The sequence below is a fragment of the Punica granatum genome, chromosome 4 (genome assembly GCF_007655135.1).
Source record: "Punica granatum isolate Tunisia-2019 chromosome 4, ASM765513v2, whole genome shotgun sequence".
NCBI classification, from domain to species: Eukaryota; Viridiplantae; Streptophyta; class Magnoliopsida; order Myrtales; family Lythraceae; genus Punica; species Punica granatum.
The window spans coordinates 4,397,317-4,528,439 of NC_045130.1; the positions used below are offsets into that span (position 1 = coordinate 4,397,317).

A 131,123-nucleotide genomic window follows, 5' to 3' on the forward strand; every position below is an offset into this window, starting at 1 on the left:
CATTTTAATTAGGTCCGTATCACGTGACTCCTTCTAGAGGTGACACACCCGCCTTGCGCACGGAAACACACATAAAAAAAGTGCAAAAGAAAAATTAAATATGTCGAACGATATACTTGTGTCATCTACATTTAGAAAAAAAATATATCCCGGACATTTTTTTCTGATTAATTTACGATGTCAAGCATAATTTAATAAAAAGTAATAAAATTATCAATATACATAAGAGAACGTGAATAATTGTTCTTCGAACTTGGATGATAAACAACGTTTAAAAAGGGGAGAGTCAGAGAGGAGAGAAAAAGTAAGTGCGAAAAAGAGAAGACGGTGGTTTATGTCCTGATAATAATTTTATTATTTTTTCTCCTGATTTTTTTTTGAATTAAAAGTTAGGTCGAATTATTAGTTTATTGTGACTGCTCCAATGAAGGGAATCTAATTGTCACGGAATGTTTCTTTCGCCATAATTCGCTGAGAATTTAGCCCAACTCGATCACCACAGCCCCACCAATACACTAGTGAATGTTCATTTCACCATAACTCCATGAGAATTTAGCCCAACTCGATTACTGTAGCCCTACCAATATACTAGTGAATTAAGTCAAAAGCCCATTGGATCAAGCATTATGGACAGACCATCGCTATCTCATAATACGCTCACATAATGGTGAGTTTTATGTCTTCAGTAATGTTCGAACTTGTGATGTTCAAGTGGAGCACTTAGAACTTAACCACTAGATCACCGTGCTTATGGTATTTTTTTAATTTTTTCTCCTGAATTGATAATCTTATTAATTGAAATATTTAATATGAATAAATTGAGAACGAGAGAGCGAGATAAAAGAGAGATTTTATTATTATTATTATTGGTAAAGATAGATATCTGATTTTTTTTTTTTATTATTGGTAAAGATAGATATAGATATCGACAGGTACATCTCACTGCACGTTGACTGCTCTGCGTCATCTCCGCCCGCTCTCGCTTTCGCTCTCGCTGTCGCTCTCGGTGTTGGTGATCTCTGCGGAGGCACTGCCCAGCTTCCCCCGACTCCACAACCGCTGCGTGCCGGCTGAACGGGTGAAGTTTAGGGCCTTTTTTTTTTTTTTTTTTTCTCTTCTTCGTGATCGGCTTCCACTTCAGGCTTAGTTAGGGATTGGTGGAACAATTGAATTAAATTGAATTGGTTCTTATAGCGAACAACAACCCTTTTACCATGGCAGCATGCGGGAACCTGCATAGGGCAACAAAATGATCGGAAAACAATATTTTCTCGACCCACATGGTCGGCCTTGGTCGGTGCGGTCTGAGGTGGGTAGAGGTCATCGAATCCCCGCTGTGGGTCCACCGATCGATTGGCGCTTGCATCCTCGGATGGGTGATGCCCGTTCTATGATGAAATCACGGATGTAAGTGGCTGCTCCTGTGGTGGTGGTTGTTTTCAGATGAAATCGTTGCCAAGGCTGATCCTTTTTGCTGATAGTTTTCTGATCCTACGACTGACGGTTTAATTGTTCCCTGCAGAATTAGAACAATGCCATGGGCAGGTCATAATTATGAGCCAAGTCCAGATGAGCTGCAGCTTGCAGCTGCTTTGGAGGAAAAGTTATTCATGGGCGCTGCTTCAGTGGTATGTCCCATAGCTTCCCCCCCCCCCTTCCCATGTTTGTCATGAAATTCCTAGTTTGTCAAAATCCGGAGCAACCTGGCTGTGTTTTAGCATCGGTGCTTGCCTCGTATTCGTGATGATAAGCTGCATCAGGCTACCTCTGGGAAATATCACTTGAGGATAGTGTTGCTTTCAACTCGGGATTCTTATTCAATTTGATAGGCCATGTGAAATTGATTAGCATTCTAGGCATGATTTACAGTCTTTTCCTCTAGAAGAACTGACGTTGGAAAAGAAAAGCTTTGTTGGTTCTGTCTTCTGTTTTTCTAAAAAGAGAATGGATCTTTTTATCAATGGATCGTCAAACCTGTTTACAAATTTAGTTTGGGGAAATCTGAAAGTTTCTATGGAGGGATTGTCCATAGTAATATTATTGACACTGAGTTCAAATCCATGAAAATTGTTTATCCGCTAAGACGATTTATTTTTGAGATTGTGTTAACTCTGATTAGCATTTTCAATGATCTATAGAGAGAGTATCTGGACCTCAAGACGCTGCATCATCGGGTGCAGATTTTACTCCAGCAAACAAGTGCTGAGAAAGCAACTATTGCTAATCAGTTTTATAATTCTGTGCCCGCTCATCAAGTGGGGCTGGATGCTTCTTGCCATCCTTGCTACTCCTCAACAGATCATACTTTGGGATACACTGCAGTATCCTCTTGCAATAGTGGTCGATGCTCCTTACCAGGCTGTGCAATTGGCCTTCGCACAGAGTTCTCAGGTGGACAAGGTAATTTCTGTTAAACGAGCTGTCAATAGGGAGATAATAAGGTATTGCACATTGTACTTCTTTTCCTTATAGAGCTGAGCATATGGATTTGCTCTGATCTTCTGCAGGACCTTTTATTGATGGTTACTCAAAAGGACATGGTATGTTGTCAGCTTCTTATTTGAAGGAGCAACAACCTTCACAGGCTTTCACTTCTGATGCTTTTGTTTCGCTAGAGGGAAGTCCATACTGTTCCAGGTATTGGGATAAGTGCCTTTATGCTGGAGCTTGTGATGGTGGAGTAGTATTTCCTCAGGTAAATCCACACAATAGCTATGGAGCATCACTTCAAGGTCATGGCATTGCTCAAAAGAATCTGCAGTGCCGTAATCTGCGAAATGTGAGCCCTGTTCAGCAGAGGGATTTGTTATGCCTCAACTCCGAACAAAAGATACACTTTGAGCTCCCTTCAAACCAATTCTACCCTCTGGACTCTGTTGAATTTAAAGGTACTTCAACTTGCTCTGGTTCAAGGGTTTCTGCAGCATCTAATCCATCATATCCCAGTGGGGCCCAGTGGATTAGTTGCCAAGACCAAAGGAAACGTCCACAGTCACTAGTCAGTAGCTGGTCAGTAGCTGGTAAATCTCAAGTGTTGCCTCCTGCTCATAAACGATTGAAGACGGTTGATCAGTTTGGCTACATCTCATCCAAATATGAGATTCCTCGGGATATTATGATGATTGAACAGTGCATGGGTAAAAGACTTCCAAAGTTGCAGCAGTATCCTGAATCTCCGGTTTCCATCGATTCACAGTATGATGTTGTGCAGCCTATTGCAGAGGACATTCCTGACATAAGTTGGGTGCTAAAAAATCTTGTTCAAGGTAGTTCTGAATGGAATCATGGGAATGCTGTGTCTCCCTTGGAAGAGATTTTTGGCAAGCCCAATATGGGTATTGTGGACAAATTCATGGTTGAACCTGTGGCTGATTTCCGTAGTGGGCAGTCTGGTAGTACGGTTACTTTTTCGGAAGAGAGGACTCTTGGTTGTGAGGATGGTGGGCGAGTCATGGAAGATACTTCTAAACTGAATGTGGAGAGGCAAGATTTAGCAACAGGTGAGGCCCTAGCTGATTCTAGTGGATTAAAGTCTGATAGAGTTCCTATTCTCTCTGGAGAGCTCAATTCTTGTTTTCTGGAAGAGAGGACTCTTACTTGTAAGGATGGTGGGCGAGTCATGGAAGATACTTCTGAACTGAATGTGGAGAAGCAAGATTTAGCAACAAGTGAGGCCCTAATTGATTCCAGAGGATTAAGGTCTGATAGCATTTGTCATGTCTCTGAAGAGCGCAATCCTTGTGTTGAGGAGAAGACGCAAATTATTGAACCCGATAAAGGATTTGAATGCAATCCTTGTCTTGAAGAGCACAATCCTTGTCACGATAAAGGATTTGAATGCGAGCGTGAGTTGTCTGAAGCGGTTAGCAAGGAAGTACATGAAGTGCCTATGTCAGGAGGCAGAAAGATTACCGGTGCTTCATTATTGGAATTTTTCACGAGAGAGCAAATAGAAAAGCATCTTACAGGCCTAAAGGAGTCAAGCTGTCAGGTTAGTTTGTTATCTTATACTCTGCCTTCTTATTTTTAACTTGGATGTTTTCATTTTCATTGCCAAATTTCTTAGGCTAGGGCAATGCCTTACAACTTGTCCTACAAATATGCTCAAAAGAGTTAGTTTTGGTTGTTTTGTGCAAAACTAGGGTTTGAGTATGCTGTAATTGCATGACATTTTCTGTAACAACCAGAGCTTTGTGCCACATATATCTGCTAGATAATTGATATGAGAATTTTGGTTTGTCTGGATGGAGTTCCTTGAGTCCAAAATGGAGTGGTGGTCGAATTTTCTAAAAGATTGTCAAAGGTGCACTAGAAACTGATGCTAGGCGTTCTAGGGGGAGAAGGATGCAGCATTTGTTGATAATTTACTGCAGTCTGTAACAGAATTTTTTACATGCTACTCTCCTCTTTGTTATTGGGTTATATATCGGGTACTTTTTAAGAGCTTATAAAGGTGGACTTGGAAATCAGATACTGAAAAATGAATTTATTCTTACTGATGGAAGGATTCCAATCTCATTGAAAAGAGTGCCTAATAGTTCTTTTGAAGTTTCAGATAAGCTTTTCTGTTTGGCTACTTGTAATTATGGGCCTCTTATGTTTCCCTGGTCAATTCCTTTAAGAGGGTTGACTTATAATTCTTTTGAAGATTCAAATAAGTTTTTCCAATTTGGTTACTTATAAATAGGGTCCTATATCCTTTTCCCTCCCCAGATTATACTGCAAGAGAAGGATGCAGCACATACAGCAACTCAGACCCCATGCCAGTTGTGTGGAGAAGGCACACTTTTCTTTGCTCCTGTGACCATATATTGTTCATCCTGTGGCAAGATTATCAATTGCGGAGGCAAATATTACACCCCTCAAGAAGTAGGCGAAAAATTTTACCTTTGTTCAACATGCTATGGATGTAAGGGTAAAGTGGTTCAATTTCGTGGAGGTTCTATTTCTAAGGAGAAACTTGAGAAGAGAACGCACGATGAGAAAATGGAAGAACCCGTAAGTTAATGTCTTTTTTCTCGTCTAAAAATAATGAAGAAAGAATTCAGAGAATAATGCAGGTCCGACTATCCTTTTTTCTTTTGACAGTGGGTTCAGTGTGAGTGGTGTCAAGCCTGGCAACACCAGATATGTGGCCTTTTCAATGAAAGGAAAAATGTAGGAGGAAATGCAGAATATGTATGTCCTCTTTGTTGCTTAAAAGTCATAAATGACAATGACCAGATGACCTTCAGAAACGGTTGTGCATTTAGTGCTAAAGACCTGCCATGCACCAAGCTCAGTGATCACCTAGAGAGAAGATTAAATGACCGTCTCAAGCAAGAGAGGGAGTGCAGAGCAAAGGATTCAGGGAAGAATTTTCATGAGGTAGAACTATGAATTCCACTTCTGCGTATATCTGGATTTCTCCTCTTTATATGGAATCATTAGCAGTACTGTCTGTCAAGGTCTTTTTCTTCGCTCATATAACCAATGCAACATGCAGAAGTGCTGTTTTATGGTCCTTGTTGCATATCTTCAACTCTCTTCCCATTCCTTTTTTGTTATGTTTCTTTGTGTTGCAGAAGCTTATTTGATTTTCGACGTTGCATAATTTTTATTTTTCCATGGATGCTTCTGCTAATATTAGGTTCCCGGGGCAGAAGATCTTGTTGTCAGAGTGGTTTTATCTTTGCCCAGAAAAGTAGAAGTAGATAAGCAGTTTTTGGGCATCTTTCACGGCATAAATTACCGTTCTGAGCTCCCATACAAGTCTAAGGTGAGATTGGATTCTGAGTTGACATGATGAACTGATTTTTCTCTTTCACCTAACTCTTCTTAATATGAATTTGACATTATATAAATTTAATCACCTGTTGTTTTTGGGACAGGAGAAGTACAGGCCTTTGCACTTAAATATTTAACCCCAAGTTCATTTATCTTACCTTGAACTTTGAGTGAATGTGTTTATTTGTAGTATTATTTTTAAGGAAGATTGTTTCATGTTTCTATTAACAGCCTTTTGGTCCTAGTTTACTTTATTCGTGCATATATTTAAATTTAATTGGAGTTTTAAATTGTGCATTTCAGGCGATTGCTTTATTTCAGAAGATTGAAGGTGTGGATGTGTTTCTCTTTGGTATGTACGTGCAAGAGTATGGCTCAGACTGCAGTCAACCAAACAACCGCTGCGTCTATATCTCTTACCTTGATTCAGTCAAATACTTATGTCCTGATATAAAATCTGCCTATGGAGAAAGTCTCCGAACCTTTGTTTACCATGAAATATTGGTGAGACTTCTTTTATGTCCACATTTATCACTGTTTTTAATGACATTTATTTGGCAATATCGATTTATAACTTTCCATTTCTGGTCGTGCTGATCAGGTTGGATACCTTGAGTACTGCAAAAAGCGTGGTTTTGCGAGCTGTTATCTATGGGTCTGCCCACCTACAAAAGGAGATGACTTTCTTCTCTACTGCCATCCTAAATTTCAGAAAAACCTGCCAATTAAGACACTGCGCAAATGGTTCTCCTCTACTCCCTCACTCTTTATCCTCGGTCTCTAATCTTTATTTGCATGTCATATGGTCATTTGCTTGGATTCTTTTTAGATTAATATATGCTTTCGCTTCCGTACTTTGTGCTTATCATTGTGAACTTGATCTTATGTCCTCTACCATGAGCAATTTGTGTTCTGTATATATACACATGGGCCTGTGTAATGAAATTGTTGTCTTGCGCAGGTACCGGACAATGTTTAGCAAAGCAATTGCTGAAAAAATTGTTCTCAGTTCTACCAATTTGTGTGAGTTTTATTTTGCTCCATCTGGATGTGATAAACTCAAGATCACGGCTGCTCGTCTGCCGTATTTCGAAGGCGACTATTGGCCCAGCAAGCTGGAGAATATCTTGAAGGTCATTGATCAAAAGGCTGTAGAAGAATCGGATAAAAAGGTTAAGAATATGTCAAAGAGGGCAATGAAAGCATGTAAAAGCCTCTCCAATGATTCCCCCAAGGACATCCTCTTGATGGAAAAGGTATCTCTTCTTCTTCTTCTTTAAATATTAAATTGAGGGTATTGGGATCTAAGTCAGAGCCCTTTAGCCTTCCCCTCCTGCTACTGGGCTGTGTACCTAGTGGCATCTGAAGAGGTAGTTTAGATTTTTGATGAAAATGAGTTGAAGCGGTTTTTTTGGTTGAACCTATATAAGTTCTACAAAATTACAGGAAAATTTACTTAAAAGTTTTTAAGTAAATACTGCCTATTCATGAACAATGCTTTTCTGTTGGAACCATATAGACACCTCAGATGTGCCATTTCTATTTCTTGCTGGAAGCTTTCCCAATAAATATTTTAAAGAATAACGAAATTCTTATTGTTGCTTTTTGTGGCTGTCTGGTATGGGGTATGTAGAACGTCTTGGTATGTGTGGATCATACCTAGCATCATTTGGCAATTGTATATTTGTTCTTTGTCTTAGTTTCTTTGTTCCTTGAATCCTTGCAATTTCACTTTATGCGTCCTTCAAACTGTTTCAATTTACTGTCCTATAAATCTTTCAACTACTGAAGCATTTTGTTATTTTGATATTACGTGTATGGTTTTGTTAGTTGACATAAGCCCTGATTTGTTGTATTATTTTGCTTTTTATTTCTTTTTAGATTGAGCACAGTATGAAAGATAACAAGGACGACTTCATGGTGGCCCATTTGCAGTATATATGCACTTGCTGTCATGAAGTCATATTATCTGGTAAGAGATGGTTCTGTAATCACTGCAAGAAGCTACAGCTCTGCGAAAGGTAAAGAATATGTTTCGGCTCCATTGCTAGTACATCTCCCTATGGTACAATCATGTTGAGACTGGAGCTATTGATGTTTGGGATGGTATTGCTTTCACATTTGAAGGGAGCTTATCTCTGACCCTGTGTTGAAAAAGATGCTCCTTCGCGCAACGCTCCTTTAGGGATAGCCAGTTTGGCAGTTTCTCCCTTTGAATTCGATATTTGCTTAGAGTTGGTGACATTGGAAATTTGGATCTCGACGCCAAGAAGAGTGACTGCAACCCCACTGACCATTAGCTGTCCCTTGTTTCCTCTTCTTGATATATCTTTAGCCTTCTATTACATTTTTGTTACAATCCTAAGCGGGCAATCTTTGTATTGGCTTTCTTGGATGTATTATCTGTTTGCCCACTATTATCTTCATTATGAACAGCTAGAATTGATGCAAACGCAAACAATCTATTTTCTGATCTGCAGATGCGTTGACGCAGAAGTTGGCCGGACTGCCGAGGATGTTCCAGTTTGCAGAGCGAAGCATTTGCTCTCTCAGGTTAGTAATAATTCTTCAGGCACCTACTCAGCTGAAGTTTATCTCATTAATTCCAGACACTCGATTTTCATGGCCCTTGTTGCTTTTCAGGCGATTGTTGATCCCGCACCTTCTGATACTGAGGACGGTGATATTACTATAGAAAACAAGTTGTTTGAGAACAGGCACTCTTTCCTTGCCTTCTGTCAGGAGAACCATTATCAGTTTGATACGCTCCGGCAGGCCAAACATTCTTCAATGATGATTCTTTATCATCTCAATGAGCGTAAGGAACAGGTCACTGGGAATGCCTGTAGCCTTTGCCAAGAGGAGATATTTGGTTCAAGTTGGATGTGCAAGATTTGCCTCAGTTTTCATGCATGTAAAGCATGCTATATGCGACAAGATTTCTCGCATAGCCATGAGTTGACTCCCTCATCTTCTGATGATCCTGCGGCAGAGATTCAATTCAAGTGGCTGGTATGTGGTTAATACTCCCTTTAGTAGTAAATTTGCCATAAAATGTACATCAGCTGTTTGGTACTGGTAGTGGACACAAGCAAAGCAAATCATGATATTATAATATGCACATTAAGTAAATCCAAGTCTAGACTAAGCTTTTCTACTTTGGTTCCCAATCTTTTTTTTTGTGTAAATTTGGTGTGGACCTTTTGTTTTGGGTCAACGTTGTCTTAGAAAACATCCCCTGGAGTAAAGCTTGTTACACTTAACAATAGAGTGTTTCTAGTATAAGGAGCCTCCTTTAAAAGTGCACTTTTAAGGAGGCTCTAAACAAGACAAGTTTTTTGCTATTGAAGAAGAAAATTTCTCATTTAATAAGAGTCTTACTGTATTTAAAATAATAATTTTCTTACTATTTAGCAGGTATCTTATTATATCAAAAAACAATAAGCTTCTTGTTGAATAACAAGTTTCTTATTATTTCATTACCGACAATCATCCGACAAACTACGTCGTGGCACGCTGTGATTGGCCTCTGTAAACACCCCTTTTAAGGAGGCTCCATAGGGAAGTTTATCTCAACAATATATATCAATGCTTAGTGCAGTGTATGGTCTTCTCTATGAACTGTGATCTTTGCAATGTCAGGTCTCGGTTGACCCAAAGGACATTCTGAGTCTCGTGATGCACTGTTCTCGGTGCAATCCATCTGAAAGCCAACCTTGCTCTTACCCGTACTGCTCCAAGATCAAGGGGCTGTTCCACCATTCGACTCTATGTTCTCGCGGAGTTTCTAAGGGATGCAAATACTGTCAGAATGTGTGGCTTATGCTCCAACTGCACGCTAAGGATTGTAAAGATTCGGATTGTAGGGTCCCATGGTGCAGGTAATAGATTGACTGGACAAATTATTCTATGTGCACTCGCCACAACCAGTGGTTCAAACTGCTGTCTGACAACATTTTTATGCTACAACAGGAGATTTAAAGGCCGACTCAGTATGCAACCAGTGCCTCACACCGCCAGAGGGATTCATCAGGGTCTGATTTCCGCATAGAGTAGGTTGTTGCTTCAGGTACATAGAAAATGGAATCAATCATTCTATTGTACAGGGGCCAGGAACCAAATTGTACAGCAGAGCGTTTCCCTTGTAAGGGGAATTCATTTTCCGGAGAGGCCATAAAAAGATGTACAGCTCCGTTTAGGTTCGACTTGAATAAGAGCTGCTTTGGTTGGGAAAAGGGTTGATCTCTTGTATGGCTTTTTCTTGCTTTTGCACTTGGCATGCTCTCTATATATTTGTACCGGGGGGACTCAGCTGAGGTCTTACCAGTTTTATATCCTTTCGGGCCAAGCTCGAACCTCCGGAATAAGCTTTGATCCAGTCCAAATCTTTCTTGTTGGGTCTCGGGATGAGAAACAGTAGCATTTGGCCCAAAAAGTATATCAACTTATTCGAGTCCTAAGGTTTCGAACTCAGAAATTTAGGTCTCCAACTATATAAAAATAAAAATCTAATAGGTTTCCAGCTCATGAAATCTCAGTGTTGCTAGTTCACGAATATGTATAGTGGACGAGTATATATCTCTTGATGTTGTTAGTGGTGGATTTACTTTACTCTTTCTCGACCAATTGGACCTCGATCTGGTGTGTCGGGACAAACGTTTTTTCACGCCTTTGTGTGAATCTACCAGAGTAACATGCTTCGCTTGATGTCTGAATCCATCCTTGAAACATGCTTTTATGCTTGGGGTTAGAGTAAGTCGATCATTACTTTCCGCGGCGTCCCTTGTATGTATTCGATATGATTTCCAAGGAGTGGGTAGGATTGGCTTAGGTTCCCAAGTATTTACTCATTTTGACAGCAAGCAGAGCCGTATCTCATGTTAATAGCCTAGTGGAGTCTAAAGCATATCAAAGCAAACAATTCTCAGCTGCAGTCCGTCAAGGGTTGTGTGAATTTTACTAACTGAAAGGAGAGTCAGTAGATTTCTGCAAGACCACAACTCATTCACGAAAACTAGGATCTACTGGAAAAAAAATACACACACACACACATATATAGTCGAATTCGAGCTTAAGATCTGCGGAAACTGCAAACTATCCATTCATGTAAACTATCCTATATTTCAAGGAAAGCCTTCCAACTGATGAATCAAAATGAACCATACAACAGTTGCATAATGCTACAGCTCCTGCCTAGCTAGTAGTCAACAAGGCTAATCTGTCGGTCGGCCAGGTATCAATCATTTTACCTCCAGCTGTAACTCCGACGGGATTCATCCCTGCCAACATGCCCATAATCCAGGTCACGGGACTCCCGAGGCTCGTTGCCCCAAGGACCTTCAAACCTGTCGCGGTCAAAAGATCTACTGCTAGGATATGAGTGCGGCAGAGAATCATATGATGGACCACGCATCCTATGATCTTCACTGTCCCGAGAGCTCCACCTCCCACTACTCCATTCAGACTGGAATCTCCCACCGCTAGCAGAAGTTGGACTAGGTGTCGGGATACTACGACTGCTCATGTTGGGAGAATAGTCATCCCTTGAATGGGTAGACCAGCAAGTGTTATGGTCGCTACTGCGATAGCTTCTGCTAATAGTTTGTTCTGAAGAGAAACTGGAACGGTGATGCATCCTGTATCTACTCGAAAAATCTGATCGTGAAGGCCCAGCAGACCATAGTCTTTCATCAGCATCCTCTGGAATTGGAGCATTTATTCCAGGGAATGCCACCGACTTTTTACGACGCGGTTCGTCAGGGATTTCCCCATCCTCATGTTGCTTCTCTGGCTTGGTCTCCCCATCGGCAAATATCATGATCCCTGACTGCTGATCATCATCATCATCATCATCAATATCTACAAGGAGGATAAACAAGAACATAAATCAATGGGCCAATCCAAGATGAACATAAGACTGACTCTAGGAAGGGATAAAGAAAAAAGGTGAAAAGCAGGAAAACTTAGAAAGGTTAATGATTATGAAGACAAATATTGGACAGCTGAAACATCAAAATTATATAGCTTGGCTACAAAGCTTGATCAAAAAGCTATCAACATAGTCGTCAATTTAAGTACAACTACCTAAGTAGCCTGGCGGATATCCCAGTTCTCGCATCCTGTTTAGCCATGGAGGTGGATCAAGCTCCTGTGTCATACATTTAAGCAAAAAACACGACGAAAACATCAGTGTCAGAAAGACTTTCAGTTCACACAAATCAGGCTCAAACAGTATGTGAGTGAGTCCATATCTTCAACATAAGTGCAAATTATGCAATAACATGGTTCTGTTATAATCCCAAGTTCACAATGACATAAGTGAGCTCCAAAGTATGTTTTATTAGGAAGAGTTATCAACTTATAAACTATGCCCAACAATTTTAATCAACAGTATGTTAATGACTGTCATGAGGTTATGATAGGATGTAGAAGAAACTGCTCTTTTATTGCCATGTTAAGATATTTCTACTATCCACTGCATGATTCAGTGTGATTTGAGTATCCTAAAGTTTAAAACAGAAGGCTACATTACCCCAAGACCTAACAATTTGCGTGTTTCAGCATCAAGAGTCCCAGGTTTTAATCCATCAAATTTCCCAGCAGAAGGGCTCTCATAGTAACGAGTAGAACTGCGAGAAGCAGCATTCAGGATTTTCTTAGATTTGTGTTCTTTGCGAGCGTTGTTGACTGCAACATTATCTCGTGGTCTTGGGCAGTCTCTCAGAGAATGACTGTAAGAACCACAGTTGAAACAGCGGGCAGCATCCTCCATTATCTCCAGGCCCCTACAGGCAGAAGATAACATTAAGGCTACCGTTAACCGACACGTAACAAAATGTGGAAGTAAATTTCTGCAGGACAAAATTAAAAAAAAAAAAAAAAGAAGAGATAATAAAAGGTCCATAAGTCAAACAAAATGTGCCCTCCAGCTAGATATTATAATTATTAGCTGATCACACGTCACCGATACCCAAAGGAAGGTCCGCTAGCCGTATCCTACATAATCAATGAGTGATGGTTTTGTTCATAGTCATGTGCTAGTCCTAAAGAGGAGAAAATATATATACTATTACAATTCAATGATTGATCTACCACATACAGTTTTACAAGGGGCACTGTTACATCTTTCCCAAAATTAGGTTTAGATCCTAGAACTCATAACTACATAGGTTCTAATTTCAATAACACTCAAGGACATTTACTTGATTCGAGTGCTAGGAGGATGTTTGGCATATCTGTCAGAAGGACGTTATCATATTCTTTTAGAAAAAATAGGAGAAAACAGATTACATAACTTAAAGCCATGATTCGAAAAGGAAATTTGAGTGACTACAGCATCAGGCACCCGTGCATGAGTGTGTAATTTAGTTTCTTTTGTAGTATCTCTGGAACATAAAAAGGTCCAGAAAACATTAAATCCAATCACTTTCTCCATTTCAATAAGAGAAACTCTTGCTCACCCCTCTGCGTTACTCGAACCATCCCCTTCAGTCAAACTGAATCCATAACCACGATCATAAAGAGGCACAGAGTTACCGTCCAAGGACACAAACTCGTTGCTTTGGCTTTTCTTCGCTTGGAGGTCTATCCAAAATGACTGCATAAAATAAAATTTTGAGAAATGGGTAATCATCCTGAACAAATTGAGGAGACTCGTAGAAGCTTCGTTTATCTTTGTTGGAGAGAAGCCCTCAATTTTTCATTTATTTCACACAATTATCTCAGAAAAAAAAAAACACAACATACCAATCTGGAGGAGCAACGTAATCGTATTACTCTATGTCAAAGCTCTAGCTAGTGATAGGACCATACTGACTCAAAGAAGCCACTGTCGTTCAAAGAAAAGGGGCACAATGGTTGTCTAACATTACGAATTACACTCACCACTGCTGATTGCTTCTCTTCACCAACATGCAAAGCAGGAAAAACTGTTTGTTCTCCAAATTCAAGTGCTTCTCTTGGATCCTAGATAAAGGAAGTATATGATTCAGCTGAACTTTAAAGCTAATTAGAACAAGAAAAGTAGCATGTAACAGATCAATTGGTCTTGTCATTGCTTTGGAGAGTGCGACTGATTGAAAGTAAAAGTTCTAAGAACCCAAAGCATACAGAGAGAGAGAGAGAGAGAGAGAGAGAGAGAGAGAGAGACAGGACCAAATGAGTTATCCATGATTCCAAAGATTCATAAACCAGTTGGACATATTTAAACCAATCTCAATTTTGAACATTTGCTACTAAAGAAATTGTTTTGAATTTTGTGAACAATTCTTTTTAAGTCAGATGCCGATGCTCTAATCATGGGAATGATAAAATTTCCTCTAACTGGTTAACTAATCATATAACTGGAGCTGCATAGTATGATCCAATCAGCTTTTAGGACACGGGTGATATTTCAGGATAATTCTCACAAGAATTCATAAAGACATCATAATTTAGGCTTGAATTCATGACCAAACCTCAAAAACTAAATTGAGGATTACTTATGGAAACTGAAACAACCATAGTTCTAGCCTTTCCCTCATTAATTATAAAAAAGGACCAAAAGATCAATCATGAAGACCAGAACTTCAATTAAAACTTGACTGTGTTAATCACCAGATCTAAATTCTAATTTAGCCACCATCCCTTGTATCAAGAAAGATTATCAAGACAAGCAAAATGAAAACATAAAACTCCTATCTCAATATCATCAAGTAATTAGGTAACACTAACTTGGGCTGAAGGAATGTGTCGAGTATGCCATTCAGACCATTGCTGCAACAACTCCTCCAACTTTTGTTTACTAGCTCTGCACATCGAAACAAGCCATCAGGAGAGAATCTAAAAGAAAACTTCAGCCTTTTCTTAACTAGGTTCACTCCAACATTACCTTGTCAAGGACTTATACACAACATGGACAGATGGTTGCTCTTCCTCATACGTAATCCGTGCTCTTTTAGCACCTGCCACTGCTAGCATGTTCGATTATGGAAGACAAATAGAAAGACATATAAAGTACAGCTCTGGAACAGAACTTCCTCATTATAAAACTCAGACAAAACCAAAACCTCCAGTCACATGTTGTTTACACAAAGACCAGCATGCATATGCATACGACCAAACATAAAACAAGGATACAGTTCCCATCTCTCACATGAGTGGTTTTGTGACCGTGATCTTCGAGAGCTACAAATCCATTTCCAGTGACCACTGCTGAGCGCTCCGAAACTTCAATAGATTCAATCAATTCAACATTCATTTTGACCGTAGATGGCTCGCCGGCCAAATCCTTATTGAGACCCGAATCGAGTGCACACGGTCTCTCTTCATTTTCAACCTTCCCTTCGCTCTGATCCAAATCCTCCCTAATCAACCCTTCTTCATCCTCCATGTCACTACACGGCAAAGCGTTCACTTCCTCCAGTTTCGCGCTGCTTTCGCAAGGTTCCTTGCCCTCATTTCCACTGGGGGACTCGATTGGCAGCTCCAGTACATCCTCAGTTTCCATGGTGGGCAAGCAGTTTATATAATCTGCAATAGACGGCAAACCCAGGGAACAGTAAAAAAAAAATCAGCCCGGAATTCTATCTCCGAAGCATCAACGACAATTGGGAACCAATGTATTGCCGCCAGTTAACAAACCCAGAACCCCAGAAACCCAGAGATTTCAAAACCCTAACTTTGAAGAGAAAATTCGCACCTTTTTCACTTACAGTCGGGCATGCAACGACTCACGGCAGCTATGGAGGCAGTCGAAGAGCAGAGATCACCTGCAGGGTCTGTTAGAGGAAGAAGGACAGAGGGAAGAGGCGGGAGAGTCCGAAGATCAAGAAGACCAGTCCAAACGACACTGCTAGAGAGAGAGAGAGAGAGAGAGAGACGTAATCTATTTAGCAATGGCCAAAATCATCAGCAGATCCATTTTGGGTTTAGATATGTTCTTTTCCTTTCCTCGAAGGAAGACCATAAATCCACCGTCAACCCAAACAAAGTTGCAATTTTTATAAAGCACCGACTAGTTAGAAACCGAACCCCTTGTCCCGAAAATCGATAAATACTGGTTATGTCCGTTCGATTGCCGGGTTCTCGATATGCTGGCATCAGTATGATACTTCTTTTGGTTCGTAAAGTTAATCTATAATCATGCCTGAAAGAACTTGGTTATCAAATGATACTTTTCGGGATGACCCTTAATCTTATCATATGTAGGTCTATGTTCGTATATGCTAATCTAGCTGAGTCATCAAAGCATAATTCGAATATTGACAATGTGTATGTTTATGCGAACAAGTTATCGACTATCTGAAAATAATAATGAATAAAGGATCATCCCCCTAGAGGAAATATATGGCGATTTTGGTTGCGGTTTGCTGCGTCGTGGATAAAGCACTAGCAATGAAGGATTGTTTATGTCACCACAATAAGTCGTTACATGTCAGTAACTAACTAACTTGCACGACCTATCATCAGTTTGCTCCGAGTAGATTGAAGCAAGAATCGCAAGAGAGCCACTGTGCAGACCAATCAAAACCAGCTCTGAATTCCAAAGTTTTGAGGACTCCGATGAAATGTTTTCTAGCCGGATCGGTGCCAGGGACGGCTTTAACCGGGTTGATGCTGCAGGCTAGTTAGTCGAAGACAGGGTCCTCCTCTTCAACCAAAAATTCTTCCTCTCGTTGTTCCTCGGATCAGCCACCTCTTCCCTCCTCGGTTCTAAGCCTGCATTCAGTGTTAGAAGGTTTACAGTGAGGCCCGTCGATCTAGTAGTCTCGGGTTCCAAAGTACCCGAGCTCGAACTCTCGTCTTCTTCTTCCTCAAAAGGTGCCTTTCCCTTGTCTCGGAAACACGCCCCCCTCTCACTCCCACCGCTGCTGCTGCTTTCCGCAGAAGATGTCTCGCTCAGCGTATGAAATATTGTTGTTACGCTCTCTTTCCTTGCATCTCGGAACGAATAGCTCTTCATTTTGCTTCCTTGCAAGGGGAGCAAACGTTCCGATCCCGATACGGGCTTGGGGTCCCTACCCAAGCTATAGGTTGTTGAGAGCTTTCTCTGTACGGCCTCCCTTTCTTGTACAAGGTCTCCTATTTCTTGAAGCACCTTGTCGCTCACTGCTTCTTCGCCTGCTTTCTGCTTGAGCTCGGTAATCGTCCGATCAAAAGCTTTCTTCGTGAGCTGGAGAGACCTCTGAATGAAAAAAGAAAACAATTAGATAGCAGACGAGGATGCTGTACTTCTACGCCATAGTCACTGCAGTGTGTTTAGAGGGCTCGAAGCTCACTCGTTTCTCTAGGAAACTCCCGAGACCTTCGCCCTGGAGCTTCTTCTTCCTCCAGAATATATGGCAGAATCTCACTAGTCCAGCTAGAACGATCAGGATCAAAGTTTCGAATACGAGGAATAGGATTATCATCCTCTCATCACCTAAAAGGAGAAGGAATTGTTTAATGAAATTGATCAAATGAAGATAAGGTTTTTTATGCTGCCGGTTTAGTCGTTCCATAGCACCTGTGTAAACACTGAGACGCTTCGATGTTGCCTGTGAGCAGCTGGAAACAAGCTTCTGCCCTGCAGGAACAGATAATAAGACATGGAGATTTTCATTATCGAGGAGCCAATTCAGCGGAATCAGTGAAATCCGAGTCATAGAGGGAACAACTATACGTTTACTACGGCATTGAAGAGGATTCCCAGTTTCTGCATCATTACCGGACAAAGAAGATGAGCAAGAGCAATTAGCATCACTTCTTATGATTACGTGTTAATTAAATTTACAAAAACAGATTGAGGATCTTACTTGAGGCGGCAAAGAAAGCAAGAAGGATCCTCTCATCGAGAAGAAACCGATGTAGGTCACTTTCAGTAAGTGAGGATGGAACATGATCTGAGTTACAACAAAATCAATAAGAAACAAAGTGTTCCGCATCGTTTATGAAGTAGACTTCGGTAAGTGAAGCCTAGAGTTAGATGATCAAGGAAACAGATAAATAAAAGGGAGAAAAATGTTTGCTACCAGAATATGTTTCTGACCAGTAAATGGACCCCGTTGCCGGAACCAATAACGTGAAGACTGCACTTTTCGGTCTCAGTGCTGAGATATATGTGTACTCTCCCATTGTGCGGCTGATCTTCTTCTCCATCTCGGTCTGAGAGATGTAGACTGCATAGCCTGAGCAATCAGGAATTGGGCTAACTAGGAGGACTGATTTGGGCGGGGACAATTTTGGGAACTTCTTGACTGTCCCAGTTGGTGATATCGAATAGAGGCACCCGTCCAATGAACCGATCGATACATAGCCTGTTAATGAACAAATAAATGAAGTATTAATCGATCAGTATGAGAAGATGCTGACTCTAGAGAAGTATGTCAAGTTTCCACATGTACCCTGAGGAATTGCATTGAACTGTATAAGAATGGGCAAAGCAAGAAAGAAATTATAACTGCAAGATCGGATGCATTCGAAAATTTCCGATTGTTTTAAAGTCTTTTAGACCAATTTGCTAGTCATTTATTTGTCGATTCAAACTCTAAAATTGAAACTCTGGTATCCTTTGAATATCTAACTGCGGGCAATTTACCATTAGAATCAGCAACTGGTGCATACTCGGAAGTACTCAATGGCCCTACACTTTGCTGCCAGAGAATGTTTCCTGTAGAAACATCGAGTGCCAGCACAAGAGCCCTCACTGGTATGGTGACAAAGAGATGGCCGTTGTTTCCTGCTGTGATGGTGAAGACTTTGTCGAGCGAGCTGAAGTCACGAATCCACAGAAATTGAGGATTCCGAGCCGAGAGACAATACAATTCCCCTTCTGTATTTGCTATCTGCATTACTTAAGGAAAACAAGGGGACTGCATGAGTGTACTTGTCAATTTGATATCTGCATCTACTTAATCCTGTTGTTGGGCTTTATCGCGATTCCAATCACCGTGCTTTCATCTCACAAGATTAAACTTTCAGATTAGTCGGTGTTTTAAAAAGTGGAAAAGGAAGAGATGATGGAGCTTTTACATATATGCTAGCCTCGCATTGATCAATGACTGGGGCAGAACTATAGTAACATTCTGCTGGGCTTTTTCTACAGCCTTGGCGATAACCAAATCGATTAAGCACAGGCCCGACACTCCAGAGAAGTTGTCCCTGCATCGTATAAGCAAAAAGTCCCCGCCTTTTAATGTTCATGTACAAAGACGAACTCAAAGTGCTCACGGAGATCCCAACAATTTCGCCTGGTGTGCCTTGACCCGGGTCCGGACCAAAGAACACCTCTGCAGCACCAGAGCCCGGAGTTCCAAGAGTCGGAAAAGTAATTTTCAACACTCGATCTTCAGCTACCAGGTATATCTGCCCATAGTAGTCCCCTGCCGTATTATAAATTCCGAATGGAGAAAAAATTAAAACCGGGATTACCATGAGATGACTATATGTACCTTTCCCCTGCCCCCATGAACTGGGGCAATATTGCCATTGCAGGTGTAGTTCAAGTGCACCGTCCAAGCAATGGTGCCATTACCCTCAAACGCGAAGAAGTCCCTCCCAGAACATGCATAGACGCGGCCATCATCCCCGATCAAGGCCTTCGAGAGCCTATGATCAGTCTCGATGACATCGTGACCTTGGTCAGCTGTTACATGATATCATAGCTAAATTAGACAACATGATCGAAAATCTTGTACGTCAACTGTCACATTAACGGAAATTGGTGACCGTGAGCCCAAATTGGAATCTCGGAGCACTAGAACTCACTCCGAGGAGCAGAAACTAAAATAACCTGAAAGTAATGCTCGGTGATCGCCGGGTAAACTTGTCAGCTCGGAGGAAATGAACGCAGTGAAGAGGAAGAAGAGGAGAGACAGCAGCACCGACATGATTCATTGCGGAGGTTTGCAGGAAGAATCCTTAGAGAGAAACACAGACAGAGGTGGTTATTTTTTGAATGTGACGGTTATTTTTGGGTGAATGAATGTGACGGTTATTAACGGTTTTGAATTTGGCGGGAATTCATTGAACGTGTCCGTTTATTTTATTTTACCCCATGTAAAGTATTGAATCAACCACAACTATTGATTATTTTGTCTCCAAACCAATTAATCGGACGGTGGCGAAATTTCCCATTTCAGAATTTACAATCAACAGAACAACAAAGAATGTCTTATATAGTTTTCGAACTTCCGCTATCATGCTAATGTGCCGCATCCATGAAAGTCTTGATTGGATAAACAGGTAGAAAGGTTAGCCGCATACTGGATTTAAACATGTTCGTTTGCATTTTCAATTCACCTGAGGTACAACGTGAGAGCATGGGATTGACTGACCCGAAAAGGGACCGAAAAGGAGTGGAAAGAGAAATCAGGATATCACTTGGAAAGAATGACAATATCTCGGCATAGGAGCATGCGTTTCAATTCAATAATTGATGATAAGTGCACACATTATGTATACGATGATAGTTCGATTGTGAAGATATATGATATACATGAATGTGACCTAAACTAGAAGGGGCTGATCTTGTGAGCCAACAAAAGCAAGATCTCCGGAACAAGCCGTCTCCTTGGGGGTGCCACTGCATCTCTGGCAAGAGCTTCAGGGTCGTCTGCATGTATCTTAGCAACAATGTGGTCGAATAAATCATCTTTCCCACCTCGAAGAGGATCCTGAGAGGTAATCATTATCAAGCAATTAATAAAGAAAGGTATAATAAGCCAGTTTCGCTATAGAGAGTGCGAAGGGGAGAACAATTTTACAGAAAGCAGATAATGTGAGCTCGTTATAAGACATCTGTATCATCACATGCCTGGAGAAACAGATCGGTGTGTGTTTTCCCTTCATACAGAATTAGTTCAGCCTGGGCACCGACTTTCTGGAGGGTCTCTACAAAAGTTTTGCTGCAAAGGAAAAGTATAAAAACTTCAAAAACCAATGCAACTGTTTGTATCGTGCATTGTTACTCATCAAGTTATTACAGGCTAGTGCCGTATCCTGTTCGATGCTTTCACTTATCAGAGTTTCCTATACCCAAAGGCAAAAACATAATCCAGTACACTGACCAGTACAGCTTCTTAAACAAAAATGATGGATGCACGTTCAATATTTCATAGAATGGATTAAATGTAGTTGAACTAAAACTCTAACACTAACCTGGAATCTGCTGGTATTGAATAGTCAGTGGTTCCATGGAAAAGGGAGATTGGAGGCAATAGGGAAGCTGAGTTTCTGTTGGCAATTTCTCGTACACGAACTTCAGGAGAAAATTGTTCAAACGATTTCTCCCCCTCCATTATGCTGAAAATGAGTCGCCAATGAGGAAAGAGAAAAGAAGAAGATAATAGATGACACCATGATCGCAGAAGTGGAGCAAATGACTCAATGTAACAACAGACATGTCAAGGAGCGGAACTAGCTCTGGAGGTACCTCAAGAAAATGGAACGGTAGAGGCCTCGATTATGAAAGTGATCAACTAAATTGAATAAATTGTACCTACAGTAAGCGATTCCATAGAATATTAGATCATATTAGCGAACCCAATATATCCAAGCTCCCAACAGAAAAACAGTGTTCCTTCTAGAAACAATTCAATAACAATTATACAAAAAATTATCCAGTTTTTCCCTAATATCCTACTTTTTTAATCAGATACATTTTATAGACGAAAAACCCACTGGATGTGAAATATTTCTAACAAGTTAATTCATAGATCAACCCAGTTTGAGTTAAAGAAATCAGATGTAAACCAAATACTGGAATCATCAAGGGAGAAATGTGTTTCATAAGGGAGCAACAAAGAAGGCATACCCTCCAGACAAACCAAAATATGCTTTTATCTGGGACACACTCCAGGAAATGCTGTCCCCTAGAGATTCTTTAATTGCTTGCTCTATGAGAGCACAAGCAGCAATATGAGCACCCGCCGATTGACCCATTAGGTAAATCCTGATCAAATATCCACAAAAGAAAATAAGTTTCTTCCTTACGCCCCCCACCCCTAATAATCTGAAAGGACCATGAAGAACTACTTTCAATTTTAACCTGTTGGGGTCACCTCCATATTCGGCAATGTTGTTACAAACGAAAGAGATTCCCTGAGATGCATCATTGACCATCTCACTGATGGTCCCCTGGGGAAAATTTCTGCAAGCACATGTTTACAATTACACCCATGAAAAGCATAATTCTCGTAAAATATGTAGCTAAAACAAGAGATCAGATAAACCAAAACTAGACCGATCCCATTGCAATTGTTTCATATAAAATAATCTCCCAGATGTTTCATATAAGAAAATTTTGATACATGCTCAGGAATACCTGATAACTAACAAGCTTTTGTAGCACCCTTACATTAACTCATAAGACTATAAACAAATATCAACTGCATATGAATGGATTCACAGTCGCATTTTTACATTTTACCTAATGTAAATCAAAGTTTAATAAGTAAACAAAGCGTTTGTCATGTCCAAATCAAAATGGTATGAAATATGAAACCGTGGTTACCTGTAATCAATACATGCCACAATAATATCTCTTTCGGCCAACTGTTTGCCCAGAAGAGCACCCCATGCCTTATACCTATAACAACAAATAACTTGATGAAAACTGAGAGGATAAATAGCGGTAGCGAACAGAATTTGTCAGTATAGCCATATGAGTTGCCTACAATGAGAAGACCTAACTTACCCAATGATCCAAGCTCCACCAGTGACAAATGCCACAACTGGCTTCGACCCTTCACTATTCTTTGGTAAATGCAGATCCAATCTGTATAATCAAAATCAATTTAACCAAAACAAGGAACGATCTTAGCAATTTATAAACAGACTGAATTAATGATCAAATGTAGAAAGCTAAACGCATGTGTACCTATTTCTTGGTTGATCTCCATATACAATACTGCGTTGGACTTGACTTGAGAAGAAATAATAATATGCAACTGTGCAATATCAGAGTAAAAGCAGTTATGTTTTATTTGTCAAATCATAAGAGACTACATGTGCATCTTTGATCACGAAAAGAATTTATTTGCTATTAAGGATCTATCAGGATTTGGAACAATTATAGAATTAAACCTTCATGATCATCAAGTATTGTCTGAGCATCAACAACAGACGACTCCAGAAAAGCAATGATAGATGCAGGAGAAAAGGTAAATGCGTCGCCACTGCACTGCCTTATGATTTTAAAGCAGGAACAAACTTGGACACTTTCTGCTGTTTAAGAAGCTAAGGTTTATAACCCCTTTGGTAAAAGGGACTCCTAATCAAGAGACATTATATGAATCACCAACCCGAGCCAAAAGAGGTTGAAAGTACACACCTTGAATAAAACCAGGCATAAGGAGCATAGCATAGCAACCGAGAGCGAGTAATTTCATAATCCACCGGTAGCCTACCCTGGACAAGATAGATGGTTACCAGCAGTTCAATTTGGGGCATAAACCTTAACAATTACTAATGGATACATCTGTAGAAGAAACAAAGCAGAAAGGAAAATGATGCCGCCTCTTCATCTATCTCTCTTCAAAATAAGCTATAACGAGGGTACATATGGATTCTGTAAAGGACCTGAATTGCTCCAAATTCACCCCTATTTTAGGAAAAGCAGGCATCATCCAGCTTGTCCTAGCTTCTCCAAATTACAGTGGCCGAAACATCAGGAGGGCCAAAACCTCGTGAGTGTAATCAGCTAATATACGTGTGCTTCGTAATTACTTCTACTGTGTACTGACACTGTTAAGATAATTGTTCGGGGACCCATATCAACTCTGGCTGTCTACAAGTAACTTCATAAGCTTAGACTAACATCCAACAACCCTGTGAACTGCAACAATATGGAGCAGAGCTAAATGCCCGATTTAAGTACTTTCCCAATAAAATCCCAAGCTTTAACAACAACTCGACCGAGCTTAAAATCAGCTAGCTTTGTCGATCGAGCAACGATGATTCAATCATCATTCCAGAAAGGGTACCCGAGGCAACGGAGGAGCTTGAAGCTGAGCCAAGTCACCAAGTAAGTCTCCGCCGCTGCGTGCCCTATGTCTCGGCCAATGGACTGCTGCCGCCCCAACCGGCAACCCTTCTCGGGCTTACCCGCGGCCGCCCGCCGCCGGCGCTGGTGCCTCATGACGTCGTCGCAGCAGTCTCCTCCGAAAGACGCCGGCGAGGAGTCCATCGCCTCCGTAGGGAGGGCGAGCGGGGGGGAATTATAGCAAATGCGGGTAGGGAAGATGGCGGATCTGGGGGTTGGGTTGCCGGCAGAAGGATTTGCTGTCCTGTTGCTGTTGCTTTGCTGCTATGTTTCTTGGAGCTAATTAGCGCTCGCACAGGGGGTGGGTGTTCTTCTCCTTCTCGGGTTCAATGAGGATTCTTCTCCTCTCTGTCCTTCCTTCCTTCCTTCCTCAGTGTGTGTGCATGTCTGTCTGTCTGTGTCTGGAACTTTGCTCTGCTGAACCAACGGTTTGAATGAGCGAGAAGACGATGGGCTGTTCCACATAAATAATCACCTTATTTCTCAATTAATCGATTTATTTATACGTTTATTATGGAATACGTGTTCAAATTTTCTTTTTTCTTTTAATGTAATTTGATCCTGAGAAGAAAAAGAGACGTAGGGGTGTAAATGAGCCGAGCAGTGCCTGAATATACTAGGCTCATTTATTTATTTGTGAGCTCGGGTCGAAGCTAGAGCTTGCGCAAGCCTAACTCTTTGATTCGTGCTCGGCTCGTTGTATTTAGCGAAGGCCGAGCCGACTCGTTATTCCAGCAAAGCTCGACTTGTATAAGGCTCGTGAGCACGAGCTTGCATGGGTTTTGATTGGGCATGAGCTTAAATTGAATTACTGTAATAACCCATAATATATATATATATATTTAAATAAATGAAAAGCTCATTTGGGATCGCAAGCTTCACGAGCAGAATACCATTGAGCTCGGCTCGGCTCATTTAACTGGCAAGCTCAAGCTTTATAAGAACGAGCCGAATTCGAGCTTTTATCGAGCCAAACTCGAACCGTTTACGAATATCTTGGCTCGTTAACACACACCCTCACCATGTAATATAGAGATTTTAGATTTGATTGTTATAGTGAGACTTATAGAGGAGCACCATTTTGTTTACATATATATCTTCTAGATTCTTCCGCAACCTTTCATTAGATTATCTATACCTCTTTATTAGATTTTTTATGTTATTGTATTAGACTGGTATAACCGAAATTGAATTTTCAAGCATTTTCCATCGTATAACGTGTCCCAAATTCAGATTTTTTTTTCCCCGTGTCCAATTTGACGGTGTATTTCCCATGGGAGATGTAAACAGGACGCAACTTTACTACTAGCTTCCATAGTAGTCGGTATCAACTGAAAAGAACGCCTTGAAATCCCTTAATCGAATCGAGAAGCCTGTGCAATGTGAAAAGAACAAAGCACGGTAACAAAGTTTACGATACAAGCTGTCATTTGCATGAGATATCATGATTTGCGAACGATTAAGGCAAATAACGACTGACCACTCATTAATATTGCCACCGGCAAGATTCCGATAATGGTGTGGGATGCTAAAAGAATTATCAGATTATTTTTAAGTGTTATCTATCGTGTATAAAACTTTCGATTACAGTTCAACACATCACCACAATGAAGCTGGCTCGTAGAACTTCACATCTCGACCATATGAAAATTTGGGATTGATAATCAGATATAACCAGATGGCAGTTAGCAATCAACTCATAATTCATGGGCACACGTGGTCTCGGCTTTGCCTTCGTAAACCAGCTGCAATATTGCATTGGAGGGTCCACCAAGACCCAATGGGGTTGATAGCTCCAAGTGCTTCGTTTGCATTCACTCGTCTGCGCGATTTATTCCGATGCCATTTGCAGCCAAAGGCTATAGTTTTTCGAATCTGATCGCCATGCCATTTCTGGAATCCTCGGATAAATCTTTTTCGCTGAAATGAGAAGCTAATAATTAACGTGAGTTAATTTAAGTAATTTGACGTTTAAATTTCTAATTTGAATTTTATAAATGAAGAAAATTCATAATTAAAGAGTTTTACTCACTTATGAATCGATTCAGTTCAAACTCATTTAATCTACATCCGCTGGACTTCTGAATAGCATATGTCTACCCGGAGGGGAGGGGAAAAAAAAGGAAGGAGAAAAACTAACAGAGACAGACCCACAAGAAGGAAGTCCATGGATGGAAGAATCTTGAGGGCACGCGACTGAAGGCAAAGGGATATTTTTTTCCATGTCAACCCTAATAGTATTCGAAAGAGCAATTGGATCCCGACTAATCAATTCGAATCGGACCAACTTATTAAGAATTAAAACTCTTCCAACGTAAATTTTCTATTTCCATAAAAATTCGAACCCGAAACCTTACTTAAACGGCACAAATCAATCCATGTTGGTTCAAGACAAAGGCTTGTGATCACTCATGTTCAACTCCAACACAATTGAAGAATCCAACTTAGACAGGTATGACTCGAATTAATGGAAAGAATGAATACCGATAAAATTATTCGTGAAAAACGAGTCTGGAAAGATCAGGACTGGATCCGATGTGACTTATCCTGAATCGTGATAAATGTGCATATGCTTGAGCTGAAAACTAGCCGATTGGCGATATACTCGTCCGATGGAAATCGATCACTACAGAGGAGGAGCCGATCGGGTCCAGGCTTAATTTCGAGAATTCTGTGTAGTATGATTCATCGGGCAATGGCGTGCAGGCTTGATGAATTGAATCCAGTCAATATACACATATACAGGCGACAACTAAGAATGTTTGGCTGACTCGGACATACATACGGAAATGGAGCACAGCTAATTTGGCTTAACATAGGACGGAATACACAATGTCAGAACCGTGGAAGCAAAGTCTTTTCGACTTCGTTATCGTTATCCTCTGTTTGCTGGCAAATCGATCATCTCTTAACGTTAACTTTCCCACAAATGACATGAAAAAAACTTGTAAAATTCCGATTAATGCATCAGAGTGACCGTGTCGAATCACCAACCACGCTGATTCGTGAAGCACGGGACCAGTTTCTACCAACAAATAATGGATAACAATGCTTGAAGAAGAATTACGAGATCAGAGAGATATCGGATCGAGATGATAATTCAGTTCCTCGTATCAAATCTAATGTCTTACGCCTCACGCACAATATTCTTTGCCCACAATATTAAGTTGATATGTACATATAATAATGTTTATTAATTATATCTGGCCCTGGCTGTGACAGGCGAACCCATCGTTTTCAAATGATATTTGGGTTTCTTGGTTAAGGTTGGTTCACCAGCACATGCCATTGCATTATGAACAGAACAGACACATGGAGATGATTCCTCGAAGGAATTAGGCGACATAGCCGCGGGAGATCATGTTCACGCATGGGAACACAAAAAGCAATTTATCCCCATGCAAATTAGGAAAATATAATATTAATCTACGGGATTTGAGCTAATAAATAGGAAAATGATTGGTTTTGTTGATTATGTATTCAGTTTTTATCATCTCCAATTCCCAATATACTGATCGATCGACAAGAGAACCAAATTCATATGAATCACTGGGATCACTTCCCAACACAGAAGGTTCGATTTGCTAAGACATATAGTTTAGATACATGAATTATATATATAGCCTGCACATGTTCCGCGCATATGCGCGTCCTAGAGCCATTGAAATAACGAAACCGATTACCATTATTAGGAGCACAAGATATACAATATAACATAATTAGTATAATTGATATGAAAACACTGCCTAATATGCAGTTTAACATATAAAATTTATATGTTTATTAAGTAACTAATTGAACATTATATATAAATTTTAAATTATTGCATCACTTGTACATAATAATATAAAAGTAAATCAATAGTATCAAAAAAAATTTGTATGTATTCCACAATGTTCCCCCATCATATAACTACTATATATCCACATTAAAAAATTACTTGAAATGAATAAGAACCCCAATAATCACTATACATTTATCAAAATATAACAAACTCAAAAAAAAAAAATTCAATAGAAAACGGAAAAGCCCATTAACTTCAACTAACAAAATCATGATAACAAATCCCGACTTTATCATTTTAAAATTATGCAGAATCTTGCTATTATCATTTTAAAATTATGCAGAATCTTGCTACTACCACATCCTCTTTGTCTTGGGTAGAAAAGCTAAAGCAATTTAACAGTAATAGATACTCAATTATGAGCCATCAGCAGTATGAGAGATACACATCCATTATATATAAAATTTTCAGACATTCTTGAGTCGGAGATTTCTGAACTTCCCAGAGTTATAAACTTTTGGATTTTCATGCAAGTTAAGACGTTTTAAAATTCCGTCAGGTAATAACCTTTTAACTTTCTTACGTTAAGAGACTTTTGTATGTTATGATGCTTCACTCCAACTTTTATACATACTGGATTATAGTCGAGTTGCGTTGGCAGGACTGTATTGCATACCTTCCATGGGACCAAATGTGGCTCAAGATTTAGGGCAAAGATTATGTTGGTACTGAGCCTACCCATATCAGAGTTGGTTCGAGGACTGCACAGACCGAAACCCGGAGTCATAGTCGAACGGGTTCCATTGTTATATATGTAACAGCCTTCAGATCAATGTTAAAACTCTAATGGTAAAATAGATCACATACTTCCATTGTTCAGGTTGGCAACAACATATGATCGTTCGGATCGCCCCATAGTCAAGTGAATGTGTACTAGCATATATCAAGCATATGTCTCAAAATCAACAAAAACAAATGACCGTTCGGATCTGCAATTTCTTCCTCACATCACGGTTTGGTCATGTAGCTTTACTGTAAAGTGAGATCAGTTCAGAGAACGCACTGTCCTTACCCAGTGCAATATGAATACAAACCATTAGATGCCATGGATCCTAAGAAAAATGGAAGCTGAAAACAGTTTACGAAGCTTCGCGTAATTATTAGCACCGAGGCGATGACAGATTATGACATGCGTTGTCGTGTTTAGATACCAGGAAGAGCTACATCCCTCAAAGAGTAACTCAAACCAACCCGTAGTCATGTGAGGCATTTTCGCCGGTGAAATCATCTGAACCACCATCTCTGAGCCACTGAGAGAGGAGTGTTGAGGAATGGTGCGTAACGGTGGATCAGAGGATAGACAGTTCGCCCAATCGTGGCCCACACACTTTGGTGGTAACCTCCAGTGGCAGGGGCATGGTACATGAGCTTCAATTGCTGCAAAGAAAGCATTGAAATGTCAGAGAACTATATCAGCTCAAAGACACTGAACCACGTAAATTTGCATTGCTCTGAAGTTTAGAAAAAAGTTTCCTTCCAATATAGACTTTCACTAGAAAATCGAAAAAAAGGAATTAAAAATGTTTTCGTAAGCAAAAGGAGATGATACAAACCTGCCAGTACATGAAAATGACCATTATGTTCCGCTGCCACCTGCAGTTCATATTTGCACATCAGATTGTTAATTCAGTCTCACCCTCAGGCGCGGGGAAACGGGGGGGAAAACCAAGGAAACCCGGAATTGTGGAAGAAGCAGTAAACAGAAAGGACGCTTTAAGATACTGACAAGAACAACAATATTTAAGATACTTACGAGAACAACGATATGAGTATGAGGAAGCCAAGTCCGATCTCAGCATGAGAGGAGAGTATGCTAAGTGTCGTAATGTTTGACTCCACCCATACACATGGTTCCTCCAAGTACTTCCTATTTTTGAACCAAAAAAAAAAAGAATGGATGTCAGATTTCAAAAGAATGCAAAAAAAAAAAAAAGGGGGCCACTTATGAGCTTCTCATTCACATATGTCATCTCCCAGTAACATGTCACACTTTTATATGATAGAAGCATATATAGTCTCTGAAACAATGAATTTGTTAGTGGATGAAAAATCTCCTAAACAAGGTACCAAATCTCCCACAAGCTAAGGGGGTATAAAAAAGTCAGAAAATACTACAATTTGTCAGTAAAGATGTTTTAATGCAGTTATTCATGGTTCCTACCTATAAAGCAAGGAACGAGTGAAATTACGCCTAAGAAACTTCGCCACGTGCTCGACCGTTCGGCACAAAACAGGAATTAAGGCAACTGCAATTGATAAAAAATATGATCAGATACCTTCTACCCCCTAACCGTAATGGGAAGAAAAAGAGGAAAAATAAACTAGATGTTGATCCAACACTGACATCTAAGGTTGACAGGTGCCGTGAGAAATGTGAGGCCATAGATAAAGCTGATGAAATCCTTGGCCACAACCACAGACTGAAAGTAGACTTGCAAGGCCTGCATATTCCATGCTCTGGGTTTCTGCAATCAGTTACAGTAGTTAATAGATGACTATCAACATTGAGCCTCGGGCTTCCTCAAATATGATCAGCAACTGCAGTAATTACCCCATATAACGAATACACAGAAATCAGGGAGGAGACAACAGTGCCCATGAAGGAAAGACGATATGCTCTGTTAGACAGGCTTTTGGGGACTAGAGGAAATATTGCAAGCACAGCCACAACAAGTACCTGGAGAAAAGGATCAAAAGCCGAAAACAATTCAAAAACAGAGGCTCAAATATCAGTATTGACTAAAGCTTGCGATAAGTAAAAGCATGATGAACAAATGAAGATTGAAACATAACTACAGCTCTGGTTTACAATGAGCTGAGACCGAAAGAAACAGATACAGGAATTCTAGGCTGTTGTATCATAAATCATAATGCTGATATACATAAAATGTCCGAAATGTACCCAAGCATTGATAGAAAACTGTATGGTCTGTCGATCCATGGCCAGAGAAGACGGACTAGTAGCTGATGAACCTGAGCTTCGGGCAGTTGATCCTACATCATATGATCGGCTTAAGTACGATAGAAGAAGTGGATTTGTTAATAAATCAGGAAAAAAAATTTAATTATTTCATTGCCGAAACTGATACATGCGCATTTTTAGCCCCACGGGACTCGAAGAAAACTTATCCTCATAATGGCTTCAACTTTCTGATCCTTTGCAACTTATGATAAAATGTTGTAATTATAACAAACCAGATAACTTACCCGAACTGCGTGATCGAGCTGGTTCACTAGTTGTCGTAGACGAAGAAGAGGATGGAGCAGATTGTCTACCTGCTTGAGAAGAACTGCCCGAAGACATTGCCTCCACAACAAGATCAGGATCCTGCAAGCATCATTTGAATTCAAACTATAAACACCGAGACAGAGATACCATCCAAAAGTACGTAACAATTCAAAAAGAATGCTCAAAAGTGGCTCACGGACCAGTAAAGTCGACAAATTGTTTACTCTTTAGCAATTTATTTCTCAATTTCCATGAAAGTAAACCTCAACATTGAAAAATTAACAAAGACTTTAGCTTCTCAACATGTTGATAAACAACATAGTGGTTTGAGGACAAGTCAATTCAACACATTTTGGAATTTCCAGTACTTAATTTCTCGAATTCAACCAGCCGTCAGTCCCAAAATTGAATCCTAGCACGCGAAGCAAGCGAACGCGAGACCAGATTACATGATTATCGAGCCAAATCCACCGGAAAAGCACGATTCTGAGGAACCTAAGCTGCTGCATGCTAACCATGAAAGGAAATGCAGAGAAATGAATTAGCGAAAGAGCGAGAAGTACGATGTAGCGCTGGTAGAATTTGCGCTTGTAATGGTCGACGACTTCGGAACGGGAGGCCAAGTGAGGTGGGATGAGGACGTTGGACCAGTAATCGGCCCATCGGGGGTCGTTGTCGTAGTCGTACGCCGCCGCCGCTATCCTCTTCAGCCTCTGCGGGTCTTCTCTCTCCTCCCCCATCTCTCTCTCTCTCTTCGCTCCTTCCGGATTTCAGCTGAGCAGAAGCAGACACAGCACGATCGTGAACCGAACTGGATTATAAGCCGAAACTGCGCCGAATAAGTATTTCCGACCATTCAGTCTGACTAAAAAGAAGAAAAGGTAAACCGTGGCTAGGAAGTCAACCGGACCGGACCGAACTGAATCGAACCGCTCACGGGCCGATTGACTGCACTTCTCGTCCATTGATGTTCTGCAGGTCGATCGGAGGAGCAGAACAGAGCAGAGTAGATCCTGCAGATGGCCGGCTTACTAGCTTGGGCGGCGGACGTCGTTGGCGGAGGCGGAGGAGCGACTGACGATCTAGACGAGGACAGCTCAATTCCGCTCGTGTTCACTCCGGATCAGCAGAAGTACGTGCAGGAGCTCGACCAGAAGGCCGCCTCCCTCAGCCGCTCGATCCAGGATCTGCGGCTGAGGATCCCTCCCCCGGACATCTCCCAGCGCCTCCCTCACCTCCACGCCCACTCCCTCGCCTCCAACGCAGCCCTCGCTCTCCAGCTCAACTCTCACTCCGCCACTCGCGAACAGGTTCGTGTTCCTCAACACTCTGAGAAATTTAGGGGACTTGGTTCCACTTTCAGCTAAACTGAGCATCAGAAATCGTAAAGATCGACCATTTTCTTGCCTGATAATGCCGATTTCAGTTGAAAGTATTTTTTCTAGGAAAATTGTAATGCTGCCAATGAACATTACTGATATTTCGTTTCAATGAAGAAGTGCCCTTGCACATTTTGATTTAGTTCATAAGTTTGTAAATTTGTTGTCTGAAGATGCATAAGCTTGATATTCGAGTTTGCTTTCGTGTTCCTCTGCTGTTCTTTCATCTGATCTTCTCTTTTTAAAATGGCAGTTATTTGTCTATCTAGTGATTCACAAGGATTTTTTGTTGAAGTTTACTGGAAAAACGTGATCATTTTGATAAAATTGAAACCTAAATGTGTAATCTTAATCTTGTATCGATCTCTTTGACGTGATTTCTTAAGCAACAATTAACATGGCTAGTCTGGTTTAATTAGATTCTGCTCTTACGGCTACTTTTGGTCTACCCTGCCTTATAATCTGTCGCCTTCGGTGCTGTTTTATGGGGTTGGAGTGCCAAAAAGCTTTCTTGTCGTTTATCTTGCCGCTTCTTCATTTAGTTGACCCAGTATGCTGAAGACTGATAGCTACAAGTAGGGGCTAGTGGGTTTTCTAATCGTTCAAACTGATGTGTATGATCAGGCTCAACTGAGGGAGGTTACCCTGCAAGAAGAAAATGCTGCATATGAAAAGGCCAACTCAGACTGCGAGAACAAAATCCAGGAGAAAATACAGGAGGCTGAAGCACTTCGAAAGAAGTTGCAGGTACTTCTTGAGGGCGGCCCAAAATTGTTGTTGCTGCTTCTCTTTTTGGAGCTCTAGCGAATGTCTCTAACTGTAATGGCCGTCATGGATGTGTTACATTTCCTTCTATCGGCTAAAACTTAGTGTAATATCTTTGTTGTTCTTGCATTATAATTACTTGAGTTGATTTTATATTTCCTCTCTCGGTTGATTCCACACTCTAATTTCATAATTAAATTGTTGGGCCAACTTTATGAATTGACAATGGCAGGACATAGACGAGGATGAGAAAAATTTGATGGATGAGCTGGAAAGTGCGCACAAAGCTCTGGATACAAATCAGTCTGGAAGTTCTGATGGACCTAAAGTTGAATCTCTTACGGAATCTGAAGGGGGACTGGATGCAGATTCTAAGAAGGCTGTGATTCTGGAAAATATAGAGAATAAGAAGAAAGAATTGGTTTGTTGCTTGTCTTTCTCACCGAGAATAATCTTTTACATTTTCTCCCTTCAATTTCACTGAAACTAGCCTTGTTTTGCAGAGCTTGATGGAGGAGAAAGTTCAAGAATTGGAAAAAAGGTGGATGATAGTTCAGGATCATGCACTGAAGCAGCCATCTCCAGGTATCTTACTTGGTTCCGGTTATTTCGCTGACCCTGTGCTGCAGCATTAGAAAGCAATGGATATTTTGAATAAGACATATTATAGCTCGAGACACGTTCCGTTCCCCGAGTAAATGGCATTTTCTCTCTTGCAGCCCAGAGAGAGAAGATATTGGATAAACAGCTCCACAGTTTAATTGAGCAATTAGCAACAAAGCAGGTGGCGTTTACATTCTATAAATTTGCTCTCTGTGAACTGAATCATTTCATGGGACAGTCATCTTGGTCTTAGCTGATGGAGCGAAACTTTCTTTCCTTTGTTTTTCTTCTCTCGAGCATAGGCCCAGGCTGAAGCCCTAGTCAATGACATCCATCTGAATGAGAAGGAACTAGAAAGATTAAATGGGCTGTCGAAGAGGCTTGGCACAAGCAACATGGAGGCCACTATGGCCAGGAACCGGTTTGGAAGAAGCAACTCTGGGCTTGGATCTGCTTCTCTAGATTACACAGGCAATTCTCATGGCCGGCCTCTCTACGGTGTTGGGCGAAATGAGAGCCTACAGAGGCCTGCTCTACTTAGGTCGGCTTTCGTGCTTTACTTACTAACATTGCACGTGTTGGTGTTCATCAAGATTTCATTCTGAAGAGCATCTTCGGCCCTTTTGTCACCACTCTACCAGTAGAAATTCTTCTTAATTCATAAGCAAAGTTACCCCCCTGCTGTTTATATGTTGAGCCGCCTATTTGTTCCTTTTTTGAGTTGATGTTACAAAAGAAAGGAATGGTAATTCCTGTCCAATTCCAATTAAGAGACTTGGGTGTATGTATTCTACTTGTATGGAGCATGAATATTCTCATGTATATGATTAAACACATCGAGAGAAATAGTGGCTTAAACCGAAAGGAAATGTAGGTCCTCGAGATTATAGATTGAATGTTAATGAAACAGTTCATTCTATTTCCTTGTTATCCAGCTGTACTCTACGATCCTTGAGCACTGGAAAGATCCGACTGCTGGAACATTAATGTGCCAAACAGTTTGATTAACTTTCAGAACACCGAATTCGTGTAGCTGGAAACGGGAATTAAATCCAAGAGCTTGCCGATCGACGTCTGAATTAAAAGAAGTCCCTCTTATGATGGAAATATTGTGCACATGGAATTCAATCCTCTGCTGCAGTGGTACATGATGATGTAGCAACTTACAATTTGCATCACCCACATAATGAATATCAAAGGAAGTTGAAATTGTCTATTCAGGGAAAAAAAGAATGTTGAAGATATGACAAATATGATAAGCCATCGGGTATGCGCATTTAATGAACCAAAACAATGTTGCCCTTGATCTCTGGCCGCCTCCCTCTATCTCCGACTATCGGTCTTCATCGTCTCCAGCAAGAAATCGCTCCAAGCATCGACCGGCCCAGGCAGGCACCAGTGGACACAGTCGTTAAACCATTTTTCATTGGGCGGATGCCCATACTTGTTTGGGTGCCCGTCCGGTCTCAAGAGCAAAGCCTGAGTTGTGTCAAGTAACCTGTACATCAGCCCCCTCTTCCTCCCCTCCGCTTCAGCCTTCTGGAATTCTTCCTTTTGGATCATGTACAGCTCTGTCTCTTCGCCGCCTAAGGTGGTTTCATTGCTCGAAAACGGCTTTTTTCTCACACAGTCACCTCCATCGTTCCATAGCCCGCCTTCGAAGTGTGATGGCGAGAGTGTCCTGAGATACGTTATTCCCCTGTAATTCTTCCTACTGTTGATGGCACTGAAAACGGTCCTCAATGCCTTTCTGAAGCCCTCAAAGTTTGAGATGTACGGCACGTTCTCGAGCATGCAGAAATGGCAACCAACTCGTTGTTGTTTCTCATAGAAGATGAGCGAACCGAAGAACCAGTGCCCTCCGGAGATGATCAGATAGTCGAATTCGTCTATATGGGCCAGCCAATGGTCATCGATCTCATCCAGGTAGAGATTGAAGATTCCTGAGTGCGCGGGACCATCCGGATCTGATTGATTCGTTTTCACCAAGTGAGGGGAAGTGAACGTCGCGAGGGTGAAATTGTATGTCACGTAATTCCACCGCTTGACAAAGCGCTCGTCCGGCGTGTATGCATCTTTAGGGTACTCCACCTAGAAAGAACAGATACCATATGAAGGCCTACTGATCATCCACATTACTAATTATAATCGATAAATAAGACTAGCACTGAACAGAAAACGTACTCCATCCATATGAACGTCGAAATTCAATTTGTGACCGGCTTACGGGCATGCGACGATTCTATAACTCGGGAATGTCAAGACCAGATGCGCGGATGATTTTATATATACTCACCCTGGAGAGTAAGCAAATGAGGGACTGCACTTGGTTCCTTGCCAGAGAGTCCCCAACAAAGGCCATGGACTTCCCTCTCGCAAGCTCCAAGAACCGGGTCGGGTCAAACAGTGGGAGTTCGCACCCGAAGGGCTTCCACCTCCATTTCATGAAGCCAGAGTCGGGCCGCCCGTACTTCATGCAGTTCTGGTGCTCGTGGATCGCCATGCATGTCTCATTCGTGTAGTACGGGGCGCTATGGTCCGGCGCCCACTCCCCCAAGAATATGTCTCATTCTCTATTAGCACCGGCATCCGAATCAGCGATAGTATGATTGACATTGTCGTCTCTAACATCAATTACTCGCGAGATCGAAGCCGGAGTAGAAGAAGAGGGAGGAGGATCACGAATAGAAATCGCGAATTCGAGGTAATCAGGTTGACGATGATACTCGAAATGGGGGTAAATGGAGATGACGGTGATGAGGATCAAGGAGATGGTCACAACAAGAACTACACTCGGAGGTTTCCCGAAGGGAATAATATCATGAGCTCCTGCTCTGGCCTTCATCGATCTTTCTGATATATGCCAGTGTAGAGTGTTTGAGAGGGTAGCTATCTAGAGATCATATCCCTCTTTGATATATCATATCTATCCTTTTTAATAATATGATCTGCTGGCCACCAACCCCTTAGACGACTTATATGAGTAATCTTTAGCTCCTCCTCATCAATATATACATACATATATATATATATATGTATGTATGTGTGTGTGTATTGTATTCGGGATATGGTAAAAGTGAATAGATCTAGTAAAGTGATAGATATTAAAATCGAATATTTAAATTTCAAGCAAGAGCTTCTGCCAGAGTATATCATTTTTTTTCTCTGTTAATGGATGATCTTTAAAAATGAAATTTCCAAGTGTGTGTGTATATATATATATATATTTTTTTTTTCTCGGAAGAAATTTCCAAGTATATGACCTTTAGTAATTAGTTAATATTAAATTGTCTCATTTAGGTCCTTGGTTTAAAAAAGAATAAAAGAAAAAGGGTTCACGGATATGTTTGTGTCCTTAACTAACTAAAACATTTTAAAATGGAAGTTGCATGGTTGGCTAATCAGTAGTTAATGATGATTAGCTGGCTGTTGGACTCAATATTCACCCGCATTTGGTGCATCACGTTTTGTACTTTGGAACTGGTGAATTTGATGCTTAAATTAATTTTGTAAAAGCACATGGCATATTGAAAAGATAGTTTGGTATAGTAATATTGTTCTTGATCTGGGGTCGAGAAGTCTTATTGCTGGGAATTTCACGGTGCGTTTGGTTTCAGAGTTAAAGTAATTTTGATTTTGATTGTGGAAAAGGACAAATGTTGTGTAGTGCGTTGAGTTAAAGTTAAAGTTAAAGTTAAAATTTTTGACTTGGGAAATGTGTATTTTTATTGTGTAGTGGATTGAGTTAAAGTTAAAGTTAAAGTTTTTGTGATTTTAACCCTGAAAATAAACGGCAGAGGTTAATGTCTCTTTATTTTTTTTCCCTCTTATCTATTAATTTCAATCTCTATAGGTTTATGAACTCTTTTATAATTGAATTAAAAAAAAATTCCTGTGCATGTTACTCTGTTTAACTAATGCGGGCAGAGGTCTAACCTCATGTGTATCTTTTAAAAAGGCGACGCCTATAAGAAAGCAATCATCATATATAAATTAATAATCCATGGATCTAAATCTCTAATTATAAGAAGTCAAATTAAGAATCCGAATTATATATATATATATATATTTCTAATCTAATTATAACCAAGTCATAAGTTTCAGTTTTTTTAAAAATAAATTATGTCCATATCCAAAGTATATTATTTTAATATAATCGAATTATAGAATTCGATTTGTTTTGTCCGATTAGCCGAATAATCTGATATCCGTTTGAGTTGTATCATCCCTAATATTATGAGGAATTATAATCTCGTATAGGGACATATTCATGCCAATTTTATTTATGCAGAAAGTCACAAAATATCATACCTAATACATTTCAAACAACAAAAAACCTGCAATAAAATATCTCGAACCTAATCTTTATTTACTTTAAAAGTTATATAATCCACAAAGTGGCCAGCTAAATAATCATGTTCAATTCACAAAGTAGCAAAACAAATCAAGTTCATAATTCAAGACACGAGGAAAAAAAAGAAGAACAATTAGCTCCATGATAAGGCTTGCAAGGCCCATACAAACAAATGGTTTGAGTCGATTTTCAACTTTAAAAACCAAAAACCAAACCATGTTAACAAATTTTTTTTAAAAAAACCTTAATCAAACTATATTTTCGGTCTGATTTTCGGTTTTTTGGTTACCTAAACAGCCTTAGTAGCGGTGCGGCCATTATGGGGTATACACATAACAAGTTTACTTATTAAAAGAAAAATGTAGAGATTATGTAAAATTGCCAACAAATAAATAAATAAATGAATATATAAATGAATAATTCAAGCGATGGACTAGCTGTACAAAAAAAAAATGCAGAAATTTCAAGAAATGGCATGGAATGGAATGGTTGCATAAGCGCGATCCGCTAACTAGTCTACTCTACTTCCTTCTTTGTAAGTGTAACGAATTTTCCATCTTCAATTAAGGATAACTCGCAAGTCACTAAGGATATAAATTCGAGCCAACTGGTGCCCCTCATGCTCCTTTTCTAGGAGTCGAACAACTCCTTCATGTTAAACAGGCTGAGTTGATGCTGACCTTCATGACCGTGCCCACTATGATCCAGCGTAAAATAAATGGCTCGATTCGTTCTACGCGTAAATTTTGATATTGATTTATGTATCTCACGTTTCAAATTGAATATATGAATGATCTCTTGTCTTTTTATGGACACTTGATTATTTCACTTTCCCCCAGTTCGACCATAATTTTATATATTGAAACGTACAGCTTAAGAAAAATCATAAACAAAAGGTATGTCATTAAGTAATCAAGTTTTGGAAATCATTTGTATTAGACAGCTAAGACAGCAAATAACATTTCCTACTCTGCCATTTATATTTTTGATTGACAATCGCACATTAAAATAATAAAATTGTCACATACATACCATCGAAAGAAAAAATTGTCACTTACGCTCTTGCTTAGTTTACGTACTTATAAAGTGCAATAAACTAACTAATTAATGGGAAGGAGGACTTAAGATATATAAGACTCTCTCATAATGGGCCATTCTGTAAGTAGCTGGCTCATCGAATTAGATGGGGTTGATGGTCCTAAATCCAAATATTCACGAAGTATTGATCGAAACTAAGTTCTCATTTAAGTGCCGACGATTAAAAGGAGATTCGTGAATTTAGTATAATAAAATATATATTCTAATAGCTAATAAAGGAATACGAGTATCGAATCTAAAATCTCTTATCAAGCGAGATTATGCGTTACCGCTTGGTTTTAGGTTATATTTACTATGTACTTGGACACAATAGACGGGCCGCAAGAACTTGAAAGGACTATACAAGCACTTCTGTAAGTTCAAGATCGAATGCAAAACCTCAAAGAAATCGATCCCTTTTCTTATGATCAAACTTTTATATATATGAATCTCATCTCATTTCCGGAGGAACATGTGGAATTATCGACCTCAATTAGCATCGCCCACACAATGAATATACCAATCGAATTCGAAGATATGACAGGTACGAAACGGTAAGCCCGCATGGATATATATATGTATAAACATCTACTGAATCAAAACTATGTCGCCACTAGGGCTCACTTCTCCTCCCTCGATATCCGACCCTCTATCTTCATCATCTCCAGCAAGAAATTGCTCCAAGCATCGACCGGCCCTGGCAGGCACCAGTGAACACAGTCATTATACCACTTCTCATTAGGCGGATGCCCGTACTTGCTCGGGTGCCCGTCGGGCCTCAGAAGCAAAGCCTGAGTTGTATCAAGTAACCTGTACTTCAGCCCCCTCTTCCTCCCTTCTGCCTTGGCCTTTCGGAATTCTTCCTTTTGGATCGCATACAGCTCCGTCTCTTCGCCGCCTAGAGTTGTCTCATTGCGAGAAGACGGCTTTGTTCTCACACAGTCCCCTCCAGCATTCCACAGTCCGCCTTCGAAGTGTGATGGCGAGAGAGTCCTGAGATAGGTTATTCCCTTGTAATTCTTCCTACTGTTAATGGCACCGAAAACGGTCCCAAGTGCCTTTCTGAAGCCATGAAAGTTCGAGAGGTATGGTACGTTCTTGAGCTGGCATAAATGGCAGCCGACTCGTCGTTGTTTCTCGTAGAAGATGAGCGAACGGAAGAACCAGTGCCCTCCTGAGATGATCAGGTAGTCGAGTTCGTCTACCTGGGTTATCCACTGCTCATCGGCCTCGTCCAGGTAGAGATTAAAGATTCCTGAGTGAGCTGGACCGTCTGGGTCCGATTGATTTGCTTTCACCAAGTGCGGAGAGGTGAACATCGCGAGCGTGAAGTTGTGCGTCACATAATTCCACCGTTTAAAGCGCTCGTCCGATGTGTATGAAATGTCCTTAGGGTACTCCACCTAGAAAGAAATTTGACATGCCGATATATAAGAACACATAGCGTATCCGCTCTATCTTGAAAACGCCGAGAAATGGCTAATCAAAGAGAACTGATTTTCAATACTCACCCTGGACAGTAAGCAAATGAGAGACTGCACATGGTTCCTTGCGAGGGAGTCTCCAACAAAGGCCATGGACTTCCCTCTTACAATCTTCAAGAATTGGGTCGGTTTGAATAGCAGGAGCTCACACCCAAACGGCTTCCACCTCCACTTCATGAATCCGGAGTCGGGCCGCCCGTACTTCATGCAGTTCTGGTGCTCGTGGATCGCCATGCAAGTCTCATTCGTGTAGTACGGCGCGCTTGGGTCTGGTACCCACTCCCCCGAGAATATGTCGCACTCTTTATTATTAGCACCGGTCGTATCCGTATCAACCACAACAGGATCAACAACATTTTTGTCTCTAACGGTGACTTGCGTGACTGGAGGAGGAGGAGGAGGAGAAGGAGGAGGAGGAGGATTGTGACTAGAAATTTCCGGCGACTGGTAATCGGGCTGCTGATATTCGAAAGGGTGGTAAATGGAGATGAGGGTGATGAGGATGAGGGAGGTGGTCACAACAAGAACAACCTTGGGAGGTCTTCCGAAGGGAAGCTCACGAGCTCTTGCTTTGGGCTTCATCGATCTCTTTGGAAGAGTTGTGATCATATTAATTCCCTCTAATTTGATGTATCTGACCTTTATCATAGGTCGGCCCCGGCAAGGCCACCAGCCCCTCGGACGACTTATTTATGTAAATTTAATTTTCCAGCATTTCAAATGGTTAGATCGGGAAGAAAAAAAATTGTCATATGGAAAAGATGCCTCAGGCCAGCACAGTGGCTTGGCTTAACTTGGAAAAAAATTCTTGCTTTGTGGTCATTGTTTTCTAATTAAACTTTAAACGTGTGCGATTTTATTTAGAAAAGACAATAAATGTGGGGATATTACATATAATTGCCATATGTTTTAGGATTTTGTATAAACTCTTGCTTGTGAATAATCTTTAAAATAGTAAGGCTTTAATGAGTTTTTTTTAATAAATAAATTGTCCCATTCAGATCCTTCATCCATAAAGCAAATAAATAAAAGGGTTAATAATAAAAAATATATAAACTTTTCGCATTTTAATAATTGTAGCACGAATTTTTTTTCTTAACCTAAATGTGTACAAACTTTTGATTTAATAAAAATTCTAGCACGATGTCCAATTTTTCGTTAATTTGGACGGAATCAAGGTTATAGAGGGCATCGGCGACCCCAATCTAGGGAAGGGCGTCAACGACCCCAATCGAAAGGAGAGGTGATGGCCGGGATCGTGGCTCCACCTGCCGAAATCAGGAGAATTCCCAATTTAAGGGTTCTCCCGATTTCGAGGGGTTGGGGCCTCAATTCCAGCCACCACCCTTTGATTGGGTCATCAGCGCCCTCCCCCAGATTGGAGTTGTTGACGCCCTATGTGGTCTCGATTCCGTATAAATTAACAGAAAATTCGATGCCCTATTATAATTTTAAAAATATGAAAAGTTTATACTTTTTTATTATTATAAATAAAAAGATTCATTCTTGTGTATTTAATGAGAACACGCAAAAACTCTTTCTTTCTTTCTTTCTTTCTTTCTTTTTTTTTCCTGTTGAATTCTTTCTTCTTCTTTTTTTTTGTTTAATATATAATGGTTCAGTGCAATAGTATTCTTCAACTCATATCAAGAAAGTCTGAATTCAACTCTTATCAACGAAACTTTTTGCACTCATTTTGTTTCCATTCCCTAATTGCTAACTGATAAAAAATTCGAAGTTTATCATGTAATATGATCATATGGGGCAAGTATGAACATGCATGGCCGGCTAGTTAATGATATTAGCTGGCTGTTTAGACCCCTAATATTCACTCTCATTTGGTGCATCATGTGTTGTGCTTTGAATTTGGTCAGTTTTGATGCTCAAATTAATCTTGGAAAAACACACCATGACACACGGTATATCTATATTTTCCAATGCGTGTTACTTTTTAACTAATTCGATCGGACAGGTTGTGGGCAGAAGTCTAAACCCATGTGTCATGTTTGTAATTTAAAAAGTCAACGCTTATCATTCACATATAAATCAATAATCCATCGACCTAATCTCTAATTAAGTGGCCAAAGAAGAATCCGATCTGATCTATTTCTTCTCTCAATCCAAAATCACTGGACTTGTATACCGTTTATTGCAACACATTCAATTTCCAAAGCAGAAGCCGTTTCCCGACCTAGATTGATTCAAATTGGTTTGACATATGTTTTCTTAAATAAGTTCTCAACTCAAATCTTGTAACTAGAAAAATGTCACGATTAAGAGAGTTTTATCCCATAATACATTAGCCATGTTTAACTCTAAATTAACCGTGATTCATTAGATTTTTGAATATCAAATAGTGTAAATTGATGAAAATATATACATAGTTTTAGAAATGCAGAAATTTCACCAGATTTATATGAAAACCCACTTGAAGAAGTATGTAGGTTTGTAAATGAATATATATATACATACATATATATATATATATATGAACCTTTGACTCAAGGGAAGCAAGAATATTTTGCCCCTTAAATGCCGAAATCTTGCAAACATTTCATGGGAAGCGATCATTATATATTTGTCAAGTAAATATATTCTCGATACCGGATTTCTTTTTTTATCCTGCATCTCATATGTGGCGTGAAAAAAATACTAATAGAATTGAAAATAAGTATTAATTATTTGAGTAATTGTTATAATTATTAATTATTTTAACTTATCCAAAAACTTTTTGATGGCCAAATCTTCTTTGACCTTTTCATTTTTCTCAACAATGATTCTTTGACAAATTCAAAATCCCATGAATTCTGTTCCGAGAAAAATTCTTAATCTCTAAATCAATGTTGTTGGGCCTTAAATTAAACTAATATTACGTTTTTTGGATTATAAAGAAAGTTTATGGACTTATTAGAATAAAATAAATTTTAATAACTAATAAAATATTGTGCGAGTCGGTAATCCCATTATTATAATTAAATATAAAATTTCTTAATTACCAAACGAGGTCATGCGTCAGTGCGCTACACTTTTTCTAAATATTACATGAATTTGCGTCATGCAAGTTAAGTCGAAACTATGAACAGGCGGCCGACTTGATGCCGGCCATCATGACTGTGCAAGCTGCTACAATTTAATTAAATAAACATCACGATTAAATTTATATATGTCATGTTGCATTATTAGTGGTCTCTTGTCTTTTACCGACACTTCATTATTCAGCGGTTATACGTCAATCGTTTTATATATTGGAATATACAGCCTTAGAAGTTAGAAAGGATCTTTAAGAAAAAACATGTCATATACTAATATTTTCTTTTGCTTGGAAATATATGATCAGTTTACTAGTCGTTCGAAACATATGTCATATACTAATCAAGTTTTAATAGTCGTTCGAATTTAATAGCTGGATCGCAATAAGAAATAATAAAATTTTCAAGAAAGAAGGCATAGCATAGTACATATGCACTCACCTATCAACTAAGAAATTACAAGTTCGATTTTTATTGTGAAATTTTCTATACCCCTTAGTAAGTATTATGATTTTTATTTCATCATATTAGATTTATGAATCTCCTTTATAATCGAAAAAAAAATATATCCCATGCACTATCAGTCTTGCTTAGTTTATTAAGAATGGGCTGTCTTGTAATTTAATTGGCCCATCTAATTAATTAGATGGGCTTAATAGGCCTACATTCAAACGTTTTAAGTATATACTGTCTATAACTACCCCATGTTCGGGCATCAGCATACACCAATTTTCATCACATGTTACTTGAACATATTAGACGGGGCGCAACCGTGCAAGAACCTGAAAAGATTCAGCTTCAGCATCTTTAACATGCAGAACGCTTTAATCGACTTTCCCATATAAACAATGTGAAGGATGATGATTGAATTCGGATGGTTGTGAATTGCTTGAATTTTAAGAAATCGATCCCTTTCCATGATCAAACTGCTTGTATACGAATCTCATCCTCAGTCCCGGCCGGGAGAACGTATGAATTTATCAACTTACAATTTGCGTCTGCTACCGCAAACGAAAAAAAAAAAAAACTTGCAATTTGCATCGCCCACATAATGATGAATACCAATGGAAGATGAAGAAGATATAACAAATACGACACGATAAGCCGTGGCCGATATGCACATTTATTTGAACAAAACTATATTGCCCTTAATCTCTTGTCACTAGAACTCAGCTTCTCCTCCCTCGATCTCCGTCCCTCGGTCTTCAACATCTCCAGCAAGAAATCGCTCCAAGCATCGATCGGCCCCGGCAGGCACCAGTGGACGCAGTCGTTATACAGCACGACCTTCTCTTCGGGCCAATGCCCGTACCTGCTCGGGTGTCCGTCAGGCCTCAGAAGCATAGCCTGAGTCGTGTCGAGTAACCTATACTTCAGCCCTCTCTTCCTCCCTTCCCTTTCCGCCTTCTGGAATTCTTCTATTTGGATCAGGTAGAGCTCCATATCGTCGCCGCCTAAGGTGGTCTCATTGCTCAAAAACGGCCTCGTCCTCACGCAGTTCCCTCCCTCGTTCCACAGCCCGCCCTCGAAGTGTGACGGGGCGAAAGTCCTAAAGTACGTTATGCCCTTGTAATTCTTTCTGCTGTTGATGGCACTGAAAGCAGTCCTAAATGCCTTTCTGAAGCCATAGAACTTTGTGAGGTCTGGCACGTTCTCGAGCCTGCAGAAATGGCACCCGACTTGCCGTTGTTTCTCATAGAAGACGAGCGGCCGGAAGAACCAGTGGCCTGCGGAGACGATCAGGTAGTCGAATTCGTCTATCTGGGTCGTCCACTGCTCATCGAACTCATCCAGGTACAGGTTGAAGAGTCCTGTGTGGGTCGGACCGTCCGCATCCGCCTCCTTTGCTTTCACCAAGTGCGGAGAGGTGAAGATCGCGAGGGTGAAGTTGTATGTCACGTACTTCCATCGCTTGAAATGCTCGTCGGGTGTGTATGAAGCATCTATAGGGTATTCCACCTATAGAAAAATGTGACATACCGATAAGAATAGATACTACATTTGATCTATCAGTCGAGGAATGGAGAACCCAAAAAAATGGCCTACTATAAGATCACTTATACATCACTACCGATTAATACATTAGTCTCACGCGAGACACAAAACAAACTCCATATGACTCTGGAATCAAGACCGACTGACGTGCCTGCTATGATTCTTAGGTCGGGCTTGTCACAACGAGATGCGGATCTATATTGCCCTCATGAAAACAACTGGCATTATTTAATTTTCACTAGCTTGGACTTACTAATTAAAAAATTGAAATCATATGCGTGTCCAAGATCCATTTCACAAGAGAGTCAAATAATAAATAAATATAAAACTCCTTTTCGGGTCAATAAAGGTCGAATTTGAAGGTTAGTATATCATTTTCTATTAGATTTGATCACCAATGAAGTCACCGAGGTTTCTTTATTAGGAGCCAAGTAGCTCTCTAATACGGTAACTAACATTCATGAAATCCAATAACTGGCCTAGATACATATACACATCAGGTATGTGTGTATATATATATATATATATACACACACACATACTACGATAACTAATAGTATGATTCTATATATTATCTTTTTTTATTTTTTGAGAATTTTTTTGATAATAATATGTAATTCAAGTAAGCAGCCTGGCTAAGTTGCGGGACGTAAGCGGAAACTTCATGTAGAATTTTATTCATGATATAATGAGGACAGCCCTTGATGGAATCATGCGTTCAAATAATTTCACATTCAAATCAAAATTTATGACACTTATATATCAACCAACTAGCCAAACCCGTTGCTTGTGTGCTACATGTTATATCTATTTTATAAGTTAAGGTGAAATTTCAATTGCTCTTTCTTTTGCGAGTATCTCATCAACTTCTAGAATCTCCAGTAAAAGAAATTAAAAAAATAAATAAATTATCAAATGTATAAACTCCCATCACATGCATGTATGATGATAACCACAAGACAAATTAGAGTCACGTGAATTTTGTATTATTGGAGATAGTGGTGCCTCCTTGCACAATTACCGACAATCGTGGGAGGCGATTCTTTATATATTCCCTTCGCATCCCTTGTCCCAATACTTAATTAATTTATGTGTATAATTATAAATAAATAAATAGATATCTATATATATAAAGATATATCTTATGGTCCCCATATTTGTAGGACACAGAAATAATTTCACTCCGATTTTAAGAAGTTTTATATCATGTTTGATATGACGAAATGAAATAGAATTGGAACACTAAATCTGATGATTTTGGCGTGGTGATTCCTTCCGGTTCTATTTTCCTTCCTTCATGTTACCAAATATGCACTTACTTTATATTGTTTCCAGCTACGTCATCCACAGAAAATTTGCACGTTACAGAAGTCATGGATTTGACCTTTTCCCTTGTCATTAAATTACCAAAAGGTCACAAAAATATATATACATATAGGCATAAAATAAATATACAGACAAAAGAAATTAGGTTGTGTGTATATATATATATATATATAGATGGAGTGAAAGAAAACAACTTTATATACTTATACAAATATAAAAAGAGAAAACATGTCCTGCCTTAGATTTGAAACTCTCTCTCTCTCTATACATACAAAACCCAAAAAACCCATCGTTAAAAGAGATTTCGTACATGTGCCTACGGAAAAAAGAGATTTCATAGATGTAGCAAAAAGCTTCCATGGCGACATGTTCTTTCTTTACCTGCAGCTTCTACCTAATCCTTGGATTTCTTTTTAATAATATGTATATATGTTTTTAAAAAATTATCATTCAATTACCTACTCCTTGAATTTCGTTTGCATCTGGGGCTTAGGTAAACTAACGTTGCTACCGTACGTCGAGATATTGGACACATTAGTTGGGCCCCCTTTTCACCTGTTTCAATCGACTCTTAATAATAAGTCCACTTAAATGATGTCTAGTTGTATGTATGCATATCATCATTATACTGAACCACTTATGACTCGGACCAACAAAGAAGAAGAACCGCATACGTCTCTGATTGGACTCGTTCCCTTGACTCACCAGCTACATTATCTAAGTATGTGTTATTAACTTGATAATATAAATTAACCAGGCAGCTACAATACACATCTTGTTTGATCGTTATACGGGAAGAGGATCCTTCAACTTGTGAACTTTTGTGGAACACAAGAGCCGCGACAACATCTATATGTTAGTTGACATACCAAAAAGGAGATATATAGATCCGGTGGTCGAAACATATCTCAGCTTTAATTTCATTTCATTGTATCATCACTCCGTTTTTAGCTTCCCAAATGGAAACCGAAGATTGAGAAGCGGCTTTAAGTATGCATTATGGATTGACGATTGCTAGTTAGCTATTTATATATCGTTTGCTCATATATATTTAGCTATATGTATATATGCATGTGATCCTTTTTTCTTTTTTTCTTTTTGGCTCACAGTTTTCCAAGTGTGTCTTGCCTAATATTTCCAAAGCAAATTAAATAAAACAAAATGTAACGCATCAATGAAAATTTAAAAGTTAAAAAAGGAGAATGTAAAGAACAAGAGATGAGGTTTCTCTACAATATACTGACCCTTGAGAGGAGGCAAATGAGGGACTGCATTTGGTTCCGGGCCACAGAGTCACCAACAAAGGCCAAGGACTTGCCCCTAACAAGCTCCAAGAACTGGGCCGGGTTGAACAGCGGCAGCTCACACCCGAACGGCTTCCACCTCCACCTCATGAAGTCGGTGTCGGGCCGCCCGTACTTCATGCAGTTCTGGTGCTCGTGGATCGCCCAGCACGTCTGGTTCGTGTAGTACGGGGCCCTCCGGTTGGGCACCCACTCCCCTGAGAATATGTCGCACTCTCCAGCACTAGCTGCATCCACGACGGTGCGGGTGTCGGCATTATTGCCACTGACGATAACTCGCGAGACGGACGAAGAAGAAGAGGAGGGAGGATCGGGATTATTAACGGAAGATAAGGTGATGGACTTGAGGTAAGTATTGGGCTGCCAATATTTGAAAGGGTGGCAGATGGAGATGAGTGTGAGGAGGATGAAGGGGATGGTCACGAGAAGAACAACCTTTGGTGGTTTCGTGAAGGGAAGCTCATGAGTTCCTGCTCTAAGCTTCATCTCGATCTTTGGCTCTTCTTGAGAGAAAGAGTGAGAGAGATGATGAGATCCCTCTTTGATATCTGTGACCTTTATATTATTGTTTAGGGCTTTATATATATATATATATATGAGTACCTTGATTATGATGAATGTATTTTTCAATAAAATTTAATCGACGTAATTTCTTTATATATATAAATATAAATATTTACTAATAATGTCGTTGATTGAGTATATTAATCCCACATGGAAAATATAAATTAATAACCATTGATTTATAAGAGATTTGGATACCAACACTTATCAATTTAAGTTTTTAAAGAAAAAATCCAAGTTCATGTAAGCTCATGAAAATTCAATATTGTTAATTACCTGAAAAAGTTTACGAGAAGATGAATTTTTTAATGCAAACTAAAATACCTAATAATAGAAGTTTTTCTAATTTTCATGTAATTTTATCATAAGGGGACCACTTTGAACAAGGTCGGTTAATCATCCATTTTAGCTGGCTCCTATGGATCCATTTTATTTTTATTTTATTTTATCTTATTCTATTTTTATTTTTCTTCTCTTTTGTTGGGGTATCGTTGTACTTTAGATCTGATAGATCATACTGATGCTGGATTTGTGGTGCATAAATTAATTGATTGATCTTGAGGAGACCTCATTTTATGATTTGCCTATTCGAATATCGCATAGTTAATTAATTAATCGTCCTTTGTAGTTTTGTGGGCAGATCACCTCTAGGCTCTAACCTCACGTGTATTCTGAAAACTACCACCTATATTATATACAAAAATTGACTTATTAAAAATATAATTATTATATGAAAATAATGATCAATCAATCTAAATCTCAAAATGGCCAAAAAAATGTCTGATCTTTATTGTCGGGTTGTTGGATCTAACTACATAGCTGAACTATTATATTATACATGTGTCTAAAACACATTATGAAAAATTATCGCTTTATTATAATGATTTGATTTCTCAAAGAAATGCAGATATTTGACCATAATTATATATATTTATATATAAAAGCTTGATTGTATGTATATGTATATATATGTTCTTCACCATTTGTAAACCCTTGACTATAGGGAGACAGTACATTTTACCACATAAGTGGCAACATATACATGAATTTCATGATAAGCATCTATCAGTATTATTTGTGTAGCAATTTATAGACTCTATAAGTACGAAAATAATTAATAATATTGGTGATTCTTGCAAAAAAAAATTGAGGTTAAAAACATGCTAAACAATATGTATTATTTTAGCAACATGTATATAAAATCATGTGGTTTATTAAATTTCTTATAAAAATAAAATGTTTCAATTATAAAAAATAAAATCATGTAGTTCTCTTTTTTCCCCTCAAATTGAGCCAATTTATCAGTTTTATCATTTTGTGAATAGCAGGGTAATAATTAATAATAATTAATAAAATTGGTGATTCTTGCAAAATTTTTTGAGGTTAAAAACATGCTAAACAATATGTATTTTTTTAGTGATTTGTATATAAAATCATGTGGTTTATTAAATTTTTTATAAAATATAAAATGTTTCAATTATAAAAGAATAAAATCACGTAGTTGTATTTTTCCCTCAAATCGAGCCAATTTATCAGTATTATAATTAAGTGAATAGCGAAGTAAAAATTAATATCAAATTTATACAGTTAAGGATATATATATATATATATATATATATATATATATAAACTGGAAGCATTTCGGAAGTTCTCGCTGAGAGTACGTTCATTTTCATACTCTGAAATTTCTCTTTTATTTTTTTAAAAATGCAAATAAATTGATGTAAATATAGATATTACTTAATCATGAAATAAGTAAATAATAATAATAATAATATAATATAATATAACATAATATAATACAATACAATATAATATAATATAATGTAATTGTTCTTCATTCAGTCTTATATGTCGATTTATAAAGTATTCAAATAGGGATTGTTCCTTATAGAACTTGAATAAGCCAACAATATCATGGATAAGATGCATCAATATAATCATATAATAAAAGTCAGTCGAAAAATGCGATCATGTATTTTTAATAAGGAGGTCAAAATTTTTATATGTTATATAATGATTGTATTAAATTGAATTAGAATTTAACTATGAAGCAAGTAATATATATTTTCAATCATATATATGAATTTCACTAATTATTTTTATGAAAATAAGGAAGAGTATTTTTATTTGTTTTTGGATAAACTACATAAAAAAATCACAAATAAGGGCAAGTTGTTTGACCAATTGCACTAATCCTATGACATTAGCCTGGACTTCAAATACTAAACATAGTAGAATAGTTTAGTACTTAAAAAACCGCATGAGCAAAAAAGAAGAGGCAAACAATGTTGCTTCTGAATATAAGTTAAATTACATATTTATAATTGAACAAATATCTTTAACTGCGGCAACGCGCGGGCTATGTAATTCGTTATCATTAATTCTAAAAAGCGAAGGAACTTTTTTCATTTAGAGAGAGAGAGAGAGAGAGAGAGAGACTTTTGTTCACTATATAATAAAACTCCTTTTCTGGCTGAAAGAGGTCCCTCAACGACTGCTTTGGTGCAATGTTCCTATCGAAACAAGCAATAGATTAATCTAATTATTAAGACAAATCACCTCAACTTATTCAAATAATTGTTATTTTCCTTTTCTTGCAGATTCAAATTCCAATGTGCTCTGTTCTCTTTGGGTCAAAGTGTCCAAAATTTCATCACCCCGATGGATGTATATTAGCAACTAGTAATATATCTATATCATCCCTGTAACACTTGACTCATCCACCATAATGTCTTTCCCACTTGACTCATTCACCATAATGTCTTTCCTCACACTCAAGACCAATTTGCTCATTTTATATGACCAATTTGTCGAGCCTGAATTTTAATTAAGTATTGACTTGAGGAATTTGATTCTGACCTTCATGACTGTTGTTGCTATATATTATCATGCAAAAATATTAAATTTTTCTAAGTAGCCTAAAAATTTTTTAATTTTAAATTTACATTTATTGAATAGTTCTTGAACATTGCGTAAATTACAAATCATGCCATCATGAGTGTTGAGGAGTAATAAAAAAAAAAGAAAAAAGGAAACCTACATCAAAAAAATCAAGAGAAAGAATTGTGTTTATATGAGATTTGAGTATCACCACTTAATTTTAAATTAGGAGAATTTTTAGATTAATTACTAGGAGGTAATCCTCATTAAAAATCTATGCCGACACATAGATCAGCTCCTCGGTCAGTTCGACTGTCGATTAACTGGAACATCCAAGCTTAAAAAAATCATTAAATAAGTTGAATATATAAATTAATCAAGTTTATTTGCCAATAATATTAATAGCCGTACACATTAAAATAATCACATTGTTGGCTACGCACTTGCTAACTTTGCTGTCACTTAGGTAAGATATTACAGAAATAAAAAAATGTATCTGTATTATATTTTTTAATAATTTATTGAGAAAAATATTCTATTTTCAAAAAGATTAAATAAATTATAAAAGAAAATTAATTTTTATACGCAAATTTTGAGTCTAACCATTTATTATCATAGTTCTGTTAAAATTAGAATATGATAAAAAAAAATCGAAAGAAATTAAATGAAGCTAGTCTTGTCTAAGTCTTGTCTAGTTCTTTAGTTTTTATATATATGTTGTAATTGTTTTTTTTTCTGAATATTGTAATTGATTAATAAACTCATAGGAGTGCTCGGGAAGTTTGATATATGTCAGCCAATTCTCGGATTTCTACTTGGAAATAGTAGTCGACATTAATGTAACGCGACAATGGTTTTTTTTTGTTTTTCCGATTACAAAAGGGGCCGTCCGTGAACCTAGAATGCAACAATGGTTTTTGTCAATGTTTATTTGAGCAATGTCCAAGCCAGCCCTTTGTCGCCTCAAACTTATGCTGCCAGATTAGGAATCTTGGCGAGTGACGCCTGTATCTTCTCCTCCTCGAAAGACAAGTCGACCAGCTTCCCCTGCAGGTACATCTCGTAAGACGCGAGGTCGAAGTGGCCATGCCCGCACATTGCCATCAGTATGACCTTGGTTTCCCCCGACTCCTTGCACCGGAGAGCTTCTCGGATGGTTGCAGCAATGGCATGAGTTGGTTCTGGCGCTGGTATTATCCCTTCAGTCCTGGCGAATTTTATGGCACCTGATGATAACCCGGGACATTTACTGACATTAGCTAGTCATAAATTGTCATTCTCTGATTCTCTTGGTTAAATGTGAGAAATGAAGTCCATGTTTGCCATGTGAAGGAATGGAAACAGAAAATATAATCGATCCCGGTTTTCTATGGAACCCGTTTCAGTCTCGTTTCGATCATGTGTACCGAGTGAAACATATGAGTACCTTCAAAGCATTCCTTTTGAGGAATAGCAGTTGCCTCCATGAAGCCCTGTTCATAGACATGAGATATCAATGGTGCCATGCCGTGGTAACGCAGTCCTCCTAGAAGGAAAACCGAACATATCAATGAACTGAATAGAGTAGTAACATTCAGCGAAATAAATATATCTCGCAGGAAATAACTGCACATACCAGCATGAATTGGGTCTGGAATAAAGTCGTGCCCCAGAGTATGCATCTTCATCAATGGAGTCATTCCTGCAGTATCCCCGTAGTCGTATGCGTAGACCCCCTTTGTCAGTGAGGGACATGCTGCTGGCTCAACCGCCTTTATGATCGGGTTAATTTTCCCTCGCAGCTTCTCTCGAATAAACGGGAAACTCAACCCTGCGAAATTAGAACCGCCACCTATGCACCCTATGATCACATCGGGAGTCTCTCCTATAGCTTCCATTTGGTTTGTGCACTCCTCGCCGATGACTGTCTGGTGGAGCAAAACATGGTTGAGAACGCTCCCGAGGCAGTACTTGGTGTCAGGTTTCAAACCTGCTACTTCCACGGCTTCTGAGATGGCTATCCCCAGGCTTCCGGGGCTTGTGGGATCGGCTTCAAGGATCTTCCTACCTGCCTCTGTTATGTTTGAAGGAGAAGGGTGGACGTTTGCCCCCCATGTTTGCATCATCAGTCGGCGGTATGGTTTCTGGTCATATGAAGCTCGGACTTGCCACACCTGTGCAGAGAAAGTGTATAAGAGGAAGGAATTATTCGCTGAAGAATGAACCCAGTTCGGAACAGTTATCATGGGTAACAGTGCAACAAGAATTAATATGAATGTCCTGAAAAAATTTTCCAGCTCTTTTCCGGTTTTGGAAAACATCTGCTCGTGGGTGCCGAAGTTGGAATGCAAATGTTGCATCGATAAACATCTGATCCAAATTCTAGCAGGCCGGCAGCGTAATAACCTGGCATAAATCAAAATGACGGGTAGGATTTAAGGTCTCAAGATCTTACTTCACAGTCGAGGCCGAATAAACTGCACGCAAATGCCAAGGCACTCCCCCATTGACCAGCTCCAGTCTCCGTGACAACCTTCCTAATGCCTTCCTGTAGATTGTACCAAACTTGGGGGACTGCAGAGTTGGGCTTGTGCGATCCCGCAGGGCTAACTCCTTCATACTTGTAGTAGATCCTAGCAGGTGTATCGAGAAGCTTTTCCAACCTCCTTGCTCTGTATCCAAATAAGAGATGCAAGACTTAAACTGCGTAGTTTCATGGAAATAAAACAATTATACCAGCAAATGAAGAAGTGATGGTATGCTGGTCTCGGAAACCAGCAGCTTTCCATTTCTTCATGTTTCGGAGAATACATACAAAGAAAGCTAAGATGATAAGTGTTGAATTATGAACCAGATGATATTCATCCGGCATGTTGATGCCAGGCTATTCTAGCTGAACAATAGTCAATTGCATACCGAACCAATTCCGCAGATCAAGTGAAGGGTTGCATAAGCCTAGCAGGTGGGCACGTGCGATTTAACGATTAAATGGATCGACAGAGTTTTTTCTTATCAGCACCAAACTAATATGCAAAAGTACAAATTACGCGCAGCTTGAATCAGACCTGATCAAAGGAGTCGGGCGCCAAAGCCCGTAAATATCAATAACCTCGTCAGGAATATCTATAAACCTATCCTGGCTTGCCTCCTGCTTTATCAACTCATTTGGGAAGAGAGGAGAGAGATCCTCGGGGTTGATGGGCTGAAAGGTCTTGGGGTGCAATGGTGGAGGAGGTTTAACTGGTAGATCCGCAGCTAAGTTGTACCATCTGCTAGGAATCTCTGTCGAACTAGCCGATACTCGAATTCCAGCTCTAGAGCTGTATGAAGGAGGACTCGGATGATTTGGCCTCTTGTTCTTCAGTGCAAATGTTTTCGGCCATTTCTCGGCTCCTGGAATGCAAGAAACTACTTAATCATACTGACCTCAAAAATCAACCAATCTTCCGAAATATATAAGCGCAAGAGAACAGATCCCCATATGTGAAAGAAAATATAAACAGTGAAACATATGTGTATTCACAACCAACCCACTTCATTGAACATAAACAGAGACATATATCGGGCGGTAAATGGCTTTTCGACTAAGTCTGGACACGGAAATTCACCTTTACTCTCGATTCTTGAATATGCAGGGGAAACAGGGGAAGCAGCAGCCATTACAGGAGCTCGGAAAATGAAGTGAGAGTTTAGGGTTTTGACATTGGAGATCGGTTCCTCTTCCTCAATAAAGTATACGTTTGTTGCACTATTAAATGATTTGTTAAGAAGGATGACTGTTTTACTAGGACTCTCCTTCAAATCACATGAAAATATGTTACCTTAGCTTTCTCAAAACTGGTTTGACTAAATATATTCCAGTCTTTTTGTCCTCTCTTCCTTCCATTTTGGACCAAAACTGATATGATGAAGAGCAATTCTTCGGGTGCAGTTGCTCATTTTTCATAACCAAATTAGTCTTCACAGCGAGTTTTTTTTTTTTTTCTGCATCTTCTTTTCCGGTATATACCACGGCAGAATCCGTGACTCGTGATCCAGTAAGACAGCAGAAAGAGACATGCTTTGGGACCAAAATGTCACCTGTGGCATGGAATGTTGAAGAAGATGAACCGACAGCAGCGGTAGGGGAGACAGGGGAAGCAGCCATTTTTCTGGATGGTCCAAGCTCTCTTCTGCTGCTGAAGAGCTTGGGAGCTAACTGACAAGAGGGTCGGGGGTTCCTAGAACCTTCCCTGGTCGCATGCATTGGAATTGGATAACACAATTGGCAGAAAGAAATTGATTGTCCCGTTGATAGGCCCACCAAGTATTGAATCCAAAACTTCTAAGTTATCAGATGAGAATGTGTGCCGCTCCGACAAGTTAATGCAGCCGCTGGGACCTCCACCTAACTGCAGTGTGAATGCCCATTAATCTTCTAGGACTTTCCCTCAGCTCTAGTGTCCGTCGAGATAGCGAAGTTTGACCCTGAGGAACGGTCAAGCGTTTTCAATTTTTTTAATCATTCAATTCAATTTTTAATACTAAATTCTCTCAATTATTAATTATCTTTTCACACTTTTTTCTCATAATTCAACAATACAATTATTATAATCCAATTAAAATCAAAATTCTACTCTACTTAACTTTAAAACCAAACACGCCGTAAATAACCGCCGCAACAAGTGGGTCCCCATAGATGCCTAGTCTGGAGCTCAGCTGAACCGGGTTCCTTGTCGGGACTCAATCGTGGACATCATGCATAGACAGTTCCAATTGAAGGGAACTGCAGATATGCAAGTTTCAAAATCGAGTATGATCATCCGACCAATTTGATATCAAGATATCTTAATCATGATAATGAGATGATACTGTCACAATAGCTAGTCCGTCGAAGTAAAATGCTTCCCTAAACTGCAGGATGTCGAAATTCTTGCCGCCATACACCGGAAACAGTGTTACTTGGCTGTGAAACACTTTAATTACAATGAAAGGAAAATGATACAAAATGAAAAAGGTGATATATCTCTGTTTCCATAGATCGCGTGATTTTCCAATTAAAATGTGAAGAAAGAAACCATTGAGAGCCTTTATTGCCAAAATTTTGTTAGATCAAGGCCCCCTTGTCAGGTCAGGATAGGGATATGTTTTATTACAGATCTAATTCAAGAAACGACTTAATTATACCCATCATCTGCCCTCCCGGAAACCGCCCAAGACATCCCCTCGCAGCTGCTATCTCATTGAACTCTGCCACAGAGTCGCCCGTGAAAGACTTGACTCGTGGTTTTCGTTCGTCTCCTTCTAGATCTTCTTTAAGGTCCTCACCCGTCTTGACGGCTGGAAGAGGAAATGGGTCAGAGGAAATCTGTTCAAGAACAGTCTCGCCGCCCACTGCCTCAACAAAATCCCTCAACCAGCACAAAGTGAATGGGACAGGCTCAAAGCTGTGGTCACCGTACTCGACCGGCGTGGAGTGGTCGCCTGTGACGCATAGTGCGTACTTGAAATTCCCAGTTGACTCTGCCTCCCACAGGAATTTTGCTAGTTGTCCTATGGCTCGATCCACACACTCCAGTCCTTTCACTTTAAAGACGGTTGCTTTGTCATGACCAGCATCGTCTATGGCCTGCAGCAGCAACCTTAACACTTAATAACCATCGAAACACCAGTTTCCCTACAAGCTTAAACTGGTACGAAGGTACTCCAGATGGTGTACAAGAAGCATGGAACCCATGGTAAACACGGGGTAGATAAATACAAATAGAATAGACAATGACATTTACTCTGACTCAATATCAAGTTATCAACATTAGACATAGCTTATGGAAAAAAAAAAATATCTAAACCATGCTTGAATATTTTCTCATATACAAGATGACTTTTGATAACAACAGATTATACCAGCAAAAACACGGAATAGAAGCAACAGAAACAGTAACATGAGTTGTCAAGATGGGAAGCAGAACCGGTACTGTAAAACCATGTTAAGGCTCCGATTTTCCTTAAAGCCCGAATTGCTAGAAAGTAGAAACTACAAAGCCACATCAAAATCAAGCATAGTTTGTACAGTGGACAGATATTGGTCAGGCAAGTCTAGGATCAATGATTTGATAGGCTCGACCGTACAGGATCAGACAATCTCACATTATTTATCCATTGTATTTTCTGAGCTATATATGCAATCAATGCATCCACCAATTTCTGTTCATTTCTTTTTGAACAGGAACATCTAATTGCGTCCATAATAAATGGTTCAGCAACCAAAGGAACTAAAAAGCACGTAAGCCTGCTGACCTTGATATGAAGAAACGCGAAATCGTAGCCACTCGGTCGCCCAGGTTTATGTTCATCCTCCCCTGGTATGAAAACATTGGGACAAGGATTGAGAGGAGCTGACAGAGCCCGAGAAATAGCTAACGCCTTGGAAGTCAAGAGTGTTCTGTAATCTCCAGTGGCTCCAGGAGCTTCAAGAATGTCAATACCAAGCGACAGGCCTAAACCAGCAATAATTTTAGTGGGGGCCACCATGCAAGGCCAGAGCCCGTGTTTCTCTACAAATTGAGGGACCTGAAATTCAATATTCCATACTTTAAGAAGACGTGAAGATATAAAACTCTGATGATTTAATTAATGAGCTTCGAAAGAACCAGACCTCAGGATCTGAGGACTTACCTCAATTCTTATACCACAACCTCGTAAAAGAACGACATTTGCAATGTTCTTCCCCTCAGCTGCTCTTTTCGCATTAAGCGGGTGAGAGACTAGAATCCGCGAAATCTCCCGGGACAACTCATTAACAAGAGTGGCTGTACGCTTCCCTTCTTCTGAATTATCTAAAGGTTGAACTTGCAGGAGTGAACGATTGTCTTTCAGCGGATCGGTTCCTGATATGTTTCCACTTAATTTTGGCCCTTTTACAACAACTCCACACCTGTGCTCAGTTGCATACCTATCAGAAAACAAAGAACAGGTTCAAATGTTTTCAGAGCTCCAGCTCAAACAAAATTTGGTAAAGAATTTCAACATCTAGTTAATAAAATTACGTAGTCTATGACAAAGTGGATAAGGAGGCAGTGACTACTTTCAAGGGAAAAATAATATATATACCTTACTCTGACTTCATATTCGGGAAAAGATGGAATCTTCATTCCATCAAGTGCTGCGCAGAGGATGGGCCCTTCTTCTTCGAAATGTCGGTCAGCCCTCCTACTGACAACTATTCCAGTTTTCTCATCCAATGTCGCGAAATTCGACTAGATATCAGAAAATAACACTAGGTCATTTTATGTAAGAGGCAGCAGCAACTCTACAAAATAGATGGAAAGGTTTCAAGATTTGAGGAACAGACTTATCCTAAACTCCCATGACCAGATACACTACAACTATCCTAACAAAAATTTGCAAGGTATCCCTCAAGGGTAAATAGCAGCCGATCAAAATTCTAGCTATCCATCTATTCCAGTCTATATACTTTTTCAAAGATCAGCCCAACAAAAGCAAGCTCCGCAAAGAAAAACATGATAGTATGAAGTCAAAAACAACATTCATCCTCAATGAGAACGGGGGACAGAAGAGGAAAAAACTGAAGTACAAATGTACCTTGAATGCAATATCACCAGGAGACATTGCCAACCCTGCTCCCATGGACTCAAAGGCACCTCGACCACGATAGTAGACTCTTGGGTCGTAGCCCAGCAAAGAAAGATGGGCAGTGTCACTTCCACAGCCTAATCCCACCTCCACAGGGTCCATGAGCCCGTTAACTCCTGCAGAGGCAATTGCATCCAAGTTGGGCACTTTAGCTACTTCAAGAGGAGTCTTGTAACCAAAACGCGGGATTGACACATCTCCCAACCCATCAATCAGAACAAAGGCAACTCTTCGCTTGGGCTGCTCAGGATTCCCCATGTCTTCTCGTACAGTCACACGTACTTAAACTGGCTTTAGCTTCTGGTCAAAATTGAAAACTGCAACGCAGATTAGATTATGAATTATGATCACTCTTGTAATTTCAAAATACCTTGCTTGGGCACTTGAACAAATAAAAGCTCTGGTCAGATGCACTATACAAGCATAAAGTTGAGTTCTTGTACTTGCTTACAGTCGGCATAGAGTTACAGACTTATAGCAATCAATGACAGGATGTGTAACAGGAAGAAAAAGAAAAGGCTAAACACATCACGCCATTCCATGCTTGGCTGCTATGTTTTTTTCCGAAACAGAAAACAGATCCAAATCAAGAAAATGGATCAATTTCTATACATGAATAGGTTAAGCACGGCGCAAAAGCTTTTTAATTAAATCGTCATCAATACTCATGTTAACTTCGAAAAGCTTTAATTAAGGAGAGTTATCCAAGCAAGAACTACAAGTTAAAGGAAAGTGCCTCTGCAACCCTTCAATTTGCTCATATCAAAATATTCTGGAAGCCAAATTACATCAAAAAGAGCTCAAGAACATTAAAAAAAAAAACTACACCCTCGAAAATATTGGCTTGAAATCACAACGACACAGGATAATCTGACAAGGATCCAGACTAACTCCGAAAAGGGTCGTCACCAGATGAGCTAGAACTCGCATAAAAGCAAGCAGTCGAAGATATAGGAACTCCAGATTACCCCGAAGGAAATAAGACAACCAAACCAACAATACATGCATGTACTACGACAGAGACGACATAGAAACTTGGGGGCGATCGAAATGGAATGCAGAAGATAGACAAGAGCATCGATGCCATTTTCCTCAGTTACTATAGAGCAAGACAGTAGCGTCAGATTGCCGAAATGTACGAACTTTGAGCAATTGGCAGTGGCCCGGGCCAGGCGGGTACCTAGATGAGAACTGGGCGCAACTAATGGAAAGGGGGGAATTGGGGGGGCACAGGGAAGAAGATCTAATTGCTCGAATCCAAAGACATCGGCAGCAGACGGTGGTCGACCCACTCCGACGACTTCCTCCGTGGTCGTGGAACCGGGCTACTTCAACTCCACGGTTGCGAACCTACCTACCTCTTTATCTCAAAATGTATGTCTTCATAGAGAACTTCGAGGCAGCCAAGGAACACGAATCACTGAGGGGATTGTTCGTCTGAGGCCAGTGGGGCAGGAGGCGGAGGGATTCGGTGGACTGACACGAAGAGAGAGGTTGAGAGGTTGCAGAGACTGATTCAGAGTCGGGGAGATGAGAGAGAGAGTGGGTTGGGGCTCTTTTCAAAAAGTAAAAAACATTTGGGGTTGTTTTAAAAATTTTAAGAATTTGGAGAACGTGTAAAGTGGATGGACGTAGAATCAGTTCCACAAACCATTTGGGCTTATTGTTTCTTTTTCTTTTTTTTTTCTTTTTTTCTTGACTAAATGGAGCCTTATTGAAGAATACTGAAGTTGGCCCAAAAAAAAGACCATATGATAAGATATAATAGTGTTTCTATAAATAAATTGTAAAGCAATGAACTTTGTTTTTTTCTAAAAAAGATATTCGCATTTAAATAATAATGAATATGTGGAAGACGGAACATATTCTCTTAAGATATAGACTTGACTGTTTATTTGTTTTCATGTATGATATGATCCATTTATCCTATCTGATCATAGAATGACGTGGAGCATAAAAATAGAAAATGAAAAGCAGCAAAACTCCAAACAAAAAGATATATAAAATTTTATTACTATATATTGGATGGATACATCATACAGCAGCATACTTCCCATATAATTGCATTATGGCTTTGTGATTGTGCACTACTACTACATGCTTGTGAGCTCCTTTCATTTCCCCCAAAAAAGAAAGGCGAAAAAAAAAACCAAATTTATCCAGGTATAAAAGATTGATTACCTGACATACTCTCAACACATATCCTCGAAGAATTTTTTGCTAATCCCATATCGTCACATGACGTGGAAAATAATCAATTAGAATGCAATAAAGTCGCGAATAAAATACTAATCACATAATAATTGCCATAATATTATTAATTGTAAGAATTCTAATGGTTCTCACTCACCACATTTTATTATAAACGAAGCGCTTACAAATACCGATATATGAATGCAAGCAACTAGCATATGTGTCAAGTGAGATGATGATGATATGTCAAAAATGCAGCCTGCAGTGCCAATTAACTTCCACAATAAAGGTCCCATCTTATGGTAGAAGGAAAAAACTCATGTCTCCAAGTCACAAACATCCTCAAAGTTAGATTATCATGCTCTTATATATAATTGTACATCAAGAACGGAGCCAGCAATTTTTGTTGAGGGTCAATACGTACAACTATTATCGACGTAATATTAATATATGTATAAACTTTCACGGAGCTTACAAGCGATTGGGCTTATATTTAACTAACAAGCTCGAGTCAATAGATAACGGTACCCAATTTCTTATAAATCCGTGAATTTTTCTTTAATTTTTTTCATTTGGGACAATATTTCTTAACAATATAAAGCTCTATTGTATAAACGATGATACAATAAAATGAAATTTATTGAAATTAGATAAGAATGTTCACGTACATCTGTTCTTTTGAACATTTACGGAGACTTGTCTTTGACAACTAAATTCTTTTCATTCTTCACAGTGTAGGAAAAATTAAACTGAAGATTTGACTTTCAAATCTTTTCAACAATAAATAACAAAAAATATAGTATATCCAAATTATCAAATTTTTTTCCGTCCACACTAATACTAGTTAAATGAAAGGGTCAAATTGCTAATTGGAGGATCCTACAGAAGAAAAACTGCTCATGGAAGGAGATATTTATTGCTAGTCCTCAGTATTTCCAAAACTCAAAAAAGTAATGTACGAATTCTTTCGTTCTCAAATAAGTGGGTACATTAAATTTTTTTTCATTTTTACTGGAATTTGTATGAAAATCATGGGGCAAAGTCAACTAACAAAATAATTCAAAGAGGCATTTATATTTTTCGGGGGAGAAAATTTTAGAATTTGATAATTTTATGTACATACATCTATTGGGGATGTTCTTGTATTGTAATTAATGTCTCATACATGGAGATAAATTTTCAAATCAGCCACATGCTGTGAACTTGCTTCCTTTTTAGCACATGCATATACACAATAATAAACATTTTGTTATAAAATCTAAGAAGAAAGAGATAAACGGAGCCAATGGAATGAAACAGAATGAAATGCAATTAACAAGGTAAAATTGCACGTAGTATGAGCTCACATCTCGTAAATTTGACGAGAGAGAAACAATTGAACCGAGAAAATAACTAAATAACTGATATATTATTGGAGCTTCCCTTGTTAATTTTCAACAAGAAAATAACAACGTACAGTCCCATGAACAAAGTGAAAGAATCATCACCGCATAAAAGGGTGGATTATGAACTCCTAAAAGAGAATATTAAAAAAAAATCACCAGAATTCAATTAACTGTTAATTAAAAGAATTCTGGATAACAAGAGTAACGAAAGGGGCATATTGGTAATTCAGGTGGCTGATGACTATGAGTATTTATTTGTGAGCTCCAACGGTGCTTTTGACAGCATCGGCTGCGTCCACTGCCTTGGCCTTCATCTGCTGCCCCGTCTGGAAAACAGAAAAAGTCCTCATCAATTAATCGGCAGTTCGCTTGGTCGGGTTTCATGATGATGTCAACGGTCATGATCCATTCCGATGCAGTACCGTGTTTCATTTTAGGCCACAAAAAATATGGAATGGCATATCATCAGGTATATATAAAACTGACATGAAATAAGAGGTAGAAGAATCGTTTTCCTGACCTGCTGGACGGACTCCTTCAACGACTGCGCTGTGTTTGAGACTTGATCCATCATCTGGCCGGACTTCTCCTGCACATAGAGATGAGCTGACGATCATGAGAACTCCGATGGATCGAATTGATTCAAAGTCTTCGTGTGATGATATTGACTATATCAGGTTGAACTAAAACATATGGCTAACGCAAAATTTCTGCTTACCTGAGCCTGGCCCTTGGCCTGGCCGGCCTGGTGACTGATGTTCTGTGAGTTGTTCATCTTTTGGGCTTAGCTTCTTCAGTTACAAGATCTCAAATGTATATGAATCGATGTGTATTCGATAACTTGAGCTGCGGTTATCTACTCGGGGCTTCTTTGGGTGTATTTATAGTTCGAATCGCCTGACCAAGCGGCAGGGGATGTAAACGCGAGATTTGGAAGTTAACACACTTGTCACCATCCCAGAAAAAAGCTTGGAAGTTAAAATTCAGCCTTAAGACCAGGATTATTTGCTATTTATTGCTCGTGAGATTGTCATATTCAAATGGAGTTTTTTGCGTCTTTTATTTCCCTATTTTCACTCTTGGCTATAGCTAGTCGATCTCTTCCGAGTTATGATGAACTTACGGGATTTTCTGTGGTTCCGAGGAAGCCGTCCATCCCTCCTTGAGAATGTCTCATAGTCCCCGGTATTTTAGCAGTAAGCCTTACCCAACCCCTTTATTTTTCTCAATCCACAAGACATCGCTCATTAATTGATTGCGCCTGCAATTATATATTATCTTATACCTTAATCAGCAAAACAAGTCGGGCGCATTTCCCACAAGCGGAAGAACGAAGCTTTATGATTGCTTCTTTGGATAATTTTCCATACCCAATTGACGGGGTACGGCCGGACAAACTCTTTTTCGTTCTTTAAAAATGCTACAGCTTATAAAGAAAAATCTTGTTATCAATTCGATTACGGACTTGAAGGCCACGGCGCGAGAGATGAAAAGTTAGTTCGAGTGTGAAGCGTTCATATCAAATTGGCTACCGAATTTGCAAGCAGTAAAACTTCTCAAGAGTCGGAGGGAGAAATGGACTAATAACCAACGAATTCTATTTTTGGTAGATTCCGTCGGGCGGGAGAGATTCCCAAGGATTCGAGATTCCAGCCGCTTTTGACGATGGTGACGTAAGCAAATGGAATCCAGTTCGTGAACAGTGAAAAGATTCCTCGGAGGAATCGCTTGGCCCGGTCGCAAGTTTCACATGCCGCACGCGGCGCGTGGGGTACCACTCGCGCAGTTCCTGTCAGGATGATTGGATGAGGATGCTGACTCACTGCGACGTGTAAGCCCATCCATGTCCAGCTCCCCTCACTCGTAGCCCATACAACCGTGTCCTCCACGTGTCCGTATGGGCGCGTGATATAATATTCTACTACCAGGCCCAGCTCATCAATATGACATATGCGTATATATATATGTATATATATTAGGCAAGAAGCTCGTCAATTTGATATAGTAGGCTTATATTATTTCTCCAAAAAGGAAAACCAAAAATGGGGTGTGGAAGTATTTTTGTTTACCATTGTCAAAAAAATAATTGTAGAAAAAATAAGGACATGCTGATTACAACTTGCCAATTAATAAACCATAATAATAATAATAATTGTAGAAAAAATAAGGACGTGCTGATTACAACTTGCCAATTAATAAACCATACTAATAATAATTGTAAAAAAATAAGGACATGCTGATTACAACTTCCCAAAGAATTTTTGAAATCTCACTACCTTATTAACATAGATTGGCTCAAACGATTCGATACTTGTTCAACGTAAATAAAGTGTTAGATTAGGATCTTGTGAATAGAAAAAATCAATGCCGAAAGAGTTTTATCCTTTTAGAGAGCTGACTCGGCTCGAACTGAACTAGTTGAGTCATATTGGGCCTCTGAATTTCATAATACACGCCGAAAAAGAGAAAAAATTGAACTCTCACTTACAATATCCTGCGTGTCTTTCTTTTTTTGTCATTCCTCATGTCTACTCGAAAAATTTGATACACGATCAAACACAATTCGACTATTTATTTCACCGAAAAAAAATCGACTAATTAAAGCACAATGAATAAAAACTGGAATCCCGACCAGCCATAATAATGTTATTATTTAGGATAATACCTTCTTTTTTTTTTCTGATGATAGATGAGAATAAGGTGGACGTGGCACCAACATGACTCCACGCTGCTCGAGATAGGAATAATCCGAATCAATCACGTGCTGGGTCTCACAAACTTAATTTGGATTATCACTAAAACAGGCAATGACACAGAAACAAATTAGCCTTCTCCCGTTACCTTGGGGGAGGGGGGGGAGCATACCCTTTTGACTACAACGTCAGCTCGGCCACCATTTCCCGACACTAACGCCGCTATGGTTCCGAGGAGGCGACTAACACCGTTAGTCCGTTACCTTGGAATCTCTCTCCCTTGTCGTCCTATAAATAACACGCATAGCCTCTTGCTTTGCATCAAAGATTGATTCTCTCTCTCTCACCGGCCAAGAACGTGAGATTAACAAAGAGATTCAATCTTTCTCTTCTCCATCAGATTCATCAGCTTAACCTCGGAGGAGTCTGCCCTGTTGATGGCTACAAGAATCGCCGCCTCTCCGAAGAAGACCCTCGTCGACCACATCCGCGTTCTCGCCCGGCCCCTCAACTCCGTCCCCTCCTCCATCACCGCTGCTGTCCCTGGCCAATTCGCCGCCTTTGAGGAGAAGCACGAGCCCGCTCCCACCGGACCATCTCCCCCGATCGACCTCAGTGACCCAGGGAGGCTCTTCGCATCGGTTCCCACCACGAGGCTCATCCACTCGGTGGCCAACCTCCATGCCGCGGCCGTGGATCCCCTGGTGGATCTTGGCATCAAGGTGATGACATCGAGGCTGGTCACCGGAACGGGGCCGGCACGGGATATTGTGATCGGGGCAGTGAAGAGGACGTTCTACAAGCACTTTTGCGGAGGGGAGGACACTGTCGAGGCGGCCGAGACCGTGAGGCAGCTGAATGAGGCCGGGCTCAGGGGGATGCTGGATTATGCGGTGGAGGACGCCGAGGACAATCCGTCTTGTGATCAGAACCTCGAGGCCTTCCTCCAGACGGTCGCATCGACCAAAACGCTTCCTCAGGGCTGTGTGAGTTCCTCCCTCTGCTTTTCCCAACATCTGCTCGACTTCCATCTTTCGCTTTATATCAATCCTCTGTTCTTTCATTTGTCTGTAAGGTATCCATATTTAACAAGTTCATCATGCTCGAGCTTACCGAAACTTGCGATAAATTCCAGTCAATCTTTTCGAGCAATAACCCCGATGCATATCTGATTTTTATGATGGATCTCACCACAGATAATGTTCACATATCGTCATTCTTCGTCATTCTTGGTTAAAAAATTTAGTTTCATGTTAATATTCTAATAGTCTATGATTGAAAATTCTATCTAGATAAGTTTTCGAAGTGGCTTAAAATATTTCTTAAATTTAACCATTTATTTTTAAAATTTATTTAGATGAGAGCAAGCGTTGCGTGATGATACAACAAATAACACAAAATAATTTAGTCTTATCCAATCGCATGACTAGGAAAAATCTTACAAGTCTCCGAATCTTTTGGAAAAGAAAAACTATCAATCTTCTGGAAAATTCAATTGGGTATTGAAAGCTTCAATGCTTTTACTAGTTTCTACGAATTTATGTGATTCTTGTTGTATTAGGTGAGCTTTGTGATAGTAAAGATCACGGCGATATGCCCGATCTCTCTGCTCCAGCGGGTCGCCGACCTGTTGCGGTGGCAGAAGAAGAACCCCGAGTTCCATCTTCCATGGAAGCACTACTCCTACCCCATCCTCTCCGATTCGACGCCTGTGTACCACACTCCCGCAGAACCCGAACCTTTGACACCGCAGGAGGAGGCCAATCTCCTCCTTGCCCAGGAGAGGCTTCGTAGGATTGGCAAGAAATGCGAGGAGTATAACATTCCCCTCTGCATCGATGCCGAGTACACTGCAGTCCAGCCTGCAATCGACTACTTCACGTACTCCTCGGCAATGGAGCACAACAAGCACGAGCCGATCATCTATGGGACGTTGCAGGCGTACCTCAAGGACGCCAAGGAGAGGTTGCTCTTGAAGAGCGAAGCTGCCCAGAAGATGGGGATCTTGATGGGCGTCAAGTTGGTCCGCGGGGCCTACATGACGACCGAGGCGAAGCTGGCACACTCCCTCGGCTACGAGTCCCCTATCCACAACAGCCTCCAGGAAACCCATGACTGCTTCAACAACTGCGCCTCCTTCATGCTCGAGAAGATTGCCGGTGGGTCGGGCGCAGTCGTCCTTGCCACCCACAATGTCGAGTCAGGTCGGTATCCTTACATGTTTCGAGGTGATGTTAATTGAACAAGTCCGACAGCAAGTCCAATAATATTGATCTCGAATGTTCCATGGATACAGGGCAACTGGCGGCAATGAAGGCAAGGGATATGGGGATGAGCAGCGGGAACCACCGGCTCGAATTTGCACAGCTATACGGAATGGCGGATTCGTTCTCATTTGGGCTGAAGAATGCCGGGTTCCGAGTAAGCAAGTACATGCCTTTTGGGCCTGTAGACCAGGTCATGCCCTATCTATTGCGGAGGGCCGAGGAGAACAGAGGCCTTTTATCTGCATCAACCCTCGATAGGCAACTCATGAGGTACACTTTCGAAAACGCCGTTCAGCTTTCTGCTTCTGCTGGAACGAACATGAAAAACCAGAAGAACCTAACGAGTTGATCATAACGTCAAATATGCCTGCCTCTTTTCTTTTGACAGGAAGGAGCTTTGGAGGAGACTGAGGACAGCAATTCTTTGATCTGAAGATGTCTGGTCCGAAGACGGCTTTATGAAGGATCGAAGAATTCGTCCAAGGCCGGTGTTCAAAAATAAAGGGGAATAATTGAATTGGCTCGCTCCGTATTGATGAAGTGTTCATAAGTACGTAAATAACATACCCATTTATGAATCAAATGGAAAGTTTGTAAATTCTCTACCCGCAGAAATCTAATCAGTTCAAGAAATGAATTATCATCTTCGATTTCCTTTAGCTCTTCATCACCGATAGGTTCAGATGGATTAAGTATAGAATAATTCACAACATAAAATTAAAAAAGAAAAAGAGGATTAATCTACACCAAAAATATTTCTGAAGAAACAAACAAGAAGTTGGTTGCCAATTTTCACTGGTATTGCAGTCACATACATAACGCAGACAAGCCTCGGTGCTCGTATGACGTATAAAGCAGAACTTTAATCGATACGGGGCCAAACGAAGTAACGAAAATTAGGTGAGTACAGCATCAGTAAAATTGTAGCTGTCTTATTGCACGAAAACATCCCATTGCTCTGTACCAAACGTAAGTAATTCCCTGATCAGCGGAAAGCATTAGTCCTGTCCTCGGTTCTTTCCGTCCTAGTGGCTGTCAAAGTTACCGAGTGGAACTCCCAGTAGCGAATAGGCTGACTAGATATGATATGCAACACCGAGAGTGTAACTTCGAAAACGACCGACCGAAAATGAAAAGCCGTCCTGCCGTCTCGTCATCATAGAATCAAATGCTATGGAACAGAAAATTCTCGGCTGTTTGATCCCTTCCTTCTGTTGTTGGAATACCTAAGAAATCTCTCTGAAGGGGCAAGAAAACAACTCGATACAGCGATGCGTCGGGACCACATGGTTGAGGTAATCTAAGGATCAGTATCGCTGAATACCAATCATTTAGAGTGCGTTTGGATTGAGAGTTGAGTTGAGTTTTGGTTTTAATTGGTTTATAATGATTGTATGGTTGAATTATGAGAAAAAATATGAAAAAGTAATAAATAATTGAAAGAAAATAATGATTAAGTAATGATTGTGTTGTTGATTTGTGAAAAAGTAATGAATAGTTGAGAGAATTTAATATTAAAAATTAAATTAAATAATTTTAAAAATTTTAAAAATAAAAAAATAATAATTGTGATGTTGAATTAAAAATAAGTGGTGTTGAGTTAAATTGAGTTGAACATTTTTTCGAAAACAAACACAACATTGCAGCTCCTCTCTGTATCTCTCATCGAACTTAAAAAGTTTGCCTGCTCGGAAACAAGACTATCATGTCTCCGCAGTTCGAGGAATTGCTCGGCTTCTTTTATAGACCACAGATTATCTTCTCTCTCTCTCTCTCTCTCTCTCTCTCTCTCTCTCTCTTTTTTCCTTTTAATATTCTGCGCATTAATTCAAGAATAAATCTCGTACCAAAACAATATTTTCCCACTATGAAAAATATGATGAGTAAGAACATGAATGGAAGCTGGCTAAACAATTCTACACTTGATGTAGTGTTTTGAGCCTAAACAGTTGCAATACAAAATTGCTTATACAAAAATTCCGAAGAAAATAAAGAATTGAACCTAAGATAGGATGAGAAGTACAAAAATGAACATTCTTTCTACGAAGCCAATCGTCAGCACTTGGGAAGATCGGACGGCGGGGGTGGAAGTTTTTGCTTCCGGCCCTTTCCGTCCGTCACCACCCATGCCATCTTCAGTCCCCAGCTCGTGTGCACCTCCAGGTGACAGTGCATGAACCATACTCCTGTAAACGCATTCAAGAAAAAAAAAGATTCGTCAAAACGAATATAGAAGATGCTAACAGAAATTTTAGTATATGCATTTACTGTTGATTTTTTTTTTTTTTATAGACTTACCAGGATTGTCTGCTAGGAAGCGGATGGCAACCCAACCCCCGGAAGGCACCCCGACCGTGTTCCTCTCCGCCGGGTCCACCAGGTTGAACTCAGCGGGATCATTTTTGGGGTCGAAGTTCCCGATCCCCTGGGCCATCACAAAGAAGTTGAACCCATGGAGGTGAAGCGGGTGGCTCTCCGCCCCAATTACGCTCGTGTCCTGCATCACCAGCTCGACGCTCGTGTTGAACGGCAGCGCCACCACCTTGGTGCCACTTGTCACCATGATGTTCTTGGGCGGCGTGCCCGTGTAGTTGAATTTGATTGGCGGGTTTGATGGGAAGTCGGGAGTGTAGACCCCCTTCGATTTGTTGAAGAAGTGGGCCTGAAGGAGTGCCGTGTTAGGCAAAACAAAGGACACGTTGTTCACTGAGGCTGCCAGCTTGGTGTTGTTGGGCCCTTGGCAGGTCTGATTTTCAGGGCATGGGCGTAGGCCTAGGCTCACTGTGAAGAAGAACCTCCGGTCCACTTTCTGCGGCACTTTCGCGGGGAACTTCGCACTGGCCAGGCTGCGGATCTTGCGGTTGAACTTCATGGAATATGCCGTATCATTGAACTTTGGGAGCTTGGGCCTGAGGAGAGGGAGCTTCCGGCTCTTGGCCTTCAAGGATTTCGGACGCTCGTACTCGAGGAATCCAGTGACAGTCGTGTTGTCAAAGGCAGCTGGGCCGGTGGCATATGGGTGGGCCGCCATAACAAAGGTGGCATTGGGGGCCCGTGGCATGGCCCTTAGGAGGACGTTGGTGGTCTGCCCCGGGGTGATCAGCACCGTGTCGGTCTTGAAGGGCTTCACGTAGGCCGCGTCGGCCTCGACCACGGTGAGCGAGTGGTTTGCAATGCGGAAGAAGAGCTCGTCATTGAGAGCAGCATTGATGAGACGGAGGAGGTACGTCTTGCCGGGCTTCACCTTGAGCTTGAACACATCTGGTAGAAAAAAGTGACATAGTTTCAGTATTCACCAACCGGGCATCTCGATCAAAGAAATCCATCGGTCGAAATAATTACCTTTTGACGAGCAATTGTAGAGGGGTCCTGGGAGGCCATTAATGGTGTAAGCATCAGAGATGTTAGGGGCTCCTCCACTCTGCATTGCTTGGTTTATGATTGTCTCAGTGTCTGCTTTCCACCATTCCCCTGCAACATTCATTTATGCAGAAAAGGCTCATCTTAGGCACCGACGGAATTGTCGTAACTCGATTCATTTTCATTGCATTTTTTTGTTCATTGTACCGAAATGTACTGTCAGCATCGGAGCAAGAGCCTCCGGAGTTCCAGGACTAATGAAAAAGGAATTCCTTGCACTGTCATAAGTGAAGCTAGACTTACCGAAGACTATCGGGACTTCCGTGAAGGGTTGAGGAAATGGGTAGGGGACATGTTTCCTTGGGAGGATCACGATGGGTCCGTAGAGAGTCGCCCTTAACCATGAAATGTGAGCGTGCCAGAACAGCGTCCCTCTCTGCCCCGAAACCGTAAAGTTGTAGAGGTAGGATTGGCCGGTCTGAATTGGGCACTGCGTTATGTATGCTGGCCCATCAGCCCATCCGCTCCTCAGCTGGCGGATTCCGTGCCTGTCATGATTCGATGTAGCTCAAGATCAGCTTCAACTGTACACGGGAATATAACAAGATTTCTTTGCTTGTTTCGTACCAGTGGATGGTGACATTGTATTGGACATGGTTAACCACTTTGATGAGGAGCCTGTCACCTTCCCGTGCTATGATCCGGGGCCCCGGAAATTGGCCATTAACAGTCACAATGCTCTTGGTTTGGCACAATCTCGTCACGTTTTGAAGCTTAATCTGCGATTACAGCAGTTCAGAATCACACAATGAGAGTTCACGTGCGGCAAAAGTGCTTCTCTCGACGTGAAAAAAAGTATTACATGTCATGGAATAAGGCAAGACACAGTAATGAAGTTGATAGGGAAACATATTAATGGTAATAAATCCGTAGAAAAGTCGACCTAAATGAGAAATAAAGCTAGAAAGCCGGAGAATTCTTTTTAAATACACGCTGACCGCGCTCGGTCTAAAAGGTCAGTTGCTTACATCAAACTGGTAATGCCTGGTGACCCCTGCATGCTTTGACAGGACCTGGTAGGGCAGACCAGCCCACAAGGTGCTCAATGCAAAGAAGAAGAAGGCTCGGGACATAAGCAGGGGAGACTGGAAAATGAAGGAAGTTAAGGAAGTTAAGGAACACATTCTGTCGGTCTATTCGAGAAGAGCTGTTTCGAGTTAGGCGGTGCTCAAATCTAGTTAAATTGGATGGAGATTTTTATCTGCTGGGTGAATTGAAAGATCAGACCAAGTCAAGAGATTATTTATAGTGATTATGAGAAGGGTGGGAAGACTAAGCAAATGAGTAGTTAAGTGGTCAATTAGGGTGGTTGATGGCTCCATACAGCAAGCCTACTTCTACTGGCTCAGCTACCTCCTCGATCCAGTGGGTGAAAGATAACAGTTGTTGGTCAAGCTTCACTCTTCTTCTTTTCATGTATACGGTTAACAGTAATCTACGATACTAATGGCTAGCTGCACACAGGTCCGAACCACCGCTGCACGCGCACTAAGGCTGCTTAAGGTGGCATATATAACATGCCAGCCTGGTATACTACCTCCGATGGACTGACTGTATGCCTATATTGTCTTGATTTTGAAAGAAAATATCTTCTATTATATCGAAATTTACGTTCCAAAATAATTATCATCCTTAAAGAAAAGAGGTCCTTAAGTAGTGATTTTGAAGCTTTCTAGTTCCATTTTTGTGTTTGTAATTTGACGAAACGAAGCCATGATCATCTTCTATATTCGTTTGTTATTCGCCTAACAGAATTATGGGTGGGGAGTCAGAAACTGAGCTTTCAATTAAGAGCTCCAGAAAACTTGATAAAGATACTTGCCTGCGTTAATTAATAAGTACTTGGACGAAAATGATGCATGCACGTCGAATGTTTGTCTCATGTTATTTTCATTCTTTCATGGGTCCTTTTCTTTTGCATTATAACATGATAATGCTACATATCGCGCTTGTTATACCTCAACAATGGCAAAGCTCGAAAAATTATATACTTTCAGTCCGTTTAGAATGTTCATCACCCGAGATGAACATCTGTTTAGAGTGAGTTCAACTTCATTTAGAAACACCCACGTGCCACATTTTAGGTTTCACATGTCACATAAAACATCTTATTAATATCGTCAATCAACATATATATGAAATTGTTACTTCCCCCCACTAACGAAATTGTTACTTATTAACGAAGCTATATAATATACATGCTATAAATAAATAACATATTAGACGGACGGACGGACAGAAAGAGGAAATTCGTGGGGGTTGCGCCATCTAATTAAGCTAGCCGCGTTGCTTTTGTCGGCCGTTATTCCGTGCTGCTAAGCACCCAACTTAATTAACAGAATTTGATGTTTACTTGTCACTGTCTGATCAGTCCTATCTTTGGGCGAATTTGGGTTTAAACCTTGCGTTTGATGTGAGAAAAGAAATATAATGCAGTCACATATACCACATCGCTAGTAATCAAGATTTCAAGTTTGATTCTCATTATTATATTATCCGTATTTTTTACTAGTTAGGTTTTCTATTTCCTCGTATGAGGTTGCTGTGCTCTTGTAACCGAGAGAAAAATTTTGAGTTTGACATCGGAGCGTGATGGGCTTCGGAAAGTGTTTGGTCTATCGTGAAATGGCCCAATTGTGACTGCTACATATGATTTGCTCTTGAAATAAACCCGCATTGGCAGCCAGTTGAGATGTTATCAATTAGATGTCATGGTCCTTTACTGAGTACGAGTAAATTGAGTGTTTCCAAGGTGTCGTCCATACTAAGCTATTTCTAGGTAGAGTATACAATACTGAATAATGAGAGTCATAAGCCACGCAAAGACAGAACGATTATTTTACCGTCATTAATTGATATAGTCCTTCGGATCTTTATATTGCACGATCCTATAAGCCCAGCGCTGCGTGGTTTTTTGTTTAAGAAATTTCTCGGCCGATATCTTTCTAAAATCTTATCAACTGATCTTATCAACTATTGTTCACTTACATAATATTTTAAATCATATTTAATTATTATTTAAAAACTTATCATATTTATACAGTTGTAAACTTGTCATTTAGATTAAGAATGTCTTCTTTTACGAGTAAGACAAATTATATATAAGCTTTGTTTAAGAAATTTCTCTGCTGATAACTTTGTAAAATCTTATCAGCTATAGTTCATTTACACGATGTCTCAAATCAATATTTAATTATTACTTAAGAACTTATCATATTTATACAGTTGTAAACTTGTAATTTGGATTAAGAATGCTTTATTTTATGAGTAAGACAAATTATATATCAATAAATTAAATCAGTAATTTAAATTAATTTGGACAAAATTCATATTGGGAGAGTTTTATTTCTTATGGGTCAACTCAGCTCAAATTGGATTAATTGTGGGCAATTGAGCTTAATACTAAAGTGTCCATAAAAAAAAAGGAGTTAATACATAAGGAAAAATCTTATTGAATTAAGGGTAGAATAAAAAAATCATAATATTTAGTGTTCTTTACAATTTTTGGTAAAAGTAATTGTCTCCCAAGAGATCTTTTGTTTTAATAAATAAAAAATAAGTAAATGTATAAAGTACACATTAATTAATAATAAGTGATGGATAAGCAATTTTTGTTCATCGCATAGAAATAAAATATAAAAAGTACTTATAGAATATATATTATAATTTACAAATGAAAATAATATATTTATATATTATCTCCTAATATTCAATATGCCAAGAATGTTACTTTCTTGATAAGATAAATAGTAGTTTACCTTTCTTTATATTTTTTGGGTGACATTATTTTCTTCGGTAAGAACTGATATTCTTTTCATATGCTTTATTTGATTATATTTTGTAATTATTTCATATTTTTCATTTATAATCATTTCAAAATTAAACTGTAAATTAATATTAAAGCTACTTCAAATAAGTTTAGAATTTGAGATTGCTAAACCATCTTAATTGAATTTCAAATTCTACCTGAACGAAATTTAATTTGATTTATTGAATTATAATTGTAATTTTAAAATTAATAAAATTTTATTTTCTCACGTTAAATTTTTATGGTAATTTTTGTTATATATACATATATATGTGCCTTTGTATGCCCCGAGTGTGCATGCATGTATATAATCTAATATCTGCAAGTTACAAGGAAAAATATGAGAAATTTTCATTTTTATGTACTTGTCTAATATCTCTTATATTAAAATAAAATATTATTTCTTAATGATGAAATTACATTTTCCTTAAATTCTTCTTAACATGATGAATTGCAAAAAATAATAATTGTAAATAAATATTCCAACTACAAACAAATTACTTTCTCACAATCTTAAATTTGAAAATCCATTTTTATTTGCATTTTCATTGTTAGAATAGATTTTCTTTATTGGTACTTATTAACTAGCAAATTGTTTTTTACTATGAAATTGAGGAGAAAATTTTGTAAAATAAGAACTTATTTTATGCGAATCTTTACTAACGAATAATTTAATATTAGTGATAATTTTTCACAAGTTGATTATAAATTTTGAATTTACAGTAAATTGGTCAAATGTCTAAAACCACTTTGAATTTTAACAAAATATTTTTCATTTTACTATAGAAGTTAAGTCGAAAATTAATGTATTTATATGTAACATTAAGTGTATCTGATGTTAATATCAAGACTATAACTAAAAGGTAAATTATGAAAAAATTCTTATAGAATTGTCTAATATTTTTCATATTAACTCAAATATTTTTCGCCCCCAGATTACCAAAAAACTCAAAAAAATTTCGCCCCCAGATTACCAAAAAACTCAAATATTTTTTTAATTATGAAATTATATTTTTCATAAATCGTCTTTTAATATTCCTATTAGTTTTAGCAATAAGTAATTTGAAATATATTATCGTGATGAATTACAAAATTTTTTATAGTAAAAAATACTCTATGTTAAAAAATTATGTTCTCACAAATATTAAATTTGAAAACCATTTTTATTTTTACTTTATGAACACACTTTAATATATACGGAATAAAATTAAATATTTGCTATAACTATGTCATTTTATATAATTATTTCATATACACTATTTAGAAAAAAATACAAAACAAATTTGTACTGTAATATCTAAATTTAAAATATGTGATAACTCCATATCAACAATTAATTTAAGTGTATGACGCATATCAATTAAGACGATTAGTTTCAAAATTCAAATTATAATTAAACTATTAATTTACTTGAACTTTTAACTAAACTTATTGAAGATTATTATTTAAAATCTAAAAATTAATAAGCATAAATAATATTTTTAATAAAAAATGGTGTTTTAAATTTGTAAATAATTACAATAAGAAATAATATAGAAATATATGAAAGTGAATGTATAAAATATATATATATATATATATATATAAATGTACGAAAACGAACCCCGTACTATAATTAGGCATTTTTCATTTTTGCACTCGTAGATAGTGATTTTCCTAAATCCTTTGTCTATCTTTACTCTTTGAAAAAAATCACATTAAAGATTTCTGCTTATAATTTATTCCACGATATCTAGAGAAAAAAATCACATATCATTGTTGTATACTCCCGCATCTTTTTAGTAACGAGCCTCTTATGAAAACATTATCTATTGGAAGTGAGTCTATTCGAATGAAACCCAAAATATTCCATTACTCTAATTCTAGAAAATAAAACAATCATTATTTTATAGAGTTAAACATGCGATGATCTTGATATATTTGAAGTATGAAATTGCTTAATCGTCAAAAAAGTCTGTGCCTACTGAACCCGCCGCCATGCAATGCACGGCGACAAGCATCGATCCCATGACGTGGACAGCGCAGCAACTTTAGTAGTAGTCAAATAAAATTGAACAAACTCGATAAAAGGGATCAATCATTCATCAATTGTGAGTACGAAAATGAATTGGCTAGATGGGACCAGAAGCTGGCCCTATTTGCAACGCATCAAGCAAAACAAAGTGGGAAAAGGAAACTAAAGTTCAGTCGAAAAAAAGAAGAAATAATAATAATAATAATAATAATTATAGCTGCCAAACAGCTCACCCAGCCGTGCCACCCCGAAGCTTCGCTCTCTATCCATCACACAATTGGCATCTCAAATTTTAGTTGTTTATTTATTTTTTTAAATAAAATATTCTTCTTCTTTTTTCAAAATTTAAGAAAAGATGGATTTTCACCGTAAAAATTGGCATCTTTTTATAATAAATATATATCCTCTGCCGCTAATATCTCTGTGGTGTTTTACTTTTACCCAAAAAAAAAAAAGGGAAGAAAAACTCCGTGGTGGCCAAGGGAATCCGATTCTTGCACCCCCCCCCCAAAAACACACCTCCTAGGGACCCAGTTGCCATTATCTCCATCTTTTCCACTTCTGCAATCAATATATTTTTTATTGGATAAATCTGCAATCAATATTTCCCTTAGAATACAAGTCGGAAAGTATTATCGGGAAAATGCGTATGGAAGATGCAATTATCATTTTATAAGACGAAAGGTGCGATGCGTATGATTGATATATACACGATTCCAGAATTGCGACTGAAGCGACACCGAGTAAATTTCACACGAGCCGAAGGGTAATAAAGAAAATAATTTGTAAGGGCAAAACGGTAAATAATTGAAAAATGAATGGCTGGAGGCTCGCCAAGAAATCAGAGGCCACGGAGAGAGCAAATTTTGGCCAGAATAACCGATATGCCATCAATAAATAGCAACATATTTCGTATCAGGGATAATATGGTAATTTCATAAATACGCTTGGCAGGGTGCCCGACACGTATCCTCTCCACCTATATAAACCCCACCCCTCCCCTAACATCATCGCCAACCCCTGCGAGGTAAATCCGATAGCTCCCTGCTCTCTCCGCCTCCGCTCAGCCTCAAAGATTTCTAGGGTTTCGGTTCTAGATTGAGCGCTTCTCCTCGCTCTCTCTCTCTTTCAATCATTCAAGTGCTCGTACGGTTTTCGGATTCTCATCGGTGAGTCTCTCATTCAGCGTTCTCGGTTTTGCTTTCGAGTTTCAGATACGTGTTTTCGTTTGGTCTGATATTGTTGATTCCGTTGATTTGGCCTTAGGGTTAATCTGAGCTAGCGGCGGCGGTTGTAGAGGCGTACGTGCGCTCCTTGAACAGATCTTATAATTGTAAGCGCCTCATTGTTGTGTATCATAGATTGCGTGTTGGAAGTTTCTCGATTTATTGTGACTCGTTCATTGATTCGTTATGAAATTATCGTTGACATGATTTTGTCTTTGTTTTTCGATGAAGTGATGCGATTAGAAGATCGTAGCCGTGACTATTCCTTTTAAATTATTGTTTATCATATGCCCATTGTTGCCGTTTTGATAAATTTCCCTCCTTTTTTAACAAGATATTATAATTTTATAATTTTATTTTGTTGTTGTATCTTGTTCTTGTCAAGGTGATGTCTTTGTGCCTCGTCTTGAATCTATGTTTAGGTTTAGGAACCTTATGAAATCGAATCTATTAACTAATGCTTTGTTATCTGTTGCAATTCGGCTGTGCTAATGATTTCTTTTTACCCAATACAGGTTCAGACTGAATGACCTAATGGAGTCTAAAGGTGGGAAGAAGAAGTCTAGCAGTAGTAAATCCTTATTCTACGAAGCTCCTCTCGGTTACAGCATTGAAGACGTCAGGCCACACGGTGGAATCAAGAAGTTCAGATCTGCTGCGTACTCCAACTGCGTCCGCAAGCCATCCTGAGATTTCCGGGGTAGTAGATTAGTTTTCTTCAGCCGCCGAAAAAAAAAAAAAAACTGCTTGCTTTTTCTTTTGCTCTTCCTTCGATCTTCCTCGATCTCTCTTTCAACTCGCCCTCAGTAGTCGCATCTCCTTCCTTGAGGCAAGATGGCCTTGCCGGTTTCTGCAATTGGATTCGAAGGATATGAGAAGAGGCTCGAGCTGACATTTTTCGAGCCCAGCATCTTTGCCGATCCTGGGGGCATGGGCCTCCGAGCTCTTTCCAGATCTCAAATCGATGAGATTCTGAAACCAGCTGAGTGCACGATCGTTTCATCGCTGTCCAACGAATATCTTGACTCTTATGTCCTGTCAGAATCCAGCCTCTTTGTGTACCCTTACAAGATCATTATCAAAACCTGTGGAACCACGAAGCTCCTCTTTGCCATCCCAGCCATCCTTGAACTGGCCAATTCTCTATCCCTGTCGGTGAAGTCGGTCATGTATACTCGCGGAAGCTTCATATTTCCTGGAGCGCAGTCTTTCCCACACCGCAGCTTCTCGGAGGAAGTAGCTCTCCTTGATAAGCATTTTGGAAACCTTGGATTCGGAAGCAAGGCATATTTGATGGGCTCTCCCGACGAAACCCAGAAATGGCACGTCTACTCTGCCACTGCAGAGAAAGAGGCAAGCTGCAACAACCCGGTTTATACTCTCGAGATGTGCATGACTGGTTTGGACAATAAGAAGGCAGCTGTGTTTTTCAAGGAGAATTCTTGCTCTGCCAAGGTCATGACTGAAGCTTCAGGCATCAGGAAGATTCTCCCTGAGTCCGAGATATGCGATTTTGACTTTGATCCTTGTGGCTACTCCATGAATTCCATTGAGGGAGGAGCGATCTCCACTATTCACGTGACACCAGAGGACGGCTTTAGCTATGCAAGCTTCGAGGCTGTTGGCTATGACTTGAAGGTGTTGGGGCTCGGAAACCTGTTCGAAAGGGTCTTGGCCTGCTTTGAGCCATCTGAGTTCTCCGTGGCTCTGCACTCTGAGTCGACTTGTGCGAATGTGGGAGCAGAGATCTCTCAGCTTGCTCTGAAGGGGTACGGAGCTGAAGTAACAACTCGTGAGGAGCTCGGGAAGAACGGCTCGGTCGTCTATGCAAGGTTTGCTAGGGCTGCTGGAAGCTGCTGTGGGTCCCCCAGGTCCATTCTGAAGTGCTGTTGGAGTGAGGACGAGGAAGTCGAAGAGAAATAGTTAATAGTACCATTTTTATTTCCAGTTGTTAATGCAATAAAGTTCGGGTCGTTGAGTCCATTATGTAGTCAGGTCGGCGGTTGCTACTTAGCCTATGAATCTTATTTCGTACTCGCAGTGTGAGTCGAGTCGAAACCTATTTCCATTTCGATCAATAAAGTGATGTGTTGGGTCTCTTAACAGTTCAATGGTTTAATATTATTGTACTTTTGCGAATCTGTTTCTCTTCGTACTTTGCTTCTTAATTCTTGGAACAATGAAATGCGGTGAATATTGATTCGTATTTTATTGTTATCTATGGGATGCTCCTGTTAATGTTAATGGACTGCGTAGGATCTCCTCTACTGTTGGATCAGAACTTTCACTCGGGAGACCGAAGAAGAAAGGTAAGAAAATTTTACCGGCTCGTTTGGATTGCGGGCGGGTTATGAAATGTGAGTTATAGAGAAATTATTATGTAAATTTGTATAATAATCATTTGTAGCTCGCCCTCCCAAGCTCTATAATTTCGATATAATGCCGTCACTTTATAATTCTTCTTTTGGGCCAAGCCTCTGGTGCTTTTGGTAAAGAAAGAGGTGCAAAAGGCAAATCTAATAACTATTGCTGATTGGATGGTGTCAATTTGAGAGACGTGCCCCACTCGATCAAAAGCTAGCAGCGCTGCCAGACTTGACCATATCTGAAATGGTTGGCTTGGGCCAAATTATGTTTGTCGGCCTCTCAGTGTGAAATGAATTTTTTTTTAATTAAATATATGAATGAATGAATGGTCCAGTTTAAAAGTATGGCCCATCTTCCAATCGCAGCCGAATTTTACTGTGTCTACATGCAAATAATTCAACTCCCCAAACATTAGAACAAGTGAGAAGGTGCTTCTATTTTTTTCTGCAATTGTGTAGCCCACAATTTCTTAGTAGTACTCTATTAGTCTATTGTCTTTAAAGTGCCCTACAGTGACATGCGGTCACTGTAACGCATGGCTCCCCTGCATCTAGATGACCGTGTGTCGTGCTAGAATTTCTTTGTTTTTATTATGATTTAATTAAATAAAGCTCACATTGATTTTTTTTCCTTGAACTAAACAAAAAGGAAAAAAAAAAAAAAGGAAAAAAGAAGGTGCTTCTATTTCTTTGTGGTATACATCCCGTAGGATCAATGCTCATTACATCCATATATCGATCATAGTTTCAATCGTATGTCAAATGATTCGGTCTTCCACGTAGTTTATATGAGATGTTAAAATGCGTAAAACGAGCATCTTTTGGAATTGTATATTGTGTAATTTTTTAGTCTGTGGTCGTTATTGTTATTTAGTTTAGCTCGCATCCATTTTTTTTTCTTGAATTATACAAAAAGAAAAAGGAAAAAAAAAATCTTTCTTATTACTCCCTAAAGACCAGAACAAAGTGAGCAGATCATAGCCTATTCCCTATTCAAATGGCCAACAACTAACGCTGAAATAGTGCAACAACGTAAGAATTGTTGGTCTAAGCAAAATTATAGTTCGGATAAGAGCGACCGCTCATGTCCTGCCACGTGGCACTCCACGTGTCGCGCCGTGAACAGGTCGGCAGGGGCTATAAATTGACCCTCCAAATCCCAGTGGAAGATGTACTAAGGATCATTCGCTAAAGTTCATCAGTCGTTCTTTGTGTTCTAATCAAGACATTAGTTTCCAGCTCGACCAAAGTAATTAGACCGACGGAATGGCAGACAACTCTCAGCAGATGAGCTTCAATGCTGGCCAGGCCAAGGGCCAAACCCAGGTAATTACTCATCGTGTGACGATGATGAATTCTACGAGCTCTTGTGGCGATCATTAGACACATTTCTGTATCATTTCACGACTGATGATCCATTTCTCAGGAGAAGGCCAACCAGATGATGGACAGGGCCAGCAATGCCGCTCAATCCGCCAAGGACTCAATCCAGGAGGTATCTCACTCCAATCATACGAATATAATTTAGCAACAGAGTTTCTCCTTGTCAATTTGGTCTTCATAACGAATATTGACTGATGATTTATTTCTATTTAATCTTTGTTATGTAGACCGGGCAGCAGGCGAAGGCCAAGGCACAGGGAGCTGCTGACTCAGTCATGAATGCAACCGGATTGAAGAAATGATCGATCAGACGAACGACGTTTCTCGTTGCCGCGAAATAATTTTTCGAATCTACTCCAATAATCATTCGTGGTGACAATCTTCGGATTGTGTTTTGTCGAGTCGGGACCCGGGCCCTATTGTAGTGTTTCGTTTTTTTTTTTTTTTTTTTTTTTTTCCTATTTTTAGTTCTGAAGTTGATAAGAGCAAGGGAGGCACTTCATGTGAAAAAGCATGGAGGTCTTTCCTCGCGACGGTTTCTAGAAGAGTAGCTTTTGGAGATCAATTGTTAGTTTTCTTCTTCTTCATCTTATTATTATTATTATTATTATTATTATTATTATTATAATGGATTATTTAGATTCATTGCCTTAATACCATTCTTGCTTTGCTTGCACTTTCTTGCGGCTTGCAAATCTCAGGTGACATGCACAAAAAATAAAAAATAAAAAATCTTGATGTTATGGCAACTTCCAAATTAATCGGGAAAATTTTACTCTAATTTTCAGTGGACAATGAGGTGTCTTTAACCTAACAAAGTGAAGATGATATTCTTCAAAGAAGCCAAGAAAACATTGTCATGACAGATAGAAGACTATTCATAAAAAAGAGAGAAGGGCATATAGAAGATACTATACAATTGAATTTGCTCTATTGTCGTATCAAGACAACTGCGTTTCTCTTTTTATCAATTAAGATAGGGAAAAAGACAAAAAACCCATTGTGCTTTGAGATTGGGACAAATCGTACCATGTTATTTCATTTGGGGCAAATCGCACCATGTTCTTTGCTCCGTCAAACATAAGGGGTTACAGCGTCAAATTATTTTTCATTTTTAGTCCTCAATCTTTAGCCTTTTAATCATTTTCGTTCTAAATCTTTTTATTTTATCATTCATATCCTAAACTTTCTATTTTGTTTCATTTTAGTCCTAAACGAAAATCGAAAAGGGCAGGAGGGGTCGGGGTCGCCGATTGGCGTCCCCGAACCCCGAATCAAACAGGAACAAGTCGGAGGTCCCCGGTCGATTCGGGATTCAGGGCCACCAATCGGCGACCCCGACCCCTCCTGCCCTTTCGATTTTCGTTTTGGATTAAAATGAAACAAAATAGAAAGTTTAAGATATGAATGATAAAAGAAAAAGATTTAGGCTCTGTTTGGATTGTTGATGTGATTTTAAAATTCTCATTTTAACTCAACTTTAAATTTTTTAAAATTTCAAAACGACCCTCACTTTTTAAAATTTCTCAAGTTTGCCCCACCCTTTCTCTCCCCTCCAGAACACTATTCATCGTCTTCCTCCTCAAGCCACACTGTTCATCGTCCCTTCCCAATCCCAATCGAACGGCTTGAAGATCCACCTCAGCTGCTCCTCCGAGTAGGGAGACTTGTAGGGGCTGGGGAGGACTGAGGGTGCCACGAGGGTCACGAACTCAGAGAACTCCGCGAGGCCGTTGTTGGTGTCGGCCCTCTAGGTGAGTGCCTCGAGCTGCTCGGGGCTGGGCCTAAGCCAGACTGATCGGAGGAGCGAGCCGAGCTCGAGCTGGGTGAGGCTGCCGTCTCCGTTCTTGTCGAAGGAGCGAAAGATCTCGCGGAGCTCCGCGATCTGGTCCTCGTCCAGCTTCGCTGATCCTCAACTGCTGGATCTGGTCCTCCGCGACCGGAAAGTGAGATAGACAGATAACAGAAGAATACTGCCTCGAATGATCAACCTCGGGGCTCAACTGCTGGGATCTTGGAACAGGGCCGCCATGGGAGGTCTCTTCTCCTCCGTTCAGAGCGGAAGATCTCGAGGGAGGAAGGACATGGGAAGAGCAGGAGAGAGAGAGTTGAGTGTGGAGAGAGAGAGAGAGCTTGGGGCATTTTTAAAAAAATAAAAAAATTTATGGGTTATATTTTAATTTTTAAAAATTTAAAATCAAATGAAATCATAATTGAACTCTGAAACCAAACGCCCTCTTAGAACCAAAATGATTAAAAGGTTAAAGATTGAGGATTGAAAATAAAAAATAATTTGATGCCGTAACCCCCTATGTCTGACGGAGCAAAGAACATGGTGCGATTTGTCCTAAACGAAATAACAAGGTGCGATTTGTTCCAATCCCAAAGCACAATGGATGTTTTTGTCTTTTTCCCATTAAGATAAAAGGGAATTGAGTCGAATTCAAATCCGGTGGTTAATTTTATTTTATGTTGTTCATGAAGGTTGACGAACTTTCTATTATAAAATCGATCATCTTCGATGCAAAATGAAGTCTTAGAGAAGGCTCGCATAACGTTCAGCAGAGATGAGATTAACTATCCGTCGCTCTCTTGGAATAGCAGTCGAGCTATCTTGACTAAAGAATTCTTTATCGTGATCCATAAGGTGATCATATTAAAAAGTTAAAAGAAGGCTCGATTCTGACATTATAGCACAACCTATGATTGCAACAATTGACAGTGGTAAATCATTAAGGCGTCATTTCTTTATAGTGTTATAGCTGAGACAATGCTTATTGGAATGGAATATTACTCCGTCTTCATACAAAGAAAGTATTATAAATATTATAATTAATGAAATGGAGATATTTCTTATTTATATTGTATATTTTTTGATAAAATATGGGACCTCCGTCCTATTGTCATTAGAAATAATATTAAGGTGCATAATCCCCAAAACGGTCCCCAAAAAATAGTAAACTAGAATAGGGAAAAAAAGAAGAAAGAGATTTCATTCTTCTCTGGAGGACAACAAAACCCTCATTCTCGATAATGTACGTGCCTTCATACTTTGTTATTGCATAATTTAATTTTAATTTTATTGGGCTTCGGCTTGTTCTTACCCAATAAAAAAAGAAAAAGAAAAAAGAAAGAGGCATTTACACATAAAAAAGGAGTACTTGCAACAAAACAGATGACAAGAGCTTGAGGATGAAAATGAGATATAACATAAAGTTCAGGGCTTTTTTTCAGAAACAATAAGATGAGGTATCTAAATGAAAACTTTCAGAAGCTTGGGGCCGCATTTGCAACTTAGACAAGCTTGTGCTCAACCTCAACCCGATAATCCGATCCGACCTGAACTCCGCCGTCCTTCCTCCTTAATCCCCTCATAGAACCCTAATTCACAGTGCTGCTCGCAGTTCCCACCATCGTCTTCCCCATTTCCCTCACCCCAGCAAGCCCTAAAGATCAGATCGCCTAGAAGAATGAGGCATTCATGGCGTTTCCTTCTTCTCCGATCCCCCCACCTTCGTTCCAACCCCCTCAGTCATTTCCTGCACTTCCCATCCGTACAATCTGCTCCTAACCTCAGCTCAGTTCGCCATGTCAGTTCGTTCTATTAGAAAATCGATCATCTTTGATGCAAAATGAAGTCTTTGAGAAGGCTCTCATAACGTTCAGCAAAGATGAGATTAACTATCCGTCGCTCTCTTGGAATAGGAGTCGAGCTATCTTGACTAAAGCATTCTTTATCGTGATCCATAAGGTGATCATATTAAAAAGTTAAAAGAAGGCTCGATTCTGATATTATAGCATAACCTATGATTGCAACAATTGACAATGGTAAATCATTAAGACGTCATTTCTTCATAGCATTACAGCTGAGACAATGCTTATTGGAATGGAATATTTACTCCGTCTTCATACAAAGAAAGTATTATAAATATTATAATTAATGAAATGGAGATATTTCTTATTCATACTGTATATTTTTTGATAAAATACGGGACGTCCCATTGCCATTAGAAATAATATTAAGGTGCATAATCCCAAAAATGGTCCCCAAAAAATAGTAAACTAGAATAGGAAAAAAAAAGAAAAAAAGAAAGAGATTTCATTTTTCTCTGGAGAACATCAAAACCCTCATTCTCTGTAATGTACGTGCCTTCATACTTTGTTATTGCATAATTTAATTTTAATTTTAATTTTATTGGGCTTCGGCTTGTTCTTACCAAAAGAAAAAAGAAAGAGGCATTTACACATAAAAAAGGAGTATTTGCAACAAAACAGATGACAAGAGCTTGAGGATGAAAAACGAGATATAACATAAAGTTCAGGGCTTGTTTTCAGAAAAATAAGATTAGGTATCTAAATGAAAATTCGCAGAAGCTTGAGGCCGCACTTGCAATTTACACAAGCTTGTGCTCAACCTCGACCCGATAATCCGATCCGACCCGAACTCCGCCGTCCTTCCTCCCTAATCCCCTCATAGAACCCTAATTGACAGTGCTGCTCGCAGTTCCCACCGTCTTCCCCATTTCCCTCACCCCAGCAAGCCCTAAAGATCAGATCGCCTAGAATAATGAGGCATTCATGGCGTTTCCTTCTTCTCCGATCCCGCCACCTTCGTTCGAACTCCCTCAGTCACTTCCCACACTTCCCGTCCGTACAATCTGCTCCCAACCTCAGCTCAGTTCGCCATGTCAGTTCGTTCTTTGCCAGCTCCCAGCTCACGAGCTTTGCGAACCCTTCAGCGGCGAGGGGTTATACGTCCGAGGCGGCTATTGAGCTCAAGGACTCGGATCACATGGCCCTTGTAGGTGACATCTTCTCCAAATTTGAGGACTTGAGTGATATCAGGAGAGAGATTGAGCTGCACAATGTTGCGATTACCCATGACTTGATTCTGAAGGTTTTGAAGGGGCTCGATGCGAGTCCTGATGTTGCTAGGAAGTTTTTCGGTTGGGTTTCGGACAGCAATGGTGAGCGTTTGAGCTCGAAGTCGTACAACTCGATGCTTCGTATTTTAGGTTTTAATGGTTTTGATCAGGAGTTTTGGGACTTGATTGAGGTTATGACAAGAAAAGGTTATGGGGTGTCAAAGGGTGTGAGAGACAAAGTGTTGGAGAAATTCGAGAAAGAAGGAAGGAATAGCGACATGGAGAAGCTGAGAGGGGTTTTTGCGTCTGGATCGATTGATAAATCGCTGGAAAAAATGTGTGCTAGGATTTGTAGGATTGTGCAGAATGAGGCGTGGAGTGAGGAAGTTGAGGGGAAACTGCGGGAATTGAATTTTGAGTTTTCAAGCGATTCAGTGATCATGATGCTGGAGAATCTTGCCGCCGAGCCTTCCAAAGCTTTCATATTTTTCAAGTGGCTCGAGGAGAGTGGTTGCATTGAGCACGATAAAAGAACGTTCAATGCTGTGGCTAGGGTGCTGGGAAGAGAGGATTCTGTTGATAAATTCTGGAAGGTTGTTGATGAAATGAGGGCTGCTGGTTATGAATTGGAAAAGGATACCTATACCATAGTATTGAAGCGCTTCCTGGACCGGAAAATGATCAAGGAATCAGTAAATTTGTATGAGTTTGCGATGGGAGGTTCTGATAAGCCCTCTGCGCAGGATTGCACCTTTCTGTTGAAGAAAATAGCTGTGAGCAAGTCTTTCGATTTAGCCCTGTTCTCAAGGGTTGTGAATGCTTTCTATGAGGGTGGAGATGGAGGTGTCTTGACGGATACTATGCTCAGTGCGGTTGTGAAGTCTCTAGCCAGCGTCAGTAGGCTTGGGAAGTGCAATAAGGTGTTGAAAGCGATGAAGGAAAATGGTTATGTTCCTAGTAGCAGCATGCAGAGTAAGATAGCCTTCCAGCTTAGTAGTTCTGGTCGAAAGAAACAAGCAGACGATTTAATAAAGGTGTCTGGAAATAACCCCGACCACCAGACATGGATGTCTCTGATAGAAGGGCACTGTGTGGCTGGGGACCTTGAGAAGGCATCGGAGTATTTCAAGGAGATGGTAAAGAAAGAAGAGGGCGCCTCTGTTACTAATGCTTTTGAATCGTTGGTAAGCTACTATTGCCGCAGGAACAGGGCCATTGATGCTAGCAAACTTATGCATGATTGCATCTCTGGGGACAACTTGAAGCCTCGGCATTCTACTTACAAGCTCCTCATTAGCAAGTTACTGGTCCAAGGGGGGTTTAAAGATGCATTGGGCCTTCTAAGCGTGATGAAGAGTCATGGATTCCCACCCTTCCTGGATCCTTTTGTTGAGTACATTTCCAAGAGTGGAACAGGTGGAGATGCTGTTGCCTTTTCGAAAGCAGTGACATCTAAGAGATTCCCATCTGCATCAGTTTACATCCGACTGTTTGAGGCCTTTTTCGAGGCTAGGAGGCGCAAGGAAGCCCAGGAGTTTCTTTCTAAATGTCCCAAACACATACGGGACCATGCAGATGTTTTGAATCTCTTCTGCCCCAAGTCGAAAGGCAGAGTTGCTGTATCTTCGTAGGGTTTGTTAGGACCTTTGTATTATTGAGGTCTAGTTAGAATGTCTTGCTCAAGATTTTTGGTGCCAAACTTATATGATGCTTTTGCATGCTTTATTTTCCGGGCAATGCTGTATTCCTTGCTTCACATTTGTTTGCCCTCAGAAAAATGGCGAATTTTTATCTTCATTGAAATAAGCCGGAGGGACTCAAGGACTCCACTTATTCCCATACTTGGTGTACCTAACTGTTCTGATGTCTCCCGATTCGGCTCCTTTCCGGACACAGTCTTCAGAGCCTAACATTAATTTCAAGTATGTACTTTGAGCTGCTCCGCAATGGGCATATATCTATCACTATGTCACTGCAATCATATCTTGTTGAATTCTGATGAATATCGAGCTGATTTTGTATGTTGATCAGGCATCGTGTTTGAGCATTTCTGAGTTCCGGTCACTGCTATGATAAACGACTCTTTTCAGACTAGTCATCGGCTGTGCTGTCAATAGATATCTATTGAGCTGGGCCATGGACTCAATGCCGAGATTTCTAGCCATAACCAGCCCTTCTCGGATTGCCCAGAATTCAGCCTCGAGACTGTTAGTCGTTCCTATAAACTGACTAAAGCCACGAATCCAATGCCCATAGTCATTCCTGAGGACTCTCCCAGCCCTTCCAGGGTTCCCCAACACCGAGCCATCTGTGCCGCGGAGTCCGGCCAACATTTATGGGATGATGGGGCTTAAGATCGAGTAGCAAGGGAGAGGGCTTGAAAACCTGCAGCTTTGCTGAGGCAGAGGTTCGGCAGATCTGCAGAGTTTGAGGCTCCCTGGAACATGATCTCATTGCGACGCTTCCAAAGAAGCCATGGAGCTTGCGGGAACAAAATGGCCCATCAAATGTTTATGCTTATGAGGTCTCGCAATTAATTTTGGTCCATTCAAGTATCGGCAAACTGAAGGTTCCCTTCTTGGAGATCGGGACGAACTCCAAAATTCCCTCGCAGAGGGACATTCTCTGAGGACACGAGGGATATCCTCAATTGCCTCATGACAAATAGCACAGATAGGGTCCACATCCAAACCCCGATGGTTCAACAACTCAGCAGCAGCCAAATAAATTATCTATCCACTGAAGTTACATATGTGCTCATTACAAACGACATTCTACATAATATTGTTGTGCTGTCTTTATGTTTGCCAATTCATTGGTCAATACTCAATACAGACATTGTGGTGGGCTCAGGCCGCAAGATGGGCTGATAACCGGGCCTAGTTCTTCTAGTTCCGAAAGTTTTCAATCTTTCCCAAGATTTTGGCTGAGCAAATGGATGGTGTATTTTCGTACGTCCTCATGACGGTATAAGATATTACGAAAGCACCAAGAAACAAATCGGGGATGTAGGGTCTGTTACTATGGACTTAGATTTCTCCAGGAAGGTGATCGTCTATATTATCATAAGACGACGAATAAAGGGCCAATAACTGATTCTCCTTGACCTCCTTGGTACTGCACACCGAAAGTTCCTCGCGTTCCAACGGGAGAATGTTGCTTTTCTTTAGCAGAAAGCAAAGGAATTCTTTTGCTTTTGTGATATATTATTGGCCTGTGGATTAAATCATTTAATTAATATTTGCACACATAGAAATAATAAGAATAATGTTAGTAGATGTTCTTTAGCATGTGAAACCTTCTATGGACCAACTCCATTATGCGTACTTTGCGATATTATTTGGCTTCTTTTGCTTTGCCTTGTCAACTTCAGACCTCCCAAACCCATCCTCAGAATCTCAAAAAAAGAAGAAACATAAAATTACAACCAAACAGTTGGGCTGACACTATGTTCAGGAGAAAGATTTACATGTGTTGGTCTCTTCACAATAAGAAGAGGGGACCCTAAAAGACAGCGGACATGGTCCCACGATATTCAACAACTTCGAACCTATCGACTGCTCGCCTTCGAGCATACACGAAGAATAGCCATTCTTCTCTTTGTTTAATCATGTCCTAAGACAACTGTTATTAAGAATGTTTGTACAAATCTTTTTAAGTTGCACTAATTTTAATTGCTGCAGAAAGTATTGGTATCTCAGAGACCCATTGAAATCTATCACTCAGTTGAATTATCACTTATTTCCTTCGTCTCCTTCCCCTTGCAATTCAGCTCAAAGACGAAACTGGATCGAGCCCGAACTGAGTGACAGGGACAGGTCGTCTGAGCAAAACGCGGTGAGTGTGACGAAACCGACCCCATCGATAGTAATTCTCTTTGTCACTGTCCAGTCCACTACTCATCGAACCCATCAAGCACTTCAAGATAAGAGTGAGGCGCCCGAAACTTTCCCTTGGAGCCTTGCTCTTGATAAGTTCTTTTCCGTTCCAAATATAGTTTTCGGAATTTAGGCTAAGGTACACGGGACAACTAATGTTCTTGCAGCAAACAAGACAAAAACTGCTATCATGCTGCGATGATTAGTGGCTATTCCGGTTCTGCTCCTCCTCCTCTGCTTCTCTTTGGGCCAGTAATTGGCATTGGAGGAGGGGACCAGAAAGAAAATGTGAACTTGAAGAGCAAACTGGGCTCTTTCACTTAAGGAATGAAATTTCAATGGAAAATGGAGTAGTTTCTTCCCCCACACCCCCAACCACCCGGGGAAAAAACGACTCCTATTTTTCAAAATTTTCCGCATGGTAGTATGGCGTCAGTTGAGAAGGTGCGTTTTGCCATAGCGTAGGTGCAACTCAATGCAGCATTCTTCTGTTTCAAAGAAAAGAGATATGGAAAAGTGGAAAATGTGTCTCAGTTTTAAGGAGTCATAAAATGCATGTTTTCAAGGGGTTAATTTGCTAATCTATGCTGCAGATGGAGCTAGAATTTCCGAACTCGTTATATGTCTGGGAAGAGTAGGTAACTTACTGTAAATTTGGCGGGAAAGTTGCATTCACTCGATCGAATAACATCTGTGTTACAGGACCCGGGCGAGTACGTATCACATCTGAAAATCCGGCCAGCTTTCTTGCAAAAGAGGGGAATGAGTACCAAGAGGGGCCCTTAGTGTAGACTCACAGAGACCAAATTATTTGAAGGGAGGGAATCTAATAAAGCGAAAGAGCCTGCTAGAGTGAAAGGCTCATGCAGTAAATTTTTTTGACAAATTGATATCGATTCGACTGTAATGTGACAAGCACGATCTGTTACACCTAAAAATTTTATGATCGATACGACACACTCGTAATTACAACACCTGCGGTAGCAAATTTTTACATGCAGAGGAGTCAAATGTGCGCTCGGAATGATAATGCTAGTGCAATGAGTTTGTGGGGAGTCTTTTTAGGATGTGTTGTATATGTATTGGAAGTTGGCAGCAAGGCATTATTTGATATTTGTGAAGGGGGAAAGGCACATATATTTGTAATAATGGGGGGGGACCTCACTGTTCTTTTGATCAAAGCTTTCCTCATTTTTTGACAATGTAAAAGGAAAAGTACTTCTGCTGTCTTTCTGTCCGTCGACCCGTTTTCTTCAAATTAATGATCACAAGCTCCACTCAATTGCCGTTATGTTCCATGCCATTATTTGAAACTTCTTCACATATGTATGTCGATAAAATTCGACACGCTGCCCAAATGTCTGGAATTTCTTTGTTCATTGTCCACACTCTTGTCCAGGGCATCGTTTTCGTGTCCTTTAAGATATAGGCGGGTATCTATGGACCATTTCTCCTAAACCGAACGCTTTCCTTCGGCGAAAGAATTTCTAAATTAGATAGCGTTTAGTTGTGGAGGAGAAAGGATGTTTGCTCAGATGTATGAGAAATGGGACAAGATGGGGTAGAAATGTTCCCTCAAACATTGCCCTTTTGTCCCAATTACACTGCCAAAGGCATCCATCGATCATGTGTGCGTTCTCACGGAAAGCTGCAGATGAACAAGCCAAGCCCGCCCCTAGTGGTGGGTTAGGCTCTTCCCCCCCTATTCAATTCCCAATCTCTCCTCCCTCGTACTGTTAGTACAATTATTAATTCTGACGTGCGCTCCTTGCTTGATTCGCTCCGACCGACATCTCGCTACCATGTCGGCCAGGCGTACGACCGTGTTTTCTCAATCATCTGTGTTGATATATATCGTCGTTATTTCTCACCAAACTATTGAATAATATGCTTACTTAAATGCATAGTAATTTTAATTCTGTCTGATCTACTCGCACATTGACTAACATTATCTGAATATATATCATGTACCAATACGTCGAAAGTTTGATCCTTATCCATTTGTTATGCTCCAATTGGGTCAGGACTCGGGATTTATTGGTCAAGATGATTCGATATGTCCGGAGTCTAACCATGAGCACATGGCTGTCCATTCGATCTTAGGGAATAAGCCAACTCCACAAGCATTATAATCCAGGAATCGAACGTACGTATGGCCGCTAGAGCAGAGCAGTCCCGGGGACAGGGCACTTTCATTCATTAAATTTTGGGCCATCCTAGCCAGAAGTTTTCAATGTGCCAAGGCGTGACAATTTCATTCGAACCACATACGTAAGATTGTACAGTTATAGTTACATTAAATGTGACTCTCTCCCTTTCGTGATCAGCCTCTCCATAATGTCAAGGTAACAGATTCATCAAGAAATTGATTCCTCATCCTCTCGAAGATTCTCGACATGGGAAAGGCATTGTTCAATTCTCAAAATCATATTCTTCGTCACTGTCGCAGACCAATGACATTTTGATTGGCCGTGGTCGGTTATTCTCGATATACCAATCATATCTTTTAGGGGACGTGATATCTCTTTAATTTTATTTCGAATAGTTATGGAGCGAACACTTGGGACACTATTAGCAAACTTGTTGCCATTGCGTTTATTTGATTCCCTTGCTTTTTATTGGTAGCCATAGATGAGTTGCTATGATTCTGCATGCTTTAAATAAAGCACGATCAATAATTATTTGTTTAATAATTTATAATAATATTTTTTCTGGGCCAAAAGGGGGTTTCTGAGATAAGACCATCACCAGCAATTTGCTACCCTTCTCAATCTCCATTATCAGCTTTCGTGGGCAGGATTTGAGATAAAGGAGAGGATCGGGAACTTTATCTTGAATAGTTGATGACCCGGAATCTTGCTCTATATATTGAAGGCTATCGTCTTATTATGCTCCTAATCAATGGAATTCGCAAATTCATACTCTAGTGTACCATTCCATATAAACAACTCTAATGAAGTGACTTACGATAAGAAAAAGGCACGTACGTACCAATAAGATCTTGTGCGGTAGAACTTGATGATATTCGTATCTCTCTAGATATAACTAACTAATTAGCAGACGCTCCAACAACTGGTGCATCAGATGTATTATCTGAAAGTCATTTCTCGAGCCTCATTAGTTAGGACAAGTTCGATGATAGTCTAGTAAGGGAGGTTCAAACATGATTATGTTAATAATGTTGTACCACCAGCACGATAGTTTAGTGGTTAAAGTATTAAGTGCTCCACTTAAACATCACGAGATCGAACCTCACTGAGAACGTAAAGCTCACTACTATGCGGGTGTATTATGGAATGGCGGTGGCCGGCTCATAATACTTGATCCAGTGGGCCTTAGACTTAATTCACTAGTGGGTTGGTGAGGCTGCAGTGACCAAGTTGGACTAAAGTCTCAGCGAGCTATAGCGAAAGGAACATTTCGTGGCTGTTACATTCCCTTAATTGGGATAATCATAACGGGTTAATAACCCGACCTAATCTTTTATTTAGCGAAAAAATGTTAATAATGTTGTGGGGCCTTGATAGCCTCAAATTGGGGTCTGGGAGAGATCTCTTCTTCTGAAGGGAAGGTGATGTGAGTAAAGGGACCAATTTGGACAGCTGTAGCCCAGAATTTTTTGGCCTAATCCCCGGGGCATCTTTGTCTTTTCAAAATATTATAAAGGTGGGTCAGTTTTCTTTTGCTATGTTTGGTCAATTTCCTCTTTTTCCTTTTGGCTAATACCATGATTGGGCCATTTAGGTTGCATGGGATCCTATTCATCCATGTCCTCATGAGCCAAGATGTTGTTTGGATGCAGGTTTAGCTTGGCTTTTATCCGAGATTAAGCCCAAATTGATGCGGGTTAAGTATCTTCCATCAAATAATGCTTTCCCAAAAATAAGAAAGAAAGGCTTTGGATAAGTTTTGTTTACTTTAATTAGTTGCACATTTAACCTCATTTACCCATCCTCTTGAAAAGATGCCCACCTAACTCATCTATCCTCATCTCAAGCACTTTTATAAGTTTAGAAACTTAAAAATGATTGGTTCTTTTAGTAATATAGATATCTTCAATATTCACTTCTGACCACTACAGAACTTCGATAAGTATTAAAAAAAAAAAAGAGTATGTAATATAAGTTAACGGTATTTTTGTGAGCCAGTGAAGAATGTAAAAAAGATTTGAGCTGTGATGTTTGTGTTTATGGTATAATATAGCAGCCGGTTTCTAACAAGATAACTCACTTGTTGAAGTATTATTTGGTTGATGATAATAACTTGCGTAGTGAACAACCAAATCATGAAAGTAGAAACTATTTGCTCGAGCAATTCCAATCACCACATTGTCTTTTTGTGACCCTATGCAAGTCCTATTTGTCCAATACGCCAACTCCAAGAAATAATCTTTCCATTCAAAGCAATGCTATTTAATTTTCTGCAGAAATATTAGAGGGCTTAACCTTATCCCGATATTCCAAGTAAAAATTAACTGGTTAAATCACCTGGGGGGCTTTGACCGGTCAAGAGATGGGTCAATCCGGTCCGGTCCAAGTCCGGTCCAATGTTCAAAGGCACGCGGGAACAAGTGTCGTCCCCGGAGGATCTTATCCACTCGCAAAGAAAAGCGCGTGGAAAGCGCCTCCAGAAATCCAAAATTGCAAATAAATTGCAAAAAACAGGATAACGTCTCATACTTAATATGCTAATTTCATGCAAGCTATTGAATTAAAGTAAACGACTGCTGTGAGAAAGAGAATGTAATGTTGTGGTACACGCTTTCGTTAGTAACGTAAAGATTTCATGTTCAATTGTCACGTAATCACAAAAGTTATATCAACTGCTTTGTTTTCTATTGATTAGTTCCTAGCTATCAATGTAACTCTCATAAATCGATGACTTAGTTCTCAATATCTTGAGTTTAGAACTTGAATTATCGAACTTACACAAATGTGTCCTCTTAAAACGACTTTGAACAAATACGATACAAAAGTGGGAGAATATCGGGATGGCGTAGGCGGGCAAAAGATGGGTGCTGCATTTTCATTTTGAAATAAAGAAAGTGATGATCAAAGAAAGTGAAGGGGCAACAGAACTTTACATATCACACGCGAGCTGAGATGAATGCAAATGTCGGGCAGACCCCCCAAAGATAATAATATTGATGTTCATGTCCCTCTCGTCCAATTCAATTCAAAGAAGGGAGGGAGAGAGGTGGCAGCTTTTGTCTTTAAAAGCTCTCTCTTTATGATGCTTTTCATTATGATGAATCGATGATGATGATTCCTTAAATAAATTAATAATTATGGGTGGAATTACTGTCTGCTCTGCTCTGATCTGGTCTGGCCACTGTGTGTGTTTGTGATCGTTAGCTCATAGTCTGTGTGAGTGAAAGTCAGTCAGTCAGTGGTGGTGTTGTGTTGCGTTGTGCTGTGTTGTCGGTATCAATAAAGCAACACCACCAACACCAAAAGGGACCAAGCTTGTTCTCAAAGACGGAAAATTCTTGTGACTCGTTACGAAAATTTCATTCGGCTGTTCGAGTAATTAGAAGTTTTTGTACAAAATGCAAAACTCTTGTACGCAAGAGTAAATGTTTTGTACTTGGTAATGACTGAATTTTCAGTTGAGTGAACTCAAATATTTTCCTAAAAAGCAGGACACTTTCAATCAATAAATAAAAGTATGTTTAGACATCCAATAAAGACCGATGCCCCTAACTAGGAAGTGTATGCATGTTCACACCAAAAAGGCGAAGTTTCGGTTAGTCTTGCATGTTTTATAACAATCACTGTCTGAATGTTGTGTAACATGTAGGTGACTGATCCATAACCGTATTCGGTACATCAATTCATTAGGTAGTTAATGCAAACTGATGTCATAATCGCATTTGATATATATCGATTCATTCCAAAAGTGCTGATAACAACGATGAACTACGTAGAAATGACGGTATGATTCTCCGGAGTTACGTATTGCACTTGGATCCTAATAGCTGTTGGAGAGGCCCTCCATGAGATCCAACATTCTTTGCTTGATTAAAGAAAAGATGGGTTTTAGGTTCTTTTCTTGGAGGGACAACCAAAGGGAATGTTTTTGGACCCATAATTCCACCCCAAGTCCTTTTAATAATCTTTACATTGATTAGTACAAAGGCACAGACATTTTTATTCCCTTCCAAATAATCTAATAATTATAAATTATTTTTATTATATATGGAATAAAAACCACACACGCTGAAAATTTGATTTTTGAACAGAACAAAGCAGAACGAGACACCAACAAAACTCCTTCTCCTGCAAGCATTAATATTGGCTTCTTGCCGCAGATTGACCGCACTGAAATATTTTTCAACTTCCTCTGTTCTTTCTCGGTTTGTTTGTTTTTAAGATAACTCAAGGAAAGGAATAACGATATTTTCTTCGTTGTGTACTCTTGCATCCGGAATCCCAATGAATCCCAACTAATTCAGTTCGAGCCGGACCGGCGGTAAAGTTCTCCCAGTCGTAGATTTTGTCCATTCAAAAGACTTGATCCTGACAAGCACCGAACCACCGAAACGCTTGAACTAAATCATTTTATAGAAGAATGTTTTTTTTTTTTTCCATAGTATTAGCAGGAAAAAGCATGATAAACAGATTTGAAATTCCCATTCTATCCCCATCAAAATCTTTCAATAGATTCAATCAGGCAAAGGTTTAAGTTAAAGAGAGTAAAGAGAGCACTTTGGGTTAAGTTACATGTATGGAGGATATTCTTTTCTTTATAGCCCCTCCAATCTCAGTTGACAGGCGTGCCCATATCAGCAGAGCACATCACCTTTTTCATAACACAAAACACCATGAATTCTTCCCTCTGACACATAAATCACAAACAACTTCGACTTCTGTGACTGCTGGATGAGTGAAGAGAGAAGAAGCTGAATCCAGAAGGAAATAAGCTATTCTGATCTGGGCAAACTGGAGAAGCTTCTCCCTCAGTCGTTCAATTCAATTGGGATGAGGAGAGCAGAAGGAGCTGGTGGTGCCATCATTGTGTTGGCCTTCTTGTGGCTTTGGGCTTCCGCAGATGGGCTGCTCTCTCCCAAAGGTGTGAACTTTGAAGGTAAGCAGCGGCAGACTGCAGTCTTTCTTTCTTCTCCTCCTTTTTGGTGTTGGGTTATGGAGGATTGAGTTTATCCTTCTTGTTGTTCTTCTTCTGCTCAGTGCAAGCTCTGATGCACATAAAGGCTTCCTTAAACGATCCCCACAATGTGCTGGAGAATTGGGATGGTGACTCTGTTGATCCCTGCAGTTGGACTATGGTCACATGCTCTCCTGACAGCTTTGTCATTGGCCTGTAAGTCTCCCTCTCTCTCTCTCTCTCTTTCTCTGCCTTTGAAGCATTGAGTACGGCTGAGAGATTGGCAATTTCTGTTGAAGCAGTGGAATTCGTTTGATGTTTTGAATGGGGGCAATGATTCATTTCAATGCAGGGGAACTCCAAGCCAGAACTTGTCTGGGACTCTGTCTCCAAGCATAGGCAACCTGACAAATCTTCAGATAGTGTGAGCAAGACTGTTTCATGTGATTCTGTGGTAGACTGTATTCTTCTGATGGCAATTTACTGAATTTGAACGAAAAATCGATGTGCAGGCTCTTACAGAACAACAACATCACGGGTCCGATTCCCAGGGAGCTTGGGAGGCTGTCGAAGCTCCAGACGCTCGATCTCTCCAACAACATCTTCACCGGCGAAATTCCGGATTCTCTGGGCCACCTTAAGAGCCTTCAGTACATGTAGGTATCAACTGAAAAGGACTCTGCAGTAGTTTCATGTAATTGAAGAAGTGTAAATTCTGATTCTTAATGTTAATAATCGGAATCTCTAGGAGACTGAACAACAATAGTCTTTCCGGGGCGTTCCCGAACTCCTTGGCCAATATGACTCAGCTTGCATTTCTGTGAGTTTTCTATTACTCTCTACTCTCTTCAGCTGTGAAACTCTTCTCCTAACCGTTGCATGAAGGAAGCTGATTCTTTTATTATTTTGTTCAAAATTATGATTTCAGTGACTTGTCTTACAATAACTTGAGTGGCCCAGTCCCAAGAATACTTGCCAGAACATTCAAGTAAATTCTTCACTCTAACTGTCTCCTTAAACAGTCGACTCGGTTTTTAGGAAATCTTTCCTGATGTTTTTTCCTCTAATTTGCTCTGTTTCAGCATCATAGGAAACCCTCAGATATGTGCAACAGGAACCGAGCCGGACTGCTCAGGGACACAACTCATGCCCATGTCCATGACCTTGAATGCTTCACAGAGTAAGCCACTTATAATAAGCTGCATTTCGTTCTCGAGATGTTCCCATAGTTTCATTTCTTGGAAGTCGTTTTTCTTTTTCCAGCTTTACCATTATCAAAAGATCACGTTGTTTTTTTTAGGCTCGTAATGCCAGAGTTAACACCCGTTTCCTCTGTCTGTAAAGCAGCTCTCCCATCTAGCAGAACCGGAAATCACAGAGTCGCATTCGCTTTGGCTTCAAGCATTGGGTGCATCTGTTTGGTCATTCTTGGTTTTGGAGTCATCCTATGGTTAAGACAGAGGCGGAACCAACCCATTTTCTTCGACGTTAAAGGTCTTTAAAATGAAACTCTTTTCTATTAGAAATCTTTGTATCACTTTTACCATCAGAGCTTATGACCTCTCTTAACATTTCAGACCGCCATCATGAGGAAGCACATCTGGGAAACTTAAGGCAGTTTCACTTCCGGGAACTTCAGATAGCGACCAACAACTTCAGCAGCAAGAACATCCTTGGGAAGGGCGGTTTTGGGAATGTCTACAAAGGTGTCCTTCCAGACGGCACGGGTGTAGCGGTTAAGAGGCTTAAAGACGGTAATGCAGTTGGAGGAGAGATCCAGTTCCAAACCGAGATCGAGATGATCAGCCTTGCAGTTCACCGGAACTTACTGAGGCTCTATGGATTCTGCATAACGCCCTCAGACAAGCTCCTTGTCTACCCTTTCATGTCCAATGGCAGCGTCGCTTCCCGACTCAAAGGTAGAAAACTCATATTCTAGACTCTTATAACAATCAAGACGATAGGTCTAATGTTACTATTAGATGCTGCAAGTGTAGCTCTCAGAACTGAAAATGTCACCGTTTTTCCACCGCAGGAAAGCCGGTTCTGGACTGGGGCACAAGGAAGAGGATTGCCCTAGGAGCGGGCCGTGGACTTCTGTACCTCCACGAACAATGCGACCCAAAGATTATTCACCGAGATGTTAAGGCAGCTAATATACTTCTCGATGACTATTGTGAGGCTGTGGTAGGAGATTTTGGGCTCGCGAAGCTCTTAGATCACCAAGACTCGCATGTCACTACAGCTGTTCGGGGCACTGTGGGGCATATAGCCCCTGAATATCTCTCTACAGGCCAGTCTTCCGAGAAGACAGACGTGTTCGGTTTCGGGATTCTTTTACTTGAGTTGATCACAGGACAGAGAGCATTAGAGTTTGGCAAGGCAGCTAATCAGAAAGGAGCAATGCTTGATTGGGTGAGCAAGAATTCCGAAGCTATACAAATTATGTATCTTCTTTTTATGTTTGACTAACCGAAGACTTCATAAAATCTCTTCTTGATGTGCTTTGAGACTGATATTTACGAAGTTTTCTTCATATTTCGTGTCAGGTGAAGAAGATCCATCAAGAGAAGAAGCTCGAACTCCTCGTGGACAAGGATCTTAAGAGCAACTATGACCATATCGAGCTCGAGGAAATAGTCCAGGTGGCTCTCCTATGCACCCAGTATCTTCCTGCTCACCGGCCCAAAATGTCCGAAGTGGTTCGGATGCTCGAGGGAGACGGGCTCGCTGAAAGATGGGAAGCCTCTCAAAGGGTCGAGTCGACCAACAAGTGCAAGCCCCACGAGTTCTCCTCATCCGACCGGTACTCCGATCTGACGGATGACTCTTCTCTGCTAGTCCAGGCAATGGAGCTGTCGGGTCCAAGGTGAAAAAGTTTTGCTGACCGAAAACCAAAGAACGGTCGTCTGCGGTTAACAATGTATAGATGTTGGTATTAAGGCATAGCTTGATTTGAGTGAGTGTGCTATTGAAACAGAGGATTTACACTTAGGAGGGTAGAAAACACTGGAAAATCTTTACCATAAGGCCAAATTCCTGATGTAATATTGTAGTATTTAGATCTTCTTTCTCATTGGCAAATGTATAAATTTTTCCTTGTAAAAAAGGACCTTATCTTCTCTTGCTTGTTCTTCTTTATGGGGCAAATATATCAATGTACGATCTCGTGGCTAGGATCAAGCCAACCCCTGAGCGAGGATTAGCCTGAGCTAACAGGTTGCGAACAGCTCGCGGTCTTATCAGAAAAGATCAATGTACAATTGTATACCAACAACCAGTACAAGCAATTGGGCCTAATGAGTAGCCGATTTAGCTCTGTCTTACCTCAACCACATGGAAAGAGATTGAACAAATTTCTCCTTTTGGCCTCATGAGTTGTTTATACTGTTGCTGCATCTTTGTAGAACATCACATGACTTATGTAGGACAAAACAAATTTTGTCATATCAGTTTTTCATCTGTATCTGATTGGGAGCTAACAAGGCCCCCACCACTAACAACTCCCAACCAACCATAATTTCTTCTTACCATTTTGATTGATCCATCCATCACTACTGTTCCCTTTTCTATAGCCTGAATCTGTGGTTCAGCCAACAAGCTTGCCATGAAAACCACCTCTCTCTGTTTTTGCTCCTTATATCAGCACTGATTAGATGGTCCAATGCCCAACTGCAGATCTCAGTTCGTATAGCCGACCCTCTTGATAAAATGCGTCTGTTTCGACTGAACCAAGCCTTCTGAGGGTAGCTTATCTTATGCACATATGAATACAGGCTAGCAACTATCATTTTCACCTTGCATTTCACGAAGCAATTGTATTGCCATTTGAGCTCTATATATTAGACAACTTTTAAGATATCAGTCAACTTGTAAGGATCGACCATAAGATGTTTTCAGCAACAGAAACTCGGATATTAAGTCATTTTCCGAGCAGAGGCACAAGATATGTACAATAAACAAATATGATTGTGGCAATGGTTTGGTCACTTTATTACATGTCCTATGCATTGGAATTGGATTACAAGTCTGGTCCTATAGGAACCACTTTAATTGGTGCGTCACGAGCTAATTTATCACAACTAAGAGCTTGGAACCAGTTCGCGCTAAGTTCAAGTTAATTAAACAGTGTTCTCTCTTAAATATCTACAGTAGGCATCAATTTTAGGTGAGTCGTCTGCGTATCTCTCAGAAAGAATTCGTGCCTTCGGGATTGCCAGCACCTATATATACACTTCATATTGGGACAAACTTAAAAAATCTAGAGTGGCTGGGGACGAAAAAGGAGATATATACCGTTTCTTAAGATGATAAGATCACCTGCAAATGATGATTACAACTACTCGACCGCCAAAGTCGCGGCTGCTGCTGTGGATTCAGGTCTCACACATTTTAACACTCCGGTTCCTTACCTCTATGGGGCGCTAGCCTTGCTGCTGGGCGTCATCTCTGCTGCTTTGATAATTCTTGCTTGCTCTCGCCGAAAGTCTGCCACTCTGCGGCCTCTGCCACCCGGCTCCTCCAGTGGTAGTGCTGCCACTGAAGGGCTGCCAGAAATGATGGATGGAGAAGTCGGGCCAAAGATCGTGGTTATCATGGCCGGAGATGACAAACCCACTTACTTAGCCAAGCCTGTCGTCTCTTCAAGCAGCCACAAAGAGCAAGTTTGAGTCGTCCATCAATCTTGCCGTCGCTCCTTTTTTTTTTTTTTAAAGAAGAAAAGGAAACAAGAAGATGATCTTTGGCACATATTATTGTATCTTTTTTTTCCTTATGGTTATTTCATCGTGATCTTCTTTTCTTCTCCAATAACTTCGCCTGCATTAGTCCTGGACGCCGGGTACGTTAACAAACTTGGATAGTCATTGCAGTGAGATCAAGGTTGGGTTGGCTTTTCAGAGGACCCAGGTGAACGTAGAGTCTCAAACAGCGTTGTTTCTCAGGGCTCGTATTTCTCAAAGAAAACCTCTATGATCGGTCGATGCCTGAAAAATCATTCTTAAAACATACTGTGTAAATCAGAAGCTGAATATATTCCCTTAAAACTCAGGATAATCGGAATGAAAGGTACCGAATAAGAGTTCCCTCCTCTAGAGAATCCAAGAAATAAAACCTGAAGCATCGACAGAAAAGGTAACTATACTCTATGTATGGTCGGTCCTATCGATTGCTGAAAGCACATCGTATTAGTGATCAAATCATCAAAGTACAAATTGAAAGCTTTATTATATTAGGAAACGGCCGCCAAGCAAATCTTAAATTAGAAGTTCTTGTGGCCTTTGAGGTCCTCAAAGATCAGCATCCTCGTATGGAGCTTTTCTTAAGTTAACTATGCTTTTTGCAGCATCTATCTATGAATTAGATATTCCCGTTTGATCCTTCATATTTGGTGTAATGTTCAGTTTCGTCTTTTTTTTATTTTGATTTTTTGTTCAATTTATACTTTCCGTTAAAATACGTTGTACTTATTCATTCTGAATTAAATTGTTAATATTATTTGATTCGACAATAAAATTATATACAAATATTATTTGCTATCAAAGGGAAAGAGTGGTTTCTCTCCGCAGACCGCCACCGCCACGCGTAAGATCACTAATGGCCTAGGGGCCCTCCAGCAACCACGCTGGCAACTGTGGCCGGCGGTGACGCCCCCTCCTCCCGTTTAATGGTTTTGCTTCTTTTTTTTTCTTAAAAAAAAAATAAAAATAAAAATTATTGAAATTAAAAATAACTGACATTTAAAATTGCCATGTAAAGAGATAAACCCATAGAGACTTCAAGTTAGCCGCCAAATAAGCAATATTTAACAGTCTAATTGCCAGAAGGACTAAGTCAAATTTTTATGTAAAGGATGAAATCAAAATAAAAAATGAAAAAGGATGAAATTGAATATTGCATCAAATTTAAAAGATGAAACGCGTTTTATCCTTGCATTGCACAGGAAAAAATATGTAAAAGAAAAATTCTAAGCATGGCAAGATGAAAGTAACATAAGATTGAGGAACTGTTAATCAACAGTCAGAAAAGAACTTAAACAATTCATCTTCAAGAGCCACAGTGATCAATAACTTATACATATCCAATAGCAAGTGGAATATAAAGAAATGATAAAGACTAAATAATTTATAGAGAACTCGCGATTCAGTGCAAAAAAGATGAAAAAAAATGGAAATAGGTAGATCTCTATTTTCATATGAGATCGAGAATCCGAAGTACAAAAAACAAATTGAAGAACATGCCTTCACGTTTAATGATAAACATACTTTTTGAGAGCTTGCATCTGGCGATAATAATAGTTTTTATAACTGAATTGATCGTAATCTGTGCATGGTGGGTCCTATTTATAACTTATCATATGGAATATCAATAAGAAAATATATTCATATTTGTTTTTTTTAAGTAATTTTGATCCATATCTATAAAAAAAAACTATGATATTTATTTTTGAAAAGTAAATATGATCTTATGTGATTTACTTATATAGATAGTAGATCTTTTGAAATACGAATTTGAATTATACTAATTCAAAAGATGAATGAACTGTATTAATTCAAATATATATTTATGTCTTAAAAATAGCGACCGGTCTAGCAAATTCATATTTATATTTTAAAAATTTAAAAATTTAAAAATTATTTTTAAAAGAAATCTCAAAAGATCAAGAAGATAATGAACGGTTCCACAAATCTATATTTATATTTTTAAAATTTATTATTTTGAAAAAAAAATTAAAAAAATCGAGAAAATTTTATTTAGTAATGAAACATTCTGAAGCCACTTGACCGGACACACCATATTGTTGCTTTCATATATATATATATATATATATATATATATATAATCACGTTGGATCAATCTATTAAGGAGTAAAACTCTATTTCATATTTGGTAGTACGTTATCCTTTTAATTTTTCTCAGAATCTCAAGATATCTTTCTCCTTTTTATTTTTTATAAATATTATTTGTAGTATTTCTCTTTCTTGTCCAGATTCATATAATTAAAAATCTTAAAGCGCAAGGGGGAAACCAGATTACATAAAGGCATGAAAATAAACCAGGGGCTGATTGTGAAAGTATGAGTCGCACCATTTGTAAATTAATTAGAGTATTTTAAAAGGGCCAAGAGCATAATTACAAGGTGTGATACAATTGTAAATCGCTATTAGTGGGTCAGTTATTAGACTTGCGATGCAAATATTCAAAACGTATAGGAAATATTTCGTAAATGTCCGAGTAGTAGATACAAATATCATGTTGGTTTAAAAAAAAAAAAGGGGAGGTCAGGATTAACTTGAAAAATAGGTTGACACATCGATGTTCTTTTTCTTCATCGTTATCTTTCTTTATCCCTAGGAAGAATTGACGGTCTCCCGGGTTTATCCACATTGTTAAGACTTGAGGTCTTCATTTTAGTCTTTGCTTAACGAAGATTAAGCCAACTAAGTTTGACAAATTAAGACCAAGATTATTACTGGAAAATTTCTTGGAATATTGGATTTGGTCCGAATCAGGAGACAGACGCGATGGCTCGAAAATGTTGACAAAGTTGACCCTTCTAGTATCTGCAAACACTGTTACTAGTGGGACTCCCTTTAGGATTTCTTGCATCTATATATATATATATAGTATAATTATAATTATAATTAATTAATTAATGCCAGAGAATGGACAAAAGAGCAAGTGAAAAGCGATTTTTATCAGCTTTATGTATCTATTACACATAATTTATTTTTATCAACTTGCTTTGAAATTCGTCTTCCTTCTGTTTTCGTTCACTATCTACTTAAATTTCTTATATGTGCCACCCGGAAACTCTATTACATATATAATAATCACGAGCACGGTGTGGCTCAGCTTTTGTGGAAACTTTACCGGCTCGCACTATATAATTTCGAATCAAATTCCAATTCCATTTCCGATATAAAAAGAAAACCTTGCCAATTCTTAGTGAAGGATGACCGCAATCGTCGTAATTAGTGCGTATATCCCATATTGTTTTATTGCTTAAACCTATCGGCCCCAGCTCGTTGTTTACCATATCCAGCATAACTTTTTGAAATGCCATACCAAATTAAAAAGATTTACACCGCACAAGTGGATCAGGAAGACAATAAAATTGTGATTTTTTTTTTACTTTTTACCTTTTGTTTTGACAACGTGGGGGAAAATGGTCTAAAAAGAAAGTGCCCTCCACATCATCATCTAATTAACTGGGAGACATATAAAATATAAATATACATATAGTATACATCTAACCTACTAACTTTACTTACTTTTCTGTTTTAGTCCAGTTTCTTAATTTTTTTTTCTACTCTCACCCATTACCTTCTATCACTTTTCTATTTAACTCTAATACCTTTAATAATTTTTTTTCTTTCAATCCTTCAGTGACTTTTTCTGTTAATTTAAGCTTAGTTATAAAAATTTGTGGGACCCATCCTTAGAACAATTTCCACATCGGTAATTTGTTTATGCAAACCGAACCGAGATTAACTTAATTGCCGTTTCCCATTATGCCTTAAATGTGTAATTCAATATACTCTCATGAGAGCCTCTCAGGACTTTCCTTTGAATCGACGAGAGTCTTGCATTTGGATTGATGAGGATGCGCCACATCAACGTCCTCAACTCCTCATGAAAAATCTCTTCATATTCCTGCATTAAACGTGCACATACATTTAACTAATGCAGTATACGAAAAATTTGAAAAACCGCATTTCATGATCTCCATCATCTCCATTGAAATTCTAAAATATATCTCACAAAAAAATTAAATAAAATATATAAATGAAATCGCTCGTGCAATGCGCAGATAAGAAAACTAGTTATGCCTTAAATCAAAACCTCTTTCTCCTTTCATGTTGAAAAACACCATAAGACAAAGACACTTTTGGGCTGCTCTTTTCACCCGAATCGGCTCCACATTCTTCATCTTTGATTTCTCATCTTAGCGTGAGAGATTGGTAGGGTTGATAGCTTAATGGCTATCTACTCTCTTGGGATAGAATTCGGGGCTTTACAGGGGAAGTTAGGGTTTTAGTCTTGGAGTTGTTATCACGATGAATGAGCAATTGAAGTTGTGGGTACCAATTGTGAGTGTGTTTAAGGATATAATTAAAAAAAAAAAACGAAGGTTGCATTTAACTCATTGTGTCCACGAATCCGGTTAGCCTTCTTTGGGTCTGCATCAGCCTCATATTGCTTCCTGGAGTTGAGTTGAGGTAGAGGGAAAACAGAGCAATGGGTGGATTCATTTTTTTCCCTTTCCTATGGGAGCAAGTGCAATGGGTGGATTTAGTGATGCTAAATGGACTTCTTCTTTTTTTCCTTTTGTGGGTCAACAAAGAACAACAGAACAAAGAGCTGTTTTCAAGAGCCACTCCCAGTACATAATTCGTGACATAGATTTGGGAGAACCATTCGCCAAAAGCAGATTGTTGCGGCAAGGAAGGAGGAATTGAACAACGTCCAAATAGAACTCTCTAGACTAAACAGCGATAGAAAAAAGGCCTATCGAGAAAGATGGGAGAAGAAGAGAGGTCTAATAAGAGGATGAACTGAAAAAGAATGTTCTTTTTTCTTGCAAAGAAAAGAATGAGAAGTAATGATAAGAGGTTACAGTGAGGTGCGGTTGAGAATTGAAAAGAAATTATTAGCCGTTCATCAACCGGTTCGGATCAATTAGAATTTAGAACATTAAAGCTATCACATGTCAATTCTTTTTTCTGAAGTGGACTCCAATTTAGTATAGTTAATTCTAAGTTACCGAAAGATGAAAATAGAAAAGTGATAGAAGATAGTGGATGAAAATAGAAAAAAATAAGAAAAGTGGACGAAAACAGAAATATAAATAAAGTTAGTAGGCTAAAATATGTACTTTTTCCACATGTGTATGATGCCCACCAAAAGGTTCTTTAGAATTTGACACAACATTATCAGAAAATCTCAGGTGGGGTCCTCTCTCTCTTGTCGAAGTTGACGGGCACGACATTAATTATAGTGTTTGGCTGCTCAATCCACCCCATATATAATATATAAATTCACAGATGCAATAAGGTTGGACTTGATTAGAATGGATATAAATATAAACCAACAGCCAAACAAGACATGGACTTCACGTTCAACCTAATGTCTGCTTCTGATGAGTCCAACCCAGTGATGATTATTTCAGGGCTAATTTCCAGATGAGGAGTGATTACTAATCTAACCTTGTGGTGATCACTTCTCCACGGAGTCCATAGAATTATTTTAAACGCCGAAGAAATTTAATTATATCTTATCCACGGAGTCCAAAAATAATTAGGTTTAGGCCACCCTCATTTTATTGGGTACTTACGATGTTTCATGTTACAAATATATTCGATATTCGTATCTACTAACGAGAATGATATGCGATAGGATGATAAAGAAAGCTGATTGCAAATATATATGCATATTTTTTTCGGCAGATAAATATATATGCGTATTGATTATATATGGTGCATTCTTTCCCAGTAACCGACATAATCAAATTCATGTGTGGTGCTCGCTCCTTCACATGTAAAATGCTGTCGTACAATTGCACAATTGGTTAAATATATGCACACGCACAAATAACATGTGATGCAATAAGGTGACAAAATGTAAATTAACCGTGTCTTTTTTTTTATGTAGGATTAATGCGGATATGGATCATGGCTGGGGACAAATACACAGGGGATTAAAAAAAAAAAGTAGGCAAAAAGAATACGTAGGATCAGCAAAAAATGAGGCCATTAATGAAAAGATTTAAATTCTAACTATTATCAAAAGGAAAAACACTTAAACTAACTGAAAATCTTACAGATTATGCGTCCAAAAAATCGAGTCAACTGATGGATATTATGAATTAAGCTAAGAACGGGAATTGTATAGGGAAGGTAAGGCTCCACTTAATGAATACGAGTGGATACTATTTTCTTTTTAAAAGTTGTTAATTAATTAAATAATTTGGAGTGGAGTTATTCGAACATCAAGCATCATCATTTTCCTTTTGCTTGCATTGCGGCAACAACAGTGCAGTTTCATGCTTTATTTCTCTACCAGCTTATACTTTTCTTCCATATGAAAACTAATTCCAATATATATAAATTTCAAATTATGAAAAAGAAAAGAATGCTTGTTTTGTTTCGTCATGTATTCCGTGAAGGGATTTTTTTTTGTGTAGACCGATTGGCTAGGTGAGCGGTTTCTCTCCCTTTAGGTGTTCATGTGTTACGTTCAGTTCCAAAAGGCTTAGACAATTTGTTGCTAGGCGATATTTCTGGGGTTGCTATGTCCCATCTTTGTTCCTTGTAATTTGTTTTAGGGTTCCAGCCCTGTGAGCTTATCGAAAAAAAACTTGTTTTTAATTGGTAAAATTTTTAAAAAATGGTGGTTGCAATTTATATATAAACTAGTCCTTTGTAATTAAGAAGGGGATTGCAAGCGCCTTTGTCTGGAAATCAAAAAGATCTTGGGCTCTATTTTGTCACGTATTCCTTCATTTAATTTTTCAATTTTTTTTTCATACTAGATGTATAGGTCTCTTATGATCAAAACAAAAACTTAATCTTTTGCCATGTATATATAATTATGTTTTCCAACCATACTGGGAATTAATGCTAAGGGGGTCAATGAGAAGGGATGTGGCGGTCTTTACACATTACGTCGTCATATACATCTTTACTGCTCTCATATGGAATTCTTCGATTCGTATCTTGTCATTAATTTTCTTTTCTTTCTTTTTTTTTTGCGTGTGGGGGGGGGGGGGGGGGCTGGTCTGGTCTTGGTGTTGCCATTTCTTTTTTCCATGTTTTTAATTATATTGTGTGAGAAACAGAGGGAAAAGTCGAGGAAGAACCATGAAACTACATTGATAGTGGTAGAACATGTAGCTATCCTCATCAATCCAATTATACTTCATCGTGTTGCATAGTGGAACACATCAATTTCCTGTTACTTCGTCTTATCAGGCCAAAAAAAAAAGAAAAAGGAAGACATATAGGTGTATATATATCATTAATTTCTTAGACTATAGGTTTCACTTTTAAACTCTTTAATATAATTTCTACTTTGGCTTGAAAAGCTTTGGAAAGAGATATACCAAGTAATATTCCATCTGCCCAGATAAATCTAAACCAACCAAAGTCCAACCTCATTAATTAATAATTAGGCATAGGAAATAAAGTAGTGTTGTTTCAATGCGTTTTAATTTGATCATCATCAATTACATACGGCAGCTTCTTTTGGAGTACTCAACCTAAAATGCTACTCTAGGTATCGGTAAGAATACATTACGTACAGTTACGTATTCAAAGAATAATATGCGCATCCTCGGATATAAATAATTTTCATGGTAGTCGTCCTCGATATATAGAAACGAATGTTAGTAGGTGCTCTAAGGGTGTTATTGAGTTTTATGTTTTAGATTAATTAGGATGAACTTAACACAGTGAATGAAGCGATGATTACCAAAAACTAAAAAAAAATGAGATTTTGTGGTGATCTCATTAAAGTTCTGCCCACTCACCAGAATTCATCACATTACTGTTCATAGGCATCTCCATGAAAGAACAAAGAATCTTCCCATCTCTTTTTCTCCCCTCCAATCCTCAATGGCTTTTTGGTAAATACAATTTTAGTTCCTCCCCCACTGCCACTATAAATCCTTCTTCCCCACCACTGCATCCTCCTCACTGCAAACCAAAGAAAATAATACAGAGAGAGAGAGAGAGAGAGAGAGGTGAGAAGTTCAAATTCTACAATGGCAAACACGCCCATATGGAGCTCCCCGATCCCTTACCTCTTTGGTGGGCTGGGTCTTGTGCTGATCCTCATAGCCGTGGCACTGATCATTTTAGGTTGCTCCTACAAGAAGAGGTCCTCATCGAGCCAGGTTGAGGTCGATGATCAGCTGGTTAAGCTGGCCATTCAGCCACTCGACATGGAGCCGAGGATCGTAGTCATTATGGCTGGAGATGACAAGCCTACCCACCTAGCCAAGCCGGTTCCTCCGCAGGCAGCAGCGGTGCATGAGTTCCCGACCTGCTGCTGCGACCAAGTCGAATTAAATTTGCTTCTGTCAACCCACTAATCGCTAGATATTTTAGCAACTTGGTTTCCCTTTCCTTCGCGTTAATGTTAACTGAGGGTTGCCTCATTTTTGTTGCGTTTTGTACTGCACACTGACTCGGAATCGCGGGATGTGTATATTTATGATAGAGAATTATCAATGGAAGATCAATTTTCACATACATCTTAATCTCTCTCGTTATTTTCCATTGTCGTGGAGTATAAAATTATCATCAAGTACGTAATAAGAAGTGAGAAATGAAGGAATTGGATTGGATGCATTATATATATATATATATGTATATGTATATGTATATGTATATGTATATGTATATGTATCTTTGGATACGCATTAGGGTTCTTACGGCCTCAGGATCGGTTTCATTTATTCAAATAGGGGTCCAATATTGCCGTGCTTAATTACCGTGTGGCATCATGAAACCGTAGACCTCATATTAGTAAGTTCATTAGGTTGATGAGAGTAATTACATGCCATCTAAAGGACGATGATGTATTAAATTCATAATAGCTAGTGTAATAAGATTCATAATATTTGAGATCAAGCCACCTGAGTAAGTTGTCTGACACCAACATTACGTACAGCGTCATTGTATTTGTTTTTGATATAACCAACTATTATCCCAACGTTTAATAGATCTCAACCAACCTAGATTCGTATTTATCTCATATCATTTTGGTGGACGACAAATAGAAAATCATGGGAACTTTTTGTTTTGGCTCCGTCAACGGCGAGAGGCAATCGAAGCCGCTGAATTTTATTATTTTATGCGGCAGCCCGAAATTGCAAAATGGGTTCGATGGAGAAAACGATAATGCAGCTTTTTGAATAATCGCCGCCCATTGGACAAGAAAGCGCTTGCTGGACGATGCAGCTGCCGCAGCAATGGCAAGGCGGGCCCCACAGGAACTGATATGTGGGCTAATATGCACCGGGTGCACCTCGAATAACTCTCCAGGGCGAAATGCTTCTGTGGATACATCGGTGTAATGCTTGCTTTTTAAGTATAACAAGCAGCGATTGGCGGTCATGTCTGACTTGACAAATAGTGTCTTTCTCAGAAATATACAGTGTGTGTGTGCGTGTATATATATATATATATATATATATATAAAGAATATACTAAATTATGTTCATTCAGTAGTCAGTTCAGTGCCGTTGTCATCAAGGTTATTTGTAGTTGGGTGGGTATATTTCACTCATATTTACTAACTACGATCCTCTCAAATTAAATAACTATTACTTACGCAAATAATTAATTGACAGTTAGAAACTGAGTCAAATTCATGAATCTCGTGGGACAAAACAATATGCCATTAATTCCCATAAAAAAAATTGAGAAATTTCTCTGATGATTTTACTTGGCATGAGTGGTCCCCTTTTATTCGGTTTTATCTACAAAGTTCTCAAATGCCCACATCATCTGGCGGATCATGTATGTATATGTGCTGTATGTTTGTATAGCTCCACGGCACATATATTGCAAAATGATGATGTGGATGAAGTAAGCGAGCATAACCAACACATACAATTGCTACTTTTTTCAATCTGAGGACAATGATTTTGAAAACTCAGAAATTAATAAACAAGCATATGTCATATATTATATATGGGGCAATCCAATTAATCTCATGTTTGTTGTGTTGCGACATATATATGGTGATGTAATTTCCCACAATCCGTAGGGGAAGAACCCATTGTTCTAATTTCTTGTATTAAAAAATGAGCCCTGGTCTTAGAGAGTAATAATAAGGGCCGAAGATGAGAAGCGCGTGATAAAATTCCACCATGCAAGAATAAAATAGTAAGAAGTTGACTCATATGGTAATTAAGGAATCTCAGTTCAAGTCCTATTGGAAGAAGGTGGGAAATATTTCTCATAGCTGCACTAATTAAGTTCACTGTATATAACAAGCATGGACCGGCTCAAGGAGGATTAGCTAGGCTGGACGTTTTACAGTTCATCAGCTTTGTTTATATTGAGTTTGAGTCTTTTACTGGTCCTATGTCGTCAAAATATATTTGGCTCTGATTAAATTTGACAAAAAAAAACGTCCGATGTAAAAATAAAATGACAAACAAGGGGCTGGTGAAAGAACTGCACATATATATATAATATGTAGAGTGGCTAGTGGGGGATTAGGTTGGAGAGAGACGTGGTGGCTCGGTTAGAATTTGAGAGCCTCTTTTGCACTAAAATCTTTGAATTTGGAAATTCTGTAACATCAATAATCATCATTTGTAGACAAGAGGCCGATGGATAGATATGTCCCACATGTAGCAAAATATAATTTCCATTCCTTTCACTTGTTGGATCTAGAATGGTTTATTAACGGATAAGAACGTTGGAATTAATTTTTGAGCTACCTAGCAAAGTTAAAATATTTTATGCATTTGTAATTGAGACGTATGGTCCGTGCATTGAATGCCCTGATGGGCCACCACCGACCACCTCCGCCCTATATGATATCACTCAGAGTTAGATATATATTATATCTGATCATTTAACTACACTGAACTTAGTATTTGTCATGTAAAGTTGGGGGACTGAGGTGGCCAGGGCCCAGGTTTGGACGTAGAGGGACGAGATTCTTGAGGGGCGAACTACAGTATAATTTCATCGAGTTAGGATGTGAATATAAGAAATTTCAGTAAAATTTAAAAAACTACACGTAAATTTCTTTAAGCACTAAAAATTCTAAGAGGCGACTGCCACTCCCAGCCCTCCCCCCTCCCCGGAGGTGGCTCTCTCCTCCAATCACAGTAACCTTTAGCAAATTGTCAGTGAAATCTACTATATATCTAGCAACCTCGTCTGGAATAGTGGTGGTTGGCGACAACGTAAATCAAATATAAGGGTAATAAATCAAATAGAGATAAGATTATAGTGGTAAAATAGGTGTCTTGAGAACTACATCAAATTTACCGTGTCTTGAGAACTACATCAATTTTTACATTCGACGTCGTTGGAAGCAAGAGGTTTATTGATTTTTTTTAGGAAGAAAAAAGTGTAATTTTTTATTTCGGTTATAAAGGAAGTTTATGGATTTAATATAAAGAAATAAAAATTATAATCTATATATAATTATAAAAGCCGGAACAAAACACCAAATATTACCACGTAGGACATAGGTATCTTATGGTTGAGTGACTTTTGAAATTCTCACCAATCACTATGCGAGAAATAGCGTAGTATCATTGAGTTTAGTTATGGAAGATGAAAAGTCATCTATTATAATCTTAATATTAAAATTAAAAAAAAAATTGTTTATACACGTTTTTAGCATTTGCATATAAACAAAATACGACCTTTCATAAACTACGAACTACGAAAATTTAATTTAATTTATTGAAAGCACAAAAATATTCAGTTAACTATTTTGTAAGAGTTGATAAGCCTATATATGAGAAAAAAAATAAGTTTAGTCCAAATAGAATTGATAAGAAATAAACCTTAACTAAGTATATGGCACAAATTAATTTGTGACAACTCCCTTATAAATAGGTATAAAAAATTCTTTACAGTCGAACTTTTACTGGTTGTGAATATTTTATATCATTTATAAGTTTATTTCATCAGTCAACTATATCTTTTCATCTAGTATAATAATAAATGAGCATGAATAGTCTTATTACGAGAATTATTTTAAAATCTTTTAATTATCTAACGAGAACGTGCACTTACTATATTACATCCTCTTTCTTATAATAAAAAAAAAGAGAGTGTAGTTTTCCTTCTTTTAAACATGTCGAAATCAGTTGTCCTAAAAGGAAGTGCTTTCCACGTCATTTCCTTAATGGGAGACAGAGAAAATGCCGATGTTCTTCTCGCTATGGTGGTCACAATTGTCAAAAATATATTTACGTACACATTTAATTAGAAAAATTTCTATGATATTCGTAACAAAAAACAAATCTAAGAAATATCTCTTTAATTGCTAAACTTTCTTTCTTTTTGTTTTTTTACCTTTCTTTATATTTTGTTTTATTATGGTTAATGTATCACATGCCTTAAATATTATACTGTAGTATCGAAAAAATGAATCGTTACGAAATCTAATCAGATACATACAATAAGAGAGTTTAACGTACAAAAACTTCTTAAAAAAATATTACGGAAAAAACTTCTTAAAAAAAAGTCAATTTTCAAAATCACTTACTTATTAATTAATTTAGATTGAGAATAATACACAATTAACCAACATAAATTGATTTAAGCGGTTTGACGTTTGTTCTCATTTAGTAATGTCTCATGTTATTGTGAATGGAGAAAATTCATGCTGGAAGAATTTTACCCTCTTAGTGGACAAACCCTGTTCGAATTGAATTAATGGGGCCCGATAGGCTTTTAAATATCAGGTTACACAAAAAAAAAGAGTATAATACATGATTGATGCTTAAATTACTAAATCACCTTTTTTTTCTTGGGTTTTTATATTCTATGTCTTAAAGCCATAGGATAAGCCAACAAATATTATCAAATTAAAACAATATCTTATTAATGCAATGATTCTAATTTTTTAGTGCCTAATATATCCTTAAACCTCTTTTACCAAATAAATCTTATAACATTAAACTCATATTTTTTTTACCAGAGACATTTTGAACTCAACTAATTTAGTAATTAATGAATTTCTATTTCTTTTTTTAATAGGTTAATTTCTATATCTTTTTCTTTCCAAGGTGGTATTTGATAAATTAAGCATTTAGTTAGTTAATGGAAGAAATGTATAGGAAAAAAAGAGAAATGAATAAGGTTGGGAAAAGTTTTGTGAGAGCTAAAGAGTACCAATAAAAATAACTTATTTTATTAAGTAATTTTTTGCTTAATGATAAAGTAGTTTACATTTTTATCTCTCATATTTTTTTCATTCATTTTCTCTTATAACTAATTTGTAACTAAGTTTTAAACACTTGTTTAGTTAAGTTGAAACAAACACACCTTAAGTGATCGTAGCTGGTGATTGAATTTTTGTTACATTTTCGTTTTCACTACTTAATCTTTTTTTTGCTGGGTATCCACGACTTAATCTTGCCATGTGATAATCATTCACTTCTTTTTTTTTTTTTTAATAATTGATATTGTTCATATTTCCTCCTTTTCTATAAACGTGCGGAATCCTCGACCGTAGTACTACGTACTGTTAAAGATGACGTGGTTTCTCTATGAGCCAAAGACTGTTTGGTCGCCACCAAACCATTTGCTGAACATGAAAACTCGAAAACTTCCAGGCATAATTAATTTAAAAAATAAAAAAAGTTATGTTATGTATATGTTTGTGTATATATATATTGTAAATATGCCAAGAGAAGGGAAACCTACCATTTGCTCTTCGAATTTTGCTGCTATTTTTATTTTTCATCCTCAAACTATTTCTTCTATCACTTTCATCCTTAACCTAATCGAATTTCAACCTCGTTAACTGCATGTACGGACAAATAACTTGACATCATACATAGATCTAGCCCCAAAAGTGCAATTCTAGATGTAATATACAAAACGCTGCTTATACCATCTACTGACAAACAGCGAACGAACTATTACTGTCGTTGTTATGGCGAAATGACCCAAAAATGAATTACTTGCGTTGCTACGAGTGAAAAGGTGAAGTGATCATTGGTTATAGGGCAAGTTCCACCACCCAGCCAGATCTGGTGTGATCTCACACATGTTATTGCTGCCACATTAGTGTTAAATAAAGACCCCTAATAATAGACTTCTTTGATAAATTCAACCAGCAGAAAAAGAGAATGAATTCATCCACTTTGTTAATAAGCATATCCGTCCGGAAAGGCACAAAAGCAAATTAGCTCCTTCATCCTCACTTCAATCCCCGCAAGTAAAATGATTTAATTCAAGCGATTCGATATTTATTCTCCTTAAATAAGATTTCGGGCTCAAGTATTGTAAATGGATAAAATTTATAGTAGAAAAGATTTACCCAATAGAAGATTGACCCAGCTCGAACTTAATTTAGTCGGAACACTTTAGTTTCCGAATACACACCAAAAAAGAAAAGAAAAGAAAGAAAGATACGCACAATGGCATTTTTGTAAATTAACCTCAAATCCTCCACTCTCTCTATAAATCCACCCACTGCCCTGCCTACTTATTTTCAGTACCAAAAAGAACTGGAAAAAAAAAACAGAAAACCAAATTTAGAGAGAGAGAGAGAGAGAGATGAGAGCTTCAAACTCTACAGCGAATGTTCACACATGGAACTCAGACTCGCCACTCCCCTACCTCTTTGGCGGGCTGGGTCTGATGACCATCCTCATCGCCGCGGCCCTAGTCATTCTCGCTTGTTCGTACAGGAAGAGACCAGAGAGCAGTGTTGAGGACAAATCGGTCAAGCCCACGATCTTACAGCTAGAACCGGAGCCAAGAGTCGTCGTGATCATGGCCGGAGACAACCTGCCCAGCTTCCTAGCCAAGCCAGCGGTGGTGCGCATGGACGCAAAGGCAGCTCCTCCTTTCCCGAGCGGCTGCGACGAGAAAGTTTGATGGCCGGCATATATATATGCATACCTTTCTCTGCCTTCCCATTAAGATGATGAAATCTGGATACTGCGAAAGAAACCGAAGTTTTGCTTGAGTTTTTTGGTTGTGTTTCGGGATTGATTTTTCGTTCTTTTTTTTTCCCCCTCTCTTCTTATGTAGCTTCGCGGGAACATTATACCTAAATCGATGAGAATTAATAGAGATGATCAATTTTGGGTACTTACATACAATATATACAAGTTCTTGATGAAATTCTGTGTTTTCTCTTTGAAGCACTTAAACGTTTGATATATATATATATATATATATATATATATATATAATAGCAAATTTATCATCGTGAAAATGCTTGTACGAACAGTCAAGACTCTAAAAGATTAAAATTTAAATTAGGAAAATCGGAGAAAAAGGTCCAGTTTTGATATCAGTACATAGTTCATCCTTAATTTTCACGAAGAAGAGTAAGGAAACAAGCATTTGATTCCCAAGAGACATATCTATCCCCACAAGTCCTTTCGTTCTTTCAAACTTCCATTTCCTTTTTGATTGAAGAAGCTTCTTTCGGGGAACCTAGATCATTACCCAGACCAAGCACAGCGAGCTCAAGCCGATTGCTCCCACAGAGTGTACTGAAATGCTACTTCTCGATCAGTAGGAGGCACGTAGCGATGATCGTAAACTATCCGGTAATCTTTGACATGGTATGCATAAAAAGCTCAATAGCGAACATATAAAGCAATTGAGGAATTAATTGCATGCAGGATACGCGTACAAGTCTTATGATATATATATATATATATATATGAATGATTTAAAAATACAAAATTTAGATATGATCTGACATGGTAAGTAACACGGACTACGGGGATCGGGCTGAACTAATGAGAGAGTTGTTTGCGGCGGAAGGAAAGGGAGGGTTGGCGGAGAAAGAAATTTCTTGGAAAGGAAAGGACGCAGCGGATCGAAAACGCGAAGAGCGGAATAAAATGTTTTCTGCCTTTGAACACTTTATTAAATTCTTCTGTCTTTTCCTTTTGGAAACGAAATTATAATGAAAAAAAAAACAATAAATCGAATAGGAAAAATGAAAGAAATGGTCTCTACTATTGCCATTTCTTTGCCAATACTGTCAATAGTGGGAGACAGATAAAGACACCATGCAATTCTGTTACTACTGATTCTCTCTCTTTGCTTTGAATAGGAGTGGATGAATATGTCCAATTTATGTATTAATTCAAATAGTTCGACGCATATTTATATTAAATAAAATATCGGTTTAAATTTTATAAGCGAAAAAAAATTCACGATTCGAAAAGTTTTATTTCTAAATGGATTTACCTATTCGAATATGAATTAATCTGGATTTATTAGATTTTTTAATGTGAAGTGATGCACATCGAAAGGAAAAAAAAAAGAAGAAAAAAGATGGATATGTTCGAGGGATATTCCAGGCCACTCGTACATATTTAACGTTTTTTTCTCCCTTTCTTTGGAGACATTTTTAATTATTAGCCCGGGAGTTAATGGTCAAAGGGAGCTGAGACTATTCTCCCAAAACCAAAAGGGAGCTGAGATTAATTAAATTAGGGGTTGAAATTGAAATGATGAGGTCATTAAGACGAACGTCATCGAAAATTGGTATGCACAAGAAATTATTGAAGCTTCACGTAACAATTCAAAAAAGATTGTTCATTTTACGGATTTCCAATCAGTATCGATTAATGGACCTGAGGCTGCGATCTTTAATCGTATCGCATATATGGTTTTCTTTTTTTGAGTTTGCACATTAAAAATAAAAAGTTGAACCGGTCTAGATGGAGATGATAGATTGAGTTCAATCAGAAAAAGCAGGAAAAAAGAAAGAGAAACTTATATTCTTGCTTTGTAGTTGTATAGATTATTATTGGGGGTTGGATTGAATTAATCCGATAACTCATGGTCACCCACGTGTACGGAGTAGAGACCGCATGCATCAACGATACCTGGGGATTAATTCCTACAATTCTCTTGCATTTTTTTTCTTTTTATAATCCACGTGCAAATTAAAAGCGCATCAAGAACTTCTTAGTGAATCGATCTAATTCAAACTTGATTAATCCAAATCTATTGAGTTTTTAACTATGAAGGTACACATCGAAATGCACATAAAGACATACAATTAGTCTTCAACAAGAAGGAAGATCACAGGCTCAACACCTTGGATTATCAATAGGTCTGGCCATAGATAGACACCTAGATCTCTCATGACATGATTAACTCCCACAAGATGTATAGTATGGTAACCTCTGGAATATAAGAATATCTTGTATGCAACGATGGTACTACGTAGGATTATGTCACAAGACACTCGAAAAATATTATTTTTGACAACAATGAATTATTTTTTTGTCAATAATAATTTTTTTTCATTTACATAATAAAAATCAAAATTGCAAACCCTTATTAACTCGTGGCATTGTCACATAATACCACCGTTGTATATAAGACTTTTTCTGGAACATTGGACTATACAAGAAAGTTATTATGGTGAAACAATTTTTTTTTTTGGTTTTTACTCCATAAATTTCATGTTTTTTTTAAATATATCATATGCTTTTAAAATTATAAAAAACATCCCACGGTTTACATTTTTTTTTTCAAATCTATCCCGGCATTATATTTTCTGTTAATGAAACATAAGTAGGCTCAAAATCTATCCCATGATTTTAATTTTTTTCTCTAATCTATCCTATGGTTTTAATTTTTTTCTCAAATCAATCCCATGGTCTTAATTTTTTTTCTCAAATCTATCCCGGGTAAAGAGCCTTAGTGGCAAGACTATTAAATATTGACGGAAGATATAACGGCAGAAAAGATTTGGAAAAAAATATAAATTATGGGATATTTTTGATAATTTTAAAAGTATGAGATATGTTTGAAAAAAAAAAGGAGAAACCGTATGATATATGGCGTAATTTGCCCTTTTTTTAATAAGGAACATACTAAATCGATTTTGTGGTGCGGAATCATGTTTGTTTTAAAATAAAATCAATGGAGTCGAGATGAAAACCGATTTTAACAATTCTTTGAGTGATGATTTCGTGATTTTCACTCGACTAAGACCTAAAATTTATAATGTGATTATGGCGGTGCTTACTCTAGGGCTGCCCATGAGTATTACTCTGTTTGGGAATTGACCTATATACCGATCATGTATCCGCATCGCTGATCTGATGCGTACAATAGGAAAGTCATAATGTTGCTTAAAATTGATCATTGCTTATTTTTGTAATTAAGCTTTCAGATCAATACCTAGAATGACGTTGAATATACTACTTTAAATTTGCTATCACGCACTAGAGCTATATATAAGACATTAGTTCAAAAACAAAGGGAAAAAAATCTCGTTTCGTTCACATTATTTCTTGAGAGGATTCCGTAATTAGGAGGCATAAAAAATGAAGTTATGATTCTTTCCGTCTACATTATATATGCATCGTATTTTGACATAAGTTTATTTAAACTTATTTAGAAAGATTTCACAAATTACTCTGTCAACATAGATCATCCTAACATTGGATTAGTGAGTGCTTTTGATTAGTCACTTTTTACATCAGTTAATCATCTCTATGATTTTGCATTTTGTGTGATTTTATAATACTTTTTAGTTCATTGTTGGAGTTATTTTGATCATTTGTGGTCCTTTATATAAGTAAAATAAGATTTTCTTTTTTTGGATAAGTACAATGTAAAATAAGAATCTATGTTATAAACAGATTGTGAAAAGCTATTTTACATGGGTGATGCTATCATGGTTGATAGCAAAAATAACCATCACGGTTGTTTTTATTTTCAACCGTTAGATACTTCTACATAAGATCTAGGTCATACATATGTCCAAAAAAAATTTATTTTGAGATTCACCCCTCATAGTGTGATTATAGATATTTTCGACTGTGCATCTTTTCGTCGATACTCATTGTTGTCTTGAACGAGCTGGATTCGTTTCGATATTAAAACCGAACCAAAACGTTACCAGTTCAATCAAATAGAAAACAATTTAATTACCTAAAAAGAAGAAAAATAATAAACATTAAATAAACAATAAAAACCATCTATTCGAGGCAAGAACAAGAACCAAATCCCCAAATTGAAAGTAAAATTCAATTCGGGTTCGTTGTTAATCAGTTCTCTCGCCTCCCATCTCTGTTGGCTCATTGGAGTAGAAGTGACAATTTTTTCCTGCTACTCCGTTTGTGCTCACAAATGCTGTCTTCATCTTTCTTTGATTTTTCCTGGATGAAAGAATTTGATTGATTTGCTAAAGAATTCTCTTGCGGGTCACTGTGACTTTGATCAATTCTTAAAATGATTCGGATCCTCTGCATTTTATTGAAGCTCCTCGCTCGCTTGGACTATCAAAGCAAGCGATCGAGAATTTGTGCATCCCCTCTGATCGCTTGCTTGTAGTGAGCTTTTTAATCTTTTTCTTTGAGAGATTTTGTGCATCCCTTCTGATCACTTTTGCTTGGAGAAGTCCGTGCCGGAGCGGGCTGGTTGCAAAGTGAGGACGGGCGGTGTACAACGTCGTCGAGATTGAATTTTTTGTTCAATTTTAGGGATTTGACAATATGAAATTTTTCTTTCAATTTGGGGGATCTGGTTGTTGTTCTTGAACCAAACAGAGTTTGTATAGTGTTTGTTTACATTTGTTGTAATTATTCTTTGAGTAATTAAATTATTTTTTATTTGGCTGAACTGGTACATCTCAATTCGGTTTAATATCCAAGCAGATTCGGCTCATTCATGGGTGAGACCAAGCTTCAATAAAAAGATGCGTGGTCGAAAATATCGATAGTCAAACAATGAGGTGTGAATCTTAAGATACAAAATTTTAAACATATGTACGGCCAAGATGTTATGTAAGGGGATCTAGCCATTAGGAAAATATAACCATGATAATTGTTTTTGCTTACCAATCGTGGTATAATCTCGAGTTTGACATATACACAAATAAATAAGTTATTTTTTTTTCATCCATAAACGATAATGTGAAATCATTAGTTTATTATAACCCGCTTTTTTTTTTGTGAATTCGAAATGTTATAAGCTACAATTTTTTTCTTTTTTGTTACTCACAAGCTACAATTTTTAATAAATATATATATATATATATATATATATATATAATATTCACGGCAAATCGCGGGTATGAAGCCTAGTAATATTTAAAAGACCATTCCTAGCTTTGGCCAATTTTGCTTACAATATGAGCGAATGTTAGTGGCGTCCCATATCTGCTGTCATATGACGTTACGGTCAAACAGATTAAATCACCGTGCCAATCGCATAGATAGACCACCTCATTCTTGCTCTATGTTGAATAAGAAAAAAGGTCTCCTTCAAATCAAAACCAAACATTTGTCACAAATATATATGTTTATATATGTATGGATGATTGGTGCCTATTTTGTTTTTTTGATGCATATAATTGAGGCCTTTTAAACAGTTGATAGTGAAGAATTATTCCTCCGTGTGTCCCCTCCGACATTCTCTCACCTTTTAAAATTTCCTCTCACCAATGGAGTCCCCAAATTCAGACCTTCAAGGACCAGAAGAAGAGCTGAGCAGCAGTGAATCTGGCTGGACAATGTACATCGCATCTCCCATGGAAGAAGATGTCGAAGACGCTGAGGAGGAAGAAGAAGAAGAAGAAGCAGAATCCATTGAGCTCAGCTGGGCACGAGGCAAAGACAAGTTCATCAGAAGAGACAGCAGCGAGGAGGAGAGTGATGATTCCATGGCTTCCGATGCTTCATCCGGCAAACTTCATCATCATCATCATCCAAAATCCGACAAGAAACACAAAGAAGATCAGAAATGGTCTTTCAGCAAGAAACCGGACGACAAGGACAAGAGGAAGGGGAGAGGCAGAGCACCCAAACATTGAATCATCCCTCTCTTTCTCTTTCTCGGCTTTCTTACTTGGCCTTAGTTTACTTGCTTTTTCGGGCGAGACCACGAGATGTCTTGACGACAATTTTGCCTTGACGACAAGGTACATACGTTCTTGGCCCGATTTTTCGTTTGGTCTTGTGAAGAGAGTTTTTGCTGTCTCTGGAAATTCATCTCTATCAAGGTTGATGGAAGAGGCCAATTTGTCAAGCCCTTCCTCTCTGTTCTTTTCTTCATACACAGGACAGATTCTTTGATTTTAATTGAGTACGTAATTTCATCATTAGATTAGTACTTGAGAGTTGCAATTCTTTCATATCGGGTGTGCACTTTGGACTTCTATCGGTCTAATAGCATAAAAGCATACAGTCATTTCTTCGAACAACCTAATCTGCTCACTCGAAGCCCTGACTTTTTTTATGTTAGTCGACGTGTAGTGTTCGTTTGAGCCAGGGAATCTGCGAGTTTGGGCGATTTAAATTAAAGCATGCCAGCACCATAATTGCATATAATTAAAGCATTGGCCCCAAGTCTATAATTACATATTGGATATGTGTATTGCACGTTGAGAGTTGTTAGCTAGCACTCGAGCATTAAACGGTGCACATTGCATTTAGGCTGGAAAGAGGATGACTATTAATCAGGGAAAAAAAAAAAAAAAAAAAGGAAAACATATTGAAAGAGAACAAAATCATGCCAACTTTACCAACTTGCTACCAACATAAGCATTTGTGGTCGACACACTCAGAAGATATATGATTAATGATTATAAACATATAATTCTACTAAAAGACGGGTAGATATGTGTGTGGGCGCACAAGCCAAACAGCTTGGCATCCATGGGTTGTGTGCTGGTGCACATCTTATGATAATTTTCCTCATTATATATATATGTATATAAACTGCTATATATGTTCCATCACCTAACGAAGAGATCCACACCGATGGAATGTTGAACACGCATGGCATTCCCGGTTTCATTTGGGAAGTTACAATCGAGTGCTCGACGAATGAAGTCGAGAAAAAGGGTTACTCATAGAACGCTAATTAACAGTCATCGTTCGACAGTGTAGAAGTCACACACAGGCATCATGGACCCCTTTCTCCAACAATTGAAATGGTTCATCAATTCACAGCATGTGAGAATCTAAGGCCCACGGCCTTCCCAAATCAGTGAGATCGTCACAGCCTAAGGCAACAAAGCACAGTAGGCCCATGAAACATGTGCCGAAATTTGATTCAGATATTAATGAATGCGAAAGATGTCCCAGACCGTAAAGATCTCGTAATGTTGTGTTCCTGTAGAAAGATTCAGCCCACCGATTATTTTTCTACAGTATCATTTCAGCAGTTTAGTTTAGCCTCAGGTACCGCTAAGGAGACCCCCGTGCAACTACCATGAGCCAGCAGCATAAACCTTGACGGAAAGGCTGTGAGGGCCCCGGGTGTCCCATCAGCGAGGAACTCCGGGAGCTTGCCTGCCGAGCACGAGCGAAGGTCCAAACCTACATCCATCTTCGTCTAATTGCATGCACTGAAATAGCAGCACATGTGATCAGAGTCTCCTTCGGATATTTCACTCCTCGTTGCGATATAACATTCCACGACTTAACATGCTACTGTTCAATCGTCGCTGTTTTACGTCTAGCACATTTTGTATGTGACATATTCTGAGAAGAGAGCACTAAAGTAATTGACTTTTAAGATGTGATCGTGTGGACGAACGTCACCTATCCCCACCACTCTTCCTCTGAGATCATCATGTCCCAATTCTTTTGCCTCCCTTGTTCCAATCCACCTGACATCACTATGAAGGATTCACCGTGTTCTCCCCGTGTATATGGCTTGTAGAACTTATCCATAAGCACATTAATTTGTTCCTATTGCGGGGATCGAGGGCATTTTGGTCTTTTTATTCCTTATTCCCGTGACCCCGATGATTTCCCCCGGCTGCATATTATATTGTTTTATTCGCATTCTAAATGTCTAAACGTCCCGTGGATTTATTTGCTCTATGCTTTCAGTTCCGATAAACCGAACATAAATATGCTGAGATGCAATATACAATGGCCTTAGCCTATATTATACAGAAAAATCTCTAGATATATCAACATGCTACAGCAGCTCAGCTCAAGTCATGCATTCGGCTAACATGTTACACGAAAATGAGGAAATTCCGCTAAATGGAAGCCTGCAAAAACGTTGCAAATAAAGATGAAGGGCAAAACATGAGCTGCAACACACGAACACTCTAACTTTCAATATTGGCCTAGCAAGCCCAGTCTCTCATGTCTGCAATCATCTGCCGTAGCTCCGATGTTTCCTCCTTGAGCTGGGCATTTTCCTGGGCAACCTTCTCGTTGATCTCCGAGGCGCGGTTCAACTTATCCACGAGCTGGCTGTTCTCGTTCCTCAGCCAGACCACCTGGGACCACAGCTCGTCGAGGTGCCTCTGCTTCCTCATCCGGGACCTCCGGGCTGACTCCCTGTTCGATATCATCCGCCTCTGCCTCCTCTCGTTGATCAGGCTCTCCGACTCGTCGGAAGTGGAGTTGTTGCTGAGGCATGGGGAGTGCTGTGCGGTGGCAAGGTCTTGAACGACTTGCGGGGGAATATGGGAGTAGTTATGAGCCTGTGAAGAATTAGGAATGGGCATTCTTTGGAATGGGAATGCGGGTGTTTGGTCTTGAATCATGCTAAGCTGAGCAAGGTAGGGGGATAAGTTTGAAGGGTGAAATTGGAATTCACTAGGCTCCATGACACTATCTATATTATATATACATACATATATTTGCTTTATTAAGATTTAGTATTAGAAGGAGAGGTGAAGATCGTCAATGGAAATGGGGAGGGAGATCAAATGAAGAGGGATTTTATAGGCTGGAGAAAGACGTCAAGTGGGGCCACAAGTAGCAATTCTGAAATTATTGGGAATTGAATTTCTTGAAGATTATGTGCATCATGGCAGGGGTCCATGCATGATGCCTGCCCATCCATCACACTTTTATCTATTTTTTTATTTGAGTTGGATATTGTGGAAAATCATTGGTAAGATTGAAAAAATTGCTTACAACATAGAGGAGAGGGAGGGAGAGGATTGTGGCTACTATAATGATTTTGGTGGAGAAAATTGAAGTGTTATGCGGTGATAATCAGAGGAGGAAAATAATGTGGATGGGCTTATAAGTTTGAGATGGTAATATTAACCATATTCATGTTAGAGGATATATCCGGATTTCCGTAGCCGACAAGAATACGGTATACCTCACATATAACATCAACGAAACTGATGCATATATCATGAGGAACATTCATATTTAACTAAAATAATATCTCAATTTCCCTTCTATCTATGTGGCTAAAAAAGATAATGTGAAGTCATTCTTCAACGCACACTCCGGTTGTATTTATACTGTAATTGATCAGTCAGACAGTAGTCCATAAAGTAATTAATCTAATCACCTTGAACTGACATAAATAAACAAAATTTTTTGCAAATTTCAACTTTTTTAAAGAAAGATTTATTAAAAAATTGAAAAATTATCTGAAAGTAAACAAACTTTAATATTATGTCCCTCTGTGAAACTGCCAAATTTTTGGGCTTCTCACAACTCATCTCTCTTATGCAATTATAATATCTCATCTCAATTATTCGATTAAATCGAACAAAAGACCTTACCTCATCACCAGCCAATAGAGAGTGGAAGTGTCGCTTTTGAAAGAAAAGGGAAGACGAGTTAATTGAATTTTATGTGACTAAAGAGAGTCAATAAAGAGTTATCTAAATGGAAGATAAACTCTTCACGATTCCTTTACTATCCTATACTTCTTACTAATTAATCACAATGACTCATTGATATCGAACTCATTAAAGAGGCAGACAACTAAATACCTATGACTAAGTTGAACATGTCAAAATTTTTATCACAGCTTTACTGTTATATTCATTGATGAACCATCTCGATATATATGCATTTCTAAATTGTGTCGAAGTAGAAAAACCATTAGGTCATCAAGCCTAACGCGCAGTTTATAATAACTAAAAGTTTAAAGTAATCGACCATGTGAAAGACAACCATAATTAAAATGCTTATTCTTCACTGAAATGGTGTAAATTATAAATTTTAATTGATTCTGAACATCACACCAACATCAATTATGTCTAATAACATGTGCCCCCTTTCGAAAGCCAATACTTCCCGCTTTGACCAGATAAAATTGATATTTTGAGAAGATGCTTCATATTTAAATGTGAGTTTGACACCTCAGGCTACGGCTAATGCATCCTTTTTCGCTTTTGATCCCAAATAATAAAAAAAAAATGGAGAAATTTCTCTGTTCGAAATACGTGTTTCCTTTTATCTGGGAAAGAAAGGGTGCCGTGTTTTAGTTGTATTCATTTTGGTCGTTGCCCAGTGAAGAAACTTTCTGAAAGGGATTATTTTTCGCGTGGATTTTTTAGCTTGCTCATATAAAAATGTCAAATCTTCAAATCCCCATCATTTTCTAAAAGCGAATTAAGACAATGTTGTCCCAATGAATTAAAGATCTAATCTTGATTGGTGCTAAAACATTTAATTTCATAGTATTTTCTTGGTCGAGGACAATTTTTAAAGTGATCATGGGTCCTTGTTACATAGATGGAACAAGTATCAATTATTTAGTGCCAAAATGTCTTGATAAAATTAGAAATCTGGTTACCCTCAGAATTTCCTTTTAATTTTAGTATTATCGGTAAAAACACATTTTATCACTTAGCTGAAGGTAAAGTTATCTCGTGGTTAATGGCAAGCTGACACTCGTATGGGGTAGTCTCAATTGATAGGTTTGATCAAATCCGTGATTTTCAAAAACAAAAAAAATGAGTTATTTACCATTACTTAAGATCAAAATCATATAATTAACTAGGTTATTGAACCCGTGCATTGCACAGATTTTGTGAAGAAATTTTTTTAATAAGAAGTTAAATATGGAAATAATAATTGATATGAATTTATAGTTTATATTAACATGCAAAAAGTTTATTTTTATTTTACACATTTCAATAGGGTAAATTTTAGACTTATTTTGTTGAATATATATTCAACTCATAAGCAAAGAATCTATGTAATAAATTCATGAACATCATGTCTATATTAGTCTAATTTCCATGGAAATAATTTTAACAAAACTCGAAAAATTTCAAAATCATTAGTTTTATTTATTAAAAGAAAAATAATCATAGGCATCTTCAAAATTTTATAATTTTAGTATTTCATTGTACTTTATTCTTTTCATATTAAATAATTGAGGTTTAAGAATTTGAATAATTTTAGATAAAATGGCCCATTCACTTCGATAAATGAAATACTTAATCAAGTTTTAATAAGATTAGCTATACAGTACTTCTAAAACTTTATGAATATTTATATACTATTGAAATAGATTTTTTTTAAATACTACTTGAATATATTTTGTATTATATAATATTATTGATTATAATAATAATTATAGTTATACTTTATTCATTTCTATATAGCAATTAACCTATGAAGTAATAAGTAATTACTATTCTATGTCTATTTATTACTATGTACTCAAGTTTATATTATATATAGAGCTAATGAAATAGAAATCCTCCTTTTTATACTTCTTTGAATATTTTTTTGTATTATACATCATTATTAATCATAATAATAATGATTATTATACTTTATTCATTTCTATATAGCAATTAACCTATAAATTAATATACAACTACTATTCTATGTGTATTTATTACGATGCCGTCAAGTATATGTTTATATAGTTTATAAAATGTGACTATTTATTATGAAGAATTTTTTTTATTTAAAAAAAAAAGGCTTCATCATTGTGTATCGAATCGAATTGCAAGGACAAACATGGAAAAAAAAATTGTCTACACATAGGGACAAAGTCCTAGAATGACGGAGGGGGGTCTCGCACGGAAGGTACTTGATTTAACGGGGACCCCCTTTATATATCTTCACAAACCGAAAAAGAATCGTCTCATAAAATCACCAAACAAGAAAAAAAAAAAGTTAATAATAACAATGATGAACAAAATCATAATAATAGTACCAAAGAACCCGAGAGCGCATGATAGATCTTGGCGTAGGCCCGCCTTGCTAACGACAAGCCCCGCATGGTCACTTTAGCACGCTACCGTGATCACCTCGTGAAATTATTGCATAGATCTGATTTGTTATTACTCCATGATAAATGAAGGTAGATCATTTCTCCATAAGCCTATAAACAACTGTGAATTATAATAAGGTACAATTCGTGCTACCTCATGCAGAAAAGAATCGACAAGAAGATAAGAATTCACCTTCGTTTAGACCTCACCGAGTTTTCTGTGGGAGCTTCTTATTTTTCATTACAATCGATAATGACAGTAGCATTAACCAAAAGTAATCCTGTGTGCAACAGATGAAGGATAACTATGAACTAATATAAAATTGTCGAGCCCTGAATCTCACATCGGTTGTGAATGGGAGATTTAGAATTTACATGTAAAGTTTGATAACCTCATTACTAACAAGTATTTTTGAGTGACGGGCATGTGGTTATCATATATGGTGTAATTCTAGCTCAGTATGATGCGGGATTACAAGTAGGTGGGAGCTGTCCACGAACCCGAATCTGTGGGAGTATGTTTAGGCCCCGGTTCAGGAGCCCAGCAAGGACGCTGAGTCTAAAACAAGAGGAAAGTTTGTCATACCCCGAATTTAATATCAGTTGTACAATTGGGAAATCTATAATTTATATATAAGGTTCAGTTATAGTATTTTTTGAGTAACGGATTGGTGATTGTTACAAAATTTTTAAGCAGATGAGGTTGAATATGAATCCATATTTCATACGAACCAAATGATCTATTTTACAGCTATATGAAATTAATGGAAATATTAAAAAGTATCATTATTTTATTTTATTTTTTATTTTGGCTCAGCCTACTTGCTTAAATGGTTGATCCATGAGCTGAAAAAAGCTCCCATTCTAATAATATTTCTCTACTTTTTTTTCCTAAGCTTTTTTGGATTCCTCGTGTCCCTCTCTTCTTTTTGGAGGCTTTTTTTTAGGTTTCCCAGCCCCATCAAATGGCAAGCGTATTTGGGGTAATGTCACTTGGAAGTGGCACCCCACTAAGGTGACCTATTCACAAGCTCATGTTTCCCTCTAATCTAATAACTCTACAGATGCATGTATTTAAATACACCTACATATATGATGACAAGATTCACATTGGCCAAATGATTAATAGAATGAAGAACCGAAATTTTTATTGGTTCTTTATAATCCAAATATTATTGCCAAGAATTACAAATCTACTTAAATTATATCGTTGACCTATTGGCTTAAAGTAGCGTACAGATGGTGATATATCCAAGTTTTTAGTCACGAGAACTGTTTTTCGGGATTGGTACATGTGTGGCTGGAGCGAGAACCAGCATCACAATCACATATCTCATATCTCGATCGTTCAAACCCGAGTTAGATGATGAATATACACATAATTGAGAGCCATAGCATCTCCTTCAATTCATTGTCTCATTCTATATGTTCCACTATCCTTTATGACATTCTAATCTTTCTCCAGGACCAGCACTTGCTTGCTCTTTTGTTCTCTTTTTAAGATTGATTAAAATGTCTCAGGCCAAAAAGAGGAAACGACATAAAAGGTTGATTGAGATTTCAGTCTCCGGTGTAATGAATGATATGAGTCTCAAATTTTTTTATGGAATAAAACAAAAGGAGCTTCAAGTTGCGTGCCCTGC

At 38.7% G+C, this 131,123-nt stretch overlaps 21 protein-coding genes and 1 pseudogene across 33 annotated transcripts; 10 read left to right on the forward strand and 12 right to left on the reverse strand.

Moving 5' to 3' along the window:
• Positions 1-919: 919 nt before the first annotated feature.
• On the forward strand, positions 920-10,144 carry LOC116204062 (histone acetyltransferase HAC12-like). 3 transcript variants are annotated; one of them, XR_004156335.1, is made up of 16 exons: positions 920-1,078; positions 1,222-1,407; positions 1,523-1,628; positions 2,139-2,400; positions 2,508-3,991; positions 4,714-4,998; positions 5,089-5,367; positions 5,630-5,758; positions 6,070-6,270; positions 6,368-6,510; positions 6,728-7,022; positions 7,648-7,787; positions 8,247-8,319; positions 8,410-8,778; positions 9,181-9,647; positions 9,739-10,144. XR_004156335.1 is itself a non-coding variant. In XM_031536119.1 (16 exons), the coding sequence occupies exons 2-16, from the start codon at positions 1,250-1,252 to the stop codon at positions 9,815-9,817; spliced, it is 4,242 nt and encodes a 1,413-aa protein (XP_031391979.1). In that variant the 5' UTR covers positions 920-1,078; positions 1,222-1,249; the 3' UTR covers positions 9,818-10,144. The 3 variants fall into 3 exon arrangements, 1 of the variants encoding a protein (XP_031391979.1); XR_004156336.1 differs by having other exon boundaries at positions 9,184-9,647; XM_031536119.1 differs by having other exon boundaries at positions 9,409-9,647.
• Positions 10,145-10,770: 626 nt separating this feature from the next.
• LOC116203527 lies at positions 10,771-15,626 on the reverse strand. Of its 3 annotated transcripts, none has more exons than XM_031535282.1 (9): positions 15,459-15,626; positions 14,884-15,276; positions 14,636-14,714; positions 14,479-14,554; positions 13,651-13,731; positions 13,227-13,363; positions 12,299-12,551; positions 11,851-11,914; positions 10,771-11,625 (listed from the first exon to the last, which is right to left on the reverse strand). In XM_031535282.1, the coding sequence occupies exons 1-9, from the start codon at positions 15,466-15,468 to the stop codon at positions 11,012-11,014; spliced, it is 1,707 nt and encodes a 568-aa protein (XP_031391142.1). In that variant the 5' UTR covers positions 15,469-15,626; the 3' UTR covers positions 10,771-11,011. The 3 variants fall into 3 exon arrangements, with proteins under 3 accessions (XP_031391142.1, XP_031391141.1, XP_031391144.1); XM_031535281.1 differs by having other exon boundaries at positions 14,636-14,717; positions 15,459-15,624; XM_031535284.1 differs by having other exon boundaries at positions 14,636-14,717; positions 15,446-15,620.
• Positions 15,627-15,863: 237 nt separating this feature from the next.
• On the reverse strand, positions 15,864-19,951 carry LOC116203526 (protein GAMETE EXPRESSED 3). Its single transcript, XM_031535280.1, has 10 exons — positions 19,517-19,951; positions 19,176-19,369; positions 18,757-19,089; positions 18,323-18,569; positions 17,757-18,041; positions 17,541-17,627; positions 17,408-17,440; positions 17,252-17,311; positions 17,025-17,167; positions 15,864-16,930 (listed from the first exon to the last, which is right to left on the reverse strand). The coding sequence occupies exons 1-10, from the start codon at positions 19,611-19,613 to the stop codon at positions 16,370-16,372; spliced, it is 2,040 nt and encodes a 679-aa protein (XP_031391140.1). The 5' UTR covers positions 19,614-19,951; the 3' UTR covers positions 15,864-16,369.
• Positions 19,952-20,102: 151 nt separating this feature from the next.
• On the reverse strand, positions 20,103-24,238 carry LOC116203529 (isoprenylcysteine alpha-carbonyl methylesterase ICME-like). 2 transcript variants are annotated; one of them, XM_031535285.1, is made up of 11 exons: positions 23,709-24,238; positions 23,057-23,133; positions 22,604-22,673; positions 22,421-22,501; positions 22,238-22,312; positions 21,773-21,874; positions 21,539-21,676; positions 21,158-21,223; positions 20,884-21,027; positions 20,540-20,630; positions 20,103-20,399 (listed from the first exon to the last, which is right to left on the reverse strand). In XM_031535285.1, the coding sequence occupies exons 1-11, from the start codon at positions 23,909-23,911 to the stop codon at positions 20,238-20,240; spliced, it is 1,209 nt and encodes a 402-aa protein (XP_031391145.1). In that variant the 5' UTR covers positions 23,912-24,238; the 3' UTR covers positions 20,103-20,237. The 2 variants fall into 2 exon arrangements, with proteins under 2 accessions (XP_031391145.1, XP_031391146.1); XM_031535286.1 differs by having other exon boundaries at positions 23,057-23,128; positions 23,709-23,852.
• A 4,230-nt stretch (positions 24,239-28,468) lies between these two features.
• LOC116204746 (transmembrane protein 33 homolog) lies at positions 28,469-31,686 on the reverse strand. The gene is made up of 9 exons (XM_031537006.1): positions 31,404-31,686; positions 30,819-30,939; positions 30,514-30,605; positions 30,163-30,288; positions 29,956-30,076; positions 29,773-29,857; positions 29,365-29,478; positions 29,165-29,204; positions 28,469-28,988 (listed from the first exon to the last, which is right to left on the reverse strand). The coding sequence occupies exons 1-9, from the start codon at positions 31,578-31,580 to the stop codon at positions 28,836-28,838; spliced, it is 1,029 nt and encodes a 342-aa protein (XP_031392866.1). The 5' UTR covers positions 31,581-31,686; the 3' UTR covers positions 28,469-28,835.
• A 20-nt stretch (positions 31,687-31,706) lies between these two features.
• Positions 31,707-34,451, forward strand: LOC116204745 (protein Spindly). 2 transcript variants are annotated; one of them, XM_031537004.1, is made up of 7 exons: positions 31,707-31,721; positions 31,819-32,150; positions 32,844-32,966; positions 33,217-33,405; positions 33,488-33,569; positions 33,704-33,768; positions 33,890-34,451. In XM_031537004.1, the coding sequence occupies exons 2-7, from the start codon at positions 31,860-31,862 to the stop codon at positions 34,190-34,192; spliced, it is 1,053 nt and encodes a 350-aa protein (XP_031392864.1). In that variant the 5' UTR covers positions 31,707-31,721; positions 31,819-31,859; the 3' UTR covers positions 34,193-34,451. The 2 variants fall into 2 exon arrangements, with proteins under 2 accessions (XP_031392864.1, XP_031392865.1); XM_031537005.1 differs by lacking the exon at positions 31,707-31,721 and having other exon boundaries at positions 31,722-32,150; positions 33,896-34,447.
• Positions 34,452-34,662: 211 nt separating this feature from the next.
• Positions 34,663-36,513, reverse strand: LOC116204744 (annotated as a pseudogene).
• A 2,907-nt stretch (positions 36,514-39,420) lies between these two features.
• On the reverse strand, positions 39,421-41,337 carry LOC116203268 (protein trichome birefringence-like 19). The gene is made up of 2 exons (XM_031534941.1): positions 40,530-41,337; positions 39,421-40,421 (listed from the first exon to the last, which is right to left on the reverse strand). Exons 1-2 carry the CDS (start codon positions 41,148-41,150, stop codon positions 39,639-39,641), a joined length of 1,404 nt encoding a protein of 467 aa, XP_031390801.1. The 5' UTR covers positions 41,151-41,337; the 3' UTR covers positions 39,421-39,638.
• A 3,106-nt stretch (positions 41,338-44,443) lies between these two features.
• On the reverse strand, positions 44,444-48,727 carry LOC116202229 (protein trichome birefringence-like 19). The gene is made up of 2 exons (XM_031533688.1): positions 48,097-48,727; positions 44,444-45,490 (listed from the first exon to the last, which is right to left on the reverse strand). The coding sequence occupies exons 1-2, from the start codon at positions 48,640-48,642 to the stop codon at positions 44,669-44,671; spliced, it is 1,368 nt and encodes a 455-aa protein (XP_031389548.1). The 5' UTR covers positions 48,643-48,727; the 3' UTR covers positions 44,444-44,668.
• Positions 48,728-52,384: 3,657 nt separating this feature from the next.
• Positions 52,385-55,815, reverse strand: LOC116206328 (tryptophan synthase beta chain 2). 2 transcript variants are annotated; one of them, XM_031539159.1, is made up of 6 exons: positions 55,663-55,815; positions 54,648-54,975; positions 54,038-54,254; positions 53,219-53,756; positions 53,030-53,128; positions 52,385-52,829 (listed from the first exon to the last, which is right to left on the reverse strand). In XM_031539159.1, exons 1-6 carry the CDS (start codon positions 55,727-55,729, stop codon positions 52,573-52,575), a joined length of 1,506 nt encoding a protein of 501 aa, XP_031395019.1. In that variant the 5' UTR covers positions 55,730-55,815; the 3' UTR covers positions 52,385-52,572. The 2 variants fall into 2 exon arrangements, with proteins under 2 accessions (XP_031395019.1, XP_031395020.1); XM_031539160.1 differs by lacking the exon at positions 55,663-55,815 and adding an exon at positions 55,191-55,413.
• Positions 55,816-56,624: 809 nt separating this feature from the next.
• Positions 56,625-60,755, reverse strand: LOC116205505 (probable 2,3-bisphosphoglycerate-independent phosphoglycerate mutase). 4 transcript variants are annotated; one of them, XM_031538134.1, is made up of 6 exons: positions 60,395-60,755; positions 59,164-59,514; positions 58,672-58,817; positions 58,237-58,513; positions 57,859-58,131; positions 56,625-57,190 (listed from the first exon to the last, which is right to left on the reverse strand). In XM_031538134.1, the coding sequence occupies exons 2-6, from the start codon at positions 59,470-59,472 to the stop codon at positions 56,714-56,716; spliced, it is 1,482 nt and encodes a 493-aa protein (XP_031393994.1). In that variant the 5' UTR covers positions 59,473-59,514; positions 60,395-60,755; the 3' UTR covers positions 56,625-56,713. The 4 variants fall into 4 exon arrangements, with proteins under 4 accessions (XP_031393994.1, XP_031393993.1, XP_031393991.1 ...); XM_031538133.1 differs by having other exon boundaries at positions 60,358-60,755; XM_031538131.1 differs by having other exon boundaries at positions 59,164-59,531; positions 60,395-60,754.
• Positions 60,756-62,782: 2,027 nt separating this feature from the next.
• LOC116205508 (stress-induced protein KIN2) lies at positions 62,783-63,753 on the reverse strand. Its single transcript, XM_031538136.1, has 3 exons — positions 63,511-63,753; positions 63,313-63,381; positions 62,783-63,118 (listed from the first exon to the last, which is right to left on the reverse strand). Exons 1-3 carry the CDS (start codon positions 63,565-63,567, stop codon positions 63,044-63,046), a joined length of 201 nt encoding a protein of 66 aa, XP_031393996.1. The 5' UTR covers positions 63,568-63,753; the 3' UTR covers positions 62,783-63,043.
• Positions 63,754-65,791: 2,038 nt separating this feature from the next.
• Positions 65,792-68,395, forward strand: LOC116205509 (proline dehydrogenase 2, mitochondrial-like). The gene is made up of 4 exons (XM_031538137.1): positions 65,792-66,471; positions 67,047-67,689; positions 67,782-68,022; positions 68,141-68,395. The coding sequence occupies exons 1-4, from the start codon at positions 65,923-65,925 to the stop codon at positions 68,178-68,180; spliced, it is 1,473 nt and encodes a 490-aa protein (XP_031393997.1). The 5' UTR covers positions 65,792-65,922; the 3' UTR covers positions 68,181-68,395.
• A 1,198-nt stretch (positions 68,396-69,593) lies between these two features.
• On the reverse strand, positions 69,594-72,401 carry LOC116205510 (laccase-4-like). Its single transcript, XM_031538139.1, has 6 exons — positions 72,141-72,401; positions 71,740-71,891; positions 71,416-71,660; positions 71,095-71,223; positions 70,051-71,013; positions 69,594-69,938 (listed from the first exon to the last, which is right to left on the reverse strand). Exons 1-6 carry the CDS (start codon positions 72,294-72,296, stop codon positions 69,808-69,810), a joined length of 1,776 nt encoding a protein of 591 aa, XP_031393999.1. The 5' UTR covers positions 72,297-72,401; the 3' UTR covers positions 69,594-69,807.
• A 5,593-nt stretch (positions 72,402-77,994) lies between these two features.
• Positions 77,995-80,359, forward strand: LOC116205511 (S-adenosylmethionine decarboxylase proenzyme-like). 2 transcript variants are annotated; one of them, XM_031538140.1, is made up of 3 exons: positions 77,995-78,163; positions 78,261-78,327; positions 78,736-80,359. In XM_031538140.1, exon 3 carries the CDS (start codon positions 79,055-79,057, stop codon positions 80,141-80,143), a length of 1,089 nt encoding a protein of 362 aa, XP_031394000.1. In that variant the 5' UTR covers positions 77,995-78,163; positions 78,261-78,327; positions 78,736-79,054; the 3' UTR covers positions 80,144-80,359. The 2 variants fall into 2 exon arrangements, with proteins under 2 accessions (XP_031394000.1, XP_031394001.1); XM_031538141.1 differs by lacking the exon at positions 78,261-78,327.
• A 1,382-nt stretch (positions 80,360-81,741) lies between these two features.
• LOC116205512 (stress-induced protein KIN2-like) lies at positions 81,742-82,623 on the forward strand. Its single transcript, XM_031538142.1, has 3 exons — positions 81,742-81,912; positions 82,013-82,081; positions 82,197-82,623. The coding sequence occupies exons 1-3, from the start codon at positions 81,853-81,855 to the stop codon at positions 82,269-82,271; spliced, it is 204 nt and encodes a 67-aa protein (XP_031394002.1). The 5' UTR covers positions 81,742-81,852; the 3' UTR covers positions 82,272-82,623.
• Positions 82,624-86,443: 3,820 nt separating this feature from the next.
• On the forward strand, positions 86,444-88,673 carry LOC116203530 (pentatricopeptide repeat-containing protein At3g02490, mitochondrial-like). The gene has a single exon (XM_031535287.1). It carries the CDS (start codon positions 86,537-86,539, stop codon positions 88,463-88,465), a length of 1,929 nt encoding a protein of 642 aa, XP_031391147.1. The 5' UTR covers positions 86,444-86,536; the 3' UTR covers positions 88,466-88,673.
• An 8,748-nt stretch (positions 88,674-97,421) lies between these two features.
• Positions 97,422-100,978, forward strand: LOC116203531 (protein NSP-INTERACTING KINASE 1-like). Of its 2 annotated transcripts, none has more exons than XM_031535289.1 (11): positions 97,422-97,798; positions 97,900-98,032; positions 98,169-98,240; positions 98,329-98,472; positions 98,565-98,636; positions 98,745-98,804; positions 98,899-98,996; positions 99,161-99,310; positions 99,394-99,735; positions 99,852-100,231; positions 100,366-100,978. In XM_031535289.1, the coding sequence occupies exons 1-11, from the start codon at positions 97,693-97,695 to the stop codon at positions 100,687-100,689; spliced, it is 1,881 nt and encodes a 626-aa protein (XP_031391149.1). In that variant the 5' UTR covers positions 97,422-97,692; the 3' UTR covers positions 100,690-100,978. The 2 variants fall into 2 exon arrangements, with proteins under 2 accessions (XP_031391149.1, XP_031391150.1); XM_031535290.1 differs by having other exon boundaries at positions 97,423-97,798; positions 99,164-99,310.
• Positions 100,979-102,123: 1,145 nt separating this feature from the next.
• LOC116203080 (protein GLUTAMINE DUMPER 2-like) lies at positions 102,124-102,486 on the forward strand. The gene has a single exon (XM_031534746.1). It carries the CDS (start codon positions 102,124-102,126, stop codon positions 102,484-102,486), a length of 363 nt encoding a protein of 120 aa, XP_031390606.1.
• An 8,011-nt stretch (positions 102,487-110,497) lies between these two features.
• Positions 110,498-111,069, forward strand: LOC116205318 (protein GLUTAMINE DUMPER 6-like). Its single transcript, XM_031537889.1, has one exon. The coding sequence runs from the start codon at positions 110,580-110,582 to the stop codon at positions 110,907-110,909; it is 330 nt and encodes a 109-aa protein (XP_031393749.1). The 5' UTR covers positions 110,498-110,579; the 3' UTR covers positions 110,910-111,069.
• Positions 111,070-122,913: 11,844 nt separating this feature from the next.
• Positions 122,914-124,006, forward strand: LOC116203203. Its single transcript, XM_031534868.1, has one exon. It carries the CDS (start codon positions 122,969-122,971, stop codon positions 123,335-123,337), a length of 369 nt encoding a protein of 122 aa, XP_031390728.1. The 5' UTR covers positions 122,914-122,968; the 3' UTR covers positions 123,338-124,006.
• Positions 124,007-125,399: 1,393 nt separating this feature from the next.
• Positions 125,400-126,201, reverse strand: LOC116202831 (basic leucine zipper 43-like). The gene has a single exon (XM_031534456.1). It carries the CDS (start codon positions 126,098-126,100, stop codon positions 125,612-125,614), a length of 489 nt encoding a protein of 162 aa, XP_031390316.1. The 5' UTR covers positions 126,101-126,201; the 3' UTR covers positions 125,400-125,611.
• Between the last annotated feature and the right edge of the window lie 4,922 nt (positions 126,202-131,123).

What these genes read in the sequence shown, in the direction of transcription:
- LOC116203080 (XM_031534746.1), top strand. Translation starts at nt 102,124, where the DNA reads ATGATAAGATCACCTGCAAATGATGATTACAACTACTCGACCGCCAAA.
- LOC116203531 (XM_031535289.1), top strand. Translation starts at nt 97,693, where the DNA reads ATGAGGAGAGCAGAAGGAGCTGGTGGTGCCATCATTGTGTTGGCCTTC. An exon ending in GACAGCTTTGTCATTGGCCT is followed by an intron (nt 98,033 to 98,168) that starts GTAAGTCTCCCT and finishes ATTTCAATGCAG; the next exon opens with GGGAACTCCAAGCCAGAACT. An exon ending in ATACTTGCCAGAACATTCAA is followed by an intron (nt 98,805 to 98,898) that starts GTAAATTCTTCA and finishes GCTCTGTTTCAG; the next exon opens with CATCATAGGAAACCCTCAGA.
- LOC116204745 (XM_031537004.1), top strand. Translation starts at nt 31,860, where the DNA reads ATGGCCGGCTTACTAGCTTGGGCGGCGGACGTCGTTGGCGGAGGCGGA. An exon ending in ACTGAAGCAGCCATCTCCAG is followed by an intron (nt 33,570 to 33,703) that starts GTATCTTACTTG and finishes TCTCTCTTGCAG; the next exon opens with CCCAGAGAGAGAAGATATTG. An exon ending in AGCAATTAGCAACAAAGCAG is followed by an intron (nt 33,769 to 33,889) that starts GTGGCGTTTACA and finishes TCTCGAGCATAG; the next exon opens with GCCCAGGCTGAAGCCCTAGT.
- LOC116203530 (XM_031535287.1), top strand. Translation starts at nt 86,537, where the DNA reads ATGAGGCATTCATGGCGTTTCCTTCTTCTCCGATCCCGCCACCTTCGT.
- LOC116205510 (XM_031538139.1), bottom strand. Translation starts at nt 72,296, where the DNA reads ATGTGTTCCTTAACTTCCTTAACTTCCTTCATTTTCCAGTCTCCCCTG. An exon ending in TACAATGTCACCATCCACTG is followed by an intron (nt 71,661 to 71,739) that starts GTACGAAACAAG and finishes GAATCATGACAG; the next exon opens with GCACGGAATCCGCCAGCTGA. An exon ending in CTACAATTGCTCGTCAAAAG is followed by an intron (nt 71,014 to 71,094) that starts GTAATTATTTCG and finishes TTTTTCTACCAG; the next exon opens with ATGTGTTCAAGCTCAAGGTG.
- LOC116205505 (XM_031538134.1), bottom strand. Translation starts at nt 59,472, where the DNA reads ATGGGGAATCCTGAGCAGCCCAAGCGAAGAGTTGCCTTTGTTCTGATT. An exon ending in CTGGTGATATTGCATTCAAG is followed by an intron (nt 58,818 to 59,163) that starts GTACATTTGTAC and finishes TCTGATATCTAG; the next exon opens with TCGAATTTCGCGACATTGGA. An exon ending in TCGCGTTTCTTCATATCAAG is followed by an intron (nt 57,191 to 57,858) that starts GTCAGCAGGCTT and finishes TTGCTGCTGCAG; the next exon opens with GCCATAGACGATGCTGGTCA.
- LOC116203529 (XM_031535285.1), bottom strand. Translation starts at nt 23,911, where the DNA reads ATGGACTCCTCGCCGGCGTCTTTCGGAGGAGACTGCTGCGACGACGTC. An exon ending in GTGGCATGTATTGATTACAG is followed by an intron (nt 21,875 to 22,237) that starts GTAACCACGGTT and finishes ATGTGCTTGCAG; the next exon opens with AAATTTTCCCCAGGGGACCA. An exon ending in TACCGTTCCATTTTCTTGAG is followed by an intron (nt 21,028 to 21,157) that starts GTACCTCCAGAG and finishes ACTCATTTTCAG; the next exon opens with CATAATGGAGGGGGAGAAAT.
- LOC116205509 (XM_031538137.1), top strand. Translation starts at nt 65,923, where the DNA reads ATGGCTACAAGAATCGCCGCCTCTCCGAAGAAGACCCTCGTCGACCAC. An exon ending in AAACGCTTCCTCAGGGCTGT is followed by an intron (nt 66,472 to 67,046) that starts GTGAGTTCCTCC and finishes TTGTTGTATTAG; the next exon opens with GTGAGCTTTGTGATAGTAAA. An exon ending in CTCGATAGGCAACTCATGAG is followed by an intron (nt 68,023 to 68,140) that starts GTACACTTTCGA and finishes TTCTTTTGACAG; the next exon opens with GAAGGAGCTTTGGAGGAGAC.
- LOC116203268 (XM_031534941.1), bottom strand. Translation starts at nt 41,150, where the DNA reads ATGATAAAGGTCAGATACATCAAATTAGAGGGAATTAATATGATCACA. An exon ending in TCATTTGCTTACTGTCCAGG is followed by an intron (nt 40,422 to 40,529) that starts GTGAGTATTGAA and finishes ATTTCTTTCTAG; the next exon opens with GTGGAGTACCCTAAGGACAT.
- LOC116204746 (XM_031537006.1), bottom strand. Translation starts at nt 31,580, where the DNA reads ATGGGGGAGGAGAGAGAAGACCCGCAGAGGCTGAAGAGGATAGCGGCG. An exon ending in CTGTGTATTCGTTATATGGG is followed by an intron (nt 30,077 to 30,162) that starts GTAATTACTGCA and finishes AACTGATTGCAG; the next exon opens with AAACCCAGAGCATGGAATAT. An exon ending in ACTCGTTCCTTGCTTTATAG is followed by an intron (nt 29,479 to 29,772) that starts GTAGGAACCATG and finishes GTTCAAAAATAG; the next exon opens with GAAGTACTTGGAGGAACCAT.
- LOC116205511 (XM_031538140.1), top strand. Translation starts at nt 79,055, where the DNA reads ATGGCCTTGCCGGTTTCTGCAATTGGATTCGAAGGATATGAGAAGAGG.
- LOC116206328 (XM_031539159.1), bottom strand. Translation starts at nt 55,729, where the DNA reads ATGGCTGCTTCCCCTGTCTCCCCTACCGCTGCTGTCGGTTCATCTTCT. An exon ending in TTCAACATTCCATGCCACAG is followed by an intron (nt 54,976 to 55,662) that starts GTGACATTTTGG and finishes CTTGCATTCCAG; the next exon opens with GAGCCGAGAAATGGCCGAAA. An exon ending in CGCCCGACTCCTTTGATCAG is followed by an intron (nt 54,255 to 54,647) that starts GTCTGATTCAAG and finishes ATTTGGATACAG; the next exon opens with AGCAAGGAGGTTGGAAAAGC.
- LOC116203203 (XM_031534868.1), top strand. Translation starts at nt 122,969, where the DNA reads ATGGAGTCCCCAAATTCAGACCTTCAAGGACCAGAAGAAGAGCTGAGC.
- LOC116204062 (XM_031536119.1), top strand. Translation starts at nt 1,250, where the DNA reads ATGATCGGAAAACAATATTTTCTCGACCCACATGGTCGGCCTTGGTCG. An exon ending in TTGTTTACCATGAAATATTG is followed by an intron (nt 6,271 to 6,367) that starts GTGAGACTTCTT and finishes CGTGCTGATCAG; the next exon opens with GTTGGATACCTTGAGTACTG. An exon ending in ATTAAGACACTGCGCAAATG is followed by an intron (nt 6,511 to 6,727) that starts GTTCTCCTCTAC and finishes TGTCTTGCGCAG; the next exon opens with GTACCGGACAATGTTTAGCA.
- LOC116203526 (XM_031535280.1), bottom strand. Translation starts at nt 19,613, where the DNA reads ATGTCGGTGCTGCTGTCTCTCCTCTTCTTCCTCTTCACTGCGTTCATT. An exon ending in AATGCGAGGCTAGCATATAT is followed by an intron (nt 18,570 to 18,756) that starts GTAAAAGCTCCA and finishes TAAGTAATGCAG; the next exon opens with ATAGCAAATACAGAAGGGGA. An exon ending in GCGTCTCAGTGTTTACACAG is followed by an intron (nt 17,168 to 17,251) that starts GTGCTATGGAAC and finishes TTCTCCTTTTAG; the next exon opens with GTGATGAGAGGATGATAATC.
- LOC116205512 (XM_031538142.1), top strand. Translation starts at nt 81,853, where the DNA reads ATGGCAGACAACTCTCAGCAGATGAGCTTCAATGCTGGCCAGGCCAAG. An exon ending in AGGCCAAGGGCCAAACCCAG is followed by an intron (nt 81,913 to 82,012) that starts GTAATTACTCAT and finishes TCCATTTCTCAG; the next exon opens with GAGAAGGCCAACCAGATGAT. An exon ending in CCAAGGACTCAATCCAGGAG is followed by an intron (nt 82,082 to 82,196) that starts GTATCTCACTCC and finishes TTTGTTATGTAG; the next exon opens with ACCGGGCAGCAGGCGAAGGC.
- LOC116205318 (XM_031537889.1), top strand. Translation starts at nt 110,580, where the DNA reads ATGGCAAACACGCCCATATGGAGCTCCCCGATCCCTTACCTCTTTGGT.
- LOC116203527 (XM_031535281.1), bottom strand. An exon ending in TCATGTGAGAGATGGGAACT is followed by an intron (nt 14,718 to 14,883) that starts GTATCCTTGTTT and finishes CGAACATGCTAG; the next exon opens with CAGTGGCAGGTGCTAAAAGA. An exon ending in GGTTCGAGTAACGCAGAGGG is followed by an intron (nt 12,552 to 13,226) that starts GTGAGCAAGAGT and finishes TTCTGCCTGTAG; the next exon opens with GGGCCTGGAGATAATGGAGG.
- LOC116202229 (XM_031533688.1), bottom strand. Translation starts at nt 48,642, where the DNA reads ATGAAGCTTAGAGCAGGAACTCATGAGCTTCCCTTCACGAAACCACCA. An exon ending in TCATTTGCCTCCTCTCAAGG is followed by an intron (nt 45,491 to 48,096) that starts GTCAGTATATTG and finishes ATTTTTCTATAG; the next exon opens with GTGGAATACCCTATAGATGC.
- LOC116202831 (XM_031534456.1), bottom strand. Translation starts at nt 126,100, where the DNA reads ATGGAGCCTAGTGAATTCCAATTTCACCCTTCAAACTTATCCCCCTAC.
- LOC116205508 (XM_031538136.1), bottom strand. Translation starts at nt 63,567, where the DNA reads ATGAACAACTCACAGAACATCAGTCACCAGGCCGGCCAGGCCAAGGGC. An exon ending in AGGCCAAGGGCCAGGCTCAG is followed by an intron (nt 63,382 to 63,510) that starts GTAAGCAGAAAT and finishes CTCTATGTGCAG; the next exon opens with GAGAAGTCCGGCCAGATGAT. An exon ending in TGAAGGAGTCCGTCCAGCAG is followed by an intron (nt 63,119 to 63,312) that starts GTCAGGAAAACG and finishes TCTGTTTTCCAG; the next exon opens with ACGGGGCAGCAGATGAAGGC.